Source organism: Oculina patagonica, chromosome 1 (assembly GCF_052425735.1).
Source record: "Oculina patagonica isolate OP01 chromosome 1, crgOcupat, whole genome shotgun sequence".
Classification (NCBI taxonomy): Eukaryota; Metazoa; Cnidaria; class Anthozoa; order Scleractinia; family Oculinidae; genus Oculina; species Oculina patagonica.
The window spans coordinates 11,726,973-11,871,151 of NC_135758.1; the positions used below are offsets into that span (position 1 = coordinate 11,726,973).

A 144,179-nucleotide genomic window follows, 5' to 3' on the forward strand; every position below is an offset into this window, starting at 1 on the left:
GTTATTACTCTTTAAATGAACAGTAGTTTTACCTCCATCACGAATATCAATAAACTGTATGCACTGAATCAATCTATTTCACTAGGAGTCAATGAAATCCCAGGTGCTCCGTGCAAACTGACATCACTTTCATTTTCATCTCAAAATTCCAGCAGCTGCTCTAGATCTTCCAGAACTGTAAAAGAAAATAATTACATCACAAGCATTTAAAAATCACAAGCTTAATTTTCATCAAAATGAGTTGAAGTGATATTCTTTGTGAATTCTTTCCTTGAAGGTCCAATAATTATTTTGTTGACATGGACCTCTTTCATAAATGGTGAGCATAATAATAATTCTTTTGTGCATATGCACAAAAGAATTTTTTTGACTAACAATTCTTTTATTTTTACACAGTCATGTTGACGAGGCTAGGAAGGCTTATTTACAAGTACATAAAAGAATAACAATTAGACCCGCCATTTATGAAAGAGGTCTATAATCAAATTCTCCTTTTTGATCAGTAAAACTGAATTTTAACGAAAAGTATTTTCAACATTAGACATGTCACAAGCAAATGCTTACTGATAACTGTGAAGTGAACTAAATATTTTATTCAACTCAAAACATTTCTGCAAACCCTTACACCCTCTCTTAATTAAAAGGTTTGGCCTTTAAACAATATAAGCACTTAAAACTAAACATAAGGGTGTTTATAATAAGTTGTACCATTACTGGTTACTTCAATAAAATAAACACATTTTTTTATCAATGATTGGGGATTTGTTCGATACCATAAATTTTTTGTAGCAAACTGGTAACTTGCAGCACTGACCCTTCAAAGTATGAGAACTGAACAATTCTGGAAATACCGTTGCGAGCCTACTCTTCACTATATATATAAGGAATGCCAAGCCCTGCTAAAATAAAATGTAAAATAAAAAATACCTCCAAAAAACACCCATAAATGTTAAACGAATATCGTTTATAATTGCATCACCTTAAAATGAAATGTACATGTAATCTCCATATTAAGAACTTATTCTCTCCTAAAATCAAATGTCATTCCAAAATAAAACTAAATCTGAGCTCTAAAATCAACACCATTCTCACCTTAGTAACATAAAATCAACAGCACTCTCACATGGAATAAATCAACAGCATTTAACAGGAATGAAATGAACAGCATTCCCACTTAAAACGACACAGTACTCCCACATAAAACAAAATCACATTCACACATAAAATAAAATCAACAGCTGTGCCATTCCGACAAAATAAAATAGACATACTGACTCGCATAACATAAAATAAAAACGTAAAAGGAAATCGAAACCGTTAAAACACATACTTTACAACAATACAATTCAACTGTTATTGTTGTAAAAATGAAGTAAATGATTAATACTCAAAACTAAAAGTAAGAACAAAACATTGTTATAGTATAGTTGATATGAAACTATGGTATAAAGTTTTAATCAAGATAGATTTGAAGGATGTGTATACATGTAAAAATATGTCATAAATAAATACAAAGTTCAGTAAAATGTTTTTTTTGTTGTTAAGTTAAGGGTTCCCAGTCCCCCACGGCATTTTTTAAGATCTTACTACAGACCTCGCCGTGTATTAACCGCTCAAAGGCGGAGGTTTCATGAAGGCACCACCTTCACTCATTGTGGCTGGGCAAAGATAAACAAAATTTCCTCACACACCACAACAGATAATTTTTCAAACAAAGGTAACAAAAATGGTTTTTAAATTAAAGTACTGGGTTCCCAGTCCCCCACAGCATTTTTTAAGGTCTTACTACAAACCTCGCCGTGTAGTAACCGCTCAAAGGCGGGGGTCTCATGAAGGCACCACCTTCACTCATTGTGGCCGGGCAAAGAGAAACAAAGTTACCTAGCACACAGCATAATAATCCCAATTCACTCGCTATCCACCAAGACCCACAGGCCTATTGCAGCATAATTACCCTTTAATTTGTTACTGGTATGTGTGGCCACACAGGCCCTCAGCCGCCAAGGCTGATTACAGTATGATGAACCTTAAAGTTGTTATGCATGGCCACACAGGCCCTCAGCCACCGAGGCTGATTACAGCATAACGGACCTTTAAGTTGTTATGCATGGCCACACAGGCCCTCAGCCACCGAGGCTGATTACAGCATAACGGACCTTTAAGTTGTTATGCATGGCCACACAGGCCCTCAGCCACCGAGGCTGATTTCAGCATAACGGACCTTTAAGTTGTTATGCATGGCCACACAGGCCCTCAGCCACCGAGGCTGATTTCAGCATAACGGACCTTTAAGTTGTTATGCATGGCCACACTGAGGCCCTCAGCCACCAAGGCTGAATACAGAATTACAACAGAATGACCACAGAGGCCAACGGCCATACAACCTAATTAAAGCATGCTATAGACGTAACAAATATCACTCCAATAAAATATCAAAAGATACACTGAGTTCAACTTTAGCATTATGCAAGAAAGTGATTTTCAATGTCTTAACAGCTTGACTGAAACCAAGGAATGCAATCTTCAACACAAATGACTGCTACTGAACACATTCAATTACAACCTGGAGACTGGGCCCATTCCACCAGTTGGGAAAAAGTATTCTCCAAATAGGCTGGTGCCAAGTCCTCTCTTTGCCGACACTGAGTTGCTAGGACATGCAGTCGTTCCATTTCCACTGCTCTTGCACGGGTAGTTGGAGTGTTGACCGGCCTGAATCTGTCGTCATTTATGAGAGTGTCTTCATGAAATGCAAAGTCAGGATCTATGCCTTCTCCCCCTGCTGATTTTGCTCTTGACAATGCCACAAAGAGAGCTCCTGGATTCTTTGCTTCAAAGTCATGCTTTCCAGGGTGAATCACAACATACCTAAATGCCTCTCCAGTGCCTACAGTCATCCCTTGGCACTTGTGGATTGTAGTTCCCCATGACAGCCTTAATGGAACCTGGAGACGCTTGCATCGACATGTACAGTCAGTGTACCGACTTACAGGTACAATTGGCACAAGGGTAGGATCTTCATCGATGTAAGGCGGACCCTTATAACCTGGAAATCGCACAAACACAACATCAGGTAGTGGTGTTGGATCGTCCGTAGGTCTGCACCCTTCTTTGTACACAATGTCAACAACTGTACCAACAGCACCATTGTACAAACCCCAATCAGCCTTTATGTTTACTACCAGCATAACTTTGCTGTCCCGGCAAAGATATAGTAGAGGTAGCAATCCTCCAGCCTTATTACTGTCAGCCTTCTGTGCATGTCTGCCATTGTTGACTGCCTTGATCTTTGCTACTGGATGGTTTGGCTGTCTGTTGCACTCCAATAGTTTAGCTTTATTGCGTTCCCATTCCAAACGATGTGAAGGAAACACGTAAAGACCTTGCTCATCCATCCTAGCAAGAAGTCCTGGGCCATGGGATACACGGAGATTGTGCCACTGAAACTGCTGTAGCCACTGGATTTGCTCCCGCGTCGTACTATAACTCCTCAGTGACATTAAGACATTTCTAAGCTGTTGCTCAGATTCATTCTGTCGCACAATCTCAGTTAGCTCTACAGCACTATCCATATTTGTCCATACCAAGCGACCATGGTTTGACGGTGCACTGCGAGAGTCTGAAATGTACACAGGAGTGTCGCAGACAGGAGGTAGCTGCACATCGTCCCCCATAAACACTAGTATAGGGATACCTCCCCATAACTTGTCTGCGTTGGCTCCCCTGTTGATTGCGTATCGTGCATGCTGCTCCATCCATCCCATTGTCGTGCGTCCAAACATTGAACGCTCGTCACCAATCAAAACTTTCAGGTTTTTGCACTTTTCCTGAATTTTCTCAAGCACAGCACCTGAAGGTACAGCTAACTCATTGCAAGACCTTCCACCAGTAGGTATTCCTAAAAAGCTGTGAGCAGTACTTCCATTCACGAGATATGCTGCATTTCCTGTGGGGGTTATGACCTGTATTGCATTGTTGGCTCCAAATAATTGCCGCACTAAACTCTGAAGGCACTTGATAACGTAGGACTTCCCGGTCCCAGCAGTACCAGAGACAACAAGTCGCAAGGGATGGTAGTCTTGAGGGTTTTCAAGAAAGTTATGGAGGGTGTGCAACACTAGACCCACTATAGCTCTCTGGTTCTCATTCAGGGATGACAAAGACACCTCTGGCAATTCAAGTTCTCCAGTCTCTGTTTCCTGTTCTTCATTTTCTTTGATGCTTTCTTGGAGCCACTTGGTAGGGTCCTTGCCCTCAGGAAGAATAATGCAGGCACTGCTCCAGTCATATTCCTCTCCACCATCATCATAATTGAAATCCCTCTCAACACCCTCATATATTTGATTATGGCCTCCATAGATATCTACCCAGTCTGGTTGTTCTTCTGCATCAACAGCATCATCATCCCCGTCCTCTTCAAATATTGGTTCTTGTGGATGCTCTGCATAACGCATTGCTTTGGCAACTTGAGCCTTCACAAATGTTGGGCAGTCATTAGTAGAAACAAAATCTTTAAAACGATCAATCCATGATTCAGCGTCTCCCTTTACTTCCTGAATATCAAACCAGTTTGGCCAGTGCAAGAGAAGCATTGTTCTACAATAGTCCTCATTTAATGGCCATGTTGCATGTGTAGCACCACCAGTTACCACAGGAACCTTGTTCTTTTTGGAGGCAAACTGGTACCAAGAGCAACTCTCTTGACGCGATCGTCCAAGGTACTCATCCAAAGGGGTGCTGCGAGTTGCAGTGTCACCATCTCGTTCAAGTCGCCTTGACCCTGACATTGACAAGTAATTAAATTTACGACTACATTGCCAAAGGGCTAGTCGGCTCAGCTCAAATGATGCCTCGGGTCCACTGATATCCCTTCTTCCTACAGTCTTGATCAGCATCTTAGCACACATTGACTTCCCACTGATTTCGCCTGCGTCAGATGTATCAACAGTATTGACCATGTCCTTGAAGAGATCAGCAGTTGCACCAGTTGGTTCACCATCTTTGCAAGCATAGCCGCACACATAGTCAATTATCGCTATTATATCATCCGTGCTAGGATTATCTGCAGGAAAATTGGAAAGAATCAAGCTAACATCCCCATTTGCTCTCCAAGACTGCATTTGATAGCGAGAATGCTGAACCATGCGTGGATGGTCACGTGGCATCTCCAGACGTGGAGCTCCATTATGATCTTCTACAATTTCTGGGCAACTTCTAACTTTCTTCCCTGGGCGAAACTCGCTTCCAAATTCCATCCGACATACACGTTCTCTGGGCTGCAATCCTTCTTGAGGATGACGAGGGGTCCTCAAACAGTAATCAGAACAACTGTGCAGCCCAACGCGGTTCACCAAAAGCAAGTGATCTTCCAGAATTTCATCTTGAGTTGCAGAAATGTCCATGAGCATCTTCACTAGGGGATCCCTTTCGTCTGATATTGGGTCAGCTGTACCCTCTGGTGGTGGCCAGAGGTCTTTTCTAGGCTCTCTTTCTTCATCGCTGCCAGCTGGGTGTAATGCTGTCATGGCAAAGTTTTCCTCAGCCCACTGGCAAAGTCTAGCTGCATACTCATCATCCTCACAACCATCCTCACAAGCCTCCTGCAACAGCTGGTGTGGCTGCCTGTCTTCTCTCCAGCTGAGTTGATGCCAATGTATTTGACCTCGAGACTTGGCAAACTCATAACGGTACCAATAATCACATACACCAAACACTGGTTTCAGTACCTTTTCATGGTATGAGTGGGTACGTAGGTCAAAGTACTTCACTACCACGTGAGTGTTCTCTTGAACAGCCTTGAAGCGGGCATTGCTATCTTCAGCAAGGTTGACTTCTTCCCCCGTCGTCTGCAAAATGTACTGTTCCAATAGCTTTCTCAGTGGTGGAAAGTAAAACTCTGCACAACTACCAGTCATGAAAAATGAGGGCAATCCACGCTTCTCGTTGACCATGTTTTCTACCAAAGCACGAAGCTCTCTGCGTCTCTGCTGCCAGTACTGAGTGGTACCACGCAGAGTTGCACCAAAATACAATAGCTTGTTTGTAAATGATGTATCCCCTCTTGCGAGGCGCTCCTGCAGGTCGGCAACAGTTATTTGTGGGTCGCCTAGTTGCTGATCAACAAAAAACCTACTCTGCTCCAGGGCACGCTTCCTCAAGATCATGTTGTGCACAACAAACTTCCATACTTTATGCCTTGCAAACCTTCCATCTTCATACCAAAGCAAGTGCTCTGCCCACTCATGCAGTGAGGGACACGTCACTTGGCGGTTTATGTGGTAATCACCCTTTCCATAAGGAAACAAGCATGGAAACGCCATTGTGAAAAAAAAAATGGAGTGGTAAATTCAGATGCTGGTGATAAGTCTGTAGTAGGCCAAGAAATCACTGGTTGTTCCACACGTGCTTGTGCATTTTCTGTTTCATCTTCCTGAGGCTCAGACACAACTTCATCTATGGCTGCTTCGATATGCGCCTGTACATTCACTCCTGGTTCAGGAAGAACAACTCCAGAGACTGTAAAGTCATCACCATTGTTAGTTTCACCAGCATCCAACTGCTGTGGGGCAGGACCCTGGTCGTTCACACGCTCTGTTTCAGAAAACTCAACAGTTCTTAAATTGGGCAACTCACCATCTTCTGGTAAATTCCGAATGCGGGCGTCAACAATATCAATGTCTCTATAAGCAGGATTGTTGTCCTTCAGCCAACGAAGAGCTCTTTCAACACGGTGCCTTCTTACCCTGAAATCCTTATGGGTATCATCTTTTCCTTGTCTCCTCACACGTATGATGTCAACCTCTGCTGGTAGGCGTGGGAGTTTCGTTGCTGGTTCTTGCACAGCCTGAGGAAATGCAATACAATGTCCCTTTGAAGCAATACCGCCATGCTTCAACATATGCACATGCACAGTGGGTGCAAGCCTTGCTATCAGCATTTGCTCTGCATCTGACATTCCAGACAATTCCTGAGGGACAGCCATTGGGTCCATTTGGTTGTCATTTGACCAAACTTTTGGATCATTCCTATCTTTCCTGCATCGAGTGCAAACATTTCCTGTGCCTTTGCATTCCAACCGTCGTTCCTTGCAAACATCACAACAGCTAAACTGGTATCTCATCTGCTCCAACTCAAATGCACGTATGGCAAAGTATGCGTCATCCTCTATCTGACTTGACCCTGCTGGTGGAGGAGGTGGTAAATCTCCAACAACATCACGTAGCCTTCTCTCTTCAGCTGTGACTCTTCTTTGATTTCTCCGTCGTCTATTTCTCCTTTCATTCTCGGACTCAACTGCACCGGGCTTTGCAAACTCGTAGACCACTCCTACTGCCCTTGCCCTGCCAACAAGACGACTATCTTCTAAGATGCCATTGTTGTGAACTTCTGGCCCAGGTTGTTGTGTTTCCACTAATAAGTCGTTTAGTTGAGAACTCACACAGTCTCCTAGCACAACATTGTCCTGTTCAAAATGTTCGCCTGGTGAATAGAGCATTGCTAATATTCAGAAAAACTAATTTATAGTGCCATGCAGTTACTTAGCCTTTTCGATTCACTCATTCTGATTTAAGTTAAAGTCAATTTTGTATTCACATTGCTAGACAGAATGACAACGTAATTTAAAAAATTTCACGCAAAATAATTATTAAACATCTGGTGGTAGGCCATTTTTATAAGTGGCAGAATGTATGTACGAGTTTGCTCTTAAAGCAATTCAAATTTAATTGCACTTCACTTGCTCAATGAAAGTAGTAAGTGGATGAAAAATACGCATAACCAAAAAAGCAATGCAAATAAACATGTTGTCTTGCTTTCTGCTATACACGTATGCTGCAAATAAATGTTCCCTTAGATACCATAGTACACATTAAAATTATGTACCTCCATTAGTTAACACTGTTGCATCAGTGACTGAAGCACCCAGACCAACACATTCATTTTCACCAAAATGAGGATAACATTCTGCAGAGGACAAAAAGAAATGCTTGATGCAATACAACAATTGATACAATAAACCTTCAAACATATAGGTTACAAACAATATCAGAAAACCATAAGGACTGAAACGTGTAACTCCCTGTGATTCGCATTGTACAAAGCGTTTGCACATTCGTTTACACTAAGTACCATAATAAATTATTTGGAGAATCACGAGAAACATTTAACCAATCAAAATTATGTGTCCGCTTGCTTGCGCTCGATGGCGTGATCTAGTTTTTGAACAAGCTTGGTTGAATAAAGTTAAATTTAGTTAAATTCTACTGTTTCATCTTCCTGAAGTAGCCTGGAGAACTTCACATCAATACACTTCATGTATTTCTTTAGTCTCTGTAAGAATTTTACGAGGTTTAGGTCGCAATTTACCACAAAACCAAAAATTATGTCACATGTACATGTGTCGCATACAAATTCTTCGTGTTTCCGAGTATGGTACTTAGCAAAATGAATATTTAAACGCTGTGCGTGCATTAAACGTTTCAACCCTTATGGGTTTCTGACAATATCTAACTCAATATTCAAAAGACAGCCTCACACCAAAGGACATAAAATGTAAATTCACTGGTATGGTGTAAATGAACGTACTGATGTACTGTAATCCTTTTTCTCCTTGCTGTTTTTTTTTTTTTGGTAAACGCAGTGCAAATCAACTCAAAAATTTAGGTACTTGTGGGAGGAAATCTGGAACAAAAACTATCTCCTATTAATTTCCATTACTTGACCTACATGTAAGAATAATAGATCATCAAGTTTTGAAATTTGTTAACTGTTCTCTGCCCCATAATAAAAAGCAGGTTATTAATTATTCGGTCAGTGCAACCAACTTACTATAACAAACACACCTGCTATAGCTTACAGTATGGCAGGTGCATGAGCAAGTGCTCCAAGTAAAATAATTGTATCTACAGTAGCTCTCAACTCAAATTAAATACTACTTATTAACCGAGAGTGAGGTCATTACAGGCGAATCTCAGACCGAGGCCTTGATGTATTGACCGAGCGATAGCGAGGTCAATACATCAAGGTCGAGGTCTGAGATTCCCCTGTAATGACCGAACGGACGAGGTTAATAAGTTATTTATTATATGGCCTTTAAGCACTATTCAAAAATAGGAGGTAAATCTCGCTCTCGCTCTCTGTGGCTCTCATCGTCGCTCATACTAAAGAAGTATCGGTATGCTTATATTTTTCTTTCAGTTATTGAAAAGATAGTTATATTTTGTCGGCATTTTTTGTTGTTTTTAACCCCTCGCTAGTAGCTTTCACTCACAACTCAAAAAACCGTCGAGCCGAGAACAATTTTCATAATGCCCGGTCATTACAAGAAAATAATGCCCGCTCAGCAGCCAATCAGAGCGCGCGTACTATTGTAGCCATATAATAATAAGCAGTAATCTTTAATTTATTTATAATTATTATACCTTCACTGGATATCAGGCTCACAAAGTGCAGCTCTGAAACATGCCCAAGCACAAGCGGCTGTTGATGGCTGGTGTTGGTACAAGCTGAAACATAACCTGGACTGTCTGGACTGATCAGTAACTCATTCTCCTGGCCAAGACTGCTGATGACACGAATAGACGTTCTATAGAAGTTTGCAGCAGCTTGTAAAATCAAATTGTCACCCCACGTGCCTTCTTTTTCCATGCTTTCCAAGTAATCACACCATGTCGGATATATATCCTGATCCACAAAACTGAACAGATGTGTTCCATTATGCTATAAAGAAAACGTTGACATGTAACAAATAAAAATCTACTTGCAAATAATTGCCAGGCAATTTAAACAAAGTTGGTAAATCACAGAGCAAAAACAAAAATATGTTGCAACATAACATTGTACCCAGACATGTGTTCTCAAAACTGCAAAAAACTGTTTGGGCTTAAAAAATGTTGTGTTTCTCAAAATGCATCAAGGCCTTGGCTTGGAAAAATCATCTCATTTTTATATGATAAATATTTTATGGGAGCTAGGTCATAAGCTCCCAAACAGATTTTTAACAACTTATTTTGAGCAGCTTAAGTGACAAAATTTATTTGAATACTGCATTTGTAAATTATATATGACATAATACCGTGAAGGCTTTACATGAAAAGGACACAAGTAAATCTAGAGGATACTGGGGACAAAGATAGCCAACAGAATTTGGTAGTTTAATTGAAATTTTTTAAAACAAAGTCGGGCATGCAAGCAATAAGTAGCTCCTTAACGTCATTTTAAAGCCTGTGTGATCAAACAACACTAATAAGGCAGGGAATAAATGGAATAAGAAATGTTAACTAGTAGGTAGGTTTTAGTAATAAAATTACAAAAAATTATGTCACTTCATACACTACTGTATCAATGACTTACCAAGTTGTAATTTTCCTTTAGGAAATGCACCAAATTCACTCTCAGTTCTTCATGTGAAATTTTTATCCCTTTCACAATGTCAAGTTGCTCCACCAGTGCATAGAACATACAATTCCCCAAACCTTGATTTTCCGAAATTAAGAATCCTTTATCTGATGCAATCCTTTCCAAATCCTCAGGCCTCTGCAACTCATCTGCACCATAATAGCACATTTCTAGCAAATGCGTGCAAAAATATGTCAATTATCATTATTATCTGGATGATGACAATAACTGATCAGAAATATTTCTCTCTCAGTGTTAATACTTGGTGAAAGAGAGGGGCACACAGGTTGAATTGGCCTTGAATGTATTGTTCACTTAAATGTATAAAATAAATCAATGACTGTATAATCAGTGCTGTCAATAAGGGCCAGTAACTGAACGAACGTAATAAAGAACGGTCGTAATAAACATAAATTTAGGCCCAAATACTGTCCGGCAAAAAATTGAAAAAAGCATTTACAAGTATCTAAATTTCAAAATCTAAATATTTACGGTATTCATGCTAAAGGAAAACTTTCAATTGATTTTAGCAGATTGTTTTTGCGATCAAATTTTCCATTTGATAGCTCACCGATCCTTCCAAAAATATTAATCCAAATTGGTTGCAATACTCAAGTCTTAAAAAGCTGGATAAGCCCGTAAACAATGTGTTAATTGCATACAAAGTACATTTGTATGCGCCAAAGCACAAGACAAAAATGGCCATGCTACGGTCACAAATCCTTCACCAGCAAGGTTTTAGCACTCTGTAATTCACGATGTTCCACTTCGGAGCCATCTGGATATTGACTGGTGTTTCTTCTTTACATTTTAACCACCGGAGAGGTAAATATTTTTGTGTTGAGAAGGAAAAACAACATGGCCATTGACGGTCGTTGAAATCAATCTGAACTCGAAGAAAAGACGACTGCCTAGAAACCAATTTAAGGTCCATTGCAATTGAATTGATTGATCACAATGATAAATCAAATGCATTATTCGTGATCTTATTGGCTCCGGAAGCTTCTACTGTTACATTACAACATGATTGCATACATGTAGTAAACGCCGGTATCTAAGATATGGCATCAACAAAAATTCATGGTTTAAACTTATGTATACATGGCATGTACAGTACCTGTATCAGTTACCACTGTTGCAGTCACTGCGACAGGGTTTACATTTCCAGCAACATGATCCACACCATAACTTTCACCTTGGGAACGACATTCTGCCAGGAAAAAAGTAATGAATTCATCAATTACCAATAGCGGAACTGTAACTAATTGACCTCATCAAATGCATTATTCGTGATCTTATTGGCTCCCGAAGCTTTTACTGTTACGTTACAACATGATTGCATAGTAGATGCCGGCATCTAAGTTATGGCATCAACAAAAATTCATGGTTTAAACTTATGTATACATGGCATGTACAGTACCTGTATCAGTTACCACTGTTGCAGTCACTGGGACAGGGTTTACATTTCCAGCAACATGATCCACACCATAACTTTCACCTTGGGAACGACATTCTGCGGGGAAAAAAAGCAATAAATTCATTAATTACCAATAGCGGAACTGTAATTGACCTAATCAGATGTAATGCTTAAGGTGGCTCCATAGGGTTTTGAGATATTACGGCGCGCGCGCAAGTGATACCCATCAAGAGATCATTTTCGCGTTATTTTTTACACTAGTTAAATAAAAGCTGCCGAAATATTAAAAACAAGGACTAAAATATGTTGTGCATTATTCTTTTTTAAAATAACGGCCTTTGTTTTTGAGCTACATCTACGCAAAAAGTCCTATTTTTTGGTGTTTTTATGGTTTTGATCTTAAATTGGAACCTCGATATAACGAAGGGCCAAGGGACTGGCAAAATGTGTTCGCTATATCGAGGTTTTGTTATATCGAGGTTCTTTTCCATATGTTTTGCTATTACTCAGGGACGAAAAATATTGTTCGTTATATCGAGGACTTTGTTATATAGAGGTTCGTTAAATCAAGGTTCCACTGTAGCTTTCAGTAGACATGAATTATAGAGGAGAGAAACACTGATTCTTGTTCGTTCGTTTGTGCCAAATGCACCCTATCTAGATGTTCTACTCTGTTTCGACTATTATGGCTATCTGGCAAAAATCTGGCCAATTTGCTATCATGATTCTCAGGCAGACAACACACAAAGACACAAATGTCTAGTAGTGAAAACAGAAATGCTGGACATTGGTGTAAATATAAAAGCATGAAAATATGCTACAACATCTATTAAATCGATCAATGATTATTATGAATCTGTTGTGGATAATGACAATGAAAATCGATGATGTGAAAAATTACAAAATTTAATTCCTTTCAATTCTGTTTTGATTAAGCTTATCAATATCAGCCGACTGATTGATTTATTCATTTCGATTGCAATATTGATCATGGATTTCATCGATTGCTCATGGCCTTCGAGCTTCGGTTTCGATTAATTCACAACGTAACACGCATAAATAAATAGAAAAGAGTTAATCTACAAAATAAACGAGAGGTTACTGTACCGTCAATTCCGTGAAAGTGCATGCTTGACAAATTCCGAGAAACGTTAAGCATTCACCATATCAAAAGGTTCGAAAATCCTTAATGGGCAAATTATGCAGAATTTCTTTTCTATTAGCGCAGCAGATTCTGTTTTTAGGCACACAGCTTTCTCTGGGATTTTGTTAGTCCGTTGCTACAATAAAGATGGGCTCTTGTCCTTCCAAAAAGCGGAAGATTTACATTATCTAGCATCAGCAGCCATTTTGTATCTTTTGTCCGCATTAGTATTGTGAAATGATGTCACATAACTCACTCTCTACTACTCCCTAAGTTTTGATAAGTTCACAACGCGCCGGGCTAATAAATTCAAAATTTTTATTATATAGAATTTACCTGAAAATCTTCTCGCCTCTTGCTGCTCCCCGCGTAAACTTGGCTGCTCTTCTGTACTATTTCTTCGTATTATCCGTTGCCGTTCCCTCTCAGCTTTACGCTGGTCTTCTGTTTTGTTCCTTTGTATTTCCCGTCGTCTTTCTTTTTCTGCTTCACGTTGCTCTTCGGTACTGTTCCTTCGTATTTCCCGTCGTCTTTCTTTTTGTGCTTCACGTTGCTCTTCGGTACTGTTCCTTCGTATTTCCCGCTGTCTTCCTTTTTCTGCTTCACGTTGCTCTTCGGTACTGTTCCTTCGTATTTCCCGCTGTCTTTCTTTTTCTGCTTCACGTTGCTCTTCGGTACTGTTCCTTCGTATTTCCCGTCGTCTTTCTTTTTCTGCTTCACGTTGCTCTTCGGTACTGTTCCTTCGTATTTCCCGCTGTCTTTCTTTTTCTGCTTCACGTTGCTCTTCGGTACTGTTCCTTCGTATTTCCCGCTGTCTTTCTTTTTCTGCTTCACGTTGCTCTTCGGTACTGTTCCTTCGTCTTTCCCGTTGTCTTTCTCGCTCAACTTTACGCTGCTCTTCCGTTATGTTCCTTGCTATTTCCCTTCGCCTCTCTGTCTCTGCTTCATGCTGCTCTTCGGTTCTCTTTCTTCTCTTTTCTCTTTGTCGTTCTCTCTCTTTCTCTCTCTTCTTTCGTTTCTGCTCTTCGGTCAAAGTTCTTCCAGCCATCATACAACCTAATAATTATTTGAAATTACAATATTTTAGAAGGGCAGTAAAAGAACACAATATAAGGCAAACTGAGCAACTCTAAAGAATTGAAAAAATAACACTGAGGTTTAGGCTTAAATTCCTAGCTTTCCAAAAAATTGAAAAATTCAGGAGAAGAAACTTCCCAAACCGCTTTTTCAACTAAGATCAACTGTAGATTGCTGTAGCTGACCTGACCGGTTGTGTAGCGCGGGGAGCCACGGAAAGCGCGCGAAAAACAAAAGCCGTGACCTTTCAAGATCCCGGATGTGCGCAACACCGTACGTACGTACGCCGCCGTACGCGCCCGCGAGGCATGCCGCTAGCCATGATGACCATGAAAACTCGGATGCATAGGTTACCTATTTTATTTCATGTGTTTTTTTTTTTTTTCATGTGTTTTTTTTATGGGTATGGTGCTCCGCTCTGCGGCCCTTACGGGCCGCTAAGGAGCTCCGCTAATAATTCTCTGAGGTTAAACACCTTGCAGTTTTAACGTACTAACGAACTTGATAACAAACCCCATGTCGTACTAAGGATTTTTACTGATCAACATAGAAAATAAGTTCACAATGGTTTGTTCCCAAAACGTTTTTTACTGTACAGAGGGTCTGTATATTGACCTGTAACTTGTATACCGTATTGAAAAATTCAGAACGAACCAACTTCTGCCCGCTACCATGATATCATGTTGAAAAATTAGCTCGTTCGAAACAGCCGTTTACTGGCAGTCTTTGAAAATCCTGAATTTCGTCAAAATGAGCCAAAATAAAGTTTTAAAATTTCCTTTATCAATATGGTTCTTATCTTTTTATTCAATTCTATGAACTGCTTTTCACGTCTATAAATACTTTAAGCAGTGAACGAAAAACCGTTTTGTTTTCATCGATGAGAACCACTTTCAAATAGTTAATGCATAAAAAATAACAATCAGATCAGAATACAATAATTATTAATGTAAGGTCTCGCTATTATGTCTCGGCAGAGATACTTCTTTTTTGCAAGTTCAAATGTACCGTATTTTCTCAAATAAACGCCCCCGGCGTTTATTTCAAACTTGGCTTCGTGAACCCGGCGTTTATTTGAAGCCGGCGTTTAATCGGGGCCCGGCGTTTATTAACGGGCTGCAATTTTCTGTCAATTTTTCAGATTGATTTATTGTTACCGATCTTCGAGATCAAGGGGCAGTTTGTCAAGGCGGGACGATTTTTCTCTTTGTTCTGCCCCGAAAAAGTGTCCCTGGGTATCCAAAGGTGATTATTTCCCAAAGGTGCACTATTACGGATTGGATAGTTTATGTTGCAATCGAGATTTGTGACAAACAGAATATATTTACTTGTTAGCTTGACCTCAAATAAACGCCGGGACCTCGAACAAACGCCCCCGGCGTTTATTTAAAAACTAGCTATTATGACCCGGCGTTTATACGAGGCCGGCGTTTAATCGGGTCCGGCGTTTAATCGACAAAATGCGGTATGCAAATTTCGTGTGAAATGTAATTCGATTCCATTGTCTTGTTTACAAACTCTTTCTTAAGAAAGTTGTATTTTCGTGAATAAAACCCATTGGCCTGTTTTGTTTTCCTGATCATGTTTGTCTGTGATTTTTACAAAACATGTGGTCTTTTTTTTCGGAACTTTAAGTTGTACAAAAATTCCTATTTTGAACACAGATGTCACTTCCGGAATTTGTCATCTAAAATTCAATTGGTATTTAATTATAATTTTCATTCGATAGCTTTACTGATCTCGTAAAAAATTCCATTCAAGTTCACACCAATACTGTACATTGCCAATGTTTTGCTGTCGTCTTAAGTAGTGTCTTACTAACGTCACTAGTCAAATCTAAAATATATCCAAACCAACTTGTGCAAACATTCTACTCTTTGTGACAGGCGACTTTGACGCCCAACTGTGCGGAAATGAAAATCGACATACCCTTCTTGCTAAATATATAAAAAATAGTTTTAAAGTGGAGTCCGCCTCAAAAAAATGTACCGCCAGATCACACTGCTATTTGTAGAAACCAGCAAAGCGTCTAGTTTCAAAGTTTCCCACAAAAACATTGCGTGACATGAATGACGTTACACCTTTTATTTACAAAAATAGCTTCAACTTGTCAAAGCAACTACAGTTTCACAATGGTGATTATTAGTACTTTACCCCTTAAGCTTTTTTCTCTGTCCTCCCGCCGAAGCAAAGAAGAGAAACAGATTGCAGATTAGCCCAAAAGTCGACCCAGTGTTCCTACAACGATTTACTGTCAAAACTGAAATGAAACCGATTGGCCCATGCTATCCCCGTCATTTTTAGCCGACAGGAGACTATTGTCTAGGACGACCAAAGGGTAAACTATAAATCGGCCACGCCCGATTAATAAGTCCTTGACGGTTCTTGTCGTTTTTCGGTGCCTATTCATCTTCGGCATCTTTCTCATCCACCTCTCGTTCTGTCCTGTGTCTGTCATCACACGAAAGAAAAGCTGATTCTCAAAAAATCTGCCACAAAAGGAAATTGACAAAAACAATATGAAAACCATATATCGAAAGTTTCTTATTCTAAAATTTTATCATACGTCTTAATTCAGAGCTACAAAGAAGTTCCTCCTTTTGAGTTATTGATACTGTTCTTACAGTACCTCTTTCCACTAGCGAAATTTTACAAAATTCCTTCGCGGCGAAAAGGTAGCGCGAATCCAGAACAGACTCCAATCGAGAGTGGGTTAATTCTAGATTACTAATAATTAACTATTACAACATTCATTTTTAAAATAGTTTCCCAAGCCGACTAAGCCAACTAAACGTCGAGTGTATCTTTCAGTAAACAAAACATGCCGTTATGACGCCGGAAATCCAGCTCACGCATACTATACCCCGTGACTCACGCAAACCTCCGACTTACGTGCTACTACAGTCATTCCTTTCTAAACATTTTTTTTTTGACCACCACCGTACCTTTCTACCCAAAAAACTCATGAAACCGCCCGATTTTAACCTGTTTTAACCTTTCAAAAATTAGAGCGTTCGAAACTAAATAAGATCCGTAATCACAAACAACATACAGCCGTTTACCAGCACTCTTTAAAACTCCTGAAACCCTTCAAAATCAGGCAAAATAAATCTTTGAAATAACCTTTATCAATGTTTCTTATTTTTTATTCAGTTCTATAAAATGCCTTTCATACACTACTGTCAAACAAAAATTTCAATTTCCTCAAAGTTTCAAGACAAAAGAATAACAAATATTTCGTGCACAATGTAATTTGATTAAGGGATGCTACTAAAAGTGGTAACGGGGAACCAGGAACGACTGGGAACCGGGAACCGGGAACGGGAGTCTGGGAACGAGTGTACAGCGGTAATCCCTATAAGAGTTCAAAATGGCGGACGAAAAACACAGAAATGGAGTAAAATGTAGCTTACTGATGAAGGTAAATGCCTAGTGTTACCAGTCCAGATTATTATTAGGACAGGGCCATCTGGCCTTTCAGCCAATAGGAAGGTTCGAAGCCGCCTTTTGGTTCTCCGATCGTGGCGGACGAACGCAGACATTTGCGAACTTGTGGACGTGCCGAGGTGTATAAGAAGAATTCGAATGTTTATTTCTTTCCAGAAGGAATCTTTCAACAAGGCCAGTGTTCGAATCCACATTTACACACAACGCAACGCAAAGGACGGGTGTGGGAGCAAGGAGCTTGCACGCTGATCAATAGCTTCGAAATACCTCATTTCGAAAATCAAATTATGTTTTATTGAAATGCAGTCGAATAGTAGGGTAAGTCACAATATGCTGTATTTTCCACTACAGTTGCGGGAGGGGTTTCATTTGACAGGATGGAACCTATGTGTTGCGTAACATTAGCAGATATATATTAGCTTGGTTGGTTATCCGATCGATCATACGTTCGTAAATTGTTGCGTGCTAGTCATATTTATGTATTGTCCCACTCTCGTTAACAAAGTTCCCAAGTACATCTATCTCTTGACTTAAAAACAATTCTTTTTTTTCTGGCATTTGTAGGTTGTTAGATGGTAATATGAATGGTGACTTTTATTTTGCTTTTGAACCAAACAATTTTTGTAGGCAACACTGAATATTTGTAGCATTTCCAAAATGCTATTCAGTATAATAGTGTACATCATTGTCCCTGAAAATCACTTTTTTTTTCGTACACATAGTATTGCATAAAAGAAAAAATTTAAATTTAACATGTGCTACTAATGCTGTACTGTAAATTATAATTGTAGTTCTCCAGGGGTGTATAATTACACTGATTTACCTTTTTGCAACATCCACCGAGTGTTAATATGGACATTGAAATAAAGACAACCTTGTAATGTTATGAATATTAATTTTCTGTATACATCATTCCCCAACTGCATGCATTCATTCTGAATTCATATCATTGCGAAAAAAATCAAACTGGTTGCGTGCCATAAATAACAAACTGCTTACAAATGATGTGTTGTGCTGTCCTACTGATAATTTGTACAAAACACATAGTGTTTGGAATTCATTTACAGATTCACCAAAACAAACTATGACACAGAAATATACCGTAATGCAACACACTGAGCTTTGCACGAGGCTGTCAAGAGGTGTGGGCTGGAAAGAACATCCCCCAGTCACTTGTACAAAACACAAAATGATCAGCAGACAGAATGAGAAGAAAAGAATTTCAAATTTATTTTCATTTTACAGTAGGTAAACACTAGTCTCTATTTGTTGTCTGTCCTTTAGTCAACTGCCAGATCTGCAAAAATGAAATACAGCTATGATCAGTGTGCTGAAATATAACAGCATAAAATAAACTGGTGAACAGCCATCACCAAATAGTTATTTTCTTTTCATAAATGGAACAAATCTTCATGCAAAGTCCAAGATACTATGCCATGTTTGAAAACCAATGATGAAGCACGCAAAAGACACAATCTGTTGCGAACAAAAGCACACGAAAAGTCGATTTGCTCCGACAATCGAATTCGAACACTAGTTCCCAGTCCCTTTTCTGTGTTTTCGTCCGCCATTTTGAATTCTTTTACGGATTACCGCTGTACACTCGTTCCCAGACTCCGGTTCCTGGTTCCCGGTCGTTCCCGGTTCCCCGCTCCCCGTTACCACTTTTAGTAGCATCCCTTCTACCCTAGTTCAGTTCCTTGTTGGCTTTATGTTTTGCAAGCAAGCCCCGATCATGGCAATAGTCTTATCATGCAATCTAAACTGACTCTGTCTTTTCTCAGTTTTTTTTTTTTTTTTTTTGCGATTTCCCGTCAGCGCGTTTGCTTCACGAAACACAGATATCTGCAGGGACGTTGGGCAGATAACCTCGCCATTACTGCGTGACTTCAAAAACATCCAGCTTAGGGACGGACCATTATGTTTTTGGAGGGGGGGGGATGAAAAATATTGAAAAAATTTATTTGTATTGCCAGAAAGAACAAAGTTAATTAATAATGTCAGAAAATGGGTCCAACATCAATTTTTTAAAGAACTTTTTTAAGTCGACTTTGGGTTGGGAGAAGGGGGGGGGGGGGGGAGATACTTAAATTTAACGCCTATTAAATTTGACCGAGACAAATTTTAGCAAGTACTAAATTAAGCGATGTTCGGCCAACTTGCTAAAATCGCTAAAATTAGTAGCCGCAAACAATAGTAACCTTAAGGTAGTACTACCATACTTCGTAACCACGTGGTAGCTTGGTAACGGAGGTTACCGAGCGTAACCGTAACAGCACATTGTTACATCTGTGTATTTCACAAGCAAGGTGATGTCTATTTTCGTATAGTAGTCTGTAAGCTAATAGGCTCATTAAAAACCGACTTTTCCATCTCAAGGTGCTCATTTTGACAGATAAAGATCGTCTATCCTTAATTTTTTTTTTAGAAAAATTCAATTTCGCAAATTATACAACCAAAGGACTCTCTTGTATAAACAAAAATTAAATAGTGCTATTTAAATAGATCTACAATTATACTAGTAAGGTGATAAATACGAAAGTGTCAAGGAAAGGTGACTATTTTGAAACAATGCTTATTACAAAAACAATTTTGCTCGGATCGAGTCTAATAGGGTGTTAAGATCAGGTTTAAGATCTCTGTTGTGTATTAAGATTTATTCAAACGGGTATCAGTTTTTCACATTGTATTAACAGATCAGAGCTTTCTATATCAAAAAAATAAATAAATAAATAAATAAATCAAAATATGGTTTAGTGGCACAGTAGGCTTAGGTAACGAAGGGGTCACGTTTTTTTTCTGCACTATGTTTTGCATCGTGTCATATAAGAACCCGTAAGTTAAGTGCGCCTGGGTTTCGGGGCAATGCCGATTCGTCCTTGTTATAATTAGACGCGGTCTCTTATTAGCTTGGTCTTAGAGTTGTTATTTGCATTGTATTCGAATGTCTAACCCAAAAATGATACCGACGGTTAGCCCTTTTCTTAACGGAACTAGTTTAACTCTTATTTGTATAGCGGTGAATGTCTTTATAATCACGATTAAAAAAAGTTACTGTGTTCTAGTGCACGAAAAAATTCTTCCAAAACAAGCTAGATAATTAACAAGTCGCAGCCACTTCATTTTTGACTTTTCGACTTTGTCTTCAAGAACGTGCTTCAAACAAATTATCACTAGACTGCGAAAGGTTTCCGAACTCATCGCATTTGGGGTGAATGGAATTTCTATTTTTGCTGCTAAAATGGAAGGTATTTGTATTTATTAAAAAATAAATGCAAAGGAAGATACGTACGACAGGCAGATTGTACCGCAGTTCTAAGACAATGCTGATTGAAATTTAAGTAAATGGGTGAAGAGTCATATGTCCGAAATCGTATTTTCCTCTTCCCTTATCAGTCAATTTACGCTTTTAAGAGGACCCATTTTTGTATAGGAATTAATTGAAGAACGTAAATAACGAACTATTTATCGGGTTATGTCGAATAATCACACCAACATCTGCAATTTTCTCATGCCAGGTGACAAGTATTGTCATGTTTTGAAATAAAAAGAAATTATTCAAGACAGATGACTTATTTGGAACTGGTAATCCTGAGAGACGTTACAATACTTCACATCTATTTGATACAGACTAGGAAAGTTCTCGACGGCAGTAGTTTTTTCCGCTGAGTGACTGCATTTAAAAGGAAGAAGGTGACATTTTACTCTCGTTTTAACCTTCTATGTAAAAACAAACAGGCATGCGAATTCTATCTTCTCATAAGCCTAAAATCTACATAAGAGTATCCATGTGAAATTATGGCTTTCACACTTTGATATAATTTCGTTATTTCATGTATTTTCATCGAAGTTTCCAAGGATAAAATTGTTTTACTGGATAATTAGTCTGACGCTTAAACGATGTGCATGTACTTTATATTTCACTAGAATTTATGACAGCTGTATGAGCTTTCTTGACCAAAGTATTCTCCAGCTCTCATATCTCGGAGTTTTATTCCTTTACATTTACCACGACAAAATCAACATGCGGACGCTTTCTTTGTAAAATATATTTTTTTACACACCTTGTTATGTACATGTTATTTTTCACCGAAGTTGATAATAGTGACAAAAAATCTCAACTTAAGTTTAAACGTTGGTTTCAATGGATTAACAGTGTACACGTTCTTAGTTCTGGTCTACTGATATTCGTTTTAGTTCCACCACTTTTGTTTAATCAGTTCAAAGATCTCTTAAAGTGTTTCAATGAGAAGTGATCATCTGGTCGTCTTTACTCTTAGCTTTTTAATTTCTGAGTATCTAAATGACAAAAGAATAACAATTTGACCCTGTTTCAATTCATTACATAGACCTATTCATCTAATCATTTTGAACTTGAGTATAATTAGTATAATAGACCATTGCTTATTCGTTTACAACAGGACAAATAAGTTCAAAAGATATCAAACCAAACATATTCTTTTTTTCTCGCGGTTTCTTCTAGCTTAATATTAAACAGCTTTGTCCAGTTCTCGCAGTTCTCGAGTTAACCTTTTTTTTTTAGTTTGTTTTATTTTATTTACAAATTTCTTGTAATCTTTTCTCCAGATGTTTTCTTTTGCAGGATATTGTATCCTCCTTTTCTTTGCATTCGGTAAGTTAACTGTTGCCAAATATACGAAAAGCAACAATTAACTGTTATGTTAACAATCTTTCTTTTATAAAGCAAAAGGAGTATTCTGTGAAAATCTGCCCTGCAACAACATTTTGCAGAAATACTGCTCTTAAAAAAAAAAAAAAATACTTGTGCCTGAGTTGCATAATTTCTTTACCCGGCGCCCCATTGTACGTCCAATGGTTAATTTGTACTTGAAGCGTCCGACCGGTCTGCACAGGATCAAAGGTTCGACTTTGTCGGCGACCCAAATTTTTTACTGTCCTTTGCTCTGTTTTGAGGTTTGCTTTTTTCATATTGTCCCATCCCCCCCCCCCCCCCCTTACTAACTTAATTCCAACAAAGAAGCCTTTCAGATTGAAATGGGAGCGACCCTCGTTTAATAGACAACTAAAACATGTTAATCTAACACTCGCTTCTACTTTAATTTTTACTCGTTATTTTTCTTGCTCGTTAAGTTTTGTTGTTGCTGTTGTTTTCAAGGAGTTTTATCCCTCGTGTATTATGCGATTTTGTTCTAGCATTATTTAGTAATTAGTCAATTTATTTATTGTATTAATATTTCTACTTGATGTTTAATATAAACCTCTACTTTTGTAACATCCTTGATGATGAATACTTAGATATCCGAATCATGTTTTATAAACTCAAAACGTTTGTTATTTTCTGAGATAATAAATATGGGGATTTCCTTGCAGGTTCAGCGTCATGCTTGAATGTAAAGGTAAGAGAGACAACAACCAAATTCTTCATTTAGCTTGAGGTGATCATAATTCTGAGGCGATCGTTTTCAGGATTACCGAGTTCTATTCCGTTTTTGTATTGTCTTCCAAAACACGGATGCCTACTTCTATGGTAGTATTTGAAATAACCTGAAAAGGAGAATTAGTAATTAAAAACCGTGTCGTTCAGAAGTATACTAGTCAATGCAATCGTTTCATAGTGTACGACTAGGTGCATTTGGGAAGTGAGGTAGGGGAGACAAAACGGGTCAGTGCTTATATTTTACTTCAAACTTAACTTCCTTATTAAACAGCATTTGCGCTTCATTTTGTGACTTTTCTACTTATATTTTATTTATCGGGAAACATTTTGTCAGCTTGGTCACTTGTCTATGGCAACTATGCATTTAAAGGCTTATTAACTGAATAATGGTCTTTTATTAAGCTTTTTTTTCTGTGGTTAGTGCCGTTTGGTTTTTAAAAACAGTTTATCCTCAAATATGTTTGCAATTTTATATTTTTTTATTAATTTTCTGACATTATTGAAAAAATTGAAATGCAAAATGATTTAATAAAGTTGGCAGATCCAAGATTGCGAACCTTTTAAAGGTATGTCGTCATTTTGGCGTGATATGACGTTGTATCAACCACCTCATATCGACTACAATAAACATTTTTGGATGCTTTCCATACCTTGTATGTCTGATAAGTATAAAATGAAGCTTACAGAAATAGGAAAGGGGTGGGGGGAGGAGGGATTGTGTCCCCCCTCCTCCTTCCAGACTCACGAACGAATTAAAAAAGGCTAAAAAGAATTAAAGATTTATTTGACCGCTAACCGACAGTCAGGGACATAAAAGCCGGCAAGGGATGTAGGCCTAGTACAAAAGTTTTCAGTCTTAACTTATTTCATTATTCTACATGCAGCCTCTTCATTATCACATGACAGAAATGGAACTAAGGCATTACTTTGGTGTCCAGACTTCCGCGGATGGTAAGCAAAAAAAAAAAAAAAGCAATAATTGTTATTATATAAAAGCAAGCAAGTCTAAGAAGTTTTTTGCTCGCATAGTTTAACATTAGCATCAATAGGTTACCGCTTAAATTTCTGTGTATTGTTCTTTGGTCAACTGTATTCCCTGTCGTAGCTTAGATTTTTGTCTCTAATTCACTTATCTACTTGTAAATAGCAGAGCCAATCTGAACTTACAATAGGACCTTAAAGCTCTGAGGCTAAAGTCGTGCTTTATTTTTTTGAAGAGTTTTTCAACCGTCTTCTGTTGGTTGAATTAATGCGTTTAACAGTTATTATTCTATTGGGGACAAAACATTTTTGATTGATTTGGTGGAAAAGATTGTTGTTTGTCTATCATTCATTTTGAGAAGCTTTTGCCAATAGAACACTTAATCACCCAATAACATGGTTTAACCGAACTGAACCTCTGAATGTCATGTAACAGCCTATGTCTGTTCTGATTTCTTTAGTACCTGAGTACGAAGTAACCATCCCTTATCAGTCAAATGAAGATGGCGAGTTCGTGACTCACACGCTCCACGAGCGTCACACGCGCGACATTCACGAAAGCGGGGCATGGTTCTACAAGATGGACGCATTTGGCAACAAAATGCATCTGAAATTGCAAAGAAACACGCAGTTGATAAAACCGGGCCTCGAGCTTGAAACAAGGCATGAAAACGGTGACGTCACAAGGACACCTGTCAAATCAGATTCATTCTTTCATGGAAAAGAGACTTCGGATCCAGGTTCTCTTGTGGCTATAAGCAACGACAAGGGACTGGTACGGTATTTATTTAACTTAAATTGTAATAACTACAAGAATGTCAATATTGGTGTTGTTGCTTTAAAATCGTATATAGGTTTTTGCTTTACAGTTCATGAAGACTTTGCATAATTTTTTTCACGGCGTACACTCTAAGGCCCAGGCCTTATGTCGAACTTTACACGAAACAAACTAAACTGAGCGAATTAAGTTCATGATAAGTTCGACGTTTGACTCAGTTGAGTTCGTCTGACTGAATTAAGATCGACCGACACGTTCTTTCCGTCTGAAGCACGTGTGAAGATCGACTGTAGGACAAAGTTTAACGTCGATCTTTTCACGAAACGAACTTGATAAATGCATTTTAAATTTGCATGTTAATGTATTTTTAGCCTCGAAATATTCGTTCTTGCTACTCTGAATTTGGCTCGACGAATTAATGTTCGACGTTTGACCCAACGGTCGAGCTTTACCTGTTTGGGTGGACCAAAAGTGCAATTAAGTTCGTCTCATGCGAAGTTCGGCGTTTGGCCTGGGCCTTTGACTATAAAAATGACGACATAACGTGTTCAAAACTAATGTAAGACCAACAGCCACAGTTAACGTTACTCGGGTACATGTTAATACTGACTTAAATTATTTTCATTACATTAATATTTTATAGAATGGTATGATAAGGTCATCACGTGACACTTTATTTGTTCATCCACTTCCGGACCATTTGTCAAGACACGTGACTACTGCTGGAAATGGCGGTAAGGCGCATCTTGTCTACAAGAAGTCGATGGAACCAGCTCACTGCCAAACAAAAACAGGTACGAAAGGTATGAAAAGAAAAAAGGAATATCGCAATTAATGGAGCAACATTTTGGCAGAAATATTATGTGCAGTCATTGGAAATTTCATACATTGGAAAATTTGAAAAAGATAAAGATACAGCCAGTAACACAAGCTGATCGAAAAAAAAAAAAAATTCCGAGTGCTTGTAATGCAACTTAAATTGAGCCTGTGACGGCTTTTCGTACACACAGGTGGGATACTCTACCACTGAGCTTCAAGAGACTTATTGTAGCTAGTCCATATAACTAGCGAAGGCTCAAATGAGACACACTCCCCGTATAATCCTAACATTAGTTTCGTCGAAGAGTGGGCATATGTGAAATCAAAGTCTCTTCGAGATATCGACGTTTTTGCATGAAGTATGAGTCGAAGGTTTATCCTGTGCATTGTTCTTCGAACTTATCATTACAGTTTCTTTGTAGTTTAATTTAACAATTTCCTATCTTCGCGGAGGAAATGCAGCCATATAATTTTGTCAAAAATGGCTCGTTCGCGCCGGGTATTTATACACATATTCCTTAACATTACACAAATAAACAGTGCAAATTTCACCGAGATCTGACAATTCTATACTTTAAAACTGCAAGGACCTTTCGCGGCAGTCGATTACGGCAGCGAAATTAGCAAATGAAACAGCAAAATATGCGTTCGACGCTTTGTTTTTGCAACGCTATATTTGAATTGTTATAGGTAGACCGCCGTTCAATGTGTTCAAGGCCGTATCGTTACGATTGCTCCATGAAAAAGCACGAAAAAAAATACGGATATTTCCGACTACTGTCGGAGAAAACATTGCGTAAACAAATCGTTACACTCAAGCTGCGTTTTGTCTAGGCTCGGCGAGGGTCGGATATCAAGACCCAGGATTAAACAAAAGCCACATATACAGTGAATGCTTTCGAATTATATTTGAAGATGAAATACGAAAGAATTTTGCTGTCTTTGACTGAAATTCCACTCGAACTGCGTAGATACGATCGCATGTTGTAAAGCCGATTCATGCAACATTGCTCTCAACGCGATGTAAGTGCTAGTGATTATTTATTCGTGTTTTAGTTACGCAATCCATTGTTTGTGCGACGCTTTTTATAGATCGCCTTTCAGACACACGTGCGTTGAGATAAGAAAGCTGACATGTCACTTTTAAAATTGTTATATAACGTTTGTAAATGTGACAAGTCACGTTTTTTCCACGAAATCGCAAGTGATCACCCACAGCGGAAAGTAATCCCTTGAGAAATTAAAACAGTCCCTTGAGAAATTAGAAAAGACCCTTGAGAGTTTACAAATATGTGGTTCCAAATTTTGTCTACTAACCCCTATTCTACCATTTTTGCTTGTAAACAAGCAAAAACGTCGAAAAAAGGAAATGATTAGTAGAATGTGTCACTGACTTATCTGTGCCTTTCTCATTTTTCTGCTATGCTTTAATGTACTATTATTTCTTTCGAGCTCTGAAGTACTTAAGTGTAATACTCCATAATTTTCGAGCTTTTTTAAAAGTTCGCGGACACCGTACCTCACCGATTTCGCTGAAATTTGGCATGCAGTCTTGTTTTAGGGTCCTAACTACCAAATGGATATTAAAAAGTTTCAATTCTTTTTATTTTGGAAAATATCGAGAAGGCCGATTTGAAGCGTCCGTGACGGCCCGCCAACATGGCGGATCAAAGGTGTTCTTGTTACTTCGACACTGAACCTGCCGTCACAGTTTCTCGATCATACTTGGTATAGTTATAAAGAACTATCTTTCTTCTTTCTATATATCAAAATAGATTCGGCAAATGTTGAGTTTGGATGATCAACGGCCAAGAAGTTCGAAGGTATGTTAACGATGTTTTGAACAGTCTCAAATTTACTACAAAATGAAAGGCTAATAACTCCACTGTTATCTCGATTTAGAACAAGCCATTTACCATGAACAAAGCTTGTTCATTGGTGAATTGATTCCATTAATAAAAAAATTGGGGAAATGTAACCGTTAAGAATAAAAAATTATGGAACCTCTAGTAAATTGGCCATTTCAGCGCCATTTCAGCGGTTTAGCTCATTTAACAGCAAATAATCGGGAGAAACATGAAAGGGTTACAGTCGTTTAGAATAAGCAGTTTTCAGGTATTCTTTGCTTATCTTAAACAAATACATAATCTTTGCCAAAGATATGGCGATTTTTGAGCGTACGATCGTTTCTCCAAATTTTTATGTCGGCAACTTTATTTTATTTGTTGTCGAGATTATACGCTGTTGTTATTCAATATTCGTTTCACAAGAACTTCTGTTGCTCGCATTTCCCAAATCACTGTTTAAGAAATTGCCCATTCCGTAACAGGGTCATTCTTACTTTTTCTTTAAAAATTACTAGGAAAGCAAGAATGTCATAGAACGGTTTTATACTAGTGAAAATACCTGTCAGACATAACTTAAACTGTTTGTGTTATCTGGCTGTTTTCACAAATATGCAAATTAAGGAATTCTTAAAGTGCCTATCTTTAACTATTTCACGCTTAAAGATTCCTCTAAATCTTTTCGCCTACCTTTTGGCCAAACGAAGTTTTGTGTCTCCAGGCAGAATGCTCGTTATCAGCAATGAAAGTCGAAGAGATACAGAAGCTCGAGTAAAATTCTAACTGCTGTGAAATGAACATCGTTTGAGCTTGACGTGTATTTATAGATTGCGCTCGAGCTCCGTTAATTAAGTTTATTCATTTGGCGATCAGATAAAAATCAATGAATGATCAGAGTTATTTCTAAGTCCATTTCTAAGCACGGGAGACACGGAAGTTTGCTTCAGAAGCATTTATGCATAGAAATACCGGTTTATTTTTGAGCGGTAAATCTGCATTTATAATAGCTGGGAGTTTGGGGTGTTTTTTGGTGTTTTTTATTTTTGAGGGGGCTCGGGGGGGGGGGGGGGGGGAGCTCGGGGGGTGTGGAAGTGGTGCCTTCGTATCCTCTTTTGTTCTTTTACACAGTGGCCTGAATTTGGAACAGTTCGGGGAATGGATTATCAATTACTCTTCGTTATGCCATGTCACCCCTTAATGTGGGAGCGCCGCGCCTCAATTCACGATAAAAAATTTATGGCCGCCCGGTCCATTTATGTAGTTCTCCGCCAGGTCTCTCAATAGGCAGGTTACGAGCCTAGTGGCCCATCAGGCCGGAGCTCATACCGGTTTCCGCAACGTGAAGCGACAACGAGTATTTTTTACTCCACCCGGATGGGATGCTATTCCATCGCAGGGTTACCTCCCTTCGCGAAAAGCTAAAGATTGACTGGTAATCATTTTTACACCTGGGCTAGGAAAGGGACTCTGGGAGTTGAGAGGCTTTCCAAAGAACTTTTAAACGCATTGTCCCCCAAAAGCTCTATCCAGGACTGTTTGGTCCAGAGTCCAGCGCAGTGACCATTATTAGGCCATCACGCTCCCCAACCGTGTAAGAAAGTGCAAAAATCTGCTTGGGGTAAGCCCTGGGGTTGTACAGTTTGGTACGAAATGTGGGCTTTTAAATGTGTTAATTAAGTTTATTCATTTGGCGATCAGATAAAAATCAATGAATGATCAGAGTTATTAAAGTCCATTTCTAAGCACGAGGGACACGGAAGTTTGTTTCAGAAGCATTTATGCATAGAAATACCGGTTTATTATTGACTGACGCGGTTAAAAAATACTCGGCTTCTAGCGGTAAATCTGCATTTATAATAGCTGGGAGTTTGGGTTGTTTTTTGGTGTTGTTGTAGGAAGGCGGGGGAGGGGGGGGCGGAATTCGAAGTGGTGCCTCCGAATCCTCTTTAGATCTCTGACACAGTGGTCTGAATGTTGAACAAAAGAGCTCATCTGTTAATAAGCATAATGCGAGCTGATTTTGAAATGAACATGACTTTACGTTTGTGTCATCAGTAATTATCGTGTTCGAAGAAGGCGTGGCTTACTCGCGGCAAGAACAACATACAGTGGAACCCCGATATAACGATCTTCGATATAACGATATTCCCGATATAACGATGAATATGTTATGTCCTGGCAATAGTAAAATGTATGGAACGGAACCCCGATATAACGATTCCTCGATATAACGATACAATTTTACTGCCCCCTTGGCATATCGTTATATCGGGGTTCCACTGTAATAACAGTGAAGCTAACACATTTTCCTCATTGATTTGAAATGAATTTCGAATCAATTATTTTTAGGGCAAGTTAAAAGATACAAATGTTTTTCGTCCAGATTTTTACAAAAAAAAAAGCAGGTGAGAACTTAGCTGTTCTTGTTATCTCGGACTTTTTTTTTTATTAAAGTCGAACCTCTCCATAAGGACATCTCTCGTGATGCGTCATGACTTACATCACGTATGTCCTTATCGCCGACCTAGGTGTAGAAAGGGACTACCGTAATTACTCGAATAAGCGCCGCGGCGCTTATTAAATTTTTTACGCCTCCAGTGCGGCGCTTATTCGAGGGCGGCGCTTATTTGAGGGCGGCGCTTATTAAAAAGTTTGACGCCACAAAGAATCTAATCCTTTACATTTATTAAAATAGGGTCCCCTGATTGCCAAAAGTCGTCTCTTGCTGAAGATTGTACTGAAGAATGTTCAATAGAAAAACTGAGCGGTAAAACAAGCACTTTGAACTGCAGAACGTCGCTTTTGATGGAAAGAAATATCCAAGTTTGTTTAAGAGTTGCTTTGTAGTTCTGTTTCTAGTTCAACTGATTTTCTTGAATAAGCGCCGCATCGGGACTGCGGCGCCGGGGGCGGCGCTTATTAACTTTTTTGTCCGAAATGCGGCGCTTATTCGAGGGCGGTGCATATTCGGGGGCGGCGCTTATTCGAGTAAATACGGTATGATATTACAGAGGCTTTTCGAAGAACTCAACGCAATATCCCCACAATTCAAAGCCCGAACCGGGATTTAAAAATCTCAAAAAAGTGTTAATATGAATTGTAAATCCACTCATAGCGGTCTGGCCTTACCAAAACCTGGAGAGAGAAAGACAGTGGGCAGATAAATTCGAGAGTACGCTGTTGAGCAGATTCTGTGAAATTCCCCTTTTTATCCTTTTCTCTCATAAGCCCTCCCAATTCAAGGCCCATATATCTCTTCCAAGTCAACTGTCAAAGTTTAAGGCCACTTTTTTCCTACCAGGTTACCGTCTTGAGAGTTTTAAATTTTATTAAATCTTGGTGACACTGTCCCTTTAATTCATTAATGTAATTCAAATCAGTTTATGAAAACGTTTTTCAGAAGACAAGAAGTTTTTTAATGTCGCTTTAAGCCACCGCACCCCAACCACGGATATAAGACCTACCACATTTAAAAGCCCACATTTCGTACCAAACTGTACAACCCCAGGGCTTACCCCAAGCAGATTTTTGCACTTTCTTACACGGTTGGGGAGCGTGATGGCCTAATAATGGTCACTGCGCTGGACTCTGGACCAAACAGTCCTGGATAGAGCTTTTGGGGGGCAATGCGTTAAGTTCTTTGGAAAGCCTCTCAACTCCCAGAGTCCCTTTCCTAGCCCAGGTGTAAAAATGATTACCAGTCAATCTTTAGCTTTTCGGGAAGGGAGGTAACCCTGCGATGGAATAGCATCCCATCCGGGTGGAGTAAAAATACTCGTTGTCGCTTCACGTTGCGGAAACCGGTATGAGCTCCGGCCTGATGGGCCACTAGGCTCGTAACCTGCCTATTGAGAGACCTGGCGGAGAACTACATAAATGGACCGGGCGGCCATAAATTTTTTATCGTGAATTGAGACGCGGTGCTCCCACATTAAGGGGTGACATGGCATAACGAAGAGTAATTGATAATCCATTTCCCGAACTGTTCCAAATTCAGGCCACTGTGTAAAAGAACAAAAGAGGATACGAAGGCACCACTTCCACACCCCCCGAGCCCCCCCCCCCCCCCCCGAGCCCCCTCAAAAAAAAAGCAACACCAAAAAACACCCCAAACTCCCAGCTATTATAAATGCAGATTTACCGCTCAAAAATAAACCGGTATTTCAATGCATAAATGCTTCTGAAACAAACTTCCGTGTTTCTCGTGCTTAGAAATGGACTTAGAAATAACTCTGATCATTCATTGATTTTTATCTGATCGCCAAATGAATAAACTTAATTAACGGAGCTCGAGCGCAATCTATAAATACACGTCAAGCTCAAACGATGTTCATTTCACAGCAGTTAGAATTTTACTCGAGCTTCTGTATCTCTTCGACTTTCATTGCTGATAACGAGCATTCTGCCTGGAGACACAAAACTTCGTTTGGCAAAAAGGTAGGCGAAAAGATTTAGAGGAATCTTTAAGCGTGAAATAGTTAAAGATAGGCACTTTAAGAATTCCTTAATTTGCATATTTGTGAAAACAGCCAGATAACACAAACAGTTTAAGTTATGTCTGACAGGTATTTTCACTAGTATAAAACCGTTCTATGACATTCTTGCTTTCCTAGTAATTTTTAAAGAAAAAGTAAGAATGACCCTGTAACGGAATGGGCAATTTCTTAAACAGTGATTTGGGAAATGCGAGCAACAGAAGTTCTTGTGAAACGAATATTGAATAACAACAGCGTATAATCTCGACAACAAATAAAATAAAGTTGCCGACATAAAAATTTGGAGAAACGATCGTACGCTCAAAAATCGCCATATCTTTGGCAAAGATTATGTATTTGTTTAAGGTAAGCAAAGAATACATGGAAACTGCTTATTATAAACGACTGTAACCCTTTCATGTTTCTCCCGATTATTTGCTGTTAAATGAGCTAAACCGCTGAAATGGCGCTGAAATGGCCAATTTACTAGAGGTTCCATAATTTTTTATTCTTAACGGTTACATTTCCCCAATTTTTTTATTAATGGAATCAATTCACCAATGAACAAGCTTTGTTCATGGTAAATGGCTTGTTCTAAATCGAGATAACAGTGGAGTTATTAGCCTTTCATTTTGTAGTAAATTTGAGACTGTTCAAAACATCGTTAACATACCTTCGAACTTCTTGGCCGTTGATCATCCAAACTCAACATTTGCCGAATCTATTTTGATATATAGAAAGAAGAAAGATAGTTCTTTATAACTATGCCAAGTATGATCGAGAAACTGTGACGGCAGGTTCAGTGTCGAAGTAAAGAGAACACCTTCGATCCGCCATGTTGGCGAGCCGTCACGGACGCTTCAAATCGGCCTTCTCGATATTTCCCAAAATAAAAAGAATTGAAACTTTTTAATATACATTTGGTAGTTGGGACCCTAAAACAAGACTGCATGCCAAATTTCAGCGAAATCGGTGAGGTACGGTGTCCGACCAAAGTTCGAATCTTATAGACTATGACAATTAAGCACCTCAAAAGCATTTCGAAATTGTTGTAAACTCATTGCACGTGCTTGGATAGTTAGAATGCAATTCTTTATCAACGATGTCAGGCATGATGAAATAAGCTTTGAAGGTTAAGGCTTGTACTTAATAAACTTTCTAAGGCACTTGAATCGCGAAAGTTTGAGAAAATTCACAAAACCTTTCTGGGTTTTCCATTCTTACAGACGCTAGTTAGAAATTTAAACAAAGGCAAATGTTTTTGAGCTCTTGATTTTAATTGCATGATTTTATTTGCAGCCTCGCCCCTTTTAACTGCATTGAAGAGAAACGAAGTCAACGGTAGAAGCTTAAGTGCTAATGGACATAAGTACTTACAAGCGGCTCTTGTGGCGGATGAAAATGTCGCAGCTAAGCATGGGAACCAAACTGCGGACTTTCTGTTAGTTCTGGCAAACATAGTAAGTAATGATGTAATGTATATGAAATGATTCATATATGAACTGCGGATGTATATGAGAGTGATAAATGATCGTCGCAGTGAATTTCCAATTTAAGCAATTGGAATAAAGAAGCCTGAAAAAAAATTCAGGGCTTCAACGGGATTCGAACCCGTGACCTCTGCGATACCGGTGCGATGCTCTACCAACTGAGCTATTGAAGCCACACATTGGGAGCGAGGTCAATAGGCCTTATTCGTATTCTCGGTATTGGACTGGAACTAGCTTGCAATGGAGGCTCATGCGGGCGAATATCATTAAAAACAGCTTCATGTCATTTGCATTTGAAAAGATTACCCGCATGAGCCTCCATTGCACGCTAGTTCCAGTCCAATACCGAGAATACGAATAAGGCCTATTGTGAGTTCATATTTTCCCGTGAGAGGAGTGAAATGATGTAATGAATATGAAATGATTCATATACATTACATCATTTCACTCCTCTCACGGGAAAATATGAACTCACAATTGACCTCGCTCCCAATGTGTGGCTTCAATAGCTCAGTTGGTAGAGCATCGCACCGGTATCGCGGAGGTCACGGGTTCGAATCCCGTTGAAGCCCTGATTTTTTTTTTTTTTTTTTTCAGGCTTCTTTATTCCAATTGCTTAAATTGGAAATTCACTGCGACGATCATTTATCACTCTCATAGTAAGTAATCTTGGGATGAAAATTGTTATCGGGCAAGATGAACTAAAAAGAAAACAAACCCCTTCCTCAGTAAATCTTTCTAGAGCACTTGAATTGCGAAAGTTTTGGGAAATCTAAGCATGTACTTGCTATAATTATAATCGTGATTTGTTAACTTTTAGCCGTTGTGAATGTTATCGTTACAGATGTATTCCGAATTAACAATATACTTTCCACGTTATCCAAGTTTCAGGCGAACTAAATCAAAATACCATCATGAAAATTACCAAACACATTGAAACAAGGTATCAAGGTGGTGAAAACGTATACTATACTTATATCCGGGAACGGAAATAAGCAAAATATAATAATGGTGTATTTACAACCAGGGCGGCTTGAGGCCACAAAATGATTTTGAGACATGATAAAAATAAAGTTCCGATTTTAATAAATCACACTTTCTTTAAAAGAAAGTTTCATATTCGTCTACAGCTTCATCAATCTATCTGGTGACTTCACGTTAACTGTTTAAAATTTAAAAGAAAAATTAAGGTATGCATGTGTGTGATTAATTGAGTAATATTTGTTGTAGATCGCTGCAACGTTTCATGACAACTCTATCGGAAGAATAAAACTCAATTATGTTGTCAGCCGACTTGTGATCATCACCAACAAAGAGGTAATGTCATTCTTAATATGCGAGTTAAACCAAGAATCATCGAACCCAAGATTGAACAGAAACAAAACCGTTTGAATATATTTCTCTATAATTTTCTCTTTAGTTAATGCGAAGGAAGATTTGGGAGTGGTGGTAATTTACTCTTCCCCTTTTCATCAACATCATTTTGTCTAAGTTTGTTTTATAGTAACAATTTGCTATTGAAGGAAGTTGAAATTGTATCTACGATACGTTAGTTAGACATATTTTATAAACATTGCTATTAAAAATCTAAAAGGATAATAAAATCATAGTATCCTACATTGAAGGTCAATTTACGACTTTTGTACTCGAGGTTCCTCTAGCTGGGTCCTGGCTATAATATCTTACTTATAAGCAACAGGCTTTGCCATTAAAAATAAACTTGAGAGCAATGAGATAATGAAGGTTGGAAATATTAATTCTATAGCTGAATGTAGACATTACCTCGTCCAGTGGAGTAAAGCTTGACCGGATCTATGACTGGGCAGGCCATAACAAGCCTGATGACAAAAGCGATCCGAAGTACTTTGACGTTTTTTCACTGGTTCATGTGTAAGTAATCAATGTTGGAGTTAGTTATTTTTTTACAGCCGCTTTCAGTGTTACGTGTATGGTTATCTTTCTACATCCATCTTTCAATATCGTCTTTCGAGGTGCTGTTTGAAATGAGCCAATCAAAACCGATACATACCGGTGTCGGTTTCTTGCAAATGAGCCCACAAGTTCAGAAGATAATGCTAGTGGGCCGTGATTGGCGGATTTCGATCCGTATTGTTTGTTTAGCACGTCAATAGATGGATGTCGATAGAAAGCCTCTATGCACGTTACACTGAAAGCGGGTGAAATTTTGCAGTCACTGGCGTAATAGTCATTTATTGCTATTATGACATACTTATTTGTGTTATATGTTGTCTTAAAACTGAGCAGTATATATCTTTTGTTAATTTATTTCTTGCGATCTTTCACTTGAGTCTTTGTTAGAAGACACCTGTATTATCGTCGAGGTGCAAAACATTTCATAGTCCTATGATCATTTGCCTCAGGACATCAGTTTGTTGTCAGAGTTTTTTTTTTATTTGAGACAACCTCGCCCAGTGAGTACCTGATCACATAAGGCCAATCCCATGAATAGGCCTTATCACGGTTTCCGACGCCATTATGACGAGTAAGCAAAGCAGGTAGAAATTACAGTGTTTGTATGGGAATCCGACGGCAAATATCGTTTTTTATAGCGCCTATCCAGGCCTGCTCTAGGCGCTTTACAAATGTTTAAATATATATATATATATATATATATATATATATATATATATATATATATATATATATATATATATATATATATATATATATATATATATATATATATATATATATATATATATATATATATATATATATATATATATATATATATATATATATATATATATATAATATTAACTTGACAAGAGGTCAGGCTTCAGTATACATCGTTTTATTGCGACAGGTCTGTTTCGTATGGACCTAAATTAATAGGTCCACACTCATCAGGCAACTTTAACGACTGGATGGTAAATTTACAAGCTGGCAGTTAAATGCAAAAGATTTAAATGGTTGCTATAGTAAATGCGTTATATGGTTTTTTGAAAGTAATCAAATAGTTGCTAGGTGATAGACGGATTATTTACAATGGTTTACATCTTAATTACGTTACTCTAAATTTCTGAAGTACGAATCGGTTTCTGTGAGGGCATGAACTCGCCAATTCGTTTCGTCTGTTAAGGCTACACAACTCTTTTTTGTAAATGATTATGAATTTTTCATACAGACAAAGGCTACAATTTTTGTTAATGTTGCTATAGGGCTTACATCTCTTGAGAACTTTCCATTTTATTCGGAACGGTTTCTTGGCGTCCTGCAAATTCCAAACATGTTTCGACAGTTCTGTTTCATTTCTTCTCTTCGAGTGTCGAAAGGAGGTCTGGTGATTTCTGTAACGTTCCTTAAAGTTTGTCGCCAGTCCGACGTAGGTTTCAGTTGTCGTCTCAGTGGTTATTGTGGCTTGATAGATGACATTAGTCTGGAGGCAATTTCCTTCGAGAGGGCAATCAGGTTTCTTTCTGCAGTTGCAGGTGTCAGGTTGCTGCGTTGGTGTGTTTGTTTTTGAGAGAACGTGTTTGTTGTGTGACGAGATAATGGATTTCATGTTTGGCATGCATGAGTAACTCAGCTTAAGTGTGTGTCTGTTGAAAATCTTGTGGAGTGGATGGTTCTTTGGGAAGCATTTGTCGACGATTTGTAGGAACTTTCTACCAAGGTTAGTTTTAACGTTTGAATCAAACGGGGGGTTGAACCATGTGATGTTTCTTGTTCGCTTTCTTCTGTTTCCCGTAGCTCGCTCAAGTGGAGGGTTATATGTTAACTTGTGGTCATATCCACTCTCTTTAAGTGCTTGCTGGTATGGGCCTATGGATTCGTCAAATACTTCTTTGCTGGATGAGATGTTAGTAAGCCTTTTGTTAATGTTGAGTGGGATGTTTTTTAGCAGGGTTGGGGGGTGATTGCTCTGTCGGTGGACATATAATATTTTGTTATTAGGCTTCATGTACGGCTTGTAGCTTCCGTTTGCGAGGTCGAAGGTTACGTCAAGAAAGTTAACAATTTTTTTGTTAGCGTCGATTGTGATCTTCAGGCCATTTGATCTAAACACATTGCTGACTTCTTGTTTGGTCTTCTCGATTTCTTTCGGAGTGGCTTTACAGACTGCTAGACCGTCATCACGGTACAGGCCAACTTGATCTTTAAATTTGGACGCAATCAAGGACAGCATGTATGCACCTACCATTTCACACGTTTCTGCTCCGTCGTAACCACTGAGACGACAACTGAAACCTACGTCGGACTGGCGACAAACTTTAAGGAACGTTACAGAAATCACCAGACCTCCTTTCGACACTCGAAGAGAAGAAATGAAACAGAACTGTCGAAACATGTTTGGAATTTGCAGGACGCCAAGAAACCGTTCCGAATAAAATGGAAAGTTCTCAAGAGATGTAAGCCCTATAGCAACATTAACAAAAATTGTAGCCTTTGTCTGTATGAAAAATTCATAATCATTTACAAAAAAGAGTTGTGTAGCCTTAACAGACGAAACGAATTGGCGAGTTCATGCCCTCACGGAAACCGATTCGTACTTCAGAAATTTAGAGTAACGTAATTAAGATGTAAACCATTGTAAATAATCCGTCTATCACCTAGCAACTATTTGATTACTTTCAAAAAACCATATAACGCATTTACTATAGCAACCATTTAAATCTTTTGCATTTAACTGCCAGCTTGTAAATTTACCATCCAGTCGTTAAAGTTGCCTGATGAGTGTGGACCTATTAATTTAGGTCCATACGAAACAGACCTGTCGCAATAAAACGATGTATACTGAAGCCTGACCTCTTGTCAAGTTAATATTATTTATGCTCCTCGATCAAATGAGTTGAGCGCTCTTCAAAATACATTCTCCCCAAGAAAAAAAGAATTTATATATATATATATATATATATATATATATATATATATATATATATATATATATATATATATATATATATATATATATATATATATATATATATAGATTCCAGGCAAAAGTTTTTATTCGCCGAGTTTGAAGGATGTCGCCGGGCTAGAAAGCGTATAGTTACGTTATTATTTTTCTCATAAATTTGTATGTAATTTTTCCCGCGAACCGAGTCAATCATGCGGAAAAAAAATTGACAAATGTTTGGGAAATTAAAAACGTAAATATACGCTTTCTGGCCCAGCTACATCCTTCACACTCGGCGAATAAAAACTTTTGCCTAGTATCTCAACTTTACAATTCATAAGTTGTCCAGAATTTAATTTTGAAAAAGATATTTGCCATCGGATTCCCATACAAACACTGTAATTTCTACCCGCTTTGCCTACTCATCAATGGCGTCGAAAACCGTGATGAGGCCTATTGTGTTTTGTCCTTCATCCTCGGTTTTTGAATAGAACAACATCTTTAGGAAAACAATCATGTGTAACATTAAGACCGTCTTTTAATTTATCTTTCTTTCTGTACAGGGACAACAGGGTTGGTGGAGGTATGTGCAAAATTTCATCTGATAACTTTCAACTCTATACACCTTTATGAATTCCTTAGTTATTTGTAATATTCAGTCTATTCATTTTCTTAAATTCCGTTGTCCTTGATATGTGCTACTAATCAATTGAGTCGTGTATATCACGTAGTTCAGTCATCCAAAATCTTCCAAATCGCATTTCCTGCACAATAAAACCGCTTTAAAAAGCGAAACCTAGGGCGGCGTGACAAATTCATTAATAAACTAGACATTATACCAGTATATCTTAATATCCTTTCTCGCTTAGTGCTATTTTGTTATCTGCTATGACTCCAGGAACCTTTTTCTCTGTTTTTTCTATTCAAGGTCTAGCGATTTCTGGCGGTGTGTGTTCACGCAGACTCAATGGTAACGTAAATGGATATCTGGGTCTGCAAACCGCCGGAACAATCTCACACGAAGTTGCACACAAGTACGTTGATCTCTACTTATCGATATAAATGCTAGAGACAATAAGTAAGAAAGTGCCTGACAGAATATTTCAATAACTGTTCAATTAATAAAAGAAAAAAGTTTTTTTAGAATAAAAGTGTGCAGTTCTCGAGGACTTTAACTAGTGTATGATGGTATAGCTCTTTTTATTTAAGTCTTTGTTTTCTTAAACATTTCATAAACATAACGCTCGTAGCTGTTAAAAGGAAAGTGACTTAAGGTGGCTCGATCGGATTTTTGAGCGAGATACCTTTCAACTTTGAGCAACTTGTATGCCACCGTAAACAATCCGACTGAAAATCGATTAGTACAGCTGTACTAAAGAAAGATGAAAGTTTCGAATGAGATAAGTTTCATCGAAATCGGAGTAACCATAGCAACATAATGACGTCACCACCCATTTTACACGAGACCGATTTTCTTGTAATAGAGGGATAATTTTGAAAAAAAGGCTTCTAGATCTTGGACTTGACATAGTTTTCTCAAGGTCTGCAAAATTTGAAGAATTTCTATGAGAGCGTTTTCGAGACAATTTTAGATGAAGTTTTCAGGTGCTAAAATACAACAAAAACAAAGCAGTCTTAAAACATTATTGAGAAAACGTTCACAAGGCCCGATCAAGTAACATTTTGGCCTTAAGTGAATCTTGTACTATCTAATTACCTTGGAAGAAAATCTCAGAGAAATCCTTTCATTTGATTTCTTGAAACATCGGCTTGAATATGAACTGGTATGAAGTGTTATTTCGCTCTTTTTATCAAAAAAGGGCCTTCGCTTACTAAAATGATCGCAAAATAAAAAGCGCTCGATAGAATTTTTTTAAACTTGGCAGTCAAAAAGAAGAATAAGTTTGTAATGAAATGTCCAATTTTCAAAATAATTGAAACATTCTAAGGCAGTTAATTTAAAGCCTTAACTCAGGTAAACATTGCGCTGTTTTTCACTCTACATCGGATCGCTGCCTCATTATAAGTCTCTATTGTGTCGTGCCCCGTGCATTTGCAAATTTCAGCACATCTTGAATATGTAAAACAGCCGCTTTTTTCCGAAAACTGAACAGAAACAAGCTAATTTAACAAGCCAAAATGCAATAACAACGAGGAATAGGCTAGTAAAGTACTTGTATTATCTTCAGTCTCCTAACAGTTTCAAGGCCAAGGCAGAATTGTCACAAAAATCTCCAGTAATAAATAATTAGTGGTTCATGATCTACTGGAATTTACAAATGCACGCGGCTTGAGACAATGGATACAGATAATGAGGCAGCGATTCCGATGTAGGGTGAAAAACAGCGCAATGTTTACCTGAATTAAGGCTTTGAATTAACTGCCTTAAAATGTTTCAATTATCTTGAAAATTAGACATTTCATTACAAACTTATTCTTCTTTTTGACTGCCAAGTTAAAAAAAATTATATCGAGCGCTTTTTATTTTGCGATCATTTTAGTAAGCGAAGGCCCTTTTTCGACAAAAGAGCGAAATAACACTTCATACCAGTTCATATTCAAGCCGATGTTTCAAGAAATCAAATAAAACGATTTCTCTGAGATTTTCTCCCAAGGTAATTAGATAGTACAAGATTCACTTAAGGCCAAAATGTTACTTGATCGGGCCTTGTGAACGTTTTCTCAATAGTGTTTTAAGACTGCTTTGTTTTTGTTGTATTTTAGCACCTGTAAACTTCATCTAAAATTTTCTCGAAAACGCTCTCATAGAAATTCTTCAAATTTTGCAGACCTTGTCAAGTCCAAGATCTAGAAGCCTTTTTTTCAAAATTATCCCTCTATTACAAGAAAATCGGTCTCGTGTAAAATGGGTGGTGACGTCATTATGTTGCTATGGTTACTCCGATTTCGATGAAACTTATCTCATTCGAAACTTTCATCTTTCTTTTGTACAGCTGTATTGATCGATTTTCAGTCGGATTGTTTACGGTGGCATACAAGTTGCTCAAAGTTGAGAGGTATCGTCACTCAAAAATCCGATCGAGCCACCTTAAACAGACCAGAAGTTCTTATCTCAACTTTCAGAAAACTCTCTACATGGCGGTCGACTTTTCTTCGATAAACATTTGTTGTTAATTTTTGAAAGTTAAGTAGCTTTTATGGCGCGTTCTTTTGAGAATATTCCGGAATAGTAATATTTTCGGAATCGACGGTAACCGCGTTCTTTTGGGACCCATTCCGTTTTCGGGAATGAACGGAATGTTCATTCTGCTCCCGCTACGATAACGAACGAAACGAATGGAATACTGTTTACTCGGAATGGGCAGAATATGCATTCTTTTGGTTTAGATTTGGCGGGAAAACAAACGCGGGGCCGGCCACTACAGGTCGTTCGCAACTTGCGCGTGCTCAGATGCAATAGTTCTCAGGACACCTCCGCCACAAGTATTCCGTTTTCAGAATATGTGTTCTTTTGGGAATTGATATTCCGTGTATTCTGTTGTTCCTAAACCGAAAAGAGATTAGCCAACCGTAGTCGCAGAGGAATGCGCCCTTAGTTATAATGCTTCTAGCAATGGCAATGAATGGCAACAATTAACAACCGCACTTAAAAAAAGAAATGATTTTGAACAAGAAAACTAACACAACTTGCACATTTACATCCGGAGGGACACATTCATTTTGAAAGAAAAAAGCAAAAGGTAATTTAGTTTTCCTGATATTGCTGTGACGACACACAAACGAAATAAAGAAAAAGAAGAGTTGCAAAAGTTTCATACGAGATAAGACAAATGACAACTTACTAATGAAAGACACTATTTTCAGTCTTGGTATTTCACACGATGGAGGCAAAGGATGTCCAGATGGAGTTAACATTATGGCCACAGGGGCCAGTACAGGAGAAGGATCCTTGAAATGGTCTCCATGCAGCCAAAATACCTTTCAACAGTTTCTTAGGTTAGTGGCAGTACAAGAGTAACTTGCCGATCTTTGTCTAAATTCTAATAACCAGACCAGTTGCCATCGATTTTGGACACTATCAGATAAGAATTGTTGGCAAGCAATCCAAAGGCACTATGCATCAAACAATCACATGGTTCAAGATCCACCATACTAGATGGCAAGCTACACTCTAGTAGGACAAAGAATAGTATGGTTTGATTGTTCCAGGTGGCCTCTTTTTTTGCCTGGCTTTTGCCCTTTGGCATGGCGGATTTTGTATCATGTGACAGTTTGATGTTGCAAAAGGCGCTTTATGCCCTGTAATTTCTCTCCAACCCAGTCGGAAGAATTGGCTCTCGCACGTTATTTCTAATACCTAAACACTTCAAGTAAATACATCATGTTAAGAGATTTCAGGATGAAAACAAGAACAACTTTTTTTATTCACCCCTAAATATTTTACTAAGAGGAATATATATTATAATAAGAGGAATATAAATGAGACAACTTACTATATCAACTACCATTACTAATAGAAAAAATTAGAGCAAAACAGCCTTAGAATTGTATAATACAGGCGCTAACTAGTATCTTGAGTGAGTTAGGGAGTGAGTGAGTAAGTGAGTGAATAAACGTACGTCAACATCGTGACCGAGTGTCATCGTCTATAAGAAAACCCTGAAAGCATTTTATTCCATTTTTCTTCAAGAAACCCATTCCACGCACGAAAAGGAAAAACAATGGAAAAGTGAATGGGGCGCACCTTTAGAACTTGCCCATGGGAGCAGTAATGCCAGAGGTGTTGCGATATTACTACGAAACGGCTTTGATTGTAAAATTAAGCAAAAGTTTGTCGACCCTGCCGGCAGATATATTGGTATTCAAGCGCAAATTAATGATGAAAACTACTATCTATTCAATGTTTACGGTCCTAACAACGATAATCATTCTGCGCAATTTTATGATCACTTGCTTGCCGTGTTACAAAAAGAGGACCTTTCTTATGAAGATAAAATAATAATTGGAGGAGACTTCAATTGTCCTCTAAATCTAATTTTGGATAAACAAGGCGGGATAACAATAACAAGAAAAAAAATTGTTGATCGGATTGAAGAAATTCAGACGACGTTTATCTTGCATGATATTTGGAGGGTTAAAAATCCAAACAAAAAACATGGTCCCAAAAATCTCCATTTATATTCTGCAGATTGGATTATTGGCTCATTTCAGATACACTTCAGGACCTGATTAAAAATGTAGATATGATTGCAGCTATCAAAACGGATCATTCGGCAATAGTACTTCATTTACAGGATGTTGAGGAAAATACAAGAGGACCGGGCTATTGGAAAATGAATACATCGCTGTTAACGGACGTAAACTTTATTCGATTGATGAAAACGAATTTGGAAGTATGGAAAAGAGAAGGAGAAGAATTCTCAGATATAAGGGTAGCATGGGATTGGATTAAATATAATGTTCGCCTTTTTTTCGATGAAATATTCAAAAGATCAAGCCAGAATTAAGAGAGAAAAAAGAGGATAATTTACAGAGAAGACTACAAATCGCACAAGTGCCATTTCAACAAAACCCCTGTGAACATCTCGAAAAAATTCTGGATGATTGTAAAACCGAATTAGAAAAGTTTTATGACGAGAAAGCCAAAGGTCTAATTGTGCGCTCAAGGGCTAGATGGCACGAGAATGGTGAGAAGAGTACTAAATACTTTTTAAGCTTGGAAAAAAGAAATCATACAAGGAAGCACATAAGAAAACTTTGTTTAAGCGGAGTCATTACCACGAACTATGAAGAAATAATAAATTCAGCTTCAAAATATTACAAAAATTTCTATAGTAGTAAAATTAATATGGTTGATCCTAATACAATAGAACAGTGTTTTAGTGGAGTAGACATACCAAAGCTATCCGAGGAGGAAAGGTTAAGTTGCGAAGGACAAATAACTATTGAGGAATGTGTCAAAGCACTGGAGACGTTTGAAAATGGGAAGACCCCTGGTAATGACGGAATGCCCGCTGAGTTTTACAAAACTTTTTGGTATTCAATTGGTAAAATCTTGACAGATGTTTTTAACCATTCATTTGATGCAGGGCAGATGTCAAATTCGCAAAAACAGGCAATCATTTCATTAATTGATAAAAAGGGTAAAGACCGAACGTATTTTGAAAATTGGAGACCAATCTCTTTAGTCAATGTCGACTCTAAACTTGCGTCTAAGGTTATCGCTAATAGAATGAAAAAAGTTCTCCCTCGTATAATTCACCATAACCAAGCAGGCTTTATCAAAGGCAGGTTTATCGGTGAGGTTGCTCGTTCAATTTTAGACATCATTGATCACACCGAAGCGTCCAATACGCCCGGTGTTCTCCTTTTCATTGACTTCGAAAAAGCATTTGACTCTATAGAATGGGACTTTCTGTATAAATCGTTAGCGGCTTTTGACTTTGGCCGACTCTGATAGGTTGGATAAAAACCTTTTATAATAACGTCTCAAGCTGTATTCTAAACAATGGGTTATTTTCAGCTCCCTTTAAACTCGAACAAGAAGCTTGAGAAGCTTAAAATCGGGCGCTTAATAATTAGCTATCTGTTTTGACTTGAAAGGCAGGGTACAGTACAGTAAAAATCACTGGAAAAACAGTCACTTAAACCTATTCAGGCCCGGGGGGGGGGGAGGGGGGACGCTTTTGAGGCCCGCGCTGACTTTGGACGCTTATAAATTTTTCAAGATTCAACCAAACGCTGCCAAACTTCGCGCGTTTATCTAAAATTTATCTCGCAATAATTTGGTAGGATTAGTTATTGTGCCAGTAACTTGAAATCACCATGGCAACGTCATTTTGACAGGCTTGTTTTCCCAAATTTGAATTTTTCGTGTTTCTATTTAATAATGAAAATCTGGAATGTTTTCAAGATTGCATTATTACTTAATGACATAATGGTCTCAATTTATAAAAATATATTTCGCCCAATACAAATGAACGATTGAACTAGACGTCTAGAAAATATAAATTTGTAACACTTAGCAAAGTGCAGCCTTTTCGCAATACTTAATAAAGGCGGGGTTTTTACCTGAAGACCAATTTTTCCAACGCTTTAGGTGGCTGACGCATTTCAGTATTTTCCAGCCCTTACACTTTAATGGAACAGTATAAAACTCCTAATCAGGTAATTACTATTGTCAAGAAAATGATCACAACTTATTGACCAATGATTAGGTATTTGTTTCATACCATTACTGTAATAGCAACTGGTGAAGAATAGTAGTACTGACCCAAAGTATAAGGGCTGGAAAACACTGAAAACCATTTCAGCCGCGTTTCAAGGAATCCAAAAAAGCTTCACTTATCCCATATATATATTTGTTTTGCAGTATTTTGTTAAGTTTTGGACGATTTTGGGGGATGTCTGGGAGGCGATAGTTTTTCTCAAAGGATTAGTAAAATTTAGACAAATAAGAAATATTGGAGATTTAATGTGATTTTAAAATTTGAATTTGAAGTTAAAAATTGGTGGACGGACACCAAACAGTCTCCTGACAACCCGGGGTGCTCTTGCGAGGGGGTCAACTGTTTGGAGGTGTTTCCATTCTTTTCTTCAATCCCTTCTTTAAATCTCTTAAAGTTCCATTCAAATTCAGGTAGAACCCCACCTTAAGTTTTGTTCTTGTGAGAAAACAACAGAAGTCAAAGGTTGCGTGATATAACCAAGCATGGATTTTTATTCTCCCTCCCTTTCCATCTCCTTAGCCTTTCACCCCCACCTGTCCCTCCCTTTCTACTCTCATTCAATTTAATGTTTGTTTACATTTCCTAACCAATTCAGTATCGTACTAATCTGTGCCAAGCAATCAGATAATAACAGAAATTTGCCTTAATTTTGATCTCCCATACCAAGACCTTAGAGTATAAACCGCTAATAAAACAAAACACACTTGATAATAACTCTCTGAGGTTATACACCTTGCAGTATTAACGTACTAACGAACTTGATAACAAACCCCATGTCGTACTAAGGATTTTTACTGATCAACATAGAAAATACGTTCACAATGGTTTGTTCCCAAAACGTTTTTTACTGTACAGAGGGTCTGTATATTGACCTGTAACTTGTATACCGTATTGAAAAATTCAGAACGAACCGACTTCTGCCCACTACCATGATATCATGTTGAAAAATTAGCTCGTTCGAAACCGTAGCAAAATTGTTAGAGACAGACAAGATACATATATGTTATTAGCCGGCCGGGAGGTCCGTATTGGGAAAAACTGTACCCGAGGTCTTGAGTACGGCCCGAGGCCGCAGGCCGAGGGCCGTGCTCAAGACCTCGGGTACAGTTTTTCCCAATACAGACCGACCTAGGCCGGTAAATATCGTTTTTATTTTTTTCCTACTTACTTGTCGAGTCCGACTTGATCGACAAGCAAGAGTCAAGCATTAAGCAAGACAAACATTAATTCCGAAAAAAATAGCTTCGCTTAAAATGAACCGTACTCAAGAAATGTTCAGCTTAATTTACACTGCAAAAAAACAAAAAAAGTAAATGAAGTCGCACTAAAACATAGCACAAATATGCCACAAAACCTAACACTTTTAAATCGATTTCGGCTTCCCAAACAATTCCCTATAAGCTTAAATGTTTTGAAAAGTCTTGATAGAAGCTTTGGAACTTTGCTAAGCCTATTTTTCTGATTCAAAAATACTCCTTGACCGAAAAGCAGTTTAACAAGCTATTAATACACTTGTATTTAACAAATTAATAATCTCTGCGTTGATTCTTATTCTGATAAACAGTGCCAAACTGAATGAAATGCGTAGCGTCTACGTACGGCACAATATTGTGATAATTAATTTGTCCGTTTTATCGACGTTTTTGCTTGTTTACAAGCTAAAAACGTAGAATAGGGGTTAGTGGACAAAATTTAGAACCACATATTTGTAAACTCTCAAGGGACTTTTTTAATTTCTCAAGGGACTGTTTTAATTTCTCAAGGGATTACTTTCCGCTGTGGGTGATCACTTGCGATCTCGTGAAAAAAACGTGACTTGTCACATTTACAAACGTTATATAACAATTTTAAAAGTGACATGTCAGCTTTCTTATCTCAACGCACGTGTGTCTGAAAGGCGATCTATAAAAAGCGTCGCACAAACAATGGATTGCGTAACTAAAACACGAATAAATAATCACTAGCACTTACATCGTTTAAAAATTACAAACGGCCAAAAAACTCGCTCTTTTCAAAGATATTATTGAAGTTAAAACAAATGCAAGACATGGGGGCTTCTTTTAGCTTAGGAGCGGTTAAAAATTAGGCCAAATTTGGTCGCTACATGTAAGCGCAACTCTATTTCGTCATCAGCCTAGGTCGTTAGGGACGTGACCTCGCGTTGACAGGGAATGACAGCAATGTTGCATGAATCGGCTTTACAACATGCGATCGTATCTACGCAATTCGAGTGGAATTTCAGTCAAAGACAGCAAAATTCTTTCGTATTTCATCTTCAAATATAATTCGAAAGCATTCACTGTATATATGGTTTTTGTTTAATCCTGGGTCTTGATATCCGACCCTCGCAGAGCCTAGACAAAACGCAGCTTGAGTGTAACGATTTGTTTACGCCCCAATTATATGCGCAATGTTTTCTCCGACAGTAGTCGGAAATATCCGTATCTTTTTTCGTGCTTTTTCGTGAAGCAATCGTAACGATACGGCCTTGAACACATTGAACAGCGGTCTACCCGGCTATAACAATTCAAATATGGCGTCGCAAAAACAAAGCGTCGAACGCATATTTTGCTGTTTCATTTGCTAATTTCGCTGCCGTAATCGACTGCCTCGAAAGGTCCTTGCAATTTTAAAGTATAGAATTGTCAGATCTCGGTGAAATTTGCACTGTTTATTTGTGTAATGTTAAGGAATATGTGTATAAATACCCGGCGCGGACGAGCCATTTTTGACAAAATTACATGGCTGCATTTCCTCCGCGAAGATAGGAAATTGTTAAACTAAACTACAAAGAAACTGTAATGATAAGTTCGAAGAACAATGCACAGGATAAACCTTCGACTCATACTTCATGCAAAAACGTCGACATCTCGAAGAGACTTTGATTAATTAAAGAATCTCATTTCCTTGAATGATGGTAAATAGTGTTCTGTTTAAGCAAAAAACGACAGATAAACAATGCAGTTTAGCACATAGATAGAGTCTAAAAAACCGAATGAATTTTACCGCAATGGCGTGAAAATCATTGCGAGATGAACAAACAACGGCAAACTGCGAACGGTAAACTACAACTCGATTTGTTGAGAAATAAATAAATACCTCGCCTTTTGAAGAACTTTGAGTCCTTTAATTCCACTGCTTTTTTGTCCTTTAACATTAACAATGAATGGTGAGGCGTTTTTTGTCTTTGGAGAGCAAAACTTTCATGTGTTCGTTAGACTCAAAGGTGCAAAATGATTTCGCGCCGTGAGCGGTCCGTATGCGAGGTCCGGATGAGAAAAACCGGACCGTTGGAGCGCGCGCAATTAGCCAATCAGATTAAAGGATTCAGGATTCCGGACCGCTGGGATGCTTGAGAAAAAAATAAAGCCGTTTACTGGCAGTCTTTGAAAATCCTGAATTTCGTCAAAATGAGTCAAAATAAAGTTTTAAAATTTCCTTTATCAATACGGTTCTTATCTTTTTTTTCAATTCTATGAACTGCTTTTATGCAGTACTGTCCACAAAGATTTCAATTTCCTAAAAGTTTCGGGACAAATGGATACAAAATATTTCGTGCAGAATGTAATTTGATTAAGCGAATGTTTTCACGTCTATAAATAATTCAGCCAGTGAATGAAAAACCGTTTTGTTTTCATCGATGAGAACCACTTTCAAATAGTTAATGCATAAAAAATAGCAATCAGATCAGAATATAATAATTATTAATGTAAGGTCTCGCTATTATGTCTCGGCAGAGATACTTCTTTTTTGCAAGTTCAAATGTATGCAAATTTCGTGTGAAATGTAATTCGATTCCATTGTCTTGTTTACAAACTCTTTCTTAAGAAAGTTGTATTTTCGTGAATAAAACCCATTGGCCTGTTTTGTTTTCTTGATCATGTTTGTCTGTGATTTTTACAAAATATGTGGTCTTTTTTTTCGGAACTTTAAGTTGTACAAAAATTCCTATTTTGAACACAGATGTCACTTCCGTAATTTCTCATCTAAAATTCAATTGGTATTTAATTATAATTATTCGAAGTTTTCATTTTCAAGTCATCTTTTCATTCGATAGCTTTACTGATCTCGTAAAAAATTCCATTCAAGTTCACACCAATACTGTACATTGCCAATGTTTTGCTGACGTCTTGAGAAGTGTCTTACTAACGTCACTAGTCAAATCTAAAATATATTCAAAACATGTTGTGCAAACATTCTACTCTTTGTGACAGGCGACTTTGACGCCCAACTGTGCGGAAATGAAAATCGACATACTTCTTGCTAAATATATAAAAAATAGTTTTAAAGTGGAGTCCGCCTCAAAAAAATGTACCGCCAGATCACACTGCTACTTGTAGAAACCAGCAACGCGTCTAGTTTCAAAGTTTCCCACAAAAACATTGCGTGACATGAATGACGTTACCCCTTCTATTTACAAAAATAGCTTCAACTTGTCAAAGCAACTACAGTTTCACAATGGTGGTTATTAGTACTTTACCCTTAAGCTTTTTTCTCTGTCCTCCCGCCGAAGCAAAGAAGAGAACCAGATTGCAGATTAGCCCAAAAGTCGACCCAGTGTTCCTACAACGATTTACTGTCAAAACTGAAATGAAACCGATTGGCCCAGGCTATCCCCGTCATTTTTAGCCGACAGGAGACTATCGTCTAGGACGCCCAAAGGGTAAACTATAAATCGGCCACGCCCGATTAAAGAGGGGTAAGACAAGGGGATCCTTTGTCGCCGTATTCATTTATTGTTGCTATTGAAATTCTGGCAATATCCCTGAGGACAAATAAATATATTGAAGGTATTAAAATTGGCGAAGACGAAATATTATCCCTTTTTTATGCGGATGATATGACTGCTACCTTGGCAAATATTTCTTCTGTTGAAATCCTTATAAAAATCCTTAACGACTTTGAAAAATGTTCCGGTTTAAAAATGAATATTTCAAAAACTAAAGCGATGTGGATTGGAGCAAGTAAACATTCATTAGAGAAACCTCTGGGCCTTGAGTGGTGCTCTGGAGTAAAAACTCTGGGAATTCACTTTTCATGTGATCAAGAACAAGTCATAAAACAAAATTTTCACGAAAGACTGCGTGACGTTCAAAAAATTATCAATTTATGGAGCCTTCGAAATTTATCCTTGTTTGGTAAAGTGACCATTATCAAGTCTTTTCTTATACGTAAACTTTTATATGTTTCTTCAATATTAGAAACTCCACAACAAATTATTAAAGAAATGGAGAGGATGATTTATAAATTCTTATGGAAAGGTCCTGATAAAGTGACCAGACTCTCCGTAATCAATTCGCTAACCAATGGTGGCCTGAATTTAACGGACATTGAAACGCACATTAAAGCTCTGAGACTGTCATGGATTCCACGCATTCTTGACGAGCGTGTGGGACCGTGGAAATCATATTTCTTATTCCACCTACAAAAATATGGTGGGAATTTACTGTTAAAGTGTAACTATGATTTCAAGGATCTTAATCTACGCTTATCCAACTTTTATCTGCAGTTACTGTCTTGGTGGGTTGATTTTAGGAACACTTTCTCTGATAGTAACTACTCCAGTTATGTTATTTGGAATAGCAAAGACATAAGAATTGGTAACAAACCTGTTTTTTATATAAGTGTGGAATAATTTATTTAGACGATTTGCTGTTTACTTTGGACAATGTTCGTTCTTTAGAAATTTTTAAGTCCAGGGGCCTCAATACTAATTTTTTGACCTGGTCAGCGCTACGATTGTCTGTTCCTAAGGATAAGTTATCTTCTTTTCCTTCAGTAGATTTTGATCCTATAAACTTTAAATATTCTAACGCAGATTTCAACACATACTCAGCAAGATGCAGGCAGTTCTATTCATTGCTGATTTCCACTAAAGCTAAACATCCTAATGGTTTTAAGACTCTGTCGGCGGATCTGGAGCTTTCAAATTCATTGTAGGAGGTATTTTCGATTCCGTATACAGCTGCAAGCGAGTCATATGTTTGGTCTTTTCAATATAAAATTTTAAATAAATTTCTGTTTACAAATACCAAGTTGTTCAAAATTGGATTTATCGAGTCTGATAAGTGCTCTTTTTGCAAATGTTACAAAGAAGACCTTTATCACCTCTTTTATGACTGCTCCTATGCGCGGTCCTTTTGGAACATGTTTAATACTTGGTGGTCTGACCTCCACGGAAAAAAATTTTAGATTATCACTAATAGATGTAATAGTAGGTCTTTTTGATAATAATAGTCTTCTCAATTATTTGATAATTCTGGGTAAATTAACTATATGGGAGTGCCGAAGAAACAACTCACTTAAAAAAATTTCACTTGTTTCTACACAAGGTAGAAGCTAAGAAAGAGGCTGAAAAAATTATTGCTTTAAGAAACAAGAAGCTTCTAGATTTTAATAAACGATGGGAGCCCCTACTATAAAATTCTATAGACTGTACGGAGGAAAAATGCGGTTGGCCTTAAAAAGAGAATTTAAGTTTTGGTATCTAAGTTGTTTTTAATTAACGTTGTTTATAAATGCAGTTTGAGGTATCTGCATTGTGTGCGTGTGTGTGTGTTTGTATGTGTGTGTGTTTTTGTTAATGTAATTGGAGTGCTTGTAAAATAGTAATTTAACTTCCGATAATCTTATAGCCTGTTACAATTGAGTAGTACTAGATTGTTGTAAATAGGAATAATTCTTTGTAATTTCAATTGAGAAGTACTAGATATTTGTAACGAACAATTCTTTGTAATTTCAGAGTATATTAAAGCATTCCAATAAAAAAAAAAATTTATTCCATTTTGGAGTGATCTTTCTTCTTTGCAGTGGTCCTGGTTCCAGGTGTCTAGACGAGCCTCCTCGTATATCTCTACCGGGTTTTACGAACAAGGACTTTGCCAACAAATTACCTGGTGTTGTATTCAATGCAGATGCTCAGTGCCGGTTTCTTCAAGGCGTGGAGTATCGACAATGTCCTATGAAAAAGGCAAGTTGCTAAACAATTTTCAGCGTACTGGCATAGTTTTAGGTAGCGACCCTCAGCCATCATCTTAAACTTGCAAATTAAAGCAATAATCGCAGCATTGGCTAGCAGTTAAGACAGCTGTGCATGCGCCGTTTGTTTAACCTCGTGTGACTGAAGCGTTACCATGGAAGTGTTTTAGTTTACTCGATGACGAGGAAAATATATCTTTTGAAACTTACCTCTGAAAGATGTTTTTTTTATTATTATTATTTTTAGTCAAACTGCGTAACTATGGGATGCACGAGAAATTGGTCGGTTTGTGTTTACCTACCAGTTGGGCCGGCTGATGGAACAAGCTGTGGACCACGTCATGTAAGAAAACTTCAATTTTCCAAAAGGGTTAACTAAAGCACGATTTTGCCTCCACTACACAACAAACAAGCACACAGCTAAAGGACAAATAAGTTTATTTAGGAGCGCGGCCTGGCAAGAACCAACACAAACCCCATACATTTCCCTACACTATTTTACAATGTTTACATACAAGTAGAACACATTCAAAACTCTAGTTACAGAACACATCTATAGTCAATTTTCCTTACCCATATTAAACTTAATTAAATGACTGTCATTACAAATAGTAGCTAAGACATCAACTGGACAAGGCGATAGGACGCTAGTTAGGCGAAATTTACAAAGAAAACCCACGCCTTGACCTACATCTCCCAGTAAGCTCTCACGCTTAGTGCCAGTTAAGCTGCCAGATAGGCTAGGGAGCAACTCTTAATCACAGGCCTAGAGCCAGTTAGGCTGGAGAACCACAACTCCGATAAGATAGGAATGTAGGATCTGTCACAAATCTCATATGTTCTAACGACGTGGACGAAAACGCGAAGTAAAGGACATTAAGGCGGAATAAACAAACAAGAAAAGTATTTCAAACTTAAGTTACTGATAATAGATTACTGTAAAGCATACCGTTAAAATATTGAAAATGAAAAACGAACGAAAAAGCCCTAAAGTGTACAGAGATGAGCAACCGCTTACAAAACAAGTACGGTTAGACGGAGGCCAGAAAAACCTGGCACAAAAAACCCCAGTGGGGAAAAATGCCAGGAAACCTGGGTAGGAACCAAGGCTCAAGCTCCAAGCCAATCCTACGTGGCTTTACAAAATGAATTAAAACTAAACGTAAACTGCAAACCAAGAACGCGGTTGGCTCTGAGGCCTAGATGACAGCCACGTGCTATACCCTTCCTTAAATAGCCCTACATCATTACCCATGACCCCACAGCCTGGAGCCCAGGTCTAGTAGTATCTCGTGCCGACAAAATAGTTATTTCAGCCTCCTTCGGGAGCTCATTAGTCAGAAATAACATATAGTACCAGTTAATAAACTACGTAGCTACAAACCTAATTCTCTACAAACAGCTGCTAGGGCTACAGAGCGAGTGTAAACAATAGTAAATACGTAATAACTTATACGTATACTGAAGTAGAATGACATCATACTGTGAATCACTGACGAAAAAATGAATATGAAAATGCGGAGCTATTTCTCAAGTTAACATAAACCGGTAGGTGCACGACCAAACGGAAACTAAACAAGCTTTACATCTCAAACTGCCAGTTAGGCTGGGGAGTCCACAACATTGGACCAAAATACCCCACATACAAAAGCGCCATGCCAGGTAGGCTAACAAACTTGCAAGGCAAACGAACTGGGCAGTACACTACATTTGACTAAGACCACAAAGACTACAAACCTAATTCTTTACAAACAGCTGCTAGGGCTACAGAGCGAGTGTAAACAATAGTAAATATGTAACAACTCATACGTATACTGAAGTAGAATGACATCACACTGTGAATCACTGAGGAAAAAATGAACATGAAAATGCGGAGCTATTTCTCAAGTTTACATAAACCGGTAGGTGCCAGTGCACGACCAAGCGGTAACTAAACAAGCTTTACATCTCAAACTGCCAGTTAGGCTGGGGAGTCCACAACTTTGACCCCGTTAATACAAATAATAGAGCCAGTGAGGCAAATAAAGTGCAAGGGAAACAAGCTTTGTGTACAACTACCAGCTAGTCCAAGGGGCCCCACTTCTAGGACTTAAATCCCCTAAATACAAACTTGTAGAGCCAGTGAGGCAAATAAAATGCAAGGGAAACAAGCTTTGTGTACAACTGCCAGTTAGTCTGAGGGGCCCACTTCTTTGGACTTAAATCCCCTAAATACAAACTTGTAGAGCCAGTAAGGCAAATATAGTTGCAAGTTAAATAAACTCTAATTTGCGTAAACTGCCAGATGGGCTGAATAGTCCACAACTTTGGACCAAAACCAAGAACCTACTCATACAAAACAAAAAGTACAAAACAATTAGTACCAGTGTAGGCTAAAAAACTACAGGAGGAACAAACTTTAACTACAAACAGCCGGTAAGGCTACAGAGCGAGCATAAACCGCAACAAGTAAACAACTAATACTAAAGAGTCAAGACAAGACTGATTAGCACGGAGGCCAGAAAAAACCTGCCATAAAGAGGCCGGAAATCTGGATAGGAACCATGGCTCATGCTCCAATGATTGGTAGCCCATCCTACGGGGGCTAAACAAGATAAATCAAGGCTAGTAAGCAACAAGGCGGAAGAAAATATGAAAAACTAAAAACAAAAAAAAATTAACGGAGACCTGAACAGGGTTGGTTCAGAGGCCTAGATGACTATCACGTGTTAAACTCCCCTTATATACCCGTGGCTAACCCCCATAATGCACCGGCCTGGGGCCCAGGCCGTGTTGTATCCCGTGCCGGCAAAATAGTTGTTTCAGCCTTCTTCGCAAGTTCATTCGTCAGAAACACCATATTTTGCCTCCACTACACAACAAACAAGCACACAGCTAAAGGACAAATAAGTTTATTTAGGAGCGCGGCCTGGCAAGAACCAACCCAAACCACGATAGACCGACAAAGTATTGAGCGTAAGTCATTTGCTCAGTGCTGTCATCTACATGGATATCTTTGGCTTCAGCAGATTTCCAGAAACTAGGGCGTATCAAGAACCTTCCCCTGGGAAATGGGCCTTAAATGACTACTCTAGAGTGGAGGGAAATATGAAATTAATCAAAGTACCATGCGAGCAAATTCACAGGACAAGCGGAGCAGGATAGCTCGGAAATAACAACACACTTTTCCTTACGAAGCTGGCTGTTCTAACCTTTATGCACTTGAATGACAATAAAACCTTCATAGAAGAAAATATCACTTTTTCTCACTCTAGAAATATTATCAAATCTTACAGACCGCGAACTCCTTCCACCTGCATCATGCATGGTGATACTGGAAAGAAGTAGTACATGCTTTAGAAGAAGGGACCGTAGTTTTCAGACTATCCACCGGACCCTGGATAGGGCCAATACATCTGCCAGTACGGTCTGGTTTCGCCAAAAGCTGAGCAAAAAACATCTGAGGAGATAAAAGGAAAAACCAAGTAGAGCAAAACATAGCGTAAAAAGGACATCTAAAGTTGTATAGAGGAAGACACAATGAAAATTAGTCTTGATTCGCGATAAAAGTAAAAGCGAACTACATGCAAGAGGCTAACCTATGTGGCAAATATAAAGCAACTATGGCGTAAAATAACAACGATAATGGCAACAGTAAATGCAAAACCCCAACGAAATAAGCAATTTCAATAAAAGGTAAAGGATTGATCTTCCTACTGCCGTCACGGTAAAGAAAAAAGGAAGGCACTGCAACATTCTGGTTGTCGGAAAATCAGACGACCTAAGAACTAACAAGATAACAATAAAAGGCTTCCAAGGCGAGGCACACAGCCTTAAGTACTCTCCAAGTGGAACTTACTGCACTCTCGACGATGAACCAGTTCAGATGAAACACTAGTTCAGTGTTCAATTGCAGCTGAACGAACGCGCCAAAAGCAGAGTTAGAGGCATCGGAAAACCTTATCCTAGCGGGAAAAAAATAAGCCACCCAAAACACTATCCCATAAAGGGAGAGGATATTGTATCTCCAAAAGTCTTTTCAGAAATGGCATCCTGCAGGGTAGCGAAACCAGGAATGATATTCCCAAGAAACAACACTGTAGATCACCAAGAAAATAAATCTTGTAACTACGTAGGTCTGTGCAGGCTCCCACTGAGACCTGTCTAGGTCAGGAACAAAGCCAGACTTCAATAAGCCAGAGTGCACAAATAAACTGAATAATTTCGGCGGAAAGATAACCCATTATCGAGGAAAGAAGCTATAGGGAAGCCCCTACCTTCTTCAGGACCTAAGAAGCGGTAAAGCACTATAATTAAGTAAACATGAAAGGGGCTGAAGACCGTCCAAATGGAAGGACGCAAAATATAAACTGAAAAAACCATATCCAAAATGCTAGGCGGACGAAAGAAAATTGCGATGCGCGGAAAAAAAATTCGACGAGACAATATACTGATAACAAACCAAATTAGAATAAATGGAAACCTTTGTTAAAGATCTGAAAGACGACGTTCAAGTCCTAACATCACGTGCCGAAGATCCAAAATAAACCTTTGTAGCCGGAGCTACGCGTGAAGGTTGATACAACATAATACATTGTTCCCTATGTGTGAGATAATAATTAGCATATTGCACATGTAAGTAAATTATTATGCGAGTAGCGACTCGACACATCTGTCGAGCGGAATATAAGTTCATCATTAAAGCTTTACAGTTGATAATATCATGCACGCAACAAATCTCTACAGGAAGGATTGCGTGGAGGAGTTCGTTAACAGCTTTGGTAACGAAGGAACTGTAAAAAAGCGCCGAAGCATTGTTAGCCTTGCTAGAAGGCGTTGAAGTTCGAAGAAGAGACTCTTGTAACCTTGACTGATGACATTAAAAATGAATTGTAAAGATTCTCAAGAACGCCAGTAATCAATCCAAAATTATATCAAAGCCCCCCTCGCACGGTAGGCTAGAGGAAAAATCAGAAACACAATGTGAATCATAAAGCGTGTAAGAAACAAGCAAAACAATTTCAAAGCAAAATGATGAAAAGTAAAATACAAATTTCTGTCATCAACTATTGCTTCGATATCAAAATCGAAATGGACTACACCTGGTTTATCCTTCTCTTGAACTCTTTTAGGAGCTGGCGAAGGCGGACGGTTTAGTCATCGCTGAACGGGTAGTACGCCAATGCTCGGGCTTCTCAGAGTATTTCTCTTCGTCCAGATCGGCTTTAACATTGACGAGCTGAGACTTTTGGGCGGCGCGCAGACTTGGCGCCGTCGATAGGTTCGTTAGTTTTAGATTGAACTTGAACTGGACTTCATGAGCTTTACGATTAAACTTGCGTGGCTCGCTGAATTAAAGCTTCTTTAACTCCTCCATTTGTAGATCCGCGGCTTCCTCGTGGCCAGTTTAATTTCGCCAACGCTGTACTGCAGTAGATGCTTGGAAAGAATTTGTCAACTGCGGGTTGTATGCGATGATAAGAGCCGAAACTTCGTCGTAGGCAATAGAAGTAGCGGACACAACGGACGGCACAAGCGAGAGAAAACCGAGTGAACAAAATTAACGGAGACCTGAGCAGGGTTGGTTCAGAGGCCTAGATGATGTGGGTGTTAAACTCCCCTTATATACCCCTGGCTAACCCCCATAATGCACCGGCCTGGGGCCCAGGCCGTGTTGTATCCCGTGCCGGCAAAATAGTTGTTTCAGCCTTCTTCGCAAGTTCATTCGTCAGAAACACCATTTTTCATAATTACGTAAATGAAGCTTTTTTTTTTACAGAAGGATTTTTTTTAGCAAGGACTGTTAATAATTTGGCAACCACATTTTCAAGATGGTTTCTGTTTTACCTCAACCCAGGCTTTTATGCTTTCTTTCGACTCATATATAAAAGAATAATTCACCATTTGTTCGGAAATATTAATTTTGTGTTGTTGTTTTTTTCCAGTGGTGTATACAAAGCAAGTGTGTGGACAATGGCTCTCCAAGGATTAACGGTGGATGGAGTGAGTGGTCTGAATACAGTTCTTGCAGCCAAACATGCGGAGGAGGAGTACAATACAGAAGAAGGACCTGCACTAACCCTCCGTAAGTGTCTATAAAAAACCATAATTTCTGTCAGCTTTTGGAGACTTAACCATTTCGCATACAAAATAAAAATGGTGCAATATCGTTTCAAATATTCATCATTGCAGGTGTTGCAGTTATTACTGGGATCGATCTTATTTTTATTGGCAGTTTTTATTGATGTAGCGCATGTCACCGAACGTCACTGTGTTATAATTCTATTGACAAATTATATCTAGACTTCATACGTTGAATCAATGCAAACAATTCAGTGTTTCTAAGCCAGATTTGTCCAGGATTGAACACTAATAAGATACACGTTATTTATGATAGGCATCACAAAATGTCCTCTGTCATTGATATAAGTTCATCAAAACACATACAATTCTGTCAAATATGAAGAAATGTGAAAATGTCAAATAACCTCGTCAAACATGCAATACTTCTTAAACAATATTTTCGTTCAATCCTGGAAGTGAGTGTTCTTATCAAAGGCGTGTTGCTGTGTATATACAAAAATATAAAAACGCCATAAGCACTTATGAAATAAACCAACATAGGTAGATTAACGGATAACTAATAAAGCAGTTATGGTTGGCTTGTCCATGGCGCCCACCGAAGAAAACCTTTAGGAACTGCTAGAAAGATAGCTTTTTATATATCTATGACATGTGTACTAAATGAGTGACCTTAAAAAATTTCACAGCCCAGAGAACGGCGGAGAGCAATGTTTCGGATCAGCCATAGGTCAATGGAAGATATGCAATTCACAGGTTCGTGAAGGCCAATTGCATTGTACAAGCATCATAAAAAAAGAAAATAATAATAATACCCTCCATACCTCCCCAAAGTTTAAGCTTCCTAAACATGCTAAATCTTTGACGCCAACCAAATGATTACAATGACAAACCCTTCCGAATGTAAGGTCATGCACGAGCTTATTTTTACGTTTAACTCATTAGGGAACAATAAAAGTTCCTCCGATTCCAAAATATATACTTTAGTCCCGTAACAATAATTTTCAGAGAGTCAGACTTTGTTTTACATCATAATGCTTAGAATATCCTTCCCGATATAAGCCTAACCATTTTTGAGCCCCACCAAAATAATTATAAGGCCGACCCAAACATAACCTCCCAAAAAATCTTCTGATCAAAATTTATCGGAGTCTTACGGTAATATCAGGAAAGGTCTAGATCTCGCCTGTTCCCCTTGTTTGTTAACTTCTGTTATGGATCTTGACCAAATGATATCCCTGTAACCTGTTCTATACCCTGCTGCAATAGCAAAAAAACCCAGAAGGAGGTTTTCGTCATGATCATTGCAGTTGTGAAGTTAGATAAACTTTGTGGAGATCTGTTGTACGAAATAAAGCGAAAACATTCAAGGCTAAATAAATTTGTCGAGATTCCGGTTTTGGGGTAGCACTGAGATTGGCCAACGTAAAACGTAAAGCACGTATGATAAGCATTTGAATATAGCTTTATTTTGTTCGATGCTTTACTTCATACGTCTTGATATCTAACGTATCTTTTCCTGACTTAGGTTGAATGCCATTCACCTTCCTATCGCGATTTACAGTGTAAGAAAATAGACCCAGGCATGAGTGAATACTACCATGGAGGTAGGAGAATATCGACCGACTATGTTAATGTAACTAAGCGTGGCGTACGTCAACCAAAAAAAGTCGATTTCTAAATAGCTGCCTCCTCGTTTGGTTTAAACTTAAATTATTTTCTTTATATTCTTGTAATTTTGCCTTTTTATTATTATAATCATGCGTTTTTATACATGAGCCCCTGGCTCGGACACGTGAGGGCCGGGCCTCGTCTTACGAATGACGTTAATAAATTGACTGACCGATTGATTGACTGATTAATTGATTCATTGATTGATTGACAGATGATTAAAGTTATGTATATTTCTATTATTGCTATTTTACAGATGCCTGTTTACTTGCATGCATTAAAGCGGGTTGGGTATCCTATCCGCATGGTTTAGTTGCTGATGGAACTCGATGCACCAATCGTCCTGATATCTTTGATGTTTGCATCGCTGGAAAATGTCGGGTATTGTACAGTAGTCGTAGCCACCAATAGAGAGAATTTTGGACAAAACGCGCCAAAAGAACAGCACAGCAACCTAAAACAAATGATTTGCCCAAGACAAAAAGCTTAAGCTAACCTTAGATGTATGGGTTTCTCTTCCATGCATGCGAAACAAATGCGCCAAATATCTCTGGCAGCTTCCTCATTGGGGATTTGCAATAAGGCTATTTTATTTTACCGTTTCTTGCCCCGGACAAACCTCGATGGCGACAAATAGCTTTGGAAACGTTGCCTTTAATAGTTTTAATTATGAAGCCAGAGTCCAACTCACATTACCTGTTTTAGTGACGCCACTCAAAGACGTAATCTAAGCGACTGTCCCATGATAGATACCTGTTGAAAAAAAATTCCCATCGCAGTATCTTGGATATGTTATTAAGATTTGCATAAAATCACCTTAACGTCATCTGTAAGTGTTCTCAGAAACATAACTTAAGTCTTTCATTTTTACCAAGTATGTTGGCTGTGATCATGTCCTGGAATCTGGAAAAAGAAAAGATCGCTGTGGAATTTGTGGCGGTAACGGAGACACGTGTATTTTGCAAAAATCTACTTACACTAAAGATTATAGAAGATATGGTAAGAATTAACAATTAGCATTTAACAAACACGAAGTTAAAAGAAAAATTAACGAGAAGTAGTGGTACAATTGGTTCGACGGGTTTTCTATTCAAATTTGCTCCTTTCCTCAGTTTATTTGTTCTTTTTTTTATTTTCTGAGTTACTTTTTATACTATTATTATTTCCTCAAGTTTCTTTATAATTTTGGTATCCTTACAGAATCAGTTTCTAAAAAAAGATACTTTTAACAATGTATGGCGTCATTATTGTTGAAGATACAAAAGTCCTGCTTTATTTATCCCATCTGGGAAACACAGAATCCAAACAACCTTATAAAGCATGAAAAATAGGTTAATAATTTTCAACTAAGAGTTGCTAAGAGTTGTAATAGAGTGTGTTCATGGCGGCCATATTGGAGGAGTAAAACAATAGAATGATTCTCCTGTGGGAAAAAAAAATCATTTTTATGCAAATATCTTTTATTATTTCACTTCTCCAACATGGCCGCTACGAACACACTCTTTACTCCTACTGAACTTTTAGGTTTCAGCACTCCGGCCACCATTGTTGTACTTCCGGTCGGTACGGCAGGCGCTTATTTTAAGCAGAGAGGAAGTGGATTCAATATGCTAGGTAAGTTCCTTTACACCTAAATAGGGACACATTATTCCATAGTCACCGAAAGTTTGTTCTCCCTTTGAATTTACTTGGCTAAAATTGTTTTCTTTCATTATTTTCTCTACCTTTATAATATAGATAGGAGTCTACGCGCGCTCTGATTGGCTAAAAATCTATGTTTTATCAGAGTATAAAACAGAAAAATCATGTTTTATTGTTTTTCGTCAGCTTTCCTCGAGTGCTTCGCGCGTCGTTGACTGTTCTTTGGCTATAAACCACTCGTATCCAACAAGGGCGAATGGAATAATTGTTTTTATTAAATTCCTTTTTAAGTTTAAATCTACTGGACATTTCATTTTGATGTAAACGAAGTGAAATTATGAGGAGGCGGGAAAAATTGTCATGCGGTGTTCACTTGAGTTCGGAATGAAACTCGCAAGGAAAGCGAGCGAGTAGAGTTTTCTTTCGAAGATTCTCTTCGACAATCTCCTCTTAAAATTAATCGTCTATTCATCCTGGAAAATTGTGACAACAATTAATGTTTACGGGAAGATCCGAAGCAATAGCTTTTCTGTAAATTATACGCCTAGCTTGTTCAAGTCGAACGAAGCAAAGGACGGCTGTCATCGAGACTACTGTATTATGCTGAGACGAAAATTTACTCAGAGTCGGTGAAGTTTTAATATTGAAGTTCAAAAAGACAAGATCAAGATTGAAAGGTAAATAACTTACCTGAAATGCTTAGCCTTATTTAACGTCGAACACTGAATGAAATTGTGTCAGTTTTCTGGTTTTCCCGTAAACTAATTGCTGAATTTCATCTTTGCTCGGTCGCTTTCGACCGAGACCTTATTTAACTTTTCACTCGCGGCGTCTAAAATCTATATCATAAAGCAAAGAAAGAATCCTAAGCCATGTGTTATCCTGTCATAAAACACTCCGGGCATTTGAGAACACTATAGAAATTAATATAGAAAACATTCGCCTGCGGCTCAAGTTTTCTACATTTCCCTCGTGTTCTCAATTGCCCGTCGTGTTTTATGACAGTATAAAACATGGCTCAGGCTTCTTTATTTGTTAAATAAAACAAGAAAATAGCAGCGTCATCACCTGTATCTATGTTGTAACTTAACTCTACGTCGAAATATTATATGCTGATCCAAAGGAATTCATTTCTTTATCAACCAGGAATCAAAGATCACTCAACAGGTCAATACATAATCAATCTTCCAAGCTGGAGTCGAACAGTCTATTATAACGGGACAAGAATTGAATACATTCATAATGCCAACCACCATGCTGACTCAATTACTCTGGATGGCCCGACAAAAGTGCCTCTCAGGGTGGTGGTGAGTATACAGCAAATTATTTGAAAAGCCCGCATTTTACGCGTTTTCCCTAATAAGTATTTCTTAATAATAATAATAATAATAATAATAATAATAATAATAATAATAATAATAATAATAATAATAAAAATAATAATAATAATAATAATAATAATAATAATAATAATAATAATAATAATAATAATAATAATAAGAGTTATATTGGAAGAATCCCCGGCCAAATAAGCATCAGTGAACTACAGAAGATAACCTTGCTGGGTACAGCGCATATTTTGAGGAAGGTGTTGTCAAGCTAAAAACTGGCTACCCTTTAGTGCCCCAGGACCATGGTTTGGTCCCGGCGCTAAGAACTTTAAGCAAACATTACGTAAGGAACATAACAATAATAATTATAATAATAATAATAATAATAATAATAATAATAATAATAATAATAATAATAATAATTATAATAATAATAATAATAATAATAATAATAATAATAATAATAATAATAATAAAGGGATTTAACTTTAACTCAATCTCCTACCCCTTTTTTAAGACTAATAATATTATTTCTGAGTAAAAATGGTTGAAGTTGTGTCATATGATGTGACAACGAATTTATGAACTTCTCTGTATTGTTTATTTGGTTCTGTTTTTCAATTCGTTATATGATCGGCTATCAATCAAAATGTTTCCTCCAGACTGCTTATTTGCATTGAACGCTACAAAATATTTCTTTTAAGTATATGGTTGTAATGTAACGAAAGAAATCCAAACCTAGTTAATTTTGTTTTTGGTTTTGCTTTATTTCAGTTCGTTTTCTTATATGAAAGGAATCAAGGAGTTGACTTTCAGTACTACAGACCGTTATTATCAAACGAATCTGCTACGACCGTGCCCTCAAAACGGCTTCCTGGGAAGTGGTCTGCTTGTTCCGGAAAATGTGGTCAAGGTATGTTATAGAAATGTCTAGGGACGTTTAAAGAAATTTATTCAAAGTGGAATTTTCGAATTCTCGAACACGGCTGCTGTTTGTTTCTAACCCGCTTGCCTACGAATGCTACCTAAATGGAAACTGTCATTGTGAATGAATGAATGAATGAATGAATGAATCACTTTATTTAAACACGATAAATTAATCAGCAGGGCTGGTGGAGTCGTGTACTTAAATTAGTTAATTACAGAATAAAATTTATATACATCCTTAAAATATCTAAACTATAAACTTCGTTTATCTATATATATTTACATTATATGCATGCTTCATTGAATTTCAGAGTTTAACTTATTAATAATATTCGTAACTGTTAACTTTATGTTTTATGAGGGCTGCGTTGGAATCGAAATTTATTTGTCCAGAACACGATTTAAAAAAGGAAACCACAACAATTTATCCAACTAACCAATTAGCCAACCAAATAATAGAGCAAAAGTCCTTCTAAATACCCAAACAAAAAGTTTTTTTCAACCCTTTTGTATTCTGATTCAAATCGTGAAACCCTTGAAGACTAAAAGTAACTTTTTGGGGAGTACCCCGCACCCCCTGGCCGAGCCTAATCTAACCAACCAATCTTTTAGTCCAAGGCATCCTCGGAGACCCAGGGGCAGTTTGTGGGGCAAGAGAAACGCGAAAAAGCGGGTAAAAAATAGCGCGAAACTGCCAGTTACATAAATCAGCATATAAAAGTTATATTGACTGAAAGTGCCCCTGGGGAAAGATTCTTACCAGACCAGTTCAAAAAGCTCTCTGAATACTGCCTCGTGATTGGGCAGAAAAATATTTTCTTTTCCCTTTGTATTATTCTGCCCAATCGACGACCAGCTTGACTTCGGTCCTTTTGTACACAAAAGCCAGTGCTAGAATCACTGCTGCACGCTTTGCACGCGTAGCTTGTCGCGATCGGCCGCTTGACACATCTGCCTGGTTTGTTTGTTGAAAAATATACTCTTGTTTGGAAAAGTTTTGCCTCAAACTGTCATCAATCTTTCCGTAAAAGATCTGAAAAACATCCATTTTTATAGCAGTGCAACAAGCTGCATATCGCACACAAACTTTAATAGCTCGCAAGTAGCATTCAAGTGTTACGATTCCTGCGATCGACCACAATCTGAAGAATCCGCCGTTTCTCCGCGGGCATGGCCGTCAAACTTTCGACGTTTTCGACCAGGGGAGGCACTAGCCGAAACGTTTCCTTCCCGAGCAAATTCTCCGCTAAAAAGCAAGACAGAATAGCGAGCGAACTGGCTTTGTGTACATACTTCGTTTGCATGAGAACACAACAAAAGGGCCGCAGTCAAGCTGTTCGCCGATTGGGCAGAATAATACAAAGGGAAAACAAAAGATTTTTCTGCCCAATCACGAGGCAGTATTCAGAGAGCTTTTTGAACTGGTCTGGTAAGAATCTTTCCCCAGGGGCACTTTCAGTCAATAGAACTTTTATATGCTGATTTATGTAACTGGCAGTTTCGCACTATTTTTTACCCGCTTTTTCGCGTTTCCCTTGCCCCACTAACTGCCCCTGGGTCTCCGAGGATGAGTCCAAGGAGGCTTAGATTCATGTTAGCTTGAATAACGTTTGCTGTGATATTTTTTAGGAATAACAACTCGAACTTTGAGCTGTGTTCGATCAGATGACGGAACAGCAGCCTCACCCACATCATGCTCAAACATAATTAAACCCGAAGCACAGAAGCCCTGCAACACCAATCAGAGTTGTATCCCAGAGTAAGATTTTTTGAATCTATTGAAAAAGGGCCAGCTTTCAAGAATTATTTTCGTTTATGTGACATTGCTGTGTGCCGTATGCACTAATTTAAATACCAAATTAAAATTGGCAAGTGGAAACGGTTAGAGCGCTATATTGTAAAAAGGAAACTCCCTACAAACACATATCTTGCGAATTTAAAAAAGGAAATAAACATTTTTCAACACTACTATGTTCTTTACATATCACCAAACCAGTGATACTTTCACTGGTGTTTATGAAAAATACGTAGAAGAAGAGATTCCTTAAACAATTTAGCTATAAAACACTGCGATAGAAAAAAATAATAAAAAAAAAAGAACTAGGAAATTTTAAAACCATTTTGGTTTAAAAAATTTTTAAAAAAGGCGACGACGTTTCGACGTTCGCTTAACATCATTATCAAGTCAAAAATGAATAAAATTAGGTACGACTATTAAAGTATCAGAAAATTCCTAAGAGACCGAAATAAAAAGTAAAAACTGTCACGATGATGTAATACGGTATTCGCACGCAGTCACGCGAAGGGTTTGGCGCGAATAGAGTAGAATAGAAAATTTGAGCGCCAATATCGGCGTTCAAATAGAACCTGTTTTCTAGAGCAAGAAGGTTGGTCAGGTTCTCGCCCCAAAGGAAAAGAAACCTCCCATTGTAAACAATCAATGCGTGGTTTACAAATTTGAATCAATCTGTGCGACGCAGGTGATGTCGGGTACACCACCCGACATTTACACCAACGTATCAACGAGCACAAATTCTCTGCAATCGGGAAGCACCTAGAGGAACATGGCCTATCAAAGGCTGATTTGGACGAAAAACAATTCTCTGTTTTGAAAAAAATGCAGATCAAAGTTTGATTGTTTTATTTTCGAGATGCTGTTCCTTAGGGAATTGAACCCTGAGCTAAATACTCAGAAAGACTCTATTCGCGCCGAACTCTTCGCGTGACTGCGTGCGAATACCTTATTACATCATCGTGACAGTTTTTACTTTTTATTTCGGTCTCTTAGGAATTTTCTTATACTACAATGAAACCTCCTACTGAAGGTGCCTGTCGTACCTAATTTTATTCATTTTTGACTTGATAATGACGTTAAGCAAACGTAGCCTTTTTAAACTTTTTTAACCCTATCCAGACCGGGGGGGGCGGAAAGTGCCTGTGCTGACTTTGAACGCTTATAACTTTTTCAAGATTCAACCAAACGCTGCCAAACTTTGCGATTTTATCTAAAATTTAATTGGAAATAATTGAAATCCAAGATGGCGGATCAAAGATGGCGGATCCAAGATTACGGCTGTTTTAGCTTCATGATGTAATTGTTACGTGATGTGACGTCATCAGCCCATGTGACGTATACCAGACTATAGATTTTCGAACATACTATATATCCTTTAAGTTTCATTGTGATTGCTTAAATATTCTGCAAGTTACGGAGGGGGGGGGGGGGGGGGCGGAATCCGCCCCCTCCCCGGTCTAAAAAGATCCAAAAAAGCCCGGTCTGAATAGGGTTAAACTAAGAGGGTTTTAAAATTTTCTAGTTAAATTGTTTCTGAAAAAGTCATATCATTATTTATTTTTTCTGACAGCAAGTGTTTACTCAAATAAAGAAAAAAAAATAAACAATCAATGTGGCTATGTTGTGTTACGATCCAATTTACGTCTTCCTAATTTGGAATATCAAGGAAGGATAAACATTTCCTGGAATGACGCCATTTAAGATTCCATCACAACACAATTCCAGTAACTTATAGTCAAGCCTCATTGTGATGGGTCCAATACTTTTGGAGTTTTTAATGTCTTCTTCCCCCTAAATTCCAGAAGATGAAAAAGCTCGGTTGAGATAGACTTGGAAAATTTTCGAATAATTGAAAAATAACGTCCTCACTTCTGAAGACCCAGTGCTTATTGTATTAAGTGTAGGCAGAAGCTGATGAGGGTATCTGGAGTAGGTTATACGTACAGAGGATTTTAAGGATTCAATACAGAAACGATCCAAAAATGTTTTTATTGACATTTTCAGGTGGCATCTAACAGAATGGAACGAGTGCTCAAAAATTTGTGGAAATGGAAGCCATTCCCGGCGTCTTTACTGTCGAAAACAGACAAATGACTCTCATTATGAACAACTTCACGAATCGTCCTGTAACATAAGTACCAAACCAATGGTGCCCCTGTTTCAACACTGTAATGAGGTTCTGTGTCCTGCAGAATGGAAGCCTTTGCCTTGGTCTGAGGTAAAAACATTTATGAACAACATGCAATTATTTTTTCAACAATTGATAATTTTTTGTACCAAAAAATGACGTAATTTACAAAAGTGCAAGCTGTCGTGCAAGACGTATGCAAACATGCACAAACTATATTTATTGGAAATCAACAGATGGCGCTCCAAATTGTGGGTGATAATTTTGTTTGATAATGTGCTAAATTTATAACAGACTTGACATAGTCTTGGCTGGAAAGGAGAACCGCACAATTAGTATCTTTGGACTGGTCTTTGGCACTCAGAATATTTACACAAATACCTGAAGTTCATTTGTTTGTGTTGTAGTGTTCAAAAACTTGTGGCGGTGGTTTGATGATACGAAAGCTACAATGCATCCGGACTGACGAACTGGGTCGAGTCATACCTGCGGCAAGTGAGCTCTGTCGATATGCAATGAAACCTCCTACTGAAGGTGCCTGTAATGAAGACAAGCACTGTGATCGTAAGTATATCGAACATCTTCCTTATGAACCTACACATTATTGGTGAAAAATTCAACGCTTGGAGGCAATGAATATACTAGATGATTATTTGTGTTACGTTAATTCGAATTTTCCAAAAGGATGTAGAGTCGTACACACTTAGGTTCACACAAACAGGGCTTAGCTTACTGGTGGAAAGAATCTATAACAGTTGGTCATCAACTTAGGCCTTAACGTTTTTGTCACAAATGCTAACAAAATGCAGGAAATAGCTTTCAAGATGTCCATCATTTTTTTCTTTTTAATTTTCCGTGAGGGCTTACTCCCCGCAAAGCCATTTACTTTAAAGCCTTTAAAGTAAATGTCACGATTAAATGTTTTTTAATCAGTGTCTATCACGGAAAACGAAAACTGAGACAGCATGCTATTATACAATTTATTTGTATACATAATTTTTGCCCGGAATGTTTGAGCCACAGCAATTAAGATGATTGTTTTGTATTAATGAACATAAATTATTCGCATCACACTTTCATTCAGTCGAGGTAGTAACCACGACTATGAAACTTTCAAAAACAGCCGTTTATTATTTAAGTTAGCCAATAGCTGATAAATAAGGTTGTGTTCAGGCGAAAATCGACCATTTCCCATAGAGTGTCACAGGTTTTCTTCGTGTGTTTTGTGTTTATTAACTGTTGTGTTTCACAAAGCTACTTTGTTGCTGTTGATTGTTGTTGTTGTCTTTGCTGTTTTTTTTTTGTCTTTGCTGTTACTTGTTGCTGCTTCTGTTGCTGCTGTCTAACAAAGTTTTCCTTTCGAAAATATGGAGTTTTATTTGCTTTCTTATTGTAAAATATACGAAAACATATCTGTATTTTCTTTAACATCGATAGCTCCACCTGAAATTCAAGTGGCTTGTTTCACTGGCGCTGATAATCTCCAAGAAGTACTAGGTGACTTCACCAATGAAATCAAATGGGATAACACGAATGAAGTTGTGAAAAAATGCGCAAAGTTGGCTCACGCGAAAGATTACAAACTTTTCGCGATGGGCAAAAATGGCCTGTGTTTATCTGGTCCTGACACAAGACATAGATACTACATCAGTGGTATCGATGGCGCGTATTGTAAAGACGGTATTGGGATGGAGAACAGTATGTTTGTTTATGCTTTAGGTATGTTTGTTTATGCTTATGTATCTTACACAGTCTTTGTTTTATCTTTCTTGCAATGTCCCCATACTGGACGTTTTCGTAATTCCGATCCTAAGTAGAGTGTGCATGTAGGTGGCAAGATGCGCGTCACATATGAATATAGCAAATGGCGTATAGCTCGCTTCGAGTCAGTGGCTACAGCATCCGGACCGGTGTAAGAAATGCCATTGGTTCGACTCCTGTTTTCTTTGTCTCACTTTGTGATTACTGAAGTTGTATCTTTCTTATCTATGTTCTGTTGAGTATGGAATCAAAGTAAGGCAAGTACTAAGTCTCGCTCGTCTTATTGTACCTTACAGACCACGTGCCAAGTCTTCAACCACTCGGCTGTTATCACGACAGTCCCAACGATCGAGCCCTGCCAGATCTTTACGCAAACTTCCGACCACAAATAATCTGGACCAAAATGGAGTTGACAGTGAAGCAGTGCGCCCGAGTGGCTTACGACAAAGGGTACGACTACTTCGCCATCCAGTTTTATGGAGAGTGTTTCGGTGGAAAAGATGCTGGGAAGCATTACGCTAAACACGGAAATAGTGGAGACTGCTGGGTGTTTAACAACCAAACTGGCCATGGAGTGGGAGGAGAATTGACTAGTTTTGTTTATCGAATAAACAAGGTGTGTATTAAATATTCAAAATTTTAACATAAGGGGATCTGCCCGTTGGTCCACGTTGAAGTCACATGTGTGCTTTTTCGGGTTACCCATAGTCATTACTCGACATAGGGACAAATCCACGTAAAATTGGATCAAAGTTTAATGATAAAATTACCAAAAATCATGGCTAATCGGGCTAAGATTCATCTGGCATTAACTCATCTTGTATTTAAATTATCATAATGTTTTGATTTTGTTTGTTTGTCTCTTTCAAGGATTCAAAGACCGCAGCGTAAAAGTCATCTTCAGAGTAAAATGTCACGTTCATTCAGGGCTTGTTTAAAGATGTTAAAGCTACTTAAAGTTTAATAAATGTCGCTGTTATAATAAACTGCGATTGAAAGGGCTGGAATGTTGTTGCTTTCTTAGTTCTCACACCAGATAATCTAATGAACAGGGTTTTATATCACGAAGGAGACCTTGCACAAAGTTCTCTATGGGAAGGCTTCTCTCCGAAGTTAAAACCCCTAACCTTCACATACCTTTTATGAATATTTATAGTAGATATACTGCACTCCTTTTCCTCTCTATTTAAGTAGCCGCTCAGCCGTTCGGTGTTTTCTGTTCTTCGTACTCCCTTACTAGTTTAATTTAACTCGTGATATCCCTGCTCTTTTATATACCTCCAGCCTCTAGATCTTGTTTATATATAATCCTAATGCGAGTTTTCAAGTGGATATATAACGCATTTTAAATTTTGCGTGGACCCTGACCTGAACACGTTTATCAACTGTCACAACTCACAGTGACTTAAGGACATTTTTGGAATTTGCCTTGCAGGTTTTAGGGCAAATCCAATGTGTTCCCAGTGGAAACCAACTCCTAGCTTTTAATAGAATTCTTCACATTATATACCGCCTGTATAATACATCCCGGAATTTGGTTCTTTGGGATTGAGTTTTAAGGCCAACTTATCTCAAAGCATCGCTGTTCAGAAACATCGCTTAGCAAATCAACCCAAATCAAATTACCTCAACCTCCTCCTCTAACCTCAATATCCTATCTTGCCTTTGACTCACGTAACATTGTGTAATATGTCTGCTCAAGCAATAGACCATATTCGTATTCTCGGTATTGGACTGGAGAAAGCTTCCAATTAAATGGAGGCTAGTGCGGGGGATAATAATTAAAAAGTGCTTCATTTCATTTGCATTTGAAAGGATTACCCGCATTAGCCTCCATTGCAAGCTAGTTCTAGTGCAATACCGAGAGAGAACACAAAAATGAATTTCGTGTTTTTTGTTCAATCTACCCTAAATTATACAAAAAAGCAATAGGTTTTTACGATTTATTTAAACGGCAACGAAAGTTTTTGTTCTAATCCCCGTGGCTCGGCCTTCTCCTCACTAAACCAGATAAGCGTTCGTTGCTGATGCGAAACCTATAAGGGTTGAAACATGTAAAGCGGCCTTCACACGACAAATTAAAGCTAGCAAACTCATGTTGGCAAACTCAAGTTGGTGTGGGTGAACGACACAACAACAGTTGACAAACAAGTTGGCAAACTGTTGGTGAGAATAGAGACAAGTTCTATTTTGTCGCCAGCAGTTGGCCAACTTGTTTGCCGTTGCTGCGTCGTTCGCACACACCAACTCGAGTTTGCTAACACGAGTTGTCCAATAGTTTGTCGTGTGAAGGCCGCTTAACTCCCTATGATTCGCTTCGTACAAATCGTTTGCACACTCGTTTCCATTAAATACCATATTTGGAATATCAAGAGAAAAAAATAACCAATCGAAATTGCGATATTTGCGTTTTTAAACAGGCTTGGTTGAATAAAGTCGAATTTGGTTAAATTCTCGTGTTATCGTAGTTAAGTAGTCTCGAGAACATAACTTGGATACACTTAATGAATTTCTTTAGTTTCTGTAAGAGTCGAAAATGTTGTTGCGTGTGCTATTACGTGTGTAAAGCATTCGCGTACAAATTCTTCGTGTTTCCAAATATGGTACTTGGCAAAACTGAATTGAAGTTGTTGTAAAGATCAGATCTTTACAAGTGTATTAAAACCTTAATTTCGGGGATTGTTAAAATTGTCGGAGTAACGGTTATGTAATATTTTGTTGAAACTTAAATGTATTGGTTAAAAATGGAAACTCGCGTTTTCTAGCCAAGAGAAATTCGTTTACTGACTATGGGTCATGGATGGCATTTCAAACGGTGAGAACGCGCGTTACATGTTTCAACCCGTATGAGTTTCTGCAGAAACGCTAAGATTGAGTAGTTCTTAATAACGGGCGCTTCGTAACTAGTGTGTCTTGGTACAGAAGATTGCCATCGAATTTAAATCAGTGGTAACACGAATTCGACCCTTCTCTTTCCCTTAATTTAGTAATTGACACCACGTTCAAACAGACTTGGTCTGTAGTGTAAATAGTAAGGTGGAGGTACACATTGCAGTCTAGAAATAATTTACAATACAGCAAAAGTGAATTAGCTTTTAATGTCGACGCCGTCTTCATTCCCAGAATCAAGAAACAATTTCTAAAGAATTATTTGCAGAGGCCTATAAGTGGCAAAACAAACCTGTCGATACGTCTAAAACATTTCTTTTTCCGGCTTTGTTCAACTCACTGCGTGTGTCAGAAATATACATCGAAAACGACGTCCACATCTGCAAGTTTCACACCAGAACAGATGCTTATTAATGTCTCCAAATATAAATGGACAGTATTCTTGAGATAAAGGCTAAAGAGGCAGTACCTCTTCAATAATTAAGAACTTTAACACTGGATGGTCGTTAAACAAGAAGGAAGGTAGCGTATATAGAAATTTTCTTTATTACTTTCCTTCCGTTTTACCCCTAGCAAGACAATACAAGAAAAAAAGTTAGTACGTTCTTTTTCTTAAAAGAATCTTAACCGAAAAAAAAATCAGCAAAACAAAAGAGAAGAATACGAAATATATATTGTCACGAGTAGTTTACTTTCCCTCTGCCTTTTTCATGCCTTTCACATTGATTATAAAGTAATTTTCAGTCCCCAGTCAAAGCCACTCAATGCAACAAAAATTACACAACACCTTGTCTCGTAACTCATTTGTCGCATCAACATTATGATCGTGGGACTCGATTTTTCGCAATTCTTTATTTCTATATATCGCAAAATTTGAGATCCACAAACATCAATGACCCAAAATGTTATACCCTACTGTGAGACACTTTTAATCACCGTAACGGCAAGTAATTCTGTTCATGTTAATTTTTTTCGAATCATAAAACAGAGAGACATATAGCAGAAGTCCCTGCCTGTGTAGTGAATATTGAGCTTTGCAGCAAACGAGAATGTTATCCTAGTCAAGATTTAAGTCTCGTTTTGTTGTAGTTCTGCTCAATATCACTGTAAAATATGGCTTTTGACTGATTCTGTAGCGTTCATTGACAGACTACCCAGGCTTTGATTATGGGCATCAGCATTTGGAAACGTTTTTAACATTTTTATTTATTTATGTTTTTTTGAAAGGGGGAGGGGGGCAATCGCGAATTTGCTTCTTCCATTTTTGCGAAATAAAGTTCGCGAAACTAAGTTGCAACAATATTCAGTTTTACATTATTTGTCCTCTTTTTTTAGATGTTTGTTTTCAGCCGATGTCTGGTTGTCATTGGTAAGCTTTTTTCTTCTACTTTTTTCTATTGTCCACGTATTTCCTTTGTTTCGGTTAGACAATACTCAAAGCGCCAAGCAAACGCCTAGCTGTACAAATAATTGAGTATTTTTTTGTTGACAAACGTTCGACACTCTAATTTCATTTTTCTTATTTGTTTCTTTTTTGTCGTATATTTGTGTATTGGAGTTTTTGGTGTCACTTTCTTTGAAAATTAATATTACTAAGCTAACAACTGAAATGTTACTATACTGAACTGTTTCGATTTTTCCCTGTGAAGAAATACTAACAATGACTTATGGTAACTTAATTGCAGGAACATTACTATTTTTGGACGCAAAGGTAAAATGTTTCAAACAAGATGAGCTTACTTTTCAGAGTATTATGGGTTGATGTGCGTGAGATAAAGTCTTGATTGCACGTTGAGTTGTGCTTAAAAAAATGCAATATACGTGCTGTTAGTGTTTAGCTATTTAGCTCACTCAGTGTTCTTTGAAAGTTTTATCTTCAAGAATGTGATCCAGCCTTTAAGATACATCTATCATGTTGAGATCTGTTAAACAACTCAAAATACCTCTGATGACGCCAGCTGTGCTTTGATATAAAATTCCCTTTTGTTTCCTTAGCCTCTCCATCGTCACATGACAGAAATAGAAATACAGAAGTTCTTTGGTGTTCAGACCTCCGCAGATGGTATGTTTTATATTATGAAGCTCCAAGTCGTCAAAGGCCCCTTTGACAAAATTATCACTTTATTGCCTCTGGTCAGCACTCAGCATTTGTGCGCGAATAGATAATTTATGTGCAGATCAGAATGGAAGCGAAAAGATTCTCTTTGCTTAATTTTAAAGAATACGTGGTACGATATCCTTCTTTTTAAGGTCTAGATATGGTACTGTAAAAGCAAATAGTAAGCGCGTTTTGAACAACCTTTCAAGATGAAAAAAAAAAAGAATGGTCTGTTCGGGCAAACCGAATATTCCCACCATTTACATCCCAACGAAATTTCTGATTTTTTTTACTTGGTTGATGGTTAGCAAAGAAAACTTTGATCTTTCTAGTGCCTAGGTACGAAGTAACCGAGCCTTATCAGACTAATGAAAATGGCGAGTTCGTGTCCCACACGCTCCACGAGCGACACACGCGTGACATCCATAACAGTGGGGCGTGGTATTACAAGATGGACGCATTTGGCAACAAAATGCATCTGAAACTAACAAGGAACACACAGTTAGTGAAACCGGGCCTCGCGCTTGAAACAAGGCACGAAAACGGTGACGTCACAAGGACGCCTGTCAAATCAGATTCACTCTTTCATGGGAAAGACGTCTCTGATCCTGACTCTTTAGTGGCCGTGAGCAACGACAAAGGACTGGTAAGTAGTCATTTCTTGTTAGAATTTGAATAAACAGCATGCCATTATAGCATTCACTGAAACGTAGGAGTGAAAATAACTTTATATAATGAAGTTATCCCCTTTTTCTGTAATTCAACACGTCACTACAAAATTCTTCTCAATGCAGACAATATTGGATAAGGTTAAGCAAAAATGCGCAAGTTATAAAGCCTCTTTGGTTTTTTACTGCCCAAGCTGAAGGTTGAATTTAACAGAATGGAGTATACTTAGAGAGTGTCATTAAAGTTCACTGGGCTAAATCTTACAGCATGGCTGCACCTGATACATGCGGTGAAACAAAAACTTAATAATTTATGAGTTGCCCGTCATTTAAATAAAGATTATCCATCCATCCATCCATGCAAATCATTTCAGTACTTCAATTAGGTGATAAAGGAATTTCAAATTAAGGATGTCCTGGATGACTGTGTTTCCTTACTGTCTCAAAAATGGATATTTTATTCATTTTCAAATTTTCAGACGTGGTAGCTAGTATTACGAAGAGATGCCTGAAACGACTATAAATAAAAGCGAATAGTAATGATGTTAGAATTTATTTTACCAATTGTACAACTCTATGGGCGCCATATTTGTGCTTCAAAGAGGGACACAAATAAACAGTAATTAATCAATTATATTGCGCAATTATCAATGTAAAATTTTCAATTGCGCATTACAATGCTAACAAACATGGAGACTGCTTACTAAATATCGTAATTTTCTCACAATTATTTTCGTCATAACTCGGTTGTGAAAAACGCTACAGAGCTAAAATTTTGACAAAACATCTATTTCTGTCTGCTCTGTCATCTGGTAGTTTTGTGATGGTATCATGCAAAGAAACAGTTTTTCTAACACCAAAGAAAACCACCGATAGAGGAAAAATGAATAGAGCGTCGAGAACAAAACGTATATAACAATAATAACTTAATGACACTTGCATGACCATTCAACACATGATAAGTTTGTTACAATTCTTTTACAGACAGGCATGATCAAACTTTCATCTGAGACGCTCTTCGTTCATCCACTTCCTGACCACTTAGCTCAGCACGTGACCACCGGAAGTGGAGCCAAGCCGCATCTTGTCTACAGGAAATCAGCAATACCACTTAACTGCGGAACTAAAGCAGGTTTGTTAATAAAACAAAATGAGTAAGGACGAATGATATGAGTGTATGATGCACTTCGAAAATTGGCAAAATATTTAAATAAAATAAGAAGAGCCTAAAATGGAAGAAACTTCTAGCCTCATTTCATAGAGACTGAATGCAAAAGCAAACACGACCGTTAGTTTTCTGTATCAAATCGAAGTTCTTAGACAACTTAGCCTTTTAAATTGGTATGGTTGTTTTAGAACCCAAATCTGCTCGTGTGAAAACTAAGAGACTTAAGTTTTGTGCACCAAGTCTGGAAAGAGAAGGGCGAGACTTAACAAACGAACTGTTTACGTCCCGTCACCAGTTTTTTCTTAGTTATTTGTTATTCGCTGACATTTATTTGTAACTACTTACATTTGGCAATAAGCGTCACAATCATGTAAACATATGTGACCTTGCACGGGAAAACGTACTTGGAACTTTCGGTAAGTAATAAAGATTTTATCATTTGAAAATGTTTTGACGTCCTTCTAATAAGCTAGACTAGTTCTTAGACTAGCTGTGTATCATTTCTCGTCCAATTTTTTGCTCAAAGCACAATCTTGTTTCGGTCGTAATGCCTTCTCGATCTCGGCGCGAAATGAGTTTAATATGATTTAAAGCTTTACTTGGCAAAAATTTTTATCTTTTAAAATAAGTTCACAAGGTGGATGTTTTGATCAAACGTCTTAGTTTAGTAAACCAGTCGATAGTTTGAACGTTTTAGTTGTTTATGTTGTTTAGCCAATTCGTTAGTTCGCTCGTTAGAGTCGTTTTAAAAAGTCGTTAGGCACTTCGTTAGAATGTTCTCGCAAGTCGTTAGATATTTTTGCTTGAGCGTTCAACTCGTTAGAAAAGTCGTTAGAGCGTTAGGAAAAGTCGTTAGTTACTCGTTCGTTAGACGTTAGTTTTTGCCCGTTTAACGAATTATCGTTAAAGTACGTTTTCCCGTGCAAGGTAACATATTCAAAAGATATATCATAAACATTTTATATCATTTATCTCGTTAATTAGTACGTGCGTGTATTATTATGAAAATAAAATATCTCTACTCACCAATTTTCTTAGGTGCAGCCTCAAACCTTGTAGCCACTGGCATAAAAAATGACGTCAGCAGTGACAGTTATAATCCCCCTGCACATAAGTACTTACAAGCGGCGCTTGTGGTGGATGAGAATGTCGTTGCTAAACATGGAAATGGCACTGCAGACTTTTTGTTAGTCTTAGCGAACATAGTGAGTACTCCATTCACCGCTGTGTTTTTTTTTGTTGTATCAGGCGTTGGAATGATAAATATTTTTTGTTGCTTAAATATTTATTTATTTTGTTTTATACTTGTCCAGGTTGCTGGAACATTCCGCGACAATTCCATCGGAAACATCAAAGTGAATTATGTTGTGAGTCGAATTATAACCATCACCAACAAAGAGGTATTGTTTTAATGTGCATGGTAGTCTCGTTGAATTCTATTGAAAAAGGCTTACTATTAACTGACAACAATCGCCCTGAGTCAGTTTCTGTCACAATGCCAAAGTTTTTAATGACACCAGGGAATTTAAATTTAAATGTAGATCAAATATTTACAACCAAATTCTGCTTCTCCGATCACTAGAATAAATCATTTATGAGACTTTTTGAGATGGATTAAAATGTACTTTGCTTGGAAAAGGTTTCAAAGGTAATTATTAAATGTTGTATTCGAATTAAATTATCAACTGCAATTTATGTTGACCCTTTTCACGTAATTATGCCGCAGATGAAGTTTACATATTTTGGGTTGTAGGTGCTCACTGAGTGCACTGGATATTCAGATATTTCCCAATTTTAACTGAAGCATATTGTGTCACACAATTGTTAACCAACCGCGTGCGATTAAAAAAAATATTTGATGGATTATACTGGCCTTTAAATATATGACTAACATTTAACAATTATTCCATGAGCCCGCGTTGGGTATGAGATGGTAGATAACCAACGAGGCGCGTAGAGCCAGACAATTTCAATATTTAGACTTCCTAGATGTTTTCGCTGACGTGTACATCAACCACATCTGTGGTCCATGGCATAAATTATACCATTGCCTGTAAACCTTTTAAAACTCAGGGATTGCAATATACCATGGATAGTTTTTTATATTTCTTAGCATAACCTCTAATGGATTTTCTCGAAACGCTTTTTTTGCAGCTTAACTTGAAGCCTGACTCTCCCACAGGAGAAAAGCTAAGCAAGATAAGGGAATGGGCATATAAGAATAAGCCAGCGAACAAAAGCGATCCGTTGTACTTCGATGATATTTCACTGATTCATGTGTAAGTCTTTAACATTTTTTTAAACGTAATCACTAATTTGTTCTTCAAAATTATCCAACTTTTGCTGTTGTAGATGTTAGGTAAGTGTATAAACATTTATCGTCATTTCTTGTAAGCCAGTATTTTATGTTTTGTTTACCTTTGCTTTTCTGCATCGTTAACACTAATTTTAAGTAAGATCCAGAATCTTTCCTTGCTAAAAAAAACCCAGCAACAATTCAAGATTTCTTCCAAGAGCTGGGTCTCTCATGTCAGGGGGATGCCGTTTGAACAAAAAAATGAAACCCCATTAGTAGGAAATCTGAAACGGCTAAATCTTATTTAAACACTAAAAGATTTAATTGTAAAAGTAATAGGAACCTCAAAGACGTAAAGTTCATACTGGCTAGTGTCATGAAAAAAAAAAACAATGCAAAACTTTATAATAAACACGGGATATCATCAGGGCACCTCCCCCCTTCCCCACCTCACCCCCACCCAGTGACATGTACAGTTTCAAAGTGTTTTCTTCTTTTTGTTTTCTTTTTAGAAATAAAGTGCAAATATATTCAGTTTGCATGTGAACTTTACAAAAAGTTATATACAATATATTAACAATAAACAAAAATAGTTTACAATATTTTCCTTGTTTTTTTTTTTATCTGTACAGAGGACACGGTGGAGGTACGTATTTTAATGAATAAGTTGATTAATCATCATATTGATAAATCCATTTGCTTTAAATTTCACCTGGAAATTATGTGATTTAGAGCCATGAGGTTAAGACATGTTTATATTGTCCTCTCTAGTGAGAATGCATTTAACTTTATAAGATTCTTATTTTTATTGTGGCAATTGCTTCTTTCTTTACTCTAGCTGTTTATTTTTTTAGGTCTAGCTATAGCTGGTGGCATGTGTTCGTACAGAGTCACTGGCAATGTAAACGGATATTCAGGTCTGCAAACCGCGGGAATTATTGCACACGAGACCGCACACAAGTAAGTTTCTTTCAGTGGCACCCAACGAGAAAAGTTTAGCAAAGCTCTTGAGATGTCCTTGTTCCGTTTCCCCAAATCATGACTTTATTATAGCTGCCATGTTAGCTTCCATCTTAGATGCGACATCTTGGATTTTACCATTTATAAGAAGGTCGTTTTTTTTCAAGAAAGTCAAAAAACTAACTCAAATTGATGCTAAATCAAGCCAGAATGCTGAAGGAATGTAATGAATGTAAAATAAAAAATCGTACGATTTTGTTAAAAAAAAAACTGGAAAAAAAAAGAAAAAGGTTAAAAATTACGATTTTTGCGATACCTGCTTCCAATTAAGACATTGCCGTGGCAACTTCAAATGTCATTGACACATGGTGGACATACCAAATTTCCGCAAGGAATCAACGAACAGCCACTGAAAGTTTTACAATTGTATAGCCTGCGAGCAGGCTCTCTATTCGGGGCAACGTGAAAATTGAACTCCTCGAGCGCCGAAGGCGCGATCGCGGGCGAAGGCGCGAGAGCTTGGGCGAAGCGAGCCCGCGAAGGAAGAGCCTGCACGCGGGCCATTGAATTTCAAATCCGGCCAATCGAAATGTGTCGAAATGTGACAACTTGTTGACAACTCGCCAAGCTTCCGGTATCAATATATCGATGGCTCTTCACCACTCGGGAGCCTGTTCGCAGGCTACTTTAATTCATAGATCGAATAAGTTGTAAACAAAGCGAGTGGATGTTGCCGTATCTGCAAGTGTAGATTTTTGGTAAAATATGGAACAGGTAAATCAGGTCGGATTTCAACTGACGCTCGTATTAAACGTCGTTAAATTTAGCAAAGCAACGCAGTTCAACCCATCGATTGTCCCTCCTTCACTTGGTCTTGAATTATGCTGGAACGGCATAACTAATAAAAACGATAGTGTCTGAGGGTCGTTCGAAAACCTTCTTCGCCGTTGCCATTGCGAAGAGTTGAAATATGAAGCACTTGCCGTAACCGGTTTGCATAACCGCAAAAACATCTCGTCCTTCTAGAAAGCAATTTACCGCATATTCCTGTTCTTGATTTAAGTTAAGGAGATCTTTAGAATCAAGCGAAAGTTTCCAAAATGCTTTATGAACGCTGCTTAACGAAATTTGCTTAACTATTCACGAACGCCGTAGTTGATTTGGATTTGATATGGACGCTGGTTTTTCTCAGATTAATTGAGCCTATCATTTTTGACCAATCAGAGTGCTTCGTTCGTGGACGAACGCGCCGCATTCGAAATTCAATGGCGTGCGCGCAGGCTCTCAATTTTAATTGCGGGCTCGCTTCGTTCTATATAGAATTCAACACCCAACTAACACATAATAATCTATCACTAGGTCAAAATTCTGCTCTCAGATAACAAGAGTTCAATCCAGTGAAACATAATAACCTACCACTAGGTCAATATGTTGCCATCAGATAACATGAGTTTTATTAGGAACACTCCAACCCAGTAATACATAAAAATCTAGCACGAGGTCAATATGCTGCCATCAGATAACATGAGTTTCATAAGGAACACACCAACCCAATTAATACGATAATCTACCACAAAGTCAATATGCTGCCCTCTGAAAACATGAGTTCCATTAGGAACTCAAAACCCAAGTAAGACAGAATAATCTACCACTAGGTCAAAATTCTGCTCTCAGATAACAAGAGTTCAATCCAGTGAAACATAATAATATACCACTAGGTCAATATGTTGCCATCAGATAACATGAGTTTCATTAGGAACACTCTAACCCAGTACAGTCAACTCTCTCTAAGACGGACACCGTCGGGACCGGCCCCAACTGTCCGTCTTAGAGAGGTGTCCGTCTTATAGAGAGTCGAAGTAACGTAACACCAGAAATTTTGAGAAGATAAAGCTAAACGGCTATGCATAACGAATACACGTCTGTTTTGAGTCGCTTACTTTAGCAAAACTCATAAAGTGGAACAAGAATAATATCAGAAATTCGACTTGTTTGTTCATTACAAACGATAATACTGTAAGTAGGAAACTACCTCTTTGGTGCCATTTACTTAAGCAGAGAAGTAACACGTTATAGCGGATTGTTTTGGTAAGTTTGGTATTCTAAAGGTGCTGAATTTATGTTGATACCAAGTTTCGAAGTATTATTTACTAAAAAAATAACTTTTTGTTCGTGTCCGTTAGCGGTTTCAAAGTGTCCGTTGTCCGTCTTAGAGAGGTGTTCGTCTTACAGAGAGTTTTGTTACAGTAAAATGACTGAAAAACGGCAGGGACCATCACCAAGTGTCCGTCTTATGGAGGTGTCCGTCTTATAGAGGTGTCCGTTAAGAAAGAGTTGACTGTAATACATAAAAATCTAGCACGAGGTCAATATGCTGCCATCAGATAACATGAGTTTCATAAGGAACACACCAACCCAATTAAGACGATAATCTACCACAAAGTCAATATGCTGCCCTCTGAAAACATGAGTTCCATTAGGAACTCCCAACCCAAGTAAGACAGAATAATCTACCACTAGGTCAATATGTTGCAATCAGAAAACATGAGTCCCATAAGGAACTCACCAACCCAGTGAGACTTAAAAATCTAGAGCAACGTCAATATGCTGCAATCAGATAACATGAGTTTCATAAAGAGCTCATCGACCCAATTTAGACAATAATTTACCATGAGTTTCATAAGGAACTCACCGCCCAAGTAAGACAGAATACTCTGACACTAGCACAATATGTTGCCATCAGATAATGTAAGCTCCATTCGGAACTCACCAACCCAGTAATGCAGAAAAATCTACCTTTAGGTCAATATCTGGCCATCAGATAAAATGAGTTTTATAAGGGCCTCAACACCCAAGTCAGACATAATAATCTACCTTTAGGTCAATATGTTGCCATCAGATAACATGAGTTCCATAAGGAACTCAACAACCTAGTAAGACAAGTAATCTACCACTAAGTCAATATGTTGTCATCAGATAATATGACTTTAATAAGAAACTCACCAACCCAATTAAGACAATAATCAATCACGAGGCCAACATTCTGCCCTCAGTAAAACTTCCCCGAAGTAAAACAGAATAATCTTCACTTAGTCATTATGTTGCCATCAGATAACATGAGTTCCACGAGGAACTCAACAACCCAGTAAGATAGAATAATCAAGCACTATGCCAATATTCTGCCCTCTGATAACTCACCAACCCAGTAAGAGAGAATAATCTACCACTAAATCAATATGTTGCCATCAGATAGCATGAATTCCATAAGGAACTCGCCAACCCAGTAAGACAGAATAAGCTACTACTAGGTCAATATGTTGTCAGTTGTTAACATGAGTTCCATAAGGAACTCACCAACCAAGTGAGACATAATAAACTTCCACTAGATCAATGTGTTGCCATCAGATAACATGAATCCAAGAATGGATATAGAAACAAATAATGAAATCAAATTTGAAAAGTACGCTGAAGGTGTTTTTAGCACCGTAGGAATTCCCATAGCCTACCAAATGACGTAAGTGGTACAAGTCGGGGCATTTTTGTGAAGGGAATTTTTCTTCACATTTCTAAAATCCTTTCAATGGCAAGCCAAAAAATAGATTACGCTTAAAAGAAGAATACTTCACAACAAATTTGTTAAAACGAAAGGATTCGAAAATATTTCAAAGGTAGCTGATTAATATCAGTACGTGACTCGATGTCTAGCCGATCGAAAGTGAAAACAGAATAAATTTCTGTCTTTTGACTTACCCTGCGAGATTTCTTTGCAGTTTTTTTTATTTCCTTTACACTTTGCTTTAGCCACGGACGACCTCGTTCCCAGGCCTAGTCCGTGCGTACGGTCAGTCGGATGGACGGACGGTCACGTGACAACCAAAATTTTTCGGCTCGATGGTTTACCAAAAATGCTAAAGAATGGCTCATAATCTTAAAACCACGAGGTGAATATGTTGCCCTCAGTGAACATGAGTTCCATGAGGAACTCACCACCCAAGTTACATTACAATTATCACGAGGTCAATATGCTGCTCTCAGATAACATGGTTCCATTAAATCCAATTACTCCAAAAAGACAAAATAATGCAGCACGAAGTTAATATGATGCCCTCTAAAAACATGAGTTCCTTAAGGAACTGACCACCCAAGTAAGACATAACAATGTATTTAAAGTGACGAGTAAGATGTGCAACCATACTACACACTAAAATGTCCAATAAGGGATTATTATTCAACGTTAACTTTTACCAAAATGCGGGCTTTCCACAATCATTCAGTGGTCAAGGGTATGACAGTACCTATTAAACCGGTCCCGCAGGGTACAAATATTGTTAAACTGGTTTTGTGGAGAACAGACGGATCGTAAGAAATTTTTCATCGCTTCACGCTTTATTTGTATTTCATGAAACGGAGTTGAATATATTAGTATTAATGCTTTCGTTGTTATCATAGTTTCTAGCCATGTAAAATTTACATCTGCCTTTTGCCAATATAATGTCCGTTGAGAATTGAGTTTCTTCTTTTCGTTATAGCATTGGCGTATGGCATGATGTGGATTACAACTGTTCAAACGGCGTAAACATCATGTCCACTCGTGTAATAGGAGGAGAAGGAGCCTTGAAATGGTCGACATGCAGCCGAGATGTGCTTCAAAATTTTTTCAGGTTAGTATCAACGAGCTCTCAATTTTTTATCGTAGTTGTGCAACATTTTTTTCTCTTTTTTTGGCGTCCGCATTTCTATGTTTAAAATTATTTGGACTGGAAAAGAGATGGCAGTCATATTTTTACGAAATCAGCCGAATACAAAACAGAAGTATCGTTACTGAAGGTTAGTTCACTGACACGGTTGGTTGGTTGCTCTCTGTAATTCTGCTGACCAGTAAATCAAGCTGCAACAGTTTGTGAATAATATTTAAACTTAATGAGGACGAAATTCCTTTTTCTTTTTACTATTATCTCTTTTCTGTTTTTTTTTTAATACTTTTATTAATTTTTTTTTTTTTATTCTATCCCTTTTTTTTTTTTTGTAAAATTTTAAAATTTCTTTTTTTTTATATTTTTTTTTTTTTTAATTAATAAAGTCGTTAAACTAGTTTAGCTTGAATTACCTTGTTATTTTGGATGACCAGCAACTGTAATAGACATTATTTTTTTATTTTTTATGGCAGTGGTCCAGGTTCCAAGTGTCTGGATGATCCTCCGCAGATAACACTTCCCGGGTTTAACAACACTGATGTTTCAGACAAATTACCTGGTGTTTTGTATGATGGCAACACTCAATGCGCATTTCAATACGGTGCAGGATGGCGAAGATGTTTTACGGTATAACCTGTAAACAAAAAATATTGTTCGATTGACCTTATTCCGAAATAATTCTGTACTTGTTCCGTATTATTTCTCAGAGGAGACATTCCGACACTACAACAACTAAACAGGCCCGTAACCACGATTTTGCATGGGGGGGGGGGGGGGGGTTGCGTATGAGCGCCTTCGTGACGAAATCGTGAGCGCCGCAGGCGTGATAACGTAGGGGGGACTAGCGAATTTTGAAAACATAGGTTATCTGAGATCGCATTTCGTGCGTTTTGAAGATTGTTTGTTAGGGAAAAAAAGGTAGGTTAAAGTAAAGGTAAAAACGATAATAATTGGAGTTCATTTTTAAATTCAAATCATATTTTTCGAAACAGAACCTAGAAAACGCAATGACGGCAGTATATAGAAGGAAGACAGGAAAAAGATAGGTTTCTTCTTTTCATTGTCAAATGGTAATTACATAAATCAACCAGAGTCGGTTTGCTGATCTTTTAGCACTGTGGTAATCTCCGACCTTCTTGGGTTCCTCCGAACTCAACAAGTACCTAGTATACTCTTTTTTTGGAAGTGCCTGGGAATATTAAAGGAACTTCGAACGGTTCCACTATGAAGGACATTAGGTAGAATGTATCGTTGAAATTAACCTTGAATCTCAAAATATGGTTCAAAATATACCACACGAATGTACAAATGGTGGACCTTCAGCACAAAGGACCATATTGGATGTAAATGGTGGAAGTACAGAAATACCACCCCCCCCCCCCCCTCCCTACGGGCCTGACTAAATATATGTTTTTAATTAGTGGTTTGATTTAAACCATCTATTTTTACGTATCGTTTGAGACTAAGAGCTTTGCGAAGTTGACGATTTTATTTTAATTTGACATAATTTTATTTTCAGGACAACTGTGCTTTGTTGTGGTGTACGAATTCTGGGAGTGTTTGTCACAGTAATTTTGCTCCACCAGCCGATGGCACAACCTGTGGACCACGTCACGTACGCTCACTTTAATTATATACCCTTCAGTGAAGAATTATCGGCATGCTAACAAATATAAAATACTACCTGACCGCTACAGTGATTTTGCACATCATTCACTTATTTAACGAATTTATAGTACAAACCATTTAAGCGTGTGATACCATGCTTATTTCTACGAGCTTTCCAGTATTTTGGCGAGCCCCCAGGGCAAATTTACAGCAAAAATGCCAAAAACAACAACAACAACAACAACTGACGTGTTCAAATGTCATACCAAGGTTTTTGAGTAATTGTCATTTTTCTCTGGCTATTGCCCGGTCAGAATAAATAAAAGAACAACAGAATTTTGCTTAACCAGTCCCCTTTTACTCGTTTCGCACGTTATCCTTATTCTACCAAACGTAGTTGGGAATAATCTCCCACATTTACTTTGAATCTGCCCCATAAGTACAGTCATCGGTCCGAACGCCCTAAAGGTTGTCAAATCTTCAAGAAATCAAGTTGTTGGTGTTTGTTTATTTCGACAATAATGTATATAACACTTATAGGACCCATCGACGTTCGCTTCACTCATAAATCTTCATTTGTAAATCACTCATAAATCTTCATTTGCGACTGTTTCTTTTTTCCCCAGTGGTGCATCAAAGGCAAGTGTGTAGACAACGGCTCCCCAATAATTAACGGGGGGTGGAGTAAGTGGTCAGATTCTTACAGTCCTTGTTCTGCTACATGTGGAGGAGGAGTAAAATATCGTCACAGGACCTGTACTAATCCTCCGTAAGTGGCCACCTTCAATGATAAAGTGTTGCCTACTTCTTTTAAGTTTCTGAACTTATCTCTAAAACTATCGATTTTACTGTTGGTGTCTGTGAAACAACCATAAAAATACATGTAGTTTGCTTTATAAGTGCATCTCTAAAAACGTGACAACTTCTTTCAAGTTAGTCGATTGTACATAATTCGTCTCAATTGATCATTTAAATATCATAGTCCGTCCAGATCACACTTCTTTTGAGATCTGCAACAAGGCGTGATCATGATGTCCACGAAGCCCCAAATTGGATTTTTTCCAGGACGTCAGAAAACCACCGATGCGTTTTAAAAATAATGCTTATAATATAAATATCATAATAATAATAATGATGATGATGATGATGATGATGATAACTATTTAATTCACAATACTTCGCTGGAGTATCTCTTCGCCTGTAAATAACTGATTAAAATTTAATATGTGACTAAAATAAAGATGAATAAATGACAATTTACCACAAGATAAAGTTCAATAAAAAATTATGAAAATGAAAACAGGAAAATCCAAAATTAAAATAAAAGCTAAATGTCAAAATATCTCTGTCGTGAGAAGAGTTTGTTTAAATGCTTACCGTTACTGTAGTGATCAAAGCGATCCCCTCTGCCTTTCTAGACCCCTTTGATACATACAATGCCTTCTTTACTTTAGTGTTATATAAACCACTTCTATGTTTTGCAGACCTTCTATTACCGGGGAGGATTGCTTGGGATCAGCGAAAGGAAAATGGAAGATATGTAATTCACAGGTTTGTTTCAGCTTTCGGCGATAGATTTATCGAGCTATTTAAACAATAAAAAAAAACATTTCGGCCCTAAAAAATTGCAGCATTGTATAATGACTGGCTTAGCAGCGACAGGATGTCAGCCATTATGCTCTGCCGACAAAATGCTCAACATTTTTTTCACAAAATATATCTAATTAACAAGATTTACCGATATTTTCTGGTCACGTGCTCGTAAAATTATTCTTTATTTTATTAATTCAGGTGCTAATGGCTTCTGAATAATTATAGGAGTATCAAATGGTCTTTGCGAGCATTCGCGAGCATGCGAGCAAAGTGTTTTTTTTTGCGAGCAAGAGCACTGAAAAATTTTTTTTTAATCTTCCGAGCAACGAGCATTTTTAAAAAAGTTACACCACGGAAAACCCAGCATGCGAGCACTTTTAAAAATGTGCGCGCACAAACAAAAGCGCCCCCACAAAATTTTTTCGCCTTTTGCGCCCACTCTTTTTTTTTGGGGGCATTCCCCCCCCCTAATTATAATTTACTCTCCTTGCTTAAAATTTGCATATTATATAAGTGAACACTACTTTTCGATCCTCATCGGAAGATGTTTTTAATGCAATAATGTTAGGGAGTCTTGAAATCCGATTCAGTCTTACGATAATCATAAAATGTAGATTAACTAAGCCTGAAAGGATATGCTTTGCTGTAGCAGCTATAGAACTGTATTCTAGAATTTCAAAAGCACTGATCCTCGTGTGTTTTTTAATTTAGACTGAGTGCCCGTTACCCATTTCGAATTCTCGAGATTTACTGTGCAAGAAAGTACATCCTGGCACAAGGGCCTACTACGATGGAAGTATGCCATAAAATTAAGTTAATGTTGATTTTTTAATCTTTTCAATCTTACAAACAGAGGATTAGCTACAGATCTATTGTTCTAGATAAGGATGTCTCGTTGAGCAGAATAAGATTATGAGGTCAAAGTAGCGTCAAAAGAGCACAATAGTGGCTTGTGATTGTAGGCACAACCAGGCTGTCTGCGGTAGCTTTAGGGCCCGGGGATTTTTTGGGTGAGGGTGTGCCGCTGGGACTTTGAAAACCTTACCCTGTACCACACACGTTGTTCAGCGGGATCTTGCAACCCTATACTAGACTAGACACCAAAAATCCCTACCCTATCCCAGACTTGCCTTTTTTTACAACTGTATCACTATCAGTATTCTAATGAATACCTATTTGTTAACAACGTTGCACGTTGATGTTATCTCCGTTTAGGAAAGGCCCTTTATTTTCCGAGTTTCTTTTACAATTCTGAACTTAATTCGTCATACTACTGATCAGTTTTTCCGAAAAATGATACCTATTCTATGATCTAGACCAAAACTTTCTGATTTCAATACCTTTTACCTTTACAGTTCTAAATATGAACACTGGACGATATATCAAACTTACTTTGATAAACCTTCAATTGCGTTTTGAGAACGTTTTCTTCTAGTTTTAACAAATTGTATAGTCTGTATGGCGGTTAACTAAGACCGAACTAGGAAATTGACCTATACAACTGCGTGTGAAATTTGGGTCATGATGTTTGGTTTAACTATGAGTTATTTTAATTACTGGTAAAAATTGTTGTTTCTAAAACTTGACCTTCGTTTTCGTCCAGATTCTTGTGGACTTGCCTGCATAACCCCGGAGCTGCTAGTATGGTATTATGGCTCTGTTCCTGATGGATTTCGATGCACCGATCGCCCTGATATTTTTGATGTCTGCATTGGTGGTAAATGTAGGGTAAGAAGTTTACGTTGTCACGAACTCAGTAGTATTTGGGAATTCAATTAACGTACCATAGTACAGAAGCAGTGCAACTTTTTCTTACTTGAGTTGTAAGATTTATGAACATTCTTTGCTGTCCTCTGTCATACAACAACGTCTGTGTTTTGGTGACATGTGGACCACAACGGTGAAGTTTCGAGTTTCTGTTTGGAACTGAACACTGTCTTTTCCGCTTATAACGTGAAGATAGTTCTCACACCGAAAGGAAGACTGAGTTGATCTAAATAATCACGAAGTTATATAAGAAATTACATTTTACGTTGCCCTCGGCGTTACAGTAGTAATTTCTTAAACTCTCTCTTGAGGTTTATTGAACAGTAACGACGGTGTCACTGGGGACAACACCTAGTAATAAATATATTTATATTTTAAGTGCGATTCTCGCAATAAACCTAAAACAGAAACACGGTTCGTGTTCTCCCAAATACGAGGGATGTGGTAATTTCACGTCGTTTCGAAAGGGGCGGCAAAAATATACTAAGGATTATAATGCACGAATAGGGCAGTTCCAAAAGAAACGTGAACAAGTAATTTATAAATGAAGTTCAGATCATTTTTTTATAAGAGAGTAGTGCTCTATTTTGTTCCCCCTATACCTGCCCCTTTAACTACCCTACTAGTATTAGAGTTTTCCGGCGAAATTTGAATTCTGAAAAGGGCCTTTATTGCCACTAATAATTGAAACTCAGTTCATTAAACTTATAATTTTATTAAGACTGATCGGCAAGAGTAGCATTTCGTGAAATAAAAATTTGTTCGAGATAAAGTTTGTCAAAAAAGTAAAAATTACCTTGACTACTCTACAGATAAAATAAATAGCATTTTTTCTTAGGCTGTCGGCTGTGACCATGTTTTGGAGTCTGGAGCGAAAAAAGATCGGTGTGGAATTTGTGGTGGGAATGGAGAGACGTGTATTTTGGTAAACTCTTCTTACACAAAAGATGCCAGGAATTACGGTAAGAAAGTTAGATTGTAATGAGCTATCGCTAAACAAAGTTAAATAACCAGAGGCGGATCTAGGGGAGGGGTTGAAGGGGTTGCTACCCCCCCCCCCCCACCCCTTGGGCAGCATTTTTTATAAAACAACATTGTTTCATACGTAGTTGTTTATCTTCCGCCAATTGACTGATTGTCAAGTTAAGAAAAGATAACGTACATTTTGCGACAGTTCAATATGAGCAACAACTAGAATAGCGTCGGTTTCCGAGCGATTCTTTAATAAAGTGCGTCTATCGCTGCAACAACTTGGAAACTGAAAGGTGGATAAATTCTTTCTTTAGTTTGCGAAGATGGCGAACTAAGTGGTAATCAGCGAAGAAAAAACTTTCTAGCAATCTTCTACTAGCACTTGGTGCCTGTGACGAGGATACTTCTCCAAACATCCATCTTCTTCTCCTCATTGTATGCACCTTACCAATCAATAGTGCGGAACCTGAGCAGTCCTTTTCGCTCATGAAACTGCCTAAAGAGCGCTTCTCAGATCTCGCTATTATTGCTAAGCATTACTCTCAGAGATTCGAGGTATAAGAGAGATATGCAAGGGCTTTGTAGTAGCTCATCCAAGAAGACTCTTCGGGCTACATTGTTCTATTAACGAGGCATATAGAAAAGCGACAAATAACTAACGATGTTACTGCTGCGTTATTCATTTTGTTTTTTTTTTTTCTTGAAAAGTAAGGTAACCTCCAGCTTTTACATCATGCTTTCACAAATACTTTTCGAGTCTCAGGAATGCTGGAAATGGTGTTTTAAAGGGTAAAATCGGAAAAATTTTCCCGGGGTGGGGGGCATGCCCCCAGGACCCCCTAGAAGATCGTGCCTTCAGCGCTCCCTATCCACGCCGATGACGTCGAGACCTGTTGTGTACAACCCCCCTTTCAGGAATTCCTGGATCCGCCCCTGATAACTGGTATACTGTGATTGTCCACTGTCCGGGTGAGAGTTGTCCTGGAAAGGACGGTTGTTGACGACTAACGTTTCGTCATTCTGTTTTCCCGTTTGTGACTTTCAAAAGAGATCATTGTTTAAACTTGAACTTCTTTATTTGGGAACGAAAAAGTTTTACCCGAATTTGAAAGCTGTTATTGCCTATTCGAAAATTGCAGCTGGTGTTTTCTCGCACCCAAAAAGACATTTTAACTTCTTTAATAACTTCTTTGAAACTGAACAGCGTTGGTATTTTCAGCGGTAACATTTCACTAAAAAGAAAAGAACGACAGAGAATTGCGAGCGTTCTGAGCAGATACAACATCAAAATGACCCTGACCAGAAGTCAGACATCATATATATGCAAGTGAAAAGATGTTGGTCAGTCGGTGGTGTTAAGTCTCAGATCCGCTGAAATTAATTGGTCAATTCTGCTGTGATGTTATTGGCAGCAAGACCCGTGTCGCGTTCGTCAACAGTAATCAGTCAATTGTAGGCTTTGGTAGATTGTGCTAGCATAATTTTTGGCATAATTGGAGCTAAAAAGCATAATTTGTGAAACGAGTGCTCACTGCCACGGCATAATTAGCAATTTTTAGCACTTTTTGGAGCATAAATTCATAAAATTTAGTAAATATGGTGTACTTTCTACAGAAATAAATGAAATTTAGGTAGATTGTTCTTGCAATGCCTGTTTTAGCTATACAATTGTGATTGTTAAGTCGTTGGAGGCATTTTACAAACGGTTCAGAGATGCGAGCAGCTAATTTAGACAGCTGACGGCCGTGACAAACTGCCATAAAAACAAATAAATTACAACAACAGTTTATTTGAAAAACATCATAATTTAGTGTCGTTATTGCGCACCTCTATGTACAGAATCTACGTCATTTTGGGAGCATAATTTCGGAAATCAGAAGCATAATTTGGGAAATCTGGCATAAATTTTGCATAATTTGGCAAAATTTTGAGCACTGCTAGTAGCATAATATGCCACTTTTAGGAGCACAATCTACCAAAGCCTAGTCAATTGTAGCAAGTTTTCATCCGTCTTAGGTCGTGAACACCTGAACACTGGGTGTAAGATGAAGGTTTGTTTTCAGTTGGTGTACCAGAGTCCTTCGTTGTATTAATAATGTTAAATAAAATATGCTATTCAAGTTTTCGTTTCTATACGTTTTTTTTTTTTAATGAGGAAATAAAAGAGCACTAAAGTTAACAAAGATCACCCCATGCAATTCCAAGTTATGTTTTTTTTAATCGTCTTCCAGGTTTTGACAAAGAGAACCTTATTGTTGTACTGCCTGTGGGGACGGCAAACGCCATATTCAAGCAGAGAAAAGTAGGATACAATATGTTGGGTATGTTCATTTATTTTTTCCCTAAATGAGCACTTTCTTGTTTCCTTAGTATAAACAAATTACCGGTAGACTTAAATTTCAATTTGATTTCATTTACCTAAAATCTAATTATTAAAGCAGGAAGGAAGTAATCGCCTGCGGCACACATCCTACATTTTTCATAAGTTCAAAATTCCTATAAGATAGACATAGGCGTACGGGGGGGGGGGGGGTGGGGGGGCTGCAGCCCCGCAGCCCCCCCCCCCCCCCCAATTTTTGGGCAACTCAGATTTTTTGGCCAGCAAGAGAAATTTGGGCAAAGCCAGTTCTTAAAGAAGTTCCATGTCTTTTTCTATTTAAATTCGGCGTGGTAAACGGCCAGTTATATTCACCCGAGACAGTGAAGGGGATCATATGTTGATATATACGTATTCGTAATTTTTTTGTTTCGGCATAACTTTCTTGAATTGAATGATATCGTAGATTATCGACTGGAGACACTCGAAGATTTACCGGATCCACGTGCTAAGCAACCACTGTCTCATTACCACGGGCTTGACGTACCGAGAGCCAGTGAAATTAACGCCCGTAGTTTCGTAAAAATGTACGCGACAGTGGAAACAAATCCGCGTCATACATGCGTTTTTTTGTTTAGAACTCGACTTGTGCCATATGCATATTAGCCAGTGGTACAAAATTGTAAGCGGGCCTATTGCCACCGGATTAAGAGCTACTACGCGTCTACGACAAGGTGCTGTCCGGGATTGAGCTCAGGTTTAGTGGAAATAACCAGGAAATACTCTGTGCTTTGGGAAATATCTATTACAGTGAAACACCTGATAAAGAAAGCTTCTCCCGCGTTGCTAAATTTTACAAAACTGACGGCGAGATTCTGGAAGACGAGCGGGAAATTTACGCGTGTTTTCGTCATGTGCACGTGGCAGTACGTGACTGTTTCAGAAATGCTGGAGATAAAGCACGAGACTGATCTTTTTGATATGTTTTTAGAGTTTTTAATGTGGTACATATCCTTGCAGTGATACTCGCTACATCGTGTTCTGAAGAACGATCATTCAGTGCGTTGCGCAGATTCAAAACCTACCTTGGCAGCACCATGAGGCAACAAAGTGTCAGTAACATGGCACTTATTAACACTGGAAGGGCATATGCCAAATCTATATAGTCAACAATGACATGGATCGTATCATTCAGTGATATTTTCGGCCGTCGAAATGGCAGAGACAGCTATTTCTTTTAACGTGTTTTATGAGCTCATATGGATCATATGTCCCTCGTTTCTTTTCGATTGTTTCGTAAAAATTTAGGCAATTTGGGCAACTTGCGAAAATGTTTTGGGCAAACGGTTCACCGCCTCTGCCCCCCTCCCCCCCCCCCCCCCCCCGACAAAAATTGCCCGTACGCCTATGAAGATAGACAATGGTTTTAGGCAACGAGGGAATATGTGAACTTGGCGAAGAGCGAGGACAAATATACGGTGGATATGTGAAATCAAATCTGAAGATCGAACGGTAAATGGCAATGATGACGTAAATAAACACTGAATTTAGAATTCTTATAAGACTGTGCATTTTAAAATCGTTGACTAAAATATTGGTTTTTAAAGTGTGTGCGTACATCCGTGTGGACGCTGCGCAAATGTGTCAATTACAAGGAGACTTAGCTTTCATGTATTTCTTTTATGTATGTGTTAAAGGTAGTTTTTACTTAACGAAACAGGCATCAAAGATCATCTAACAGGTCAATACATAATCAAGCTTCCTTCCTGGAGTGTAGCAGTTTATTATAATGGAACAAGAATTGAATACAAACATGAAGAAAATCGGTTTAACGATTCCATTATGGTTGATGGGCCCACAAAAGTGCCTCTCCGAATGACGGTAAGGAGATATTCAGAAAGGTAAGTTATGATAATGATGACGACAACGACGATGACGACGACAGTCGACGACGACCACGACCACGAACACGACGACGACGACGACGACGACGACGACCACGACCACGACCACGACGACGACGATGATGACGATGATGGTGTTGGTGGTGGTGGTCATGATTATCATGACAGTTATGAATAAAGGATATTATTCTTTGGTCATCCAGTCTAGTGGAACTTGACACGTCAAGATACATTTCTTTTAAAAGAATGGGCCCCTTTCTTTTATAAGTACTGTTGGTAAAATCCTGGTAAATTGAACGGTCAACTATACTGAAAGCTGGAAAAAGTAGCTATTCAAATTGCATGTGTTCTTAAGTGTACAGCTATAATGTACTTAAAAAATTCAGAAGCTATTTTAAATAGGAAAAAAATTGTAGTTAGCAATTTTTAATTAAAATTGTGTTGTTTTTTTTTTTTTAGTTTGTTTACTTATACGAAAGGAATCAAGGAGTCGACATTCAGTACTACAGACCGTTATTGTCAAACGAAACCGCTCAGAAAGTTTCCTCGAAGTGGGTCACTGGGGAGTGGTCTGTCTGCTCCGTAAAATGTGGCCAAGGTAAATTTTGTGGCCAATTGTGCGCCTATAACACCCATAACTGTTTTTATTCCCTTTCATGCACATGGCTTCAATACTTCACACATCAAAGAACAAAACGAAAACTCTTTACTACTTGTAAAGCGGGTCTCAATTGTTCTGGCTTTTGGCAGGACGGGGCATGTTCATTCAAGACGAAGCAAGACAATCTGTCTACATTTTCTACCCTTAGTGTTCGCTTTCATGCTGAACTGTTTTCTGGTGAATCAAATTCTTCGCCCACTTTAGACACTTACACCCAGACTGGGTGTATTAGAAAACTCCATTTAGCAACTAAATAACTGTTAATTTCAACGTTTGTAGGAGTCATAAGTCGAGATGTTAGCTGTGTTCGATCAGACGACGGAACACCTGCCTCCACCCGGTCCTGCTCAGGAAAAGTAAAACCTCAATCACGCAAATCATGCCAACCTCAGAGCTGCTCTCCAGAGTAAGTCTTTTTTCTAAATATCTCATTGAATGTTTTTCAATCTGTCTTCTAAACGCTTGTGTAAACCTTATAAAGTTTTAATCCGTACCAAGTTGTCATGCTTTCACGGAAAATTACTGTTAGTATCAGTTAAAATAGAAATAAAGCGTTCGAAGTTTGGATTTACTCTATCGATCGAGCCAGCGGCCAAACTGTATCTAAAAGTCACGGGAATCCACTAGTACTTTTGCCCTTGCCGCACGTCAGACATGAAAATCGAATCCGCTTTTCATGCGCTTGTTTCCCTTTTCAAGAGTGAGAGATATAGTAAATATCTTATTAAGAACCTCGTGTTCTTTGTCCTTAGCTTAAAATAATTTTGGGACTATAGCAATAGTAAGTTTACAAAGCACGTGCACATCGTGCCTTTGTATATAAAGTAAATGAATCTCCAAAGACATGTGTCTTTATTTCATTTTAAAGATGGCATCTTACAAACTGGAATGAGTGCTCTAAAACGTGTGGAAATGGCAGTCATTTTCGACTTCTGTACTGCCGAAAAAAACTTAATGAATCATACTATGAGAAACTTGATGAATCATTATGCAACGGGCTTGCAAAACCGAGCGGGTCCAAGCCACTCTTCCAACGTTGCAATGAAGTACCCTGTCCGGCGGAATGGAGGACTTTACCTTGGTCTGAGGTAAACATAAATAAAAACAACAAACAAACAGTGATGTGGGGGTATATTCTCATATATTTACACCAGTGCGTGGATAAACCTAAGAACCAGTCATCTTCTATAGGCAAGCACTATAGTGACAAGCACTGTACATATGTTACTGCCCCCCCCCCCCCCCCCCCCAAAAAAAAAAAAAAAAAAAAAAAAAAACCTTGACACACATACCTTCGGTAGTTCAGTTAACGAATTGTTTCTGATTAGAAAATTTGCACAATTGCTTGATGTGAATCGGATTCAATGCGAGCCAAATTATTTGCAAAATTTAGTTATTTTTTATGTTAATTTCATCGAACTATTTTTGACATTTATTTTACTAATTTTTGACGTAGAAATGGTGTCATGACGACTCCGAAACCCCGTTTGATTTTATCGCTGATTTTAACACGCTAATAATACAATCGTATACAATTATCTTCTGTCAAATTTATTTCGTTTTAATTTTTTGAATTTTGTTTACTTGTCTAGGTGCTTTGGAAATAAGAACTTACTTTTCGTAAGTCACATTTTAAATTTTATTTTATTTTATCTTTTTAGTGTTCTAAGACGTGTGGTGGAGGTTTGATGACACGAAAGTTAGAATGCATCCGAACAGACGAACTGGGACACGTTATACCGGCTGCAAAAGAACTGTGTCGATATGCAATGAAACCACTTACCGAGGCCATCTGTAACGACGACAAGCCTTGTGATCGTAAGTTAAGGATTATATATTTTGTATATAATCCACCGATTAATTACCGGACGCTTTCACTTGACAAGACACATTAAGTGCTAAAAAATCGGACGACGAGTATCAGACAATACACGACGTCCAATTTGATATTGTCGCCCGAGTCTATAAAAAAGTACAAAACAAACGAGAGCAGTCATAAAGAAATGAAATAAATAAACCCATTTCTGGCTTGCTTACATATTGGATGATAACTCACTTCGCTGAAAGGTTGCTCTTTAAACTTCATAGTTGCCGTCGATGGTTCACTTTTTGGAGTACTGTTCAGCGAATCTTGTAGCCTCGGACATTAACCTTTATTATACTAGCCGCCTAAACTCAAAGTTTTTTTCTTTGTTATAAAGAGCACTCAGTTTTAACCGTTAAGACAGAGAGAGCTAGTATAATGATCAGCACTTTAAATTCCTTTAGAGTTTATTCTCTGCTTTCCAGAATCTAAAGTGTTTATTAGCAATTTCGTGAACATTTTAAACTTATGCAAGATTTTTTCCTCCCAAGCTCCACCTGAAATTCAAGTGGCTTGTTTCATTGGCGCCGATAATCTTGAAGAAGTACTCGGAGATTTCACCAAGGAAATTAAATGGGATAACACGAATGAAGTTGTCAAAAAGTGCGCAAAGTTAGCCCACGCAAAAGATTACAAGCTTTACGCGTTGGGCAAAAGTGGCCTGTGTTTATCTGGTCCTAACACAAGAAACAGATACTTCATTGGTGGTACTTATGGCGCGTATTGTAAAGACGGTATTGGAATGGGAGACAGTATGTTTGTTTATACCTTAGGTATGTTTGTTTACGTTTTGTTTATGGTTTACGTAAGCATCAATGTACCATCTTTCCTAAGATATCTTCACACATCTTCCTATCGTATAGTAAATAATCACGGATTGCTAAGAATTTCCCTGTAACTCAGGCGTACGACCGATGCAGGAGAGATTATGGGTTCGACGTCCCATGCCCGAGTCAAGTAACTGATTACATCTTTATTTAAGTTATTTATTTTATGTTTGCTAATGGGATACAAAATGGCAGTTCTCATGCTCTTATGCATGTAATTGTACTTTACAGACCACATGCCAAGTCTTCAAGCACTCGGCTGTTATCATGACAGTTACTACGATCGAGCCTTGTCAGATCTTTATGCAATCTTTCGAGATCAGATCATTTGGACGAACATGGAGAAGACAGTGAAACAGTGCGCCCGAGTGGCTTACGACAAAGGGTACGAATACTTCGCCATCCAGTTTTATGGAGAGTGTTTCGGTGGAAAAGATGCTGGGAAGCATTACGCTAAGCACGGAAATAGTGGAGACTGCTGGGTGTTTAACAACCAAACTGGCCACGGAGTGGGAGGAGACATGACTAATTTTGTTTATCGAGTAAACAAGGTTAGTGCGAAATGTCGAAAATTTAACATAAAAATGATGTATCCATTTGACAAGCTGAAGTCTCAATAGAGTTTTCGCAGGGATTTGCTTAACCGGTTATTTACAATCAATACCCGATCGACAGGGCGACAAAGCTGCGTATAAATTGGATCAAAGCCATGAAAAATGAACTGTAATATGGCTAAATTTTGTCGACGTTGCGTTGTAATATAATTTTCAAGGGGTGAACTGATAAGAGTTAATTGATCGGGAAACTCGGCTTGCATAACGCTAATTTCACCCCCGCGAAAGTCGCCAGTGAATATAACGTTTGAAGTTTTGGTCACATTTGCCATCAATGCATGCAGACACAACATCTCCTGGGGAAGTAATATATCAAGCACGATAAACAGAGTTTCATTGGTATATCCAAACACGGAGAAGAGAGTTGAAAATACGAGGCGCAGCATTAAGTGTATTTTTGTTGAAAATATATACTCAATATACTCAATCGAAACAAAAGCTACAGAGTAAACGAAGAAATATAATCGTAAAGAAACTATGCTTATTACGACCGGGTATCCAAACTTATACAACTTATATAATTTTCTTTGTTTTAACTCGATGAAATATTAATGAGTTTGAGAATTCTGAATTCAACAAACAGAAACAGAGTTCATTTCATTGTCTTTAAATGCGTTAACACCTGGCATTGGGGAAATGCTTTAATTTCGTTTTTTGTTTCTTTTTTTAGGATTTAATAACCGCAGTGTGAAAGATGTCTACAAGGTTGAAACTTCACGTCAAGTGGGCTTAATTTAAAAGTGTAAAAGGCATCTGACAGTTAATAAATATGGCTGTAATAGGGAACGGATGAAGTTGCTTTTACAGTTCACAAACCGGACATAATGTTTTGATAGGTTTTCTTAATCAGTAGGGGAGAGAGTGTTCTGCGAGGAGGCCCTGCGCGTAGGTCCAAGCCTTTTCCCTTTCATATACCTTCTATGAAAAACGGTACCCCTTTCACATATCATCTCTCTTGAATGAATGAATGATATAGGTGCTTATATAGCGCATTTACAAAGCACAATGCGCTTTACAGTTAGAATTTTATTGGATGAGGCTACACTTTTCTCTTTTCTTCTACACTTTGCTCTTGATTTGTCGCTTAGAATGTTCAGATTAATTAGCTGTTTGTATTGGTGCCTCTGTCCGAGTTATTTTGAAAGGTCCTTACCTATACCCTTCCTATTAAACCAATCCCTACCTTTTCTATTCCTTCAGTCTCCAGCCAAGGGAGCCTTTCTTATATAGTTGATTACATGGAATACCTCCCCCCCCCCCCCCCCTGCCGGAAATGTCTTTACCCAGTTGCAACGAAAACCAGAATACAAAAATAATGTTCAATGCCCTTCCTTCCTTGAAAGCAAAGGGTGTTGCACTACAAACAGTCACCTTGGGAACTCCCAAAGAAGAACTTCGGAGATCACTACTAGGCGGTAACTTTGACCAATTTTTGTGAAAATTACATATTAACTGTCCCGGCCGGTTGTACAGATTATAGTAAACTGGCAAACGAACGACCTAACTTGATATTGACAACGCCGCGAATTGACAGCACTCCATTTGGACTAAATTGCTCTTTCGAAATATTGTCAAAAACTGTGTAGCACCTCCATATACATTCCCTAGCTAGAAAATTATAGTTTTGTTTTAGTGCTAAATGTTCTGAAAAATTCGAGACTGCTGTCCCTCGCGCGATTAGTGGAAATTGCCGTTGAAGTGGTGTTCACTTCAACGGCAATTTCCACTGTTGTTATACGGAAAATTATACGGAAAAGTTAAACGGAGAGCTTCAATTTCCCAGAGTTTTTGGTCTTGCCTGGTAAATAACGGAGGATCTCGATCCTGCGAGGATGAGGCAGTGCAGGAAATATATACCTTTGCAAGCATTTCTGTGCCTTTGCGCGCAATCTCCGTATCCAGGCACCGCCATGTAATTCGCCACAGGTCTTTAAAATCGCTAAGCCCCAAACCCACCACCACCACCACCACAACCACCGTCGTGGTGCGCGTACATAGCTGCACGTTTTGAAGGGTTTCAATCAGTGACAATTAATTTTGGTCCTTTCGTGATTTCGCTAAAGCCGCGCCGGTGAGAAGGTGAATGTAATTTGAAATGTTTACAATGATTGGAATTAATAATTTTAAGTGAATATATTGTACATCAACTGAAAAATATTATAAGCCCTCGATTTCTTTGAGGTGATAGTTGACTCGACAAGGAATCTCTTTGAAGGATGTTTCGTCAAAAAGCATTATATGGGTACAAAAAATGCCGTCGAAATTTCGGTTCGGATTTCAGGTGATTTACAGTAGTTCTACTTTAACATTCCGTCTACAGCATTCTTCCAATACAGCACTAATAATTTTTATACCACGTTAACACGCGCAAGTTCGCTGTTGCAAGTTCGCTGAAATTCTTAAGATCACCAGAGAAGTATATAGGGAAGTGCTTCTCGCACTTCTTGGGTGTATATACAGTAATAAAGTAACAACAAATGTATGCCAGTATTCTCATATTTGCAATCACTGCGTTTCTTCTTTTATTTCACATCTTCTACTATCACTACTACAACTACTTTCAAAGCAACCATAAAATTAAAGTACATGTGGTCCATATGTCACTCTGCGGCTACATTTGCCATATCATTCTGAAAATACATAAAATAGAAAACGATAAGTACTTGTCGTGCCCTGTGCGGAGCGATAATGTTCATGTTGAAGTAATAAACAATAACAGAATTCGATCTCGATTTCTATGAGTTAATGGTTGATGATTATCACCTCTTATAGTCCACCATTAAATTTTATCCGATTCTGATTGGTTTAATAATTATTGATCACGTTTCCTGGAACTGTTCATCCGCAGAGACACTATCAGCCCATAGAGCCCGTTCGAAGAAAATACCCGGATGGATAGTACTCGTCCCTGATTTTTATTTTTTTAAACGAGCGATCCTACAGACAAAAACCGCTACATTCACTGTATTTAGTGATTTTCTTGTCTGGTTTTGTTCCGTTTGTTAATTTAGGCCTTCAAATATTTTATCAAAAAAGGTAAAAGAAAACATAACAAGATGCTCCTTTTTAAATGGGCGCGGGAGAAAATTTAGTGGTTGAAAATAAAAATAAAAAATAAAACGATAATGTATTTTTGTCTCGGAACTATATATCGGTCTGTTAGTTGCCCTTCGAAAATTTGTTGTTATTAAAACTAGCATATTAGCCCCCGAAGCTTCGCTTCTCGGGTTCATTTTGTTGCATTAATATCAAACTTCCGAAAGCAACAAATTCGCTTTTTTAGGGTTCATTTCTGAAGAACAACCCCGAAAGGAGTAGACACCTTTTTTTAATGAGGCCAACGTCTTTAAGGAGCCCAAAACTGTGACCACTTTTCATTACTTCACATTCTTCAATTTTGGGCAGTCTTTATCCAATCAGAAGCCAATGACAGCTTCCAAGTGAGTTCTGACTGGATTAAATCTGCACGAAAGAATGTGAGTACATTAGAAATGGTTACACTTTTGGGCGCCTTGCTGTACGAAATGCGTATGAAAATAACGTTTTTAAGGAAACAATAGGCCATGATAACAAAAAGTAACATTTACTCTCTATTTACTTACCTTTTATTATCCTGTAAACAAAATTGGCCATGTCTCCTCCCACGCCATAGCCAGTTTGTTTGTCAAACTTCCAGCAGCGTCTACTCCTTCCATATTTATCGTAACTTTTCCCAGCATCCTTTCCACCCCAACACTCTCCATAAAACTGAATGGCAAAGTACTCGTATCCTTTGTCATAGGCCACATGTGCACACTGGTGCACTGTCAACTCCATCTTCGTCCAAATGATCTGATCTCGAAAATGGCCGTAATTGTCTTGCATAGCGCGATAGTAGAAGCTGTCATGGTAACATCCAAGTGGCTGGAGGCTTGGCAAATGCTCTACAAGACAAGATTTTATTTTGACAATTGTACAGTTACAGGCTAGTGTAGTTACACTAGAATTTGTTTTAGAGCTAAGTAGTTACAGCTCTGTAATAAACTAAGAAAAAAAAAAAAACCCACGAGGCCAAACAAATTGAAAATAACCTGGCCACAATACCAAAATTTTTCATCTTCGTGGGAATTGGTTTAGGTCGTTTCTTTTTGAAACTATGACATGGTTTATTGAGACATGCTTTGTGATATACAGTCTTACCTGAAATCCATAGGTTTGCAGAGATAAAATAGAGCACCAAAGTGGTAAAAAAAGAAACAAAAACAGCAAAGAAAACATAAAATCCGATTTCCCGGAGTCGTCATGACGCCATTGTCACGGTAACTTACAAAATGTAAATTAGAAAGAATACCCAATATAAACGGATCGGACAATTGGAACCCATTCACGCGAAAGCATATGTGTAATATTTGTTTTCGCACTGTCTATTATGCTAATTTGGCGCCAAAAACTTCGGATTTTAGTATTCGTTTTTCCTTGTCTATAATTTAGCAAACTCTTTACTATTGATGAGAAAAAAGAAACTAGGATTTTTACAATTTTAAAGATTGAGGTAAATGACAAACTTGAAAAAATAAGGCGATTTTTAAAAGATGCGCTAAGTGTGATGTACCTTCTTAAATATGACATTTAAACAAAGATTAGGGTAGTAAATAATAAAGATAGTAGAGTGTTTGTTTGGCTATACGAATGGTGTAATTGTTTCAATTACCTACAGGCCTAATGCAATGTGGCATTGATCACTGCGGATTAATCGCAGTACTAGACCGAGATAATTTGCCATGACATTGACATCATATTAAATAGCATAACAGTTTTTATTAAACGGTAAAGACGTCCATAATTTCAATACAGTAGGTTAATACAGACAACATAGGATTTATATTTCAGTTTGGTTTTAGAAGTTAAATTCATGACAGAAAAAAAAAACATTAAAAAATCATCTATGCTCTTTAGACTTACCTAAGGAATAAACAAACATGCTGTTTCCTACTCCAATACCGTTTCTGCATTTCGCTCTATAAGTACCACTGATGTAGTATTTGTCTCTTGTGTTGGGACCAGATAAACACAGGCCATTTTGGCCCAAGGCGAAACGCTTGTAATCTTTCGCGTGAGCCAACAGTAGTAATGTACTACACTCTGAGGCAAAAAATTTTTTGCCTTAGAGATTTAGTACATAACTACTATCAGCACTGGATTCCAAAAACTGAAGCCAAATCTGAAACCAAAACTGAAGCCAAATCTGAAAAACTAAATCTGAAAAACTAAATCTGAAGCCAAAGTGAAAAACCTAAACTGAAATCAAATCTCAGAATCAACCCTAGGTCAACCCAAGGTCAAAAAATGGAAACCAAACCTTGAAGCCAAATCTATAAACTAAACCTTGATTAAATGATAAAAATAATCTTTGATTATTTTTGACAATATTTAAAAAAAAACTTCTTATACTAAAATTCGAAAATCTGTAATGGAATAATGTGCGTTTAAACAAGCCTTGATATCATAACTGAAATATCAATCTGGAAAACCAAGCGAAGCCGAGTTTTATGATGTTTTTGAAATTTATTTCAAAATCTCTTATACTCTTTTTTAAAAATCTTGCATCTTAGTGCGTTTATAGTAGATGGGTCATTTCAACATTCAGTTATATCTATATTATCATCTCTTATAATGATTTCTATTTTTTTAATGTTTGAATTGATGATTTGTGATTTTAAAATATCAATTTTTTTCATTTGAGAATTTAGATGATTACTGAGTTGTTGTAGCTCGAAGATGTTTTTTATGGAATTTAAATTTGAGATGGATTGTAGATGGAATAATATTTTTTCATTTAATTGAGCTCTATGATTGAGGGCTATTACAAGTTTTAGTATAGATATTGTATGTTTAGAGCAACTGTTCGTATCTTGATTTGATATTATTTCATTGATTAAATCAGATAATTTGTTGTTTTGTATTTCTGGTTTATTCATATAATATTAGGACACATTTTTTTTTATATCTCTTTTATAGTGCGTTTAACAAGCCTTAAAATTATAATGTTTTATTATTATATAGAAAAGTTATGGTATATAAATTTAATTATACTGAAATATGGAAACTGATGACAACAAATCGTATGAGCGTTGAAAAATGGAATGAATTAGAATGTGAACTGAATAAACCATATAAAAAAAAAATAAATAATAAGCTTTACCATATCAATAAAATAATTGATAAATTAAGCACTGAGAATAAAATTTTAATTAGTGATAATCAAAGGGAACAAATAAATGAAATATTTAAATTATTGTTTGTAAATCTTAGTGCTATAAATAAATTTATAAAAAAAGATAGAAATATGGAAAAAGAAAGACATAGGCTTATAAGTATTCGTTATTTGTTAAAGAGGATATTTCAACATCTAGATATACCAAGTGATTATATTGAAGTTAGTAAACAACAAAAAACACAAGAATTTAATCAAAGATACTGGTCTGATATATGGTTCATATTGGGCGAACAAATATGTGATATTACTGACAACTAAATTCTTGTTTTTATATTTTGATTGATATATAAATATATTTTATATATATTTATATATTAAATCCTTTATAGAAATCCAGTTGTTAAATTCATTAGCTATTTCTTTTTATTGTAGTGCGTTTAAATATGTTGTAGATCCTTCATTGGTATCCAACTATTAAAATCATTATTATATCCTTTCCACTTCACTAAAGCTTGTTTCTTCTTATAATCCCTCCGAATGACTTTATCAATTCTGAATACGTCCTGTTTTGCTTTTAACAGTTCAGGTTCATAAAAACTTCCTTGTATGTCTTCATTATTGAGATCTTTCAATTTGTAAGTAATAGGATTAGTGTATTGTATCTTATCGATGGTAAAAATTTCTTCTGTCCAGTTTGGCGTGTACCCTTTATCGAAAATATTTCTTTTATACTTCGATATTCGAACCTTATCACCTATTTTGAATTTCGGTTTCTGTTTTGATGTTTTCATATCACCGTATAAATTGAAATATACTAAGCCTTCATTCTTTTTCCTCGATGCTTCTACGGGTGCCATTTTAATGCTTGAGTGTTTGGTATTATTATACTGTTTTAACAGCTTGGGTAGCATATCGAGGTACGTCGTATTACCTTGAGCAGTGAATTGTTTCCACATTCGGGTTTTAATTGTCCTATTCCATCGTTCGCATACGCTACTTTTCTCTTCATTTTCGGTTGAGTATAGTGTTATACCATTCTTTTCCAAAAGCTCCTTCATATTTTTATTGTAATACTCTTTCCCTTTATCAGTCCAAAGATATTGAGGTTTACGCCCCTCTTTGAATATGGTTTTGAATGCTTGAGTTACAGTTTCACCTTTTTTGTCTTTTAGAGTCACTATCCAACCATATTTACTGAAAACATCCAGTACCATGAGAAGATATCTGTATCCCTTGTTCCATTTACTGAACTGTTGCATCTCAACTAAATCTGAGCACCAAATTTCATCAATATGGTTAACTATAACACGCCGTCGAGTAAAGTTCCTCTTTATTTGCGTGTGTAATTCATCAGCTAATTTTTCTTGCCAGTTTTCTTCACCCGACGGCTTTTTACGTTTTTTGGCTTTTTTTTTTTTATACCCAATCCGATTTTTCTTTTACTAGCGATTAAAGCTTGTACCCCTGTTGTTCCCCATGGACGGTCTTTAAATGGTATTTTTGATATTCTCTTAAGCATAAGATCATCTGCCTTATGTTTATCAGCTAGTGATTTTGAATTACTGTAGTCAATATCATGCTGTTGGCATATGCTATCTAGATTGTTTATTGGATCTCTATATTTAGGATCGTTAGATGCTAATCTTTTTTCTAATTTAGTTCCAGGTCCACAATAATTATACTTTTTGCCTGTAGGTGTTCTCATGTGTAGTTCTCCAAGTTTTGATAAGTGTTTTTGAATATCAAGAGCCCCGCCATAATGCTCTTTGATGAATTTGCTTTTATTCTTTTTGCATATAGAACAAATCGATTTCTCCACGAGCCGGTTATTTTTGCTTCTGACTTTTTTAGGATTTATTGAATCGGTATATCTTTTACATGAAACGCAGTATGATTGGCACATTATATATATTGATTAGATATTAATCGCAATAATGATTAATCCATTTGCCGTTTTTATATTCTGTGTAATTACATGATGGATTAAATTTTTCATGTGCATATGCACCAGCGGGCTTCCAAAAATTAGATGTCTGAATCCCGCTTTTTTTATTAAATATACCTTTAGCAAAGTCACCGCGCCAATATTTTTTAAATAGATCTTTATCACCTCCGGTAACTGCCATGATAGCCGATGCTAAGTCTTGAGCCTGTTGAAACCCTGGAATCTTTTCGCCGACCTTTTTGTTAATCGTTTCACCTACTCCACGCCCTTTTTTCTCACTAACAAAACGGGTTTTAGTAATACCACAAGAAGCGCATTTTGATTTGAGCAATAAACGATTGTTTTTTGTTCTCACATATTTTTCAGAACTAGGAACTGAATTAGTTTGTCTTTTTTCACGTACGCAATACGTTTTAGTCATTGTATATATATGAGTTATATATTTCTGAAATAATGTTGAATGAATTTTTCATTATTCATTGTGTCATATATGTCAAACACTTTTAATAAATTATAATACGAATTTCCCTTATTCATTTCGTTGAGAAAGTATAAAGAGAAGTATCCGCATGTGGTTGTATTTATATTCTGTATCTGATTGTTTTGATGTATCAATGTTAAATTCTTCTTTTTTGCGTGATCGACTATTTCTTGAAATGGAGGCATACCAAAACTATCAAAATAATTGATTACCATATCTTTTACATAAGTTGCAACCCAATGGCTACCGCTCATATAAGATGGTTCAAGATTGTAAATAAATAATGCTTGTTTATGGTTATGTGGTACTCTTTTATCCCTTGACAAAACATCACTAATTGGGATGCTTAAATATCTGCACCATTTTATTAGATCAAAATTACTCATCGGTATATTCTTATGGAATGTTGGCTTTATTACTTTCTTTTCGGTTTTAAGATTTTTTTTTTTGGAAGCACTAATCCACCTGTTCTAAGAAATTTATCATATTCACCCCATGATCCTATTACTGGAGGAGATCTGTAAGATAATACATCTTTCTTACTTGGTAGTTTGATTTTGCCACCATTTTTTGGTCTTTGTGGTGAATAATAAGGGTATTCTATTTGCATTCCTGTCCCTCCTTGAGGGGGAGTGACTTGAATTCCTTTTCCAATCATATCCCTTCGCATTTTACTTATTTGGGCTTTAGATAAAGTCAGTGTAATGCCTTTTCCTTCACTTTTTACTTTATTGTGCCGTGTTATTTGTCTTTTTGTAAGGTATAACTCAGTATTACCCTTCTTTTTGATCTGATGCTTATCAATCAATAAACTCACTTCACTTGAATTTTTGATTGCTCTGGCTAGCTTTTTCATTTGGCCTTCTGTTAAATGAATATATGCTGAAATATATTTTGTGCTCATAGTCTTGCTCTATATATAATAGTGTTAGATTAAATATTACATAAAAATAAGTTCATTCCCAATTTTGTCAATTACAATTTTTTCTTCATAAAGAACTACAGCGTATATCATATAATCGTCAGTAGCTTGTACATTCAATCTGTAATGAAACAATAACTGTTTTGGATCATCAGTAACCGATTCCTTATGATTTCTTAAATCGAAATAGATAACAGGAAATAATTCAGAATAATTTTGTAAATTTAACTGAGTTCCTGTATTGTAGTCGTTGGTTCTGAATGCATATTCTTGAATGTCATTATATAATCTTGGTTTAAAATCACAATCATACTCTAGTTCTGGAGTAAAATATGAATTTCCAAGTTGCAATCGACAGGTAGATAGTGTACATGCATTATCACCCGCATTTATTTTAAAAGTATCAAAAATAAAGGGGTTTTCTAATTCATTATTTGACTTGTTTCTTTGCAGATATACAAAAACATGTTTTGCATTTTTAATAGCTGGTGTAATTTGATATATCCCAGAAATAGCAGTTGTTGGCGATGAATGTTTAATAAATTCTCTTAAATATGTCCATTTTGATGGTGTTAAAAAGGTATTATTCACTAATTTTTGGCCTGCTGATGTAAAGATCAAACGTGGTAGCCATAACTGAAAATCTTGAACCACATATCGTGTTTCAGCACCCTTAACTCTGTAAATAAACTCTCTATCATCATTTAGTGTTATGTTTAGTTCGATTTGCATAGGTGGTATCATTTTATCTCGTAGTTCTTGAAAAATGGAAAACCTATTCAACGGAATACAAGCATATACGTCTTTTGATTCTGCGCACAATTCAGCTCTTTTAATTGCTCCTACTTTTGGGGCTGTTGTCAAATTGCCCACTAATGCAGCTCTATCGTCAAGATACCAATTAAAATTGGTAGCTACTGTACGACTATAGTCATCAGAAAATTCAAGCAATCCTTTTATGAAACAGATTTTATGCAGGTCATTACCATCGTAAGGTTTTTTACCTCCTGAAGTTATCATAATGTGATTTATAATACTGGAACTATCATTTATCGTTGACGTTAGCACAGGTGTAGCAAGTACATTTGCATCGATAGCTGTACCATCAGCCTTTTTTTGAAGTTTGTATTTGACGATAAAGTATCCGTTATACCAATCGAACCAAGAAGAACGATCAGTCATATTGAATATATACCCTGTTTTTTCCTGATATAAGCCATTTGCCGGCTGAATAATGGGTGTTTGCAGATTGAATCTGAGATAATCAACTTTTTCAACATTTTCTATGCTTCTGAAACTCATTTATATTATTAGATTAGATAATTTACTTCAATTGTGCTAATCGTTTCAAAATAAGATCCCCAGCTTTTTCACTTCTATTTAACACGGTTTTTAAACTTTTCTTTTGTGCTTTGATTATTGGTGATTTATTGAGATATTTTACCATTTTTTTAGCATTTTGTCCGATATTTGCTAAATCATTAGTTATTAAACCTGATCCTTTATGACGATATTGATATAAACCTTTTTTAGGGTTATAAAATTTTGACCATTCGTATACTCGATTCATTTTATATTATTAGTTTAGATTAATTCACCTCTTTGATAACGATATGAAACGCCGTATCGATTTCATTTAAATCAATGGGACGATTATACGAATCGGTTATATATAGTCTGATTGAATCAATACTATTTTTATTAATTGGTGAAAATTTCAGTCGTCTTGGTTGAAGAGTGAAAGGGAATGATCTACGAATGCCTTGTGCTATGATACTAAAACAAAATAATACATCTCTGGATTCATCTGTCAATGATCGGTGAGTTAAATCACAATGAATACATATCATATCAACAGATCGAGTAATATCAGGTATTTTATCACTGATGTTGCTTCCAGCTGATAAAATTTTCTTATCAAAACCCAGTATTATATTAAAGTCTGATACAGATAAATCTAGCTCATAATTTGGCTGTATGGTTATTATTGTTCTAAATAATGATAAATCAAACGTGACTGTAATTGGATAATCATCACCTTCTTTACCAGTTGTATTTTTTAAATAAGCATCAATGTCAGTATATGAATACATTCCATTAGGAAATTCAACATTTTTAAAACTTGTATCACTACCTGTTGTTTTTCGATATCTAATCTTATTATTGGTGAATGAAGCCGAAATATTATACCAGCTATACGTCATACTGATTATTTCGTCCAACGCCATTTCATAATTTTTATTTGGATCTAGGAATAAAGTCTGGTCAAGATAAATTGTAAAATCATGTGCTTTCTGATTATAATTATTGGCTTGTCTTTTCGCCCTGAATGAACTAAGTATTAAATGCTTTTCCATTATATATATTTAAATTAGATAAAATAGTTGTTATAAATTTTTTCATATAGACGCTTTGTAATTCTTTTCACTCTTAACAGTTCATCCAATATTGTAATACCTTGGTTTTTTAATTCATAACTCGTATTCCCAGCGTTAATGCTTCCGCAAATTATATCCAATTTTTTAATAAGTTTTTCAGGGTCTCTGTAATAAATAGCCTTATAATTATGGGCTAGACCACCACCTTCCCATTCATCGTCTTCTCTATCAGAATCAGGCGCTGTGTCCCTTCTCATAGCATCTATCTTATCAAATAATGATTCCTCTATAGTTGGTTTTTTTTTATATTTAGTTTTTTTGGGGGTCTTTTTCAATTTTTTTGATTTTTCCTGTAAATCCGAAGCTGAGAAAGGAACCCGTTTGTACTCCATACGTTGTATTTTATGCTTAGTTAATAACAACTGGTTTTCAATTCTATCAATTTGGTTTGTAAAATCTTCATCTATTTCCAACAGGTCATTATATGATTTTCCTTTGTATTTACCAGATTTGATCATATTTTTACCACTTTTCTTCAGTTTGCCTAATAAAACACTAACCTGACGCCTTTCTTCGGCGAGAGATTCCCTTTGACGATCTAACTCCTTTTGATCAGCCTTTTTGAGCGAACTAGGATCCCATTCTTTTCTCTTTCGTTCTATTGAGGGTGGTGGATCAAAATCGGGCATTTCATCTTCATCTTCTGTTTGAGCTTCATCAATGGGTGGCGGTGGATCAAAATCGGGCATTTCATCTTCATCTTCTGTTTGAGCTTCATCAATGGGTGGCGGTGGATCAAAATCGGGCATTTCATATTCATCTTCATCTTCTGTTTGAGTTTCATTAATTGGTGGCGGTGGAAGAGGATCACCCTCTCTTACCCCTTTATTTTCCAACTTTTTAGTTGCTTCAATTTGTGTGTCGAGACGAGATGTTAATGGTTTAAACATTTTTATGAATTTGATTTGTCCTAATTCATCTTGCAATTTTGAAGACATTATTTGATTATTAATATTCTTGATTTGATTTTCAACTTCTTCTTTTTGATCAGCAATTTTTTGCCAAGCTAATAGACTCATTTATATATATTAGTGTAGATTATTATCAATCTTTCATCAGTCTTCCAGAAGTCTTTCATCAGTCTTTCATCGGTCTTCCAGAAGTCTTTCATCGGTCTTTCATCAGTCTTTCAGGCGTCTTTCATATTATATAACTGATATATATAGATATGAAAATACCAAATTATGACACTGAAGACGATATAGTCTCGAACTTTAAACAAGTATACGATTTCATGCCAAATCAATGTTTTCGGATGCTACTTTGCGCTCCGAGTAATATGGGAAAGACTAATACTTTAATGCATATGATTTACAATTTATTATATTTCGATAAAATATATTTATATGCAAAAAATTTAGACCAGTCTAAATACCAGAATCTTATCAATGTGTTCCAACCAATAAGCGATGAAGCTGGTTATAACATTATTGAAGCTAGTAACGACCAAATAATTCCTGTTTCTAAACTAAATGATGATAATCAAAAGCTCGTGATATTTGACGATTATGTTTGTGATAAAAATCAAAAACCATTAATCGATTATTTTATACAAGGGAGACATAAAAACTGTAGCGTGATATATTTGTCTCAAAGCTATTTTAAAACGAAAAAAGACATAAGACTTAACTGTTCGCATTTCTGTATTTACGAATTCCCAAGTGCTAATGAGAGGGCACTGATATGCCGTGAAAACAGTATTCCAAAAGAGCTATACGAGCAAGCAACTAAAGACCCATTCAGCTTTTTATATATTGATAAACCACGTAAATTCATAACAAAAAATTTCGATGAGAAGATTTAATCTAACATATTAACAGAAAATGGGGTACATTAATGACGAAAATGATTTTATGCATACCAAATATTCTCAAAGTGCAAAACCTGCAATTGGTTTTAAACAACTGGGAGCTGATTTCGATATGGATAACAAAAAGATATTCAGGTTAAATACACAAGCTGATGTAGCTATCGATGCTGATTACGATTCGTATGCTCTTGATTTGTCTTCAGGTGTCAACAAAGGATATCTTAAATTGAATTGTTTGACAAAAGATGATGCAGGGAACAATTTTGATGCTAATCAATCAGTGATACACAACACAGAACCGTATTATGATGGATTGTACCAAAAAACAAGTCTAGTATCGAAAGAATACGTTGATTTAATGGATACCAACCTTGAACAAAAAATAGATAGTAAAATACAAAATAAAGCTGATCTAGATACCCACGATGAACAAACGTTTAACAGCATAATAAATGTTCCGAATTTTGATCAAGGATACAGCAATATGTCAAACGTAATGAATAAAGAATATATTGACTCCAGAGACGCGCTTAAAGCTGATAAAACATATACCGACAATACTTTTCTAACGAAGAAAACAGGTGCTATTTTAGCTAATACCCTTCAGAGCAAGGCTTCCAAAATATATACCGACAGTACTTTTTTAACAAGAACTCAAGGAAATGTCTTGGTAAATAGTCTTCATACAAAGCTTGATATTAACGGTAAAAATCATATGAATGCAAATCTTAACATGGCCAATAACAAAATAATTAATATAAAGGAACCATCTAGTTTAAATGATGTTGTTACTCTCAAATACATGCAAGATCACGTAAGCCAAAGCCATGTTCAATCTGTTAATAGTGAAAACAAATTCAAATATATAATGGAAAAACCCAGTGAGCAAGTAAGTCAAGAAAACGATATCGAATTAGGAGATGAAGTATACCTTGACAAATCACCGCATCAGATTAACAAAAAGGTGATTGACATGAAATTACTACTTGATGCTTCAAAGGGGTATTATAGTTCAAGAGTTGGATTAAACCTCTATCTTCTTTCCAATGATCAATATACCTTATGTTTTGAGTTGATATGGACAAATAATGATATTGATCCTAGTTCTATACATATCGATGGTATATCTTCAATTGAAACAATTCATAACATAAGCACAAAGGTATTCGGAACGCAACTATATGCTCGATTAATATGCCAATTCACCAAATCTCAGCAAATCGGTAACAATTATATCTATATTGATATCGTTATGAAAATGAAACCTGATCAAAATTATGATCAAAAACTACAAACTTACTTCACAGTGTATGGAATATCTTCACATCAATCCAATATCTCACCAAGCATATATGACCAACTATATCGCGTGGAGAATGATCAAATATATATCGAGGGAGCTGTAAATATGTCTAATTATTCCATCACTGGCTTAAAAGAAGCTTTAAATAACAACGATGCAATCAATCTAGGCCAGTTGACAAGCTTGAATAATGCTCTCAAACTAACTCTTGAAAACCAGATCAAAACATTGCAACCCAAAAGCTATTATTATGAATTGTTTGGGAAATATTATTTCGATTTAATGGATCCAAATAAATTCATCATGTCAGATAACAACGGCGCTGTTGTTTTAGGATTAGATAATCTTGTCTTTAATCCAACAAAATTGTTAGCAGATTTTGATATAACAAAGGGTTTTAAAAATAGTTTCATAATTAATTTAAATGAAAACATCACTGGATCTGACGACTTTACCTTTTATCTGACATTTAAATATGAGGCAGGGCCTAATAAAAGAATTCTTATAAAATTGGGCGATGATAGTAGTTTTCATTACCCTTGGATTAAAATTGAGAATAAAAAAATTAAAATTGAATATGATTTAGATGAATATATAGAGCAGATTAGAACTGCTTATATAGGGAAATATCTGAATCTATGGTATACTAAAATAGGGTCCCAATTTAGAATCGCTGTATGCAATAATGGTATGAGTATTGATCGAACATTTTCTGGTTTTAATATCAATGCATCCAACATTAAAATCAGTTCAGATTACTTTGTACAAAGAATCGGTTTTTGTAAAAATACATACCCGATAAATGGAAAAGAGTATCATAAAATCCAATTTTTAGATAAGACAAAAAATGTTTTCTTCGAATAAATTATCTAACTAAATTATATGAAAACAGTGAAATTGGTTAGCAATATTATTGATTCTATTGAGAGATTAATTCAAAACATAAGGAAGCTGTATTACACAATAAAGAACAAGCGCAATGCTAAAATGACAAAATGATAAAACAAAAAAATCATATATAACTAATATATATGACTAAACATCGAAAATGCATATTTACATGGAACCATATATCAAGCGAACTGACTGAAGAACAAATTATAGAATTGAAAGCTTATTATCAAACATATCATCGAAAATGTTGGGCTTATAAGCAGGCTGTTAAAAGTTTCAAAAAATGGAAATTATTAGGGAATTCATTGTCTATTCTCTTTGCATCCGGCTCCCTTGCATCAAGTATTGCTACAGGAGGTGTTAGTTTGGTTGCAATTAGTACAATAGCGCTTTTAATACAAGGCTGGATGCATCATCAAAATCTCGATTTAAAAATTCAAAATAGTACATATGCATATCAGAGCTACCAGCATTTACTCAACTCAATTAAAAACACGATGAGATGCGGTGATTACAATCCGTCTAGCGTCATAATTTCAATGAAGAACATTGACGATTATGTGACAGATACCGGTCCAATAATCGACAAGTACCTACGAAAATATGATAAGAAATTTATTGGATGATCCGATTTATTTCGCCAAAATTTAATGACAAAATCTCATTCCAAAACAATCGATAATAGGCTAACGTTTTCTTGCTTTTGCTAATTTTGATAAATTCACAAGGTAGATTCATCATCAAAAAAAGCTGTTTAATTATGAATTTGGTTGATATAAGTCTTTTTCTACCTTTGTTTACAACAGGAATAGCGCCGGATTCGATAATATCAAACACTTTATAAATTCGATTCCTTTGATCACTAGTCAATTGTACCCTATTTTTAATACATAAATCGTTTAAAACATTCTCAACGTGATACTTCCGATGATATACCGATTTTCGGCGTATTTTATCCATATTTGCATAAAAATCAATGAACTCATTGTAATAAATAGAACCATGAACCAAACCGCAATTAATACAAACATTTATACCGTTTTGATTTGACATATCCTGCTTACTACAGCATGGCTCAGCATCCTTGTTACCTTCTATCAATAGTTGATCGCATAAAGGGCATATAGGTTCTTTTAAAATTTTTAATTCATCGTGGATTTCAGAATTACAAACCATTATATATATAACACACATAACTTCACGGCACAGCTGTTTTTGGCAGTAAATTTCAGAATAAACTTTTTGAGTAAAAAAATCGTTTCCATTTTGGTTTCCATTTTGGTTTCCATTTTGGTTTTGGTTTTGGTTTTGGTTTCCATTTTGTTTCCATTTTGGTTTCCATTTTGGTTTCCATTTTGGTTTTGGTTTTGGTTTTGGTTTCCATTTTGTTTCCATTTTGGTTTCCATTTTGGTTTCCATTTTGGTTCCATTTTGGTTTCCATTTTGGTTTCCATTTTGGTTTCCATTTTGGTTCCATTTTGGTTTCCATTTTGTTTCCATTTTGGTTTCCATTTTGGTTTCCATTTTGGTTCCATTTTGGTTTCCATTTTGGTTCCATTTTGGTTCCATTTTGGTTTGTTGGGCAGTAAATTTCAGAATAAACTTTTTACTTGTTGAAATATGATTGGTCAATAGAAATCATACGACTGCATGATGACCTTGGAAAGTAATGATGACTCATTTTCATGGGAAATCCCCTATAGTTCTTACATCTTCACAAAAATATTTCACAAAAATATTTCACAAAATGAATAAAGTTTCACAAAAAATTTTCACAATTGTGAATCAAAATATGTAGCTTTTGATTGGTTAAAAAAATCATATGAAGAAGCATTTTAAATATTAATCATTTCAAAACCGTTGGGGTTCCAGCCCTGATTTGCATATGTCAACTTAAGCCAAAACCAAAAAACGAACCAACTTTTCTGATTCCAGCATCTATCCATAGACTGAATAAATATGTATTTATATCACAAACATTGCTTCTGAGAAGACATATGTTGATCCTTACGAGGCCTTCCACGTCGTCGTTTCTGGTCTTCAGGTATACACTCTAAACGTGCATGATTTTTGTCTTCATTTGATATTTCAGATCTGCTATTTAGGTTCGAAGATAGCATTTTAATAATACAAATATTAGCTTCAAGAATGCTCTGAATACACCACATTTTATTTATGAAGACTATATCATTCGAGCTTTCATCAGCTTCTGGCAGGTGTTTGATATTTAATGTAATATCACTCATTCTATATATATTAATAAAGAAAATAATTATATGTTTATATCTATCACTCAAACGCACTATAAAAAACACTTAAGGAAATAATATATAGTATATATAATGGGACGAAATAAAAAATACGATAATGAAGAAGACAGACAAAACGCTATTAAGGAAAGCAAGACCAGATATATGCTAAACAAATCATGGATATGTGATGCATGTCAACATGACTACACGCTCGCTGGAAAGCACTCACACATGAGGACAAAGAAGCATATTAAAAATACTGTTATCAAGGCTATTGAAGACCAATACAACATAATACCAGTTGAAAACATATAAAGCAATATTATATAATTATATATTGTATAGCACAGTATATATGAATTGCTGTTATCTGTTGCCTTAGGTGACCAAAAATATATTTATTTCTGGTTATCTTTTAAAATCTCAAAAATAATTTTTACTATAAAAGGACTTAAAGAAATGGTAATTCTATATAGTACACAAAAAATGACACAAAAAAATATCTCAACCAATATTAATATGGACGAATCTGATCTCAACAATCTATCTAAAACCGACCTTATAAAACTCATTTTATCACTAAAAGCCGAACCAAAAGCACACGAGCACAAAAAGGTCGAGCCGAAAGCACACGAGACCCAGAAGCCGAATCAAAGCCCCACCCCCTCGCGTAAAATACCAAAAAAGAAGACATACCAATCTCATTCAAATACTCCTAAACCAATAACAAAAACCCATAATACTCTTAAACAACTATCAAAAAGTTACCTGAGGGATGCAAAGGCACTAGGCTATACATGGACAGATCTTGTAAAAAACTCAACAAGGAAAAAAGTAATCAATAAAATTCAAAAATATAAGAACGATAAGACCTTAAACAGGACACTCAATGAATTTAATTTCGATGACAGTATTTTTGATACAACATCCAATGACCAACCTCTATTCAAAATAACTGAAATCGGAAATACGGTAAATAAAAAGTACAATGCTTACACAAATGAATTTAAAATAATTGTACGCAAAAATTTCATAGGTAATAAAAATGACGTTTTCAGTGTCTTTGAAAAAATGGTTGAAATGACAATAAAGAAAAGACAGTTAAAACCAAATGATAGGTTCAGATTGGTAATTTCAAATAATGAATTAACACATCCGATTTCAACAAAATTGTTAAAAGTTTCTGATTTCAAGTTAAATCAACTTTCAGATGTAATCAATACGTTGGAGTATAAAGAAATAAATTTAGAAAATTGCAAAATAATTATTCAATCTGTTAAAATACCTTCAGGTAAAGGTCGACTATATTTATCAAAACAAACAGTAAATAGGAAACAATGCATTATCACAATAAAAAACACCGACTCAATATGCCTTGCTAGGGCAATAGTAACAGGCTTTGCTAATTTGCACAAGGATAATTACACCGCAACTCAGTTGAAAGATGGATTCAATAAAAGTCGAAAACTACAAGAAATTAAAGCCAAAGAGCTACATAACAATGCTAATGTTTCAATAAACGATTATGGAAATTCTTTAGAAGATGTAAATAGCTTTGCATTACATTTAGATGTAGAAATAAATATAATCGATAGTGAGCAATTCAATGAGATTATATATACTTCCAATAAGGGAAAAGCTGATAAAATTTATCTATACAAAACACGGAATCATTTTGATGTTATAAAATCAATGACAGCTTTTTTAAATGTAGCATATTTCTGTCATTCTTGTAAAAAAACTTATACGAAACGTGATAAACATAAATGTCCTCAGAAATGCTTATGTTGTTTTAAATATTTTTCAGATGGTAATAAATGTGATGGTAAAGACGTCACCTGCAATCACTGCAATCGTGTTTTCCATGGTAATAGTTGTTTTAAAAACCATACTAGTAACCGATCGAAAAAAGATGGAAATGATTCAGTATGTAGCAGTGTAGCAAAATGTTTAAAATGCAATCAAATTATACTAAAACCATATATTAAAATACATAAATGTGGTTACAAAATGTGTAATAATTGTAATAGCTATTGTGAAAGCAAACATAAATGTTTCATGAAAAAGATCAAGTGTAAGGGTGGAAATTGCATCAAAAATAGCAAAAAACCATGCCGATTAAATAAAAACATTCTCAAAAAAGATTATTGCTACTCATGTAAAACGTATAATGAAAAATATTTATTTTTTGATTTCGAATGTACACAAAACACTGGAATACACGACGTCAATTTAGCTATCTGTCATGATTTCAATGGTAATGAATCAATCTTCAATGATATTAATGATTTTTGTAATGGAATTCTAAATGAAAAATATAAAGGATACACCCTTCTTGCTCATAATGGCAAAGCGTATGACAATCATTTTATACTAAAATGGTGTATAGATAATGGTTTCAAACCTTATTGTATTTACAATGGTTCAAAAATTATGATGATGGAAATTTCACAATTAAGAATCAAAATAATCGACAGCTTAAATTTCATTCAACAATCGTTATCATCGTTTCCTAAAACGTTTGGTTTAAACGAGTTGAAAAAAGGATATTTTCCACATTATTTCAACAAAGTTTGTAATCAAAAGTATATAGGAGAGATGCCTTCCAAAAAACATTATGGCTATAATCAAATGAAAACACAAGATAGAGAGAAATTTTTACAATGGTATAATGAGCGTGTTAATGAAAATTATGTTTTCGATTTCAAAAAAGAAATAATTGAATACTGTCGTTCGGATGTTGATATATTGAGGCGATGCATGCTAAAATTTAGACAAGATTTTATAAATGAAGAAAATATTGATCCACTAAAATACATCACAATAGCTGGTGTTTGTATGGCTATTTATAGAGGTAATTATATGCCTAAAAATACCATAGCTGTAGTTGATAACGTTGTTCAAACAGAAAACCATAGTGCAGTCAGTATTGCATGGCTTGATTACATTGCTGAGAAAAATAAAATTAAAATTCAACATGCCTTGGAAGGTGGTGAAAAAGTTATCAAATGCAACAATAACAAATTAAAAGTAGATGGTTTTTGTTCATCTACAAATACTATTTATGAATTTCAAGGCTGTTTCTGGCATGGCTGCCAAGATTGTTACAAACCTGATGTTATCAATAACAAGAATCAAAGTGATATGGGTACTTTGTATAATAAAACACAAGAAAAAAATAACAAAATAACAACTGCTGGTTACAATCTTATTGAAATGTGGGAATGCAAGTCGAAAAATGATAAATGTTTCCAAAAATATTATAAAAATAATTGGAATAGAGAAGTCGTCGCTCCATTAAACCCAAGAGATGCATTCTTCGGAGGTAGAACTAATAGCACAAAGCTACTTTATAAATTCAAAGATGATGAATACGGAAAATACGTAGATTTTTGCTCCTTATATCCCACTGTCCAGTTCTATAAAAAATACCCCATTGGACACCCTATAAAAATTATATCACCAGAAAAATACGATAAAAAATGGTATGGACTAATAAAATGTAAAATTTTACCACCAAAAGGGTTATATCATCCTGTTTTACCAGTGAAAATCCAATGCGAAAAAGCTGAAAAGCTAATGTTCCCTCTGTGTATATCATGTGCAAAAACAAAGCAACAAGAAAGATGCCAACATAGTGAAAATGAACGAGCATTTATTGGTACATGGACAACAGATGAGGTCAATAAGGCCATTGAAAAAGGCTATAAAATTATAAAAATATATGAGGTTTGGCATTTTGAGAAGTCATCTGATGATCTATTCAAAGGATATATAAAAAAATTCATGAAGCTAAAACTCGAATCAACAAAATACAATTTTAAAAATGACAAAGAAGAAATGATATTCAGAAATAAAGTCAAAACGAATTTAGACATTGAATTAGGTAAATTAAATGAAAATTCAGGTTTACGAGCTATTGCAAAAATGTGTTTAAACTCACTTTGGGGTAAATTTGGACAGAGAACCAACATGAATCAATGTAAATATGTAACTGATATAAATGAATTTTATCAAGTAGTTCTCGACGATACCATTGATAATTTAAACATGAATTTCATAAATGAAGAAATGGTACAGATGAGTTATACTTATAAAGATCAGTTTGTTGATAATAGCTATAATACAAATATCTATGTAGCATGTTTTACGACTAGCAGTGCACGGCTAATGTTGTATGAAAAACTAGACTATTTAGATAAACAGGTATTATATTTTGATACAGATAGTATTGTGTATATCGAATCCAAAAATGGTAAGACAATAGAAACAGGTGATATGTTAGGTGATTTAACAGATGAGTTAGACAGTGAGGTTATAAAAGGTACCTTTGTAAGCGGTGGCCCTAAAAACTACAGTTTCATATATGGCGATAATAAACAGAAATGTGTTATTAAAGGTTTTTCCCTTAATCATGAAAATTCACAAATACTAAATCACACAAATATGATTAAGATGGTTAAGGGCGATATCAAAGAACTCACATTAGTAAATGAAAATAAGATAACCAGACAGAGTAAACAAATTTTTAACAAATATGAGGAAAAAGTATACAGCTTTGGATATGACAAACGCACAATAAAATACATATCGGATAGCTGTATAGAAACATATCCTTATGGATATTAAAGACAAACGCACTAAGATGCAAGATTTTTAAAAAAGAGTATAAGAGATTCATGAAAAAACGCATAAAAATAAAAACATACACTATATATATAGATAAATGACCAACATGAAAATAAACATGGAAAATTTAAAGAAAATATGTTTCAAAGCAGATACATTCAAAAATATGTCTGATGACGCAATAAACACACTGAAGTATATCGTAACATTAAAAGAATTATCAAAACTCGGAGATTTGGTATATGAAAATCTAGACACTTTAGTATATTTAGAAAAAAAACTAAAACAAGATGGACATTGCAAGCCATTAACAAAATTATTAAATGAAGAAAATGAAACAAGCAAATACCTATGTAACATTTACAATGATTTAAACAGTGTATTATCCGACCTTGAAAAAGAAAAAATAAATTCAAAAATAACAAAAATCATAATCGTTTTAGAAGATAATTCACAACAGATATTCAGTACAAGAGATTTACCATGATAATAAAAACAGCATAAAACTCGGCTTCGCTTGGTTTTCCAGATTGATATTTCAGTTATGATATCAAGGCTTGTTTAAACGCACATTATTCCATTACAGATTTTCGAATTTTAGTATAAGAAGTTTTTTTTTAAATATTGTCAAAAATAATCAAAGATTATTTTTATCATTTAATCAAGGTTTAGTTTATAGATTTGGCTTCAAGGTTTGGTTTCCATTTTTTGACCTTGGGTTGACCTAGGGTTGATTCTGAGATTTGATTTCAGTTTAGGTTTTTCACTTTGGCTTCAGATTTAGTTTTTCAGATTTAGTTTTTCAGATTTGGCTTCAGTTTTGGTTTCAGATTTGGCTTCAGTTTTTGGAATCCAGTGCTGATAGTAGTTATGTACTAAATCTCTAAGGCAAAAAATTTTTTGCCTCAGAGTGTAGTACATTACTACTGCCAACTTTGCGCACTTTTTCACAACTTCGTTTGTGTTATCCCACTTGATTTCCTTGGTGAAATCACCGAGAACTTCCTCAAGATTATCAGCGCCAATGAAACAAGCCACTTGAATTTCAGGTGGAGCTATAAAGAAAAATAAATCGTCACGGTATAAAAGTGTATAAGGAATGCTCCATCAAATTGCTAATAAAAGTTTTGGAACAGGCTCACTGTGTTAGGCGCTTGTTTTAAGTGCCCTTTGAATGCAAAAACCCTTGGTTTCAAAGCAAAATATTTCATCCTTTACTTACGATCGCAAGGCTGGTCGTCGTTACAGATGGCCTCGGTAAGTGGTTTCATCGCATATCGACACAGTTCTTTTGCAGCCGGTATAACGTGTCCCAGTTCGTCTGTTCGAATGCATTCTAACTTTCGTGTCAGCAAACCACCACCACACGACTTTGAACACTGAAAAATAAGAATATAAGTACTTAGGAAAAGCTATTTTTATTTCCAGAGCACATGATCAACGCATGTTAAGTGCACAGTTACAAAATAAATAAATAAACTGGGCGAAGCTCTGAATCATTTATAATTGATTGACTGATCGATCGAATGATTGATTGATTGATTGATTGATCAATTGATTAATTGATTAATTGATTGATTGATTGATTGTTGATTGATTAGTTTTATAGTTTATTTTGTATTTTTTCATTTCTTTCTTTCTCTATTCTTGTTTTTAATTTTTATTTTTACCGGAGTTTACAAAAAATGGCCAATACGTACCAAATTATGCTCACGGCACAATAAATTATCTTCAGGCAAAACAAAAAAAAAAATAAAACTCACGGCAATGTGAAACATTATCGCGGTCTTTTTATAGCTTTGCATACGAGACAGACGTACAATATTTTGTCGTATTGCCATCTCATTTTCAGCATAAGATTGACTTGAAACTTGAAACTGCGACACTAACGCCGTGTTGTGACAACCAGAAAAAGTTGTGGTTTGACCTGTCTGATTGAGGGGTACGGTTCAAATTTCAGTCAGTCTGAAAATGCGAAAACAAACCTCCTGAACATATTTTTTAAGAATTATTCCAACTAACCAAGTGACAACACGCAAAAAGACGATTTTACTTTATGCCCAGACAAAAATACTAGTCAGATGCGCCTGGTCCAGGCGTTCGTTTAGCTGGCAACAGCACGAAAGAAAACGGCAAGTGCAATTGGAAAAAAAGTCGTAAACAAGTGAAACGCCGGGAAAATTGTCATGATCTTAATCAGCAATGTAAATATTTCGGACAACCCATAAACTGCAATTTTCGTTGGTCACAATTTTACTGAATGCAGACTATTTTAGATGTGATTATTTCCTTTGAAATTCCTTAATTGCCTTACATTCAATCTCGCACAGTAAGCATCGCGAGAAAAATTTTGCCTTGAAACGACTTTTCCCCTCCCCAAGAGTCTGTACGAAGGGGCGGACGAACACTGAAGTCGAAGCGGCTTTATCCTTTTTTTTAAGTATGGGGCTCCTATCGCATGCGTGCACGTAGAAAGCCCAGCTGAAAAGGAAATAATAGCAATGAGTAAAAAATTAATATTTTTTTTTCATAACTCTATCATTGGGTTTTTATTCTGTTTACCTCAGACCAAGGTAAAGTCCTCCATTCTGCCGGACAGGATACTTCATTACAGCGTTGGAAGAGTGTATCGGACCCCCTCGGTTTTGCAGTTTCGTCGCATAATGAATCATCGAGTTTCTCGTAGTATGATTCATTAAGCTGTTTTCGGCAGTACAGTAGTCGGGAATGACTGCCATTTCCACACGTTTTAGAACACTCATTCCATTTCGTAAGATGCCATCTTTAAAATGAAGAAAGATAAGCTGTTTTTACAAGTTTTCTTACCTCACTTTCAAAATCATGGCGTATGGAGTTAATATAAGCCTTAAAGGGACTGTGGCACGGATTTTAGCTAAATTTAGGCATGGGAAATGACCATCTAAATCGTTGAAATATAAAAATAACCTCTTAAAACAGCGAAGAAACATCTAAATAACACACCAAGTACAAAAGGACGTACGGATGGCCAAAAGTGAAGAAGATTGAAATGGATTTCGATATGGGTTTTTGAAATATTGTTGGGCTGAACACTTTTCAAAGTTAATCTTGTTTGCTTGTAAGTTTAAATTATAACGCCCGGAAGACATATTTGGTTGCAATGAATCTATGGTTTTGTCATTTAGATCAATAAAAGTAATTCCTTTGCAAACAATCAGTTTCATAGCTAGCATTTGGCAAAACGTGATAACATGAACTTCACTCAGAAGTGACACAGTCCCTTTAAATAGGCACAGAATACAAAACTACTTACTCTGCAGTACAGCTGTGAGTGCTCGCAGTGCATGATTTGCGCGATTGAGGTTTAAGTATGGCCGAGCAGGACTGGGTTGAGACAGGTGTTCCGTCATCTGATCGGACACAGCTGACTTCTCGAGTGATGAATCCTACAGAGGTAAAAATGAACCGTCAGAGATATTTATTTTCTTCAATGACGATTGTCTAAGGAAGGTAGTCTAAGTCGCTGTGTCTAAGGTCGACTCATCCGCTAACAGTTTAACCCAAACTGAAAAATAAAAAACAACACAGTTCAGCAAAGAGAATGTGCAAACGAATTATGTTGCTTCATCTAGAACAGCAAAAACAATAACAACAACAACAACAATCTTTAATGCACTCTTGCCATTACAAAAATATTAATACACAAAGAAATTATATAAAATAAAGTAAGAGTACTAGCTGCCTGGAATAACCACAGGGGCTGTGGAGCTAGGCAGCCAGTTGACATAAGCATTAAATGAAAATAAATTACAAGTCGGCAAGAGGAGCAAATCATCTTTAATGAACATGGCAAATTGAGAAATATTTGCATCTAGCTTTACATGTGGTAAAACACTTTTCCTTTGTTCTTTGATAGTGAGGTGATGTCCCTTTTGCTATTTGTTAGTTAGAGAATTAACATAAGCAGTTCTTGCATGGTATCAGACATACAATTGGTCACAGTTACCTTGGCCACATGTCACGGAGCAGGCAGACCACTCGCCAGTGGCCCATTTCGAGAGGACCATCTGATCGGGCTCTCCTGACTTTAACGGTCTGTAGTATTGAAAGTCCACTCCTTGATTCGCTTCATATAAGTAGATATGCTGAGAAAAAAAGCAAACAGTCAAATTAAATAGTTTCGGTTTGCTTCAAAGTAGGAAAAACGCGAACACTTTGCTCCACTCCACTTTTTTAGAAATTGTATTTAGCAGGGCCCCTCTGGATACCAGCCACTGTGCTGAATGGGCCACCCTGACACAAATAAAGTTTGACTTTACCTTTACAACTGGAAGATAAATTGACCACTTGAACAGGCGCAGAATTGCGCATCACTACCATCATCATCGCCGTCGTCACTATCATTAGTATCATTGTCATCGTCATCGTCTTCGTCATCGTCATTGTCATCGTCATCGTTATCATCATCATCGTCATCATCATTATTTTGTTTGCTTACCAGCAGTCGTAGAGGTACTTTTGTCGGTCCATCCACAACAATGGAATCGACAGACCGTCTACCGGAATGCCTGTATTCAATTCTTGTTCCTTTGTAATACACGGTTTTACTCCCGCTTGGAAGTTTGATTATGAATTGACCTGTCAGATGGTCTTTGATTCCTGTTTCGTTAAGAAAAAAGTAATTTTAGCAGATTATAAATGTATTTTCCCTGTAATTTAGATATTGGTACAGCAACCACACGCATGTACCCGTACACTTTGAAGCAGTTCAAGCATCCCTAAAATTGAATTAACTTTCTCCATCAACATTTCTGACCAAAATGCCTTGAGAAACTCGACCAAATGCTGACCTGTAACAAATAATCTTCATATTCTACGTCATTATTCAATTTTTAAAATTCCATCCCACCACCACTAAGAATTTTGTTTCACAGTTTAGTGTTATGAAGCCAAGCAACAGTACGATAAGTTTTTTTCAATAAAACGTTTCCTAATAGCTGTCATCTGCATCATTCTCCTCGCCTCGGTCCTAATTTTAATTAGGAATTGAATTAAAATTCAATAACCCTCTTCATTCCCAACTTCCTATGAAGTAGGGGGTGGTTTTGTTAGCAATAGTGAAGTTAATATCATTATCCACCATATATTCACCTAGGACTACGCCCAAGGTGGATATATCAGAAATTCACTCAATGCTTGAAACCTATGCTTATCATACGGGTATAAAGAATATAAAGAAAAAGTGAAATGCCTAAGCCGTTAAAGAGTATTTATGCTCCCTTATGCGTTACCCTGAGCTCATTGACTTGGATAAGCTCGGTGTGCTGGAAAGAGATATGACGTGACACCTTCTGCCATCTTTTGGCCACCGAGGTGGCCGTTTATTTTTAGTAACAAACTTCGAATGAAGCTTACTCTAAATGAAACTGTTCCCAGCAAAGGTGCCCTGAATGCTTCGATACGCTAAAGATAGCCCTACTCTGCCTTATATATCACGACAGCTCCTGATCACGAAGGGTAATGTTGCAAAATCTTATTACTATCACCTGACCGGAAGCCCGAACAGATTCATTGTTCATAAGGTGCATAAAACAGTATTGTTCGTAAATAACATTTTAGGTAAATGAAACAAATTTGGAGTTTTAACTTGCTTCAATGTAACCAACTTTGTTACAAACAGTGGTAGTAAAATCATACCCAACATATTGTATACTGCTCTTCTTTGCCTGAATCTGGCGTTCGTTGTTCCGACAGGAAGTACAACAATACGGTTCTCCTTCACAAAACCTGGAAGGAAATTGAAAAAAATCTCATTCAGTTATTTTAATATTGAGTGTTTTTTTTATCTGAAATTCCTTGATCTGCCCTAAAAAACGTATAGAAACGACGAATTGTTTTCGAACTTTTATGTTTCTTGAAACTTTTAATCTCTAACTAATGGGAATTGCTTGCTGTGAAATTGTCACGTAATCAGGCGTAAGTCAAGTGATTGAAATATGATATGTATTTCACAAAAACAATGGCTGCTTTTTGGTCATGATTAACTCAAAATTTCAATTTTACAGATAGCTCTTATAGTCCGGCAATATGGTGCATAAATTTGGGTGAATTGTGCGATTTTTGTTAAAAGCACCAAATTTGGCACAGTGATAGTATTTGATGAGCTGATCAACTTCAGATATAGGCCCATTCGGAATTCTGTCAGGGGGGACATCTTTTGGACCCAGGGGGTGAGGGTGGGTGGCATTTAAGCTTAATGGCAAAATTTACTGCATCCTTTGAGTAAAAAGCACCAAATTTGGCACAGTGATAGTATTCAATGAGCTGATCAATTTCAGATATAGGCCCATCCGCAATTCTGTCAGAGGGGACATCTTTTGGACCCAGGGGGTGGGGGTGGGTGGCGTTTAAGCTTTATGGCAAAATTTACTGCATCCTTTGAGTAACAACCACCAAATTTGGCACAGTGATAGTATTTGATAAGCTGATCAATTTCAAATATAGGCCCATCCGCAATTCTGTCAGGGGGGGGCACCTTTTGGATCCAGGGGGTGGGGGTACCGGGTGGCAACATTTGGGCTTTATGGCAAGATTTACGGCATCCTTTGAGTAAGAAGCACCAAATTTGGCACAGTGATGGCATTCAATGAGCTGATCGATTTCAGTTATAGGCCTGTATGAAATTCTGGCAGGAAGCACCTTTTTAAACCAGGGGGTGGGGCGGGCAACATTTAAGCTTCATGGTGAAATAACTAAACCATTTTGGTTAAAGCACTAAATTTGGAAGAATTATAGTTATTAACGGGCTGATTGATTTCATCTTTGGATCTATTTGGGTTTCTTTCAGGGTTGCCTTTTTTACCCAAGCGGATGGGGTGGTCTCGTTTTGAGCTTTGTGGTCAAAGCACCATTTTTGGCTCGTTTATAGCATTAAATGTGATCACCAATTTCAGTATCAATGGGCTCATCTGAAATGGTTTATGGGAAACTCAGAGGGCATACAGGGGTAGGTATGTTGTCAACTAATGGTTAATTGATTGTGCATTTAATTTTTGGTTACGCAAATTGGTGAAATGATTGGGCACGTTAGCTAAAAGAATCAAATAGGAATCAAAGAGCTTGACCATTTCAGCAATGTAAACGGGGTATTTAACGTTTCTTCAACGGGTATTCAACGTTTCTTCAAAAAATGAAATGGAGGAATTAATGTAAAACACAAGCCAACACAACGACACCCATATTCACTGTTTCGGCCATCAGCTCTCACCATCTTGTTAGACTGCTTTCAAAAAATCTCACCCCACTTGCTTTGTAGTCTCACATCAGGTTCAACCCTTCGGGGAATTGCTACCCTGTTTCTGATCCCAGGTGCGGAGACCCTCTCCATCCAAACGAAAGAGAAACTCACATGGGCTATGCGAGGTTATCATATGTTATTAAAGGAAACCTACGGGAGTTCTTCTTTCTGCACAGAACCGCCAAGAGGCAAAACAAGTGCAGCGCGCTCAGCCTATTTCTTACATATGTGGATGTTAACATCCAACTTATCCTTGTGTTGTCATGAAAAGACAGACACCAGTCTACTTCTGCATGCACCGGACTGTGATCATGACAACCAAAACTTTAACAAGTTCGTGATTAGAACAATGGACTCAAATATCTCTGATTTATATACTTCAGATCAGTGGATTACATTGCCTTCAGAGTAAGAAAACAGTTCTTTGCTATATATTATTGCACAAAACTCTTACATCTCTTGGGAAAGAAACGTCACGAGTCTTCCCTGAATTATCAAGCTGTAAACCTCAGCATCCAGAAGAAGAGCAAAGGCACTACCTGCGCAGCATCAGGTGGAACACGAATAAATAAGTAGAAACTCACATGGCATAACGACATTTCCGCTAAAATCGTCGTTATTACTCGCACATGTGCTGATACAAACTCATATTTTTCGAAATACTGAAAACTTGCATGGGATTTTGCATATTTTAGCCGAAAAAGACTACACTTTTCAGCTGTGTAGAGTGCAGTTATCGGCTAGGTCCCGAAATTGAAATATTCGCTTCAAAATCAAGGTCATTTTTCAACCTTCGTTCGATGGTGATCAGAAATGGTCATTATATCCTTGATTTCGCATTTCCAGAGAAATTGAAAACTTGCTACTTTCTTGGAAAACTAGAAATGTTTATAAACATATTAATATAAAAAATGTCAACTGTTCGATGCGAACGAAATATTTGACAGTGGCCCGAAAAATGCCTATTTTTCTAATTTTCCAGGTGTTGCGCCGATTTATTGGCTCCTAACGTGGCCAGAAAATCATTTTCAATCAAAACAAATCTGTTTTATTTCTAGCCTTGGTAAAGTCTTTCAGTACTAGTTGCCAGAGTATAAAGTAAAATTATTTTTTTTGACCCGAATTTGAGTGGGTGGTTTTCAGGAAAGACAGCTTCTTAAATCGTTTTTCAGACTGAAAAGCATACCAGAAATGCCCATTGCTGAAATTGAACAATCAAGCTCAACAAATACTAGAGTTGTGTCAAATATGTCAACTCAAAGGGCGCAACAATTCCACCATAAAGCTCAAAAGGATACCATTGATCCCCCCCTAAGCCGAAAAAATACCCCGAAAAAGCATTTCGGATTGGCCCATAGGTATAATGATCATCTCATCTAATTCTATAATCGTGGCAAAAATGGTGCGAACTCAGATGGCCCGACAGTGTAAAAACTCAAACGGAAACCACCACCTCCCCCTTGGTCCAAAAAGGACAACTCTGAAAGAATTCTGGATATAGTAAACTCAGATCTGAAATTGATCAACTCATCATACACTATAATAGTGTCATTTTTTATCAAAAGGGTTCAGTAATTCTAGCATAAAGTGCAAATGCTGCCAACTTCCTCTCCCTGGGTCAAAAGTGTCTCCCTCTGGAAAAATGTCGAATGAGCCCTCAGCTGAAATCGATCAGCTTATCGAGTGCTATCACTGTGCGAAATTTGGTACTTCGTACTAAAAGGATGCAGTAAATTTTGCCATAAAGCTCCAATGCTACCCCCCCCCCCACCCCCTGGGTCCAAAAGGTGGCCCCCTGTCAGAATTCTGGATGGGACTATATCTGAAATCGATCAGCTTATCAAATTCTATCACTGTGCCAATTTTGGTGCTTCTTACTCAAAGGATGCAGTAAATTTGCCATAAAGCCCAAATGTTGCCCACCCCACCTCCTGGTTCCAAAAGATGTCCCCGCTGACAGAATTGTGGATGGGCCTCTATCCGAAATCGATCAGCTCATTAAATACTATCACTGTGCCAAATTTGGTGCTTCTTACTCAAAGGATACAGTACATTTTGCCATAAAGCTCAAATGCCACCCACCCCCACCCCCTGGGTCCAAAAGATGCCCCCCTGACAGAATTGCGGATGGGCCTATATCTGAAATTGATCAGCTCGTCGAATATTATCACTGTGCCAAATTTGGTGCTTTTAACAAAAATCGCACACTCATTTCACCATATTGCCGGACTATTATTGCCTTTAGCATAGACCATCCACTCTAAAATAACAAGCTAAGAGAACCAGGCCTTTATCTACTTAAGAGGGCGTCTTTCTTAGAAGCACCCACTCAATCTCGCTTAAAAAATAATTTTGCCTGAAACTCTGTCAGCTGAAAGACATTACCAAGGCAAGAACTAAAACAGATATGGTTTGATTTGAAATGATATTCTGGCCGCGTTAGGAGCCATAAAATATTTTCCCTTGTCGGCGCCGGTCACAACGTCTCGAAAATTGAAAAATATGCACTTTACGTAACACTGTAAAATATTTATTTCGCATCATCCAGCCGCAAATTTTATATCAACTTGCTCATAAACCTTTCTAGTTTTCCAAGACAGTCACAATTTGCCTCTCAATTCTCCTGAAAAGGCAAAATCGAGCGTATTATGACCACTACTAATCGCCTTTGAGCAAAGGCTGTAAATTGGCTTCGATTTAGAGGCTATTTATTAAATTTTGGGACCAACCTAATACTTCTAGCCTATCCAGCCGACAAGAGTAGTCGTTTATCTACAAATATGTGCAAAATCCCATGTACGTTTTCAATATTTCAAAAATTATGACCGTTTTTATCAGCACATGTACCAGCATTTTCGATTTTTCGCCAATATTAAACTCGACTTCTCTCGAGCAGATTTTGACACACATACAGCCTACCTGCTTCTCATCTCGGCTACTGTCCAACGTTAGACGGTTAACAATCCCCAGATTGCTAAATCTCATAATAACTCCAGCAAATTGGTAGGTATTGCCTTCAAAACTTGAGCACCACGGCATCTATCGAGTCCCTTGTTAGCGAGCGAAAGCCCGAATCCAAGGCTACATTTCGCACTAAATACCCCATTAAACACCGTTTCAGAGCCGTATTTCTTCGAGAATCAGACAAAAGACCCTCCGAGACTGCTATTTAGAGAACATAGCCGCGATTTGAGGTCTTAAATTCCGAAGAAACAACACCATTTACAGTGTACATCTCGACAATCGATACTGTGTGATGCTGTTTCCGCAGAGGTCCGCATAAATGGGGAGACCGCTGCTCGCCTGTGCCAACAACCACGTCTAAATGTTACCATATTTTTTTAAATCAAAATTTTGAAAGCAATTTCGAGTTTTAAAGAAATCAATCCTATAAATAAATAAACAAACACGAAGCCTCGTGCCAAATGGCCCATACTGTCACAGCTTATCCTGGTTTCGATAGCATTAAGCGGCTAGGAATATTTCTACTCCCTCCTGGATGGAATTCTAGTCCATCGCAGTTCCCCACCCCCCGGCCCTCCCAGCATTATTTTGCCGGTACCTATTTATACAGCTGGGTGGGTAGAGGCGCTATGAGAGTAAAGTGTCTTACTCAAGAATAGTACAACACAGTAACCCTGGCCAGGGATCGAACCCGGACAGTTCGATCTGGAGTCCGGCCGGCGCGCTAACAAATAGGCCACCGCGCCTCCCATATGAATGAATAAATAAATAAATAAATAAATAAATAAATAAATAAATAAATAAATAAATAAATAAATAGCATTTGCCGTCTGTAAGATATAGCATTTTGAATTGCGCAGTTTCACGTCACACAAGACCTTAGACGGCCGCCAGAAAGCTGTCATGTTTTCTTTAAAAAAATTGCCACATCCTGCAATTTTTAATTCTCTGGACAGTTTAGCGTCGAGGTTTTGCGGAAAGTGTTTATTTGAATGTTTCCTTTTTCGTGATGGTGTTCTGATTTGTAGCAGAATTTAATGCCAGATCAGTGTTTGTGCTCTCCAAATTTGCGTGAAACATTTTTACGGATAACTAGAGTACGGAATAATGTACAGATCTGAGACTTGAACAAGTAACGGTAGTTTATATAGTAGTTTTCTACAATCTGTAATATTCTTGATTTTTTTGACTCAATAGTTTTGGTTTTATTTTTCGCGACGTGACAGTGAAAACCACCTATAGGATGTGATGGTACAGGTATTCTTAGCCTGCCTGCCTACCTTAACATTATGTTTTGATGAGAGGGATGAGAGGACTTAACGTAATAAAAGCACAGCTGCGTTTAGGCATGAAGCCAAGACTACTCAACGACTGTCTGTTAATTACTCTTATGGGATGTTTAACATTGTTTTAGTCAGAAACACATTCATATTCACGGATCATGTCCGTCAGCTTGTCTATCAGAATTTTCTTTTTTTCTTTTGATTTTACAGGAATCCCAAAGTGGCTACAGGTGGCCGTCAGCATGACCACATTGAATTTTTGAAGCGCGTTGCTGTAGTAACACTCACAGAAGTCATACGTGTCGTAGCAGAAGGGATGGGAGACGTTGATTTCTCTGTTAACCTGGTCTACCAGGTTAACAGGTATTTTCCTGGAGGCATTGGATATCTTTCTCGTCATCCGGCGACATTTTGGGAAGGGTGCGCCTTTCGCCCAGTTCTTTCTCCTAGTGTAAACCGTGCCGTAAGGTGTTCTTTAACCTTCGGCGAAAATCTAACGTTGCTCCTCGGCTTGCTTAGGGCCCATCCTCAGATCTGCACGTTATTCCGTACTCCAGTTATCCGTCAAAAATTGTCCTGAGTATTAAAAATGGCAGGATAAGGCAATTTTTTTTTTAAGAAAACGTGGCAGCTTTCTGGCGGCCGTCTAAAGTCTTGTGTGGCGTGAAACTCCGAAATTCAAAATGCTATATCTTACAGACGGCGAATGATTTTATTTATTTATTTATTTATTTATTTATTTATTTATTTATTTATTTATTTATCTAGGGGCAACCGCACAAACAAGATAGTGACAATCATTTTTTTGTGATTTTCGTGGTCGGTTATAACATTTAACATTATTTCACTGTTATTGACTCTCCGAGATCATCCGTTTACATGTAGTTAGAAAATACCATGAACGCCACATCCATGAAAGAGGAAAAGTAGAGCGGTACTACTTATTCGGGGAGTGTCACGGAGACAATACGGAGCGGGATATCCTCTTTGAGACGCGTGCCCGTGAAAGAAACATCTTCAAACTGATAATGGATACGGAGTGTCCGAAACATGTCTTTGAAATTTAGAAGTGTGTTTATTTTTTCAAATGTTTAATTTCGCTCATACTTTTATGAAATTTCGCTGGACGCACACTCTTGGGACTTTTGCCCAGAAAAATAAGATAAAGATATACGAACGAACATTTCGCTCGCATAGCTTGATTTCTCGGTGGTGTTTTTTTTTTTCTACACTACAAGCGTTCCAATTCTATTGACATCAGCGGTTGAAGTCTTACTGAATAATAATAATAATAATAATAATAATAATAATAATAATAATAATAATAATAATGTCTTTATTACAGTATATCCATTTGACATGGCTCTTCATCTGTAATTTGCTAACTACAAAAATAATAATAAATAAATTAAAAAGTTAAATATTAAACAATGAAAAATAAATCTACATTATTTCTCTTTTAACTAGACTTAATAAATATTTAAAAGTGTCCTTTGAAAATTGTTTGTGTTCTTTCCATTCCGTAAGGTGATGGGCAATTTATTAAAGGTTGACGCTACTTGGTCTTGGAAAGTGTTTGATGTCAGCAGTATTTCTTGCGATATTCCTGCACTTGATCGCAGTGTTCTTTCATGTTTAAACCTTTTCACGTCCAGGTACTTAGGCCAATTTGGGTCGTGTAATGCTTTGTGCGTGATCTTCAGAGTATGCCATTCAAGTTGTTGCTTCACGGGTAACCAGTTCAATTTAAGGACGTCTTCCATGGACACATATCTTCCATATACAAAGCTAGCAGCTGCTTTCTGTATTTTCTGCATTCGCTTAACTAACCCTAAAGTCATTGGATAAAGTACACAATCATTGTAAAATAACTTAGATAAAACGAGAGACTGCACAATAGTTTTACGAATATTAAATGGTAGAATGTTCTTGAGTTTTCTGTGTAGCCAGAGTTGCATAGCAGGACGCTGAAAGATGTTTGACGTGCTCATCCCATTTAAGGTTCCAAGCAGTTTTGTTTTATCTACACAGTCAATGTGACTATTGTTGACTCTAAGATCTACATCTGCTTTGTCCAAAGAATGGACTGTTGCTAACTGTTGCGTTGAGATCAGCAATCCTTTCGTTTTGCTGGTATTCAATACCAGGTTGGCTTCTTTTGACCATTTATCAAGCTTGTCGATAGTTGCGTTCATAGAGGAAACGCCATCTCTAAGATTAATTGGCTTGCGGTGTACATAAAAAGTTGTATCATCGGCGTACTGATGGCAAGTTAAATCACCTGATTGTTCTATGCTTGCTTGAAGATCAGAGACATATATATTAAATATAAGAGGACCCATTATTGATCCCTGGGGTACGCCAAAAGAGACCATAGACAACTCGGATCGTTTATCATCTATTTGCACGAAGTGTTTCCTGTTGGTAAGATAGTTGACTGTCCACTGAAGAAATGACTTCGAGAATCCAAGATAATTCATCTTTTCGAAAACGGTTTTGAACTTTATAGTATCAAAAGCTTTTGAGTAGTCAGCCAAGACCATGAGTGTCACCTCACCACGTTTCATTGCTTTTGCTATATCATTTCTTATTCCAAGAAGTACTGTCGTTGTTGAGTGTCCTTTCCTATAACCAGATATATTGTTCTTAAAAATTGCCCTTTGATCAATATATTCAATTACTTGTTGGTGGACAAGCCGCTCAAATATCTTGGACAAAGCAGGTAGGATAGATATTGGTCACAAATCCTGTTCAAGAAGAGGGTTGTCGATTTTAGGAATCGGAGTTATCCGTGCCTCTTTCCAGATAGTTGGAAATGTAGATTTTTCAATGCATGTATTGATAATGTCAGTTAGTGGGCTTGAAATATATTCTGCCACCGGCTTCACAAACTTGACCGGTATCAAATCAGAGCCCGTTGAGGTGTCAACACGTAAGGCTTTTATTTCTCGTAGAACTTCGTGTTGAGTAACCTTCTGATGTTAAATAGCTCGCTTTCGGTATTAGCAGATTGTTTTAACTCATCGACGTAATTCAAAATAGCGTTCGGCGTTCGATCTCAACATACTGAAATATAAAAATTTACTGTTGCGTTTTTTCAGTCTTAAAACTTTTAAATAAAATGGCATACTGACTTTAAAAAAAAGAGAAAAAAGAAAAATAATGGCTTCCATTTGGATTTGAACCAAAGACCAAGGCATACACAACTTCTGTAGAAGTGTTTTCTACCAACTGAGCTATCGTAACTTTGTATGGTACAGAATATTTTGTTTTGTATATTTTAACTGATATTATATTTGGACGCGCTTTAAAAAAACATGTTTAATTACTCGGTTATGAGTAAGCAAAACACTCAAAAATTGCTTTGTTTTAGCTTGTCGTACAGAGATAATTTCCACCAAATTTCTGCACTGCATGTCGCAATAATATTCAAGCGTGGCGAATGATTTAAATTTATGCAATTACAGAGCAATGCATGGGCACGTTGCACAGAATTGCTTATTTCTCGACTCTTGAAAGATGCACACCAAAAACAAAAATGTAGGGTTATTAAGAGTCATACAAAGATACTTCATGCCAAATTTTAGAATGAAAGGTGTAATATTCGAGCGAGAATTATTTAATCACAGAGATGATTTACATAATTACAGAGCAATGTACAGGTACATCACAGAATCGCAAATTTCTCAACTCTTGAAAGATTTTTATCAAAAATCAAAACGTAGGGTTATTAAGAGTCAAACAGAGATACTTCATGCCAAATTTTAGACTGAAAGGTGTAATATTTAAGCCGTAGAATTATTTAATGGTACTTATTTCATCATTAATATATACAGAGCAATGTATGGGCACGTTGCACAGAATCGCAAATTTCTCAACTCTTGAAAGATTTTTGTCAAAAATCAAAACGTAGGGTTATTAAGAGTCAAACAGAGATACTTCGTGCCAAATTTTAGACTGAAAGGTGTAATATTCAAGCCGTAGAATTATTTAATGGTACTTATTTCATTATTAATTACAGGGCAATGTATGGGCACGTTGAACAGAATTGCTAATTTCTCGGCTCTCGAAAGATTTTCATCAAAAACAAAAATGTAGGGTTATAAAGAGTCACACAGAGATGCTTCATGCCAAATTTTAGACTGAAAGGTGTAATATTCGAGCCGTATAATTATTTAATCGTACTTAATTATTTAATTATTTAATTTTATTTATTTTATATCTTGTTTGTGTAATTATATGGTGGCCTATTTGTTAGCGCGCCGGCCGGACTCCAGATCGAACTGTCCGGGTTCGATCCCTGGCCAGGGTTACTGTGTTGTACTATTCTTGAGTAAGACACTTTACTCTCATAGCGCCTCTACCCACCCAGCTGTATAAATAGGTACCGGCAAAATAATGCTGGGAGGGCCGGGGGGTGGGGAACTGCGATGGACTAGCATTCCATCCAGGAGGGAGTAGAAATATTCCTAGCCGCTTAATGCTATCGAAACCGGGATAAGCTGTGACAGTATGGGCCATTTGGCACGAGGCTTCGTGTTTGTTTATTTATTTATAGGATTGATTTCTTTAAAACTCGAAACTGCTTTCCAAATTTTGATTTAAAAAAATATGGTGACATTTAGACGTGGTTGTTGGCACAGGTGAGCAGCGGTCTCCCCAATTATGCGGACCTCTGCGGAAACAGCATCACACAGTATCGATTGTCGAGATGTACACTGTAAATGGTGATGTTTCTTCGGAATTTAAGACCTCAAATCGTGGCTATGTTCTCTAAATAGCAGTCTCGGAGGGTCTTTTGTCTGATTCTCGAAGAAATACGGCTCTGAAACGGTGTTTAATGGGGTATTTAGTGCGAAATGTAGCCTTGGATTCGGGCTTTCGCTCGCTTACAAGGGACTCGATAGATGCCGTGGTGCGCAAGTTTTGAAGGCAATACCTACCAATTTGCTGGAGTTATTATGAGATTTAGCAATCTGGGGATTGTTAACCGTCTAACGTTGGACATAAGCCGAGATGAGAAGCAGGTAGGCTGTATGTGTGTCAAAATCTGCTCGAGAGAAGTCGATTTTAATATAGGCGAAAAATCGAAAATACTGGTACATGTGCTGATAAAAACGGTCATAATTTTTGAAATATTGAAAACGTACATGGGATTTTGCACATATTTGTAGATGAACGACTACTCTTGTCGGCTGGATAGGCTAGAAGTATTAGGTTGGTCCCAAAATTTAAAAAATAGCCTCTAAATCGAAGCCAATTTACAGCCTTTGCTCAAAGGCGATTAGTAGTGGTCATAATACGCTCGATTTTGCCTTTTCAGGAGAATCGAGAGGCAAATTGTGACTGTCTTGTAAAACTAGAAAGGTTTATGAGCAAGTTGATATAAAATTTGCGACTAGATGATGCGAAATAAATATTTTACAGTGTTACGTAAAGTGCATATTTTTCAATTTTCGAGACGTTGTGACCGGCGCTGACAAGGGAAAATATTTTATGGCTCCTAACGCGGCCAGAATATCATTTCAAATCAAACCATATCTGTTTTAGTTCTTGCCTTGGTAATGTCTTTCAGTTGACAGAGTTTCAGGCAAAATTATTTTTTAAGCGAAATTGAGTGGGTGCTTTTAAGAAAGACGCCCTCTTAAGTAACAACAACAGCTTGCAAATTTGGGTATAATTAGTTTTTGTTTTCTAAAAGTTTCTACCACCTTAATATTCAACTATATTAACTTTGATCAGTGTCAGCCTAAACAATTTTCGCCTCTGAAAATGAAAAATATAAAATGGAATTCTGCTAATTGTTTTTCGTTGGATGCTCCTGAGCTTGTCAAAACGTCAGTCACGCAAATCATCGTCCTTTCAGGACAACCCTTACCCATGCTGCTTACGATAACAACATACAAACTGTTAACTTTTGTTTAGCGACAAGTATACTGCTATGTTCTTACCAAAATTAAAGGCACGTCTTGTGTAAGAGGATTTCTGCAAACGACAAGTATCTCCATTCCCGCCACAAATTCCACAGCGATCTTTTCTCGCTCCAGACTCCAAAACATGGTCACAGCCGACAGCCTTAGAAATAAAAACAGTAGTGTAGAAGCTTCTTGTAATTCTACTAGTGCTCTAGCTATCACACCCCCCATTATTTCTGTTGTTTGTTCTATTGTTCTCTTGAAAGACAGTGTGAGCTACAAATGTAAGGCCTTGTTGTTTCATTATAATATGGCCTGATCAATTATCGTTTAAAACTACTACATTTATGCGCTACACAGTTGCACAAAACTCTTAATAAAATAAACTGAGTTTCAATTGTTAGCGGCACTACGTCCTCGAGTTAATTTTCATCGGCAGACAAAGTCTTCGCCAAAACGTAGAATTTGTTCATTTCGCGTTGTATTTTGTAGAGGACGGCATAGACGTTAGTTCAAAAGGCTACCGACAACGCACGTACATAACTATTGTACAGCGACCTTCCCGTAGCCGTTGTTCCGTACCATTATCACTGTGTTCGCGGAAACGTAAATTTGATTTCTTACCCTGCGTTTACCAGCAATGCAAACGTCAAAATTATCAGGGCGATTGCTGCATCGGCTTCCATCAGGAACAAAGCCATGAGATGACAGTACCTGTCGTGGAGTTATGCAGGCAAGTATGCAAGGATCTGCGCGAAATGGAAGGCAAAGTGCATGCTGGTTACGTTTTAAAAACAACAATTTATAGAAGCGATAGTTTAACCAAAGACCATAATCCAAACTATAGGTTCCAAAAATATCTTTGTGAAGGAGTCTTAAGGTTTCCTACACCCGCAGGGACATGTCGCAGGGGCATGGAGCAGCGACATGTTATAGCGACGAGATCATGTGTTGTTCACACTGTGGGGGCATGACGTAGGAGGAGTAGCAGGGGCATGTTACGCCACAAAAACACAATATACACATACGCAAGAAAAAGGTAGCGGGAAATGTCGCGCAACACGAATTTTGCAGCAGTTTTCTCCCAATGACATGTTGCACGGCGTTTGACTGGGTGAACAACGTTTCGTAGGGACAAAATGCTGCAGGAATTTGTGTTGTGCAAGCCAAACACTATCAGCACACACGAGGGGATCCTTTGTGTGTGTCTTTTTTTTAAAGAATGAGACAATGAACTTCAGAGAACATATCATAGCATACTCCGTTTCATAAAGAAGGCCCTCGTGCCAGGTTTTACTTCCATGCACTGTAAATGCCGATAAGAAGGCGGCGGACATCTAGTCTAAATCAAAAACACAAAATTAGAATCCAAAGTTAAAATCCAGCGACTGTTTGTGTCGTTACAGTTATAATTTACATTAATTCCACCGGCATGCAACCACAAAATATCAGTTGATCTTTATACATTTTTTTATAAAATAAAATCATTATCTTTGTAAAAACAAGAGACTGGTAGACGATTTTGTTGAACATGTTTTCGGGCATGGCATAATAGCTTACTTAACGTCGCTACGTCAATCCAAACTCGTGAAATACATCATCCATTATTTAAAATACACACATAACCCATTGTCTCAGATTTAATTAATTAATTAAATTAATTAATTTATTGTCTTTAGGTGAAATTATAAGACAGTATTGCTCGATTAATACAGCTACCTTGGAAGCTTAAACAAACCTGTGAATTACATATCTTCCATTTTCCTTTCGCTGATCCCAAGCAATCTTCCCCACCATTATTAGGTCTGCAAAAAATGCACTGGTGAATAAATTCCACATTGAAGCATTGTATATATTGAAAAATGTTAAGATAGGATATGGGGATGCCTTTCTTAAAATCGCCATAGTAACGGTAAATGTTTCACGTATTATCAACTTTTTTAACACTTACGGGGGGTTAGTACAGGTCCTTTGACGGTATTGCACTCCTCCTCCACATGTAGCAGAACACGGACTGTAATCTGACCACTCACTCCACCCCCCGCTGATTCTTGGAGAGCCATTGTCTACACACTTGCCTTTGATGCACCACTGACGAAAGAAAGCAGTAACAAATGAAAGTTAATGAGTGAAACGATCTTCTTTGACTTCTAGAAAATACATGTAGTTCGACAAAATGGAGGAAAAGAAAAGTGCAAATAGAGGGACCAGTTTTCGGTAGACCACTTATGAATTATGATCACACGAATAGCCAAAAACAAAGATCAAAGTCAAGATTTCCGAAAAGAAACGTGGGAGAATTAATCTTGGTCTGTCCTTTTTGTGCGTCAGTTGTACTGCTGTGTATTTTTGCTTGTCATTTGCAATTCGGCTCACCCTCTGGGTTCGTCAGCGTACTGAAAGGTTGATATTTTAGTTTTGTTAGAATACCAATCATTTTTTCCTGAGCTCGGAGCTCCCAGGTTGCCGGCCCGAGGGACCGCAAAGCGTAGCCCCATGACAGTGAAAAAAGAACAATCATGGACGGATAGAAATAGGAAATCATGTATTTGGATTTCATGGTCATCAAGGCAAGTGGTAAGGATCACGGGCGCGTGTTCTCTACGTACGTACGACGAAGTGGCTTAAACATGGCGGCCATAATCCAGAAATAGGTTAACATCAGCTGGTCACTTGACAGCTGTCAAGGCATCCGATGACCAGTATCACAAGACCATATCGCTGGATCAGGTGAATAACTCATCTAGGTCGCGTGTTTTTTTGGGATTTGACCGCAGTTAGGGCTAAATGAACAACGGGCGAGCACCACGTTTAGACTTGGATAAATCTATTTAATATACAATTAGTTAAAGTAAGCATACCTGATGTGGTCCACAGCTTGTGCCATCGGCCGGAGGCATGTTAATGCTGCCACAACTGGACCAAACTCTCGTACACGATAACATGGCGCAGTTCTCCTGAAAACAGAATATGTCGAATAAAATTGGTAATACTTGATTTGCTCCAAGCTCTGACACCGTCCACAATCCATTTTTTCCTTAAAGTACGGAGGAAAATAGAATAAATTTATCATAGCGATCATAATGGATGTAGGAAGAACAAGAACGACAGTCACTGTCTTTCAACCCACAGTGGCAAATAAGGGCAGTTGGACAGATTTAAGCACTCACCAGCACTTAATCTTTGATGTATCCATATATAAGCTCTCTTTATCAGTAACACGGTATGAGACAAAAGCTAAACATCGGTGATCAAAATATGGTGTACTTGACACAATAAGTTACCACCAAAAAAGTGGAGAGTGATAAAACTCCCTTTCAAAGTGATTTTCAATTCAACAAGAGCTTTGTGACTACTATTTTATTGCATTAAAATTGTGATTTAATAATTTATTGAAAATGACTGTTAGACGCTGGAAACGTCTTTTTGCATTCGTTTTCGAATTTGGGAAAATTGTTACTGAGATCTGGGATCACAAACAAAAACTATGGAACAAAGACTGGGATTGGCAAAATTTGGGAAAACAATAGGCTTGGGATTGGGACTTGGGCAGAATCGAAGACTGGAAATAAGATTGATACTATATCGAACACTCCCTTTAGGTGTATTAGTCTTGTTTTAACAGGGTCTACCTGATGACATCTTTGATATCCTGCACCATATAGAAATTCACATTGAGTATCGCCATCATACACAACACCAGGCAATTTGTCTACAATATCCTTGTTGTTAAACCCAGGAAGAGTAATCTGCGGAGGATCATCTAGACACTTGGAACCTGGGCCACGGCAAAATATGAATGATGTACAGCTGAAATATTTACAGATTTTAACTATCGACAAAAATAATTAGGGACTTCACTTAAATGTGCGTCTTAAGGGTGGGTGCAAAAAAATGCAATTTTTTTTATCATGACGCTCAAAGAAGACGGCAAATAGCGAGTTCTTGTAGGTCAAATTGATGTTCAGGTTAAATTTGTTTTCAACCCAGGTTTATCTCCTTCAACCTAAAGATAACTCTCTTAAAATGATATAAAACCATTTGCATTTATTTAAAAGAGTTCCCAATAAATAAGCTCAAATTGTTTAAAGCAATAATAAAAGAGTGCTGTCTTCAGGTTGAGGTTTAAAAAAGATTCAACCTAAAAACCAATATGACCTTCAACAAATACACTTCCGTAGCGGTCGAAAGCAAAAATCCAACTCCGCTGCCAGATTTAAGCCGCCGCTTCGAATATTGTAAGAGTTTGAAGCGAAAATTAGTACGAATACTTTAAGAGGGATAGCATATTTAATAAAACGTTTATGACAGGCAGTTTTGGCGGGAACTGTGCGTCCGTAGTACACCAAAGTGTAGCCTGAAAAAGCTACGTCACTCTCTTCGCATCTCGACAAGTTCAAGTGTGTCGTTGGTAATTAGTCTCAGTCCTTCATAATTAAGCGTAACCATCCATGTTCAATTTGGGTTCCTTCTTACTTCTTTTGAGTTTTCCATCTCACAACACTATTATAATTATTTAGGTTTCGTTCAATTACAAAGTAATTTAGTATTTCTTAAAAATGGCTTAAATTCTCGTGGCAAAGTTTCTTAAAACTTCATGCCTTTACTTTACTGGTCCAAAGAACTTTTGGAAATTCAAGAAACAGATCTCAATACTGACATAAATGAAAAATGCCCTTTTTTTACTGGTGCATTGCACATTGCATAACTGCGACCAAGAGCTCGTGTTTTCAATGTTTACAGCCTGAGAGTTGTTATCTTTATGTCTCTATCTTAACTAACCTAAGAAACTTTTGAAGCACATCTCGGCTGCATGAAGACCATTTCAAGGACCCTTCTCCTCCTATGACACTAGTGGACATGATGTTCACGCCATTTGAACAGTTGTATTCAACATCATGTCCCACGCCGATGCTGTAATGAAATAAATTAAACCCGGTTAATATAAATAGGCCATTTCCGAGTTACCCTCTGTCTCTGTTTCATAACGAGTCTACGTGCGAAACCATTCATATGAAAATGAGTTTCACCTACAGGTCCATTTTCATGCAAATCAAATTCATTTTCATTTGAATGGTTTCGCACGTAGACTCGTTGTGCAAGGCATTTTACTCTAATAGTGTCTCTCTCCACCAAGGTATTTAAATGTGTGCAGGTGAATTTAGTGCTGGGGGCAACCCTGCGATGGACTATCAACCCATCCAGGTGGAGTAGAAATACCCTATCCCCTTATTGCTAGGCTTTTGTACATTATGCTAGCATTTTTTTCGAGCATTTTAGTGAGGCAAAAGCATTGAACATTATTTAAGCATTTTAGTGGCATTTTCCCGCAAAATTGA

At 37.1% G+C, this 144,179-nt stretch overlaps 6 protein-coding genes across 9 annotated transcripts; 3 read left to right on the forward strand and 3 right to left on the reverse strand.

Annotated features, from left to right (window-relative positions):
• Positions 1-2,552: 2,552 nt before the first annotated feature.
• On the reverse strand, positions 2,553-6,164 carry LOC144645068 (uncharacterized). The gene has a single exon (XM_078504543.1). It carries the CDS (start codon positions 6,162-6,164, stop codon positions 2,553-2,555), a length of 3,612 nt encoding a protein of 1,203 aa, XP_078360669.1.
• A 92-nt stretch (positions 6,165-6,256) lies between these two features.
• Positions 6,257-14,425, reverse strand: LOC144655585 (uncharacterized). Of its 3 annotated transcripts, none has more exons than XM_078515874.1 (7): positions 13,293-14,425; positions 11,816-11,908; positions 11,513-11,605; positions 10,351-10,565; positions 9,420-9,717; positions 7,882-7,962; positions 6,257-7,479 (listed from the first exon to the last, which is right to left on the reverse strand). In XM_078515874.1, exons 1-7 carry the CDS (start codon positions 14,005-14,007, stop codon positions 6,272-6,274), a joined length of 2,703 nt encoding a protein of 900 aa, XP_078372000.1. In that variant the 5' UTR covers positions 14,008-14,425; the 3' UTR covers positions 6,257-6,271. The 3 variants fall into 3 exon arrangements, with proteins under 3 accessions (XP_078372000.1, XP_078372014.1, XP_078372007.1); XM_078515888.1 differs by lacking the exon at positions 13,293-14,425 and adding an exon at positions 12,920-13,198; XM_078515881.1 differs by lacking the exon at positions 11,816-11,908.
• Positions 14,426-22,837: 8,412 nt separating this feature from the next.
• LOC144645083 (A disintegrin and metalloproteinase with thrombospondin motifs 6-like) lies at positions 22,838-52,322 on the forward strand. The gene is made up of 11 exons (XM_078504550.1): positions 22,838-22,858; positions 23,784-23,850; positions 24,342-24,655; positions 25,302-25,452; positions 33,096-33,256; positions 34,517-34,603; positions 35,052-35,176; positions 38,714-38,733; positions 39,079-39,184; positions 41,976-42,107; positions 52,151-52,322. The coding sequence occupies exons 2-11, from the start codon at positions 23,799-23,801 to the stop codon at positions 52,320-52,322; spliced, it is 1,320 nt and encodes a 439-aa protein (XP_078360676.1). The 5' UTR covers positions 22,838-22,858; positions 23,784-23,798.
• Positions 52,323-52,569: 247 nt separating this feature from the next.
• On the forward strand, positions 52,570-70,636 carry LOC144656017 (A disintegrin and metalloproteinase with thrombospondin motifs 6-like). The gene is made up of 15 exons (XM_078516231.1): positions 52,570-52,661; positions 58,243-58,382; positions 59,068-59,134; positions 59,907-59,985; positions 60,306-60,430; positions 60,925-61,048; positions 61,574-61,663; positions 62,837-62,997; positions 63,796-63,934; positions 65,578-65,707; positions 67,748-67,961; positions 68,279-68,435; positions 69,309-69,590; positions 69,929-70,248; positions 70,503-70,636. Exons 1-15 carry the CDS (start codon positions 52,581-52,583, stop codon positions 70,521-70,523), a joined length of 2,130 nt encoding a protein of 709 aa, XP_078372357.1. The 5' UTR covers positions 52,570-52,580; the 3' UTR covers positions 70,524-70,636.
• Positions 70,637-72,943: 2,307 nt separating this feature from the next.
• On the forward strand, positions 72,944-99,710 carry LOC144655896 (A disintegrin and metalloproteinase with thrombospondin motifs 6-like). Of its 2 annotated transcripts, XM_078516078.1 has the most exons (28): positions 72,944-73,043; positions 73,857-73,890; positions 74,207-74,232; positions 74,517-74,583; positions 74,952-75,265; positions 76,272-76,419; positions 77,494-77,660; positions 77,769-77,855; positions 78,610-78,734; positions 79,384-79,397; positions 79,606-79,711; positions 84,241-84,372; positions 84,879-85,032; positions 85,925-86,020; positions 86,640-86,782; positions 87,498-87,564; positions 88,318-88,402; positions 89,210-89,334; positions 90,212-90,335; positions 92,577-92,666; positions 94,383-94,543; positions 95,026-95,164; positions 95,507-95,633; positions 96,096-96,315; positions 96,889-97,045; positions 97,583-97,864; positions 98,150-98,469; positions 99,203-99,709. In XM_078516078.1, exons 2-28 carry the CDS (start codon positions 73,857-73,859, stop codon positions 99,221-99,223), a joined length of 3,531 nt encoding a protein of 1,176 aa, XP_078372204.1. In that variant the 5' UTR covers positions 72,944-73,043; the 3' UTR covers positions 99,224-99,709. The 2 variants fall into 2 exon arrangements, with proteins under 2 accessions (XP_078372204.1, XP_078372212.1); XM_078516086.1 differs by lacking the exon at positions 79,384-79,397 and having other exon boundaries at positions 78,610-78,732; positions 79,590-79,711; positions 99,203-99,710.
• Positions 99,711-101,003: 1,293 nt separating this feature from the next.
• LOC144645089 (uncharacterized) lies at positions 101,004-102,348 on the reverse strand. The gene is made up of 2 exons (XM_078504565.1): positions 102,135-102,348; positions 101,004-101,162 (listed from the first exon to the last, which is right to left on the reverse strand). The coding sequence occupies exons 1-2, from the start codon at positions 102,346-102,348 to the stop codon at positions 101,158-101,160; spliced, it is 219 nt and encodes a 72-aa protein (XP_078360691.1). The 3' UTR covers positions 101,004-101,157.
• Between the last annotated feature and the right edge of the window lie 41,831 nt (positions 102,349-144,179).

Coding starts and splice junctions, on each gene's coding strand:
- LOC144645089 (XM_078504565.1), bottom strand. CDS start 102,348: ATGGAGTTGACAGTGCACCAGTGTGCACATGTGGCCTATGACAAAGGA.
- LOC144645083 (XM_078504550.1), top strand. CDS start 23,799: ATGACAGAAATGGAACTAAGGCATTACTTTGGTGTCCAGACTTCCGCG. Junction 38,734..39,078: donor GGACAACAGGGTTGGTGGAG/GTATGTGCAAAA, acceptor TTTCTATTCAAG/GTCTAGCGATTTCTGGCGGT. Junction 39,185..41,975: donor TCACACGAAGTTGCACACAA/GTACGTTGATCT, acceptor CACTATTTTCAG/TCTTGGTATTTCACACGATG.
- LOC144655585 (XM_078515874.1), bottom strand. CDS start 14,007: ATGATGGCTGGAAGAACTTTGACCGAAGAGCAGAAACGAAAGAAGAGA. Junction 9,718..10,350: donor TAAAGGAAAATTACAACTTG/GTAAGTCATTGA, acceptor TTTTCTTTATAG/CATAATGGAACACATCTGTT. Junction 7,480..7,881: donor AACAGTGTTAACTAATGGAG/GTACATAATTTT, acceptor TCTATTCACCAG/GCGAACATTTTGAACAGGAC.
- LOC144655896 (XM_078516086.1), top strand. CDS start 73,857: ATGTTTGTTTTCAGCCGATGTCTGGTTGTCATTG. Junction 76,420..77,493: donor TAACTGCGGAACTAAAGCAG/GTTTGTTAATAA, acceptor CAATTTTCTTAG/GTGCAGCCTCAAACCTTGTA. Junction 97,865..98,149: donor TATGTTTGTTTATACCTTAG/GTATGTTTGTTT, acceptor TGTACTTTACAG/ACCACATGCCAAGTCTTCAA.
- LOC144645068 (XM_078504543.1), bottom strand. CDS start 6,164: ATGATCTTGAGGAAGCGTGCCCTGGAGCAGAGTAGGTTTTTTGTTGAT.
- LOC144656017 (XM_078516231.1), top strand. CDS start 52,581: ATGGGATGCACGAGAAATTGGTCGGTTTGTGTTTACCTACCAGTTGGG. Junction 68,436..69,308: donor TGAAGACAAGCACTGTGATC/GTAAGTATATCG, acceptor TAACATCGATAG/CTCCACCTGAAATTCAAGTG. Junction 70,249..70,502: donor TTGTTTATCGAATAAACAAG/GTGTGTATTAAA, acceptor GTCTCTTTCAAG/GATTCAAAGACCGCAGCGTA.